At 52.1% G+C, this 122569-nt stretch overlaps 1 protein-coding gene, 1 long non-coding RNA gene and 1 pseudogene across 6 annotated transcripts; all 3 read right to left on the bottom strand.

The window, feature by feature from the left end:
* Positions 1 to 8435: 8435 nt before the first annotated feature.
* LOC109548107 (calmodulin-binding transcription activator 1 pseudogene) lies at positions 8436 to 9077 on the bottom strand (annotated as a pseudogene).
* A 16104-nt stretch (positions 9078 to 25181) lies between these two features.
* On the bottom strand, positions 25182 to 120897 carry ACTN1 (actinin alpha 1). 5 transcript variants are annotated; one of them, XM_033851012.2, is made up of 22 exons: positions 120463 to 120892; positions 68371 to 68485; positions 64057 to 64176; positions 56024 to 56110; positions 54142 to 54229; positions 53530 to 53608; positions 49828 to 49909; positions 48500 to 48585; positions 41974 to 42066; positions 40401 to 40631; positions 38615 to 38762; positions 35556 to 35706; positions 34991 to 35099; positions 34367 to 34507; positions 33348 to 33530; positions 32922 to 33056; positions 31679 to 31858; positions 30789 to 30935; positions 29747 to 29827; positions 29210 to 29275; positions 27829 to 27987; positions 25182 to 25891 (listed from the first exon to the last, which is right to left on the bottom strand). In XM_033851012.2, the coding sequence occupies exons 1-22, from the start codon at positions 120565 to 120567 to the stop codon at positions 25733 to 25735; spliced, it is 2745 nt and encodes a 914-aa protein (XP_033706903.1). In that variant the 5' UTR covers positions 120568 to 120892; the 3' UTR covers positions 25182 to 25732. The 5 variants fall into 5 exon arrangements, with proteins under 5 accessions (XP_033706903.1, XP_073656427.1, XP_073656426.1 ...); XM_073800326.1 differs by lacking the exon at positions 120463 to 120892 and adding an exon at positions 91779 to 91800; XM_073800325.1 differs by lacking the exon at positions 64057 to 64176 and having other exon boundaries at positions 120463 to 120897.
* Positions 101502 to 120456, bottom strand: LOC141277954 (uncharacterized). The gene is made up of 2 exons (XR_012329927.1): positions 106487 to 120456; positions 101502 to 105689 (listed from the first exon to the last, which is right to left on the bottom strand). It is a non-coding gene; the product is annotated as an uncharacterized lncRNA (long non-coding RNA).
* Positions 120898 to 122569: the final 1672 nt, after the last annotated feature.

Genomic DNA, 122569 nt, shown 5'->3' with positions numbered 1-122569 from the left:
ACTGTTTAAAGAAGCCCCACAGAGCCTGGGGATGGCAGGGAAGGCAGTTATCTTTGTCTCTCAGGCCAGCGCGGTCCGGTGGAAATATAACACGAGCCACATATGTGGCTTTAAAATTTTCCAGGAATAGCTTAAACAAGTAAAAAGAAACAGGTGAAACTAATTTTATCAAATAATTTTATCAAATTTTATCAACATATTTTATCAAACCCTGTATATCTAAAATAGTATCATTCCAGCATGTATTCAATATAAAAATTACTAAGATATTTTAATAACTTTATTCATATACTTTACATTCTTTTTTTTTCATATTAAGTCTTTGAAATCCAGCATGTATATTACATGGACAGCACAACTCAACCTGGACTCATGACATCATTTCAAGCACTCACTGGACACGCAGGCTGGTGGCTACAAGACTGGACAGCTCAGGCCTCAGGCCTGGTCCCCTGTAGTCACCATCCCTGATGTGAACAGGCCCACAGTACCATCCCGCGTAGCCTGACCTCTCTCCACCCGCGCTCTCCTCACGGTGCTTTGTACCCGGGAGCCCCTTACAGCCTTTGTAACAAGGGAAAAGAAGCCACTAGGATTGGCCTGGGATCTAATCAGGCGCTTATGAGACAGTAATGCTATCAAATCACTCCCTAACTCTAGTTCCTCTTGGGGAACATGGGGAGCCCAATGGTTTCCCTGCTTCCTTCATGGGCCTGGGGTGGAGAGGATCCAGTCCCAACGCTTGCCAACCTCATGGCGAGGGCAGGGGTGGGCTCATTGGCCCTCATCCACAGCTCATTACACTTTTACCTCCCATCTTCTGAGAACCCTGCGTGCTCAGCTCTGCCCCAGGAACTGCAGAGGGGACCCGAGAGATAGAAAACAGCTTCCCTGGCCTCAGGAGGGCTGCTCAGCCTCCTGAATGTCAAGATGGACATTCAAGGCAGCCAGAAACCACATGCATGCCCCAGACCCCCAAGAACAAGCCCTGGAAGGGCAGCACACGTGCACAGTTTGGAACGGAGAGTGTAGAGGGTCAGAAATGACCTCTCCAGTGGGGGTACTCAGGCGGGGAGAGGTTATAGCACCCTTCGAATACTCCAGAGGCAGAGAAACCTCAGATGAGAATCAAAAAAGAACGACTACATTTCATCAATGCTAAGATGTACTTTTTTTTCATATTTTATTACCTCTGAAATCTGAGTGTATCTCACAATTGCTGGCAGGTCAATTTATCTGGCAGGTTTTTTCTTTCTCTCTTTCCTTCTCTCTTTTCTCTTTCTTTCCTTCATTTCTTTCTTTGATGCCTCTTAAAAATTTTTTATTGAGGTATAATTGACAAATAAAGTTGTAAGATATTTAAAGTGTACAATAAGCACACATACATTATGAAAGGATTCCCCTCGAAAGATGCTTCTTAAAATTGATGGCATGTTAGACTCAGTGAAATACGTTATTTACTGAGCCCTGAATACGTTGCAGGCACCATGTTGGTCAATTAGCATTCATTATCATACAACTTATTACAGATGAGGAAAGCGACTCAGAGAAGTTAAGTAACTTTCCCGAGGTCACACAGCTAGTAAGCAGCGAAGCAGGATTCACACTCAGGTTTGCTGGTCCCCAATGCCCCTGTGGTTCCCACCACATGGTCCCAGCCTCCCTCCTTCTAGATGAAACGAGGGGGTAAGGTCAAATCCAGGTTGTTATTTTTGTCTTGGATCTGTATGTCCTGGATGATTCTCCTGGGTAGGTTACTCCGTCAGCTCTACTTGGATCCTTACTATTCAGCTCCAAGCTCAGAAGCTTAGGAAGCCCTAGCTCATGGCTCACAACTCACCTGGCTCTGGGGCAGCAGCACAGACATCCCTGGCCTGTCTCCACCTCCCGTCCTCCCCAGCTCTAATTTTGGGTTTCCTGTTGCCTTCCTAGGCTCACTGGGTGCTTTCCTGGCCAAGCCTACCCCCTGCTCCTCCGCCCACCCCAGATTCTGGGGAAAGAGGCTAAAGGAACTCCACACGGTGGAAGTTTGGGGAAAGACACTGTTGCTGGTTGTCTCAACAGACTGAAACTGACAGGATGACCAGGCCAGGGCTCCCACTTTCAAAACAGCCCATGACAGAAGAGGCCACTGGGAAGGCCTGCCTGGGTTCCAGCCCTGGGGGAGCCAGTAGGATTGGAGGTCAAACCAGGGTGAAGCGAGGGGACAAGTCCCAAAGAGTCTGAGGGACCCCTCTCCTTTCTCCTCCTCTATGCTGCAGCCACCCACGCCCCCAAGGACCTGACATCACCCCCCAGGCCCACGCCCCACACCTCGGGCTCCGGCTTTGCCTGTGTGTTCAATTTCCCCCTGCCAGGCCCTGAAGTTTATGTGGACCCGAAGTCAATGCTTTGGGTCTCAAATCTTTGCTGGAAGACTGCTGCCTCTAGGCAGCCTTCAGCCCTCCCAGGCCCACCGGTCCCCTTCCCCTCGGCCAGAACACACCTCCCTGACTAGTTCTCACCTGTACCACCATGTGGCCTTGTTACTCTCCTTGGCTTGTGGACAAAAAAAGCTGCCTGCCATTTCAGTAAACAGGCTGCCCGCCACCAAGCCACCAGCCACTGCAGCTGCCCCCAACAGGTGCACGCTGAGGGGAATTCGGGGGTCGGAGAGAAAAAGGATACCGGCCCCAGATAGCTGAGGTGCATATCAAAGGAATGATTTCAGTAAGCCCAGACTCTTGCATCTTCCCCTACAGAGAAAATCTCTAAAATAATTAACTTGAGGTGTCTGCTTTTGCGATTAGCAGTAATCTTTTGATGTCTGACTGCATGTTTGTTTGTTTGTTTTTCAGCAAAAACTGTATATCCCATCTCCTCCCTTACCTGTTTGGAACAGTTCCTCAGACCGAGCTATCTGAGAGGCTGCATTCCGGGCTATAGACCTCAGTAGGGTCCCCGAATGAAACATAACTCTCAACTTTTAGTTTGTGCATTTTTTTTTTAGTCAACAGGCTCAACAGATATTTGTACCTACAATAGGTGGACACTCTCCTAAGTGCTGAGGTGACCACAGAGGGGACGCGGAGCAGAAGCAGACATGGTGGAGGGCTGCACGCGGCAGCAGCGCTGCCAGGGAGCGGGCTCACACCGCCCGAGAGCAGCAGTGGGACCTCCACTCTACCCTACGGTCTCAGTTGGAACTCAGCCCTGCTGGGAGGATTTACTCCATGGAAATCAGCAAACCAGGACTTTTTTTCCCCCCTAAACAGCAAGTTGTTAAAGATGGACTTAGCAGGCCACTGTGGGAGGAGAATGATGAGGGCCATGGGCCTAGGGTGAGCCACTGGTTTGGGTTCCCCCTAAAAACACACCCTGAGACAAGGATTTAGGAAGAAGTGGTTTATTCCAAAAGTGATCTCAGGGGACAACAGCAGTGAGGCAGGGAAGGGAAGGAACTTATTTAAGGGGGTATTACAAGGCATTTTGCCGACATGGGCAACCAGAGCTCAATCCTGGGGACCACACAGTGAGGAGAGAACTCAGTCCCCCACCCGCCATGATGAAGCTGGGGCGTTTATTCACCCCGGTGAGTGTTTGGTCGGCACTGACTCCCTGGCTCCTTGGACCCAGCCTACTCCTGCCTCCCGGAGACTATAATCCCCCAGGGCAGAGCCTCCGCTATTCCGTCTACGGAGAGAGACTCCTTCAGGGAATCCATGAAATCAAAACTATTTCTATAACAACACTAAGACGTTAGCATTGTGCCTTCTCATTCTCTCACGGGTCTGCGGTAGAATTTTCTAGAGGCTACATGACATGTAATATTGCAGTAGATTGAAAGCAGAAGCAAATGTGAGTGTCCAGCTGTTCTTCTAAGCCAGACATTAAAGAGATTTGTAAAATTGTAGAAAAAAATACTGATCTTCTCACTACTAACGTTTTTTGTTTGGGAAGATAAAATTATTTTTCTTAAAAAGTATTTCATAAATATGACAAGATTTACATTCTTTGTTATTTTTAATCAATAAATTCTATTTAAAATTTTTCTTAGTTTTCAGTTATAATATGGTAAACACTGTTAAAAACAACAGAACAAGCCCAAAATGGAGTCACTTATGCTAAGCCACATTTCACCAAATTAAGACTTAAATACTTGGGACTTCCCTGGTGGCACAGTGGTTAAGAATCCGCCTGCCAATGCAGGGGACATGGGTTCGAGCCCTGGCCCGGGAAGATCTCACATGCCGCAGAGCGACTAAACCCGTGCGCCACAGCTACTGAGCCTGTGCTCTAGAGCCTGAGAGCCACAACTTCTGAGCCCACATGCTGCAACTACTGAAACCTGTGCACCTAGAGCCCGTGCTCCGCAACAAGCAAAGCCACCGCAATGAGAAGCCCACGCACCGCAACGAACAGTAGCCCCCACTCGCCGCAACTAGAGAAAGCCTGCGTGCAGCAACGAAGACCCAAAGCAACCAAAAATAAATAAACAAATTTATAAAAATTTTTTTAAAAGACTTAAATACTTAATTACTCTCCCAGAAATGGAATCTTAAACCAGTCAATAAGGAATCACCTCCTCACCACTAGGGAGGTGATGTGCCTGGTAGACCCCTGCCATCCCCTAGAGGAAAGTAACCTTGCTACAACCAATCCACTTTTTGCTAGTATAACTCCTTTGTCCTGCTCCCTTCTGCCTATAAAATGTTTCATCTTGTACAGCTCCTGATACATGGTCTGTTGCCCAATTCATGAATCATAAGATCTTTAAAATGTACTCAGTTGAATTTTGCTTAAACAGCATTGGTAGATATAACCCATACAAACAAAAGCATTTGTGGGTTCACAATTCTTTAAGAGTGTAAACGAGCCCTGAGACCAAAAAGCTTGAGAACTGAGGAATTACTGTCTAATGGATAAAGTTCCAGTTGGGGGAAGATGAAAAAGTTCTTGGAGGTGGATGATGGTGATGGTTGTGCAATAATGCAAATGTACTTCATGCTACAGCACTTTACACTTACGCTTTAAGGCTTCCCTGGTGGTGCAGTGGTTAAGAATCCTCCTGCCAATGCAGGGGACACGGGTTCAAGCCCTGGTCAGGGAAGATCCCACATGCCGCGGAGCAACTAAGCCTGTGCGCCACAACGACTGAGCCTGTGCTCTACAGCCCGTGCTCCACAATGAGAGAAGCCACCGCAATGAGAAGCCCGTGCACCGCAACGAAGAGTTGCCCCCGCTCGCCACAACTAGAGAAAGCCTGTGCTCAGCAATAAAGATCCAACACAGCCAAAAATAAATAAAAATAAATTTATAAACTTACACTTTAACATAATTTAAATGGTAAATTTTGTTATGTGTATTGAACCACAATTAAGAGAAAAAAGGGGGAAAAAAGTCTGAGACTCGCTATAGGCTCAGCTCAAGGAACAAACTGCAAGTGTGTTGTGGTGACCATGCAGAGAAGGTTCTTTGGGGAGAATGAGGCCTGAAACTTCAAAAACTAGGAACATGCCAGATGATTGCTTCACGCATCATTATCTCCTCTTTCATCAACCCCATTTTATAGATGAGGAAACTGAGGCTCAGAGAGGTGGAAAGATTTGCCCAGGGTTAGTACCCTCGGGATTTGAGCCCAGGCAGGATGGTCTGACCCTACTGGATCCTCAGTCCCCCAGGTCACAGTCCACCTAGACCAGGAGCTCAGCTCCAACTGAGCAAGTCTTTGTCATGACAATATGTAACTTAACCCAAGGCAAACAGTCTCTATTTAAAAGGAAATACCCTGGGCTTCCCTGGTGGCGCAGTGGTTGAGAGTCCGCCTGTCGATGCAGGGGACACGGGTTCGGGCCCTGGTCCGGGAAGATCCCACATGCCGCGGAGCGGCTGGGCCCGTGAGCCATGGCCGCTGAGCCTGTGCGTCCGGAGCCTGTGCTCCGCAACGGGAGAGGCCACAACAGTGAGAGGCCCATGTACGCAAAAAAAAAAAAAAAAAAAAAAAAAAGGAAATACCCCATTCCCACTACAAAGCTGTTTGCAAGATGCTTTGTCATTTTCCCAGATCTTTGAGCCTTATCTCAAGTGCTTAACAAAGTCTCAGCAGGGGACCAGATTGGTTGCAATACAAAAACCCCATCACCAAGTTCTGGGGACGGAAGCCAAGCACACAGGTCAACAGAAACACTATGGGTGCAGCTTCTGTTACTGAGTCCAAGCTCACCCTGCTCGTCTCACAACAGACCAATAAATCAGGAGACGAGGTGCTGAGGCAAGGAATAGCGACTTTATTCAGAAAGCCGGCAGACCGAGAAGATGGCGGACTAGTGTCCCCAGAAAAACATCTTCTTGGGGTCTGGATGCCAATGTCATAAGATAGAGAGGCAGAGGAGGTGAGGAAGTAAAGTAAAAATGCCATTAGTTTCTCCTGGCTTGACCAGCATAGGGAGGGGATATGTTAATTTTTCCTTTTCTGCAGCCATTCACAGGCGGGCAGGGTCAGATTGTCTCCCTGTGAGCTGAACAAAGGCACTTTAGTTTAACATTCAGGCACAGGGGCAGGGTTCCCTGAGGCAGGCCATTATGTATGATTATAATAACATAAGCAACAAAAAGCAAAGTTTAAAGCCAAAGAAACAGATCCAACATGGAGTCAGATTTGCTCTTCCCTGTTACACGTGTACCTGCAGCTGTCAGCCCAGGGGAGCCAGCCAGGCTGCTGGGACTGTTAGCTGTTGATTCTACTTCAGAGGCAGCAAAAACTAAGAAATGTACACTCTCTACTGCAGCCGTGGTGTCTGTTCCATCTCCACTAGAGGAATGTGACCAGGGCCATGGGCCCAGGGAGACCACAGGGCTATGTGGCCAGGCTGAACTTGGTCCTCATCACTGTGCTTATAGATACTTTGATGAGATTTGAAAGGAAAGTTCATCACACAGTTAAAATCTGAGGCCCGTTATGAGACCATAGAACCTATGATAATTGAATTAAAATGCTAATTAATCCTGCAGTGATTTTGTGATGCCTTCATTTGTTAAATGTAAACTCTTAAAATGTGGGCAATTTTGTAACCCCAGTTTCTTTCAGTCTCCCTCTCTCCATCCCTCTCTCCACATATGTGTGGGGATGTGTTTATAAATACACACATAAGTATACACGTATATACACACACATATATGTATATATGTTACACATTTATATATACGTCATAGCCTTCAGAATCTAGCTGACCCAAGGGGGTGGTCAGGGGAAGGGACAGTCCCAGGTGGCCCACCATCCCAGTGCCTTCTCCAGGCGGAATCCCAGCTTGCCAGCCTGGAACCCACAGACAGCAGGCCACACAATATACAAGAGCCTGCTAGAGGCCAGTGTTTCTGGTTTCCACCTAGGATTAGTCCTCTGGGGCTGCAAAGTGGGGTGTAAGCCCCCACTGTGAAGATGGGACCACCTCCCAGCCCAGCACACAGAAACTACCAGGGCCTCTGATCCCCTGCCTCTGGTCTAATGGAGAAAATTGCAAATAAATAGTGAAAACAGTGCCACATACAAGATTGTTTCACGTAGGTTATCTCACTTCATCCCCCCAGGAACCCCACTGAGGTATCGTTGAAACTGTGCAACCCAGATTGGGACTTGAACCCATGGTCTTTTAACTGAGATCACACACCAGGTCTCAGGACTTAATGAAGCTCAGGTTCTTGATGTCTCGTCACAGAAAGAATTCAGTGAGGGACAAAGTGATAGGTAAGAAGTGGATTGATTTAGAGAGAAACACACTCGACAGACAGAGTGTAGACCATCTCAGAAGGCCAGAGTGGCACCAGGGTATGGGGTTGTCAGTTTTTATAGGGTGGGTAATTTCATAGGCTAATGAGTGGGAGGAATATCCCAGCTATTTTGGGGAAGAGGCGGCGATTTCCAGAAATTGGGCCACCGCCCACTTTTTCACCTTTATATACTTGGCCTTGGAACTGTCATGGCGCCTGTGGGTGTGTCATTTAGCTTGCTGATGTGTTACAATGAAGGTATACCGAGCCTCAAGGTCTAGTGGAAGTTGACACATCCTCCATCTTGGACCTATTTGGTTCTAATGGATTTATGTCATTCTTTTCAAGGTTGTGCCCCACCCCCTTCCCTCCTGTTTCACTGTTACACCACTATAGAGAAGAGATCAGGAAATGGGAAATTGAGAGAAAGTGTCAGAGCTGGGATTTGAGTCCAGACCGGGCTCTAAAACCCTCACCCTTACCTCTGAACCCAGCTGCTGCTCCACGTGAAGAACTGTACAAGTGACCCCTATTTAGGTGGCCTGCAATATTTTCTATTTCTTTCTGTGGGAAAGGCAATTGATTTTTTTTGGTTATTTTATTTTATTTTATTTTAATTTTTAAAACTGAAATGAATTTTAATACAGAAAATGAAGACAGCGTTTTGCAAATTTATCACTCACAGGGGTATCTCTATTTGAGGAAATCAGCATGTTACACTTTGAGAGATGAAATGTTACAGCTTGTACACCAAAATCAAAAAATGAAATTAAATTTAAAAATGAAATGGTTACCAAGGTAATGCAGGTCAGGGGATCAAAGGTGAAGGGTCACACATCATTAAAAAGAAATCTAGGGCTTCCCTGGTGGCGCAGTGGTTGAGAGTCTGCCTGCCGATGCGGGGGACACGGGTTCGTGCCCCGGTCCGGGAAGATCGCACATGCCGCGGAGCGGCTGGGCCTGTGAGCCATGGCTGCTGAGCCTGCGCGTCTGGAGCCTGTGCTCCGCAACGGGAGAGGCCACAACAGTGAGAGGCCTGCGTATTGCAAAAAAAAAAAAAAAAAAAGAAATCCAAAAGGACGGCTGCATCATGAGCCCTCACTAGTGTTCCAACGGTGTCTCTCTTTGGGAAAACTTGAACATTTCGGCAGACATTCAAGCAGTTTTTTCGGTAAAAAGATTTTTACATGACTACTACTGCTGTTCCCATGGCCATTTTCTATAGGTGGCACGGTGTTGAGGACACAGTAGGTGCTGGTTCCGCACAATACACTTTGGGAAACGCTCTTCCGGCTTGTTTTCGGCAGCCGTTTCCCCTCCGCCCGCCACATCCTCCTCCTCCTCACGACCGCGACCCCGAGCGCCCGGGTACTGCTGCTGCCGCCAGCCCGCCGACCCTGCTGCTGCCGCACGCCCGCTCAGTTATTATTTTAAAAGGAGCCTTTTCTAATGGAGAAGTTGGAAAAGTATAAATAGTTATAGTCAACATGATACCAAAACAAAGCAGGACCCTAGGGGGCCCTCCCAGATACAAAAGCCTTTCTGGGCCCCCCTTTCTCATTTGCAGAAAAAGGCTTTGGTTTCCTAGACCTTACCTGAGTTCCAAAGAGCAGAATCAACCAGTACTAATTAGGGAAGTGAGGGAATGGAGAAACCAAGGAAAAACAGGCAAGAAACAACAGTGCAGAGATAAAACAGAGTCCTAGTTCCTCCTCAAGGGATGTACATAACAATCTGATACATATCTTTGGGTTGTTCTGCAGGAACTAAGGCCCCCACCCAGGAGAAGGACGGTAACTACATGCTGAGACCCGAGACTGACTGGAACCAGAAGGCTGATGATTGAGATTCCTGGAACACTGCCCTGTTACCTCACCATCAACCAATCAGAAGAAAGTCACACACCTGCAGCCCTCACCCCAAATGTTGCTTTTAAAAACCCTTCCCTGGGGGAGTGGGGGGATGAATTGGGAGATTGGGATTGACATATATACACTATTGATACTATGCATAAAATAGATAACTAATGAGAACCTACTGTGTAGCACAGGGAACTCTACTCAGTGCTCTGTGGTGACCTAAATGAGAAGCAAATCCAAAAAAAGAGGGGATGTATGTATACGTATAGCTGATTCACTTTGCTGTACAGTATAAAGTAACACAATATTATAAAGCAACTATACTCCAATAAAAATTAAAAAAAAAAACTCTTCCCTGAAAACCCTTAGGGAGTTTAGGTCTTTTGAACACAAGCCTCCCATTCTCCTTGCTTGGCCCTTGCAATAAACATTTCTCTGCTCCAAACTCTGAGTTTTGGTTGTTTGGCCCCAGTGTGTGTGTTGGGCACACAAACTTGAGTTCAACAACAATACCACCACTCAGAAATAAACACTGAACATTTGGGGTATGTTTCCTGTATATAGTCATTCACTGATGTATAAGCTCAATGTTGGGATAGAATGTATTTGCTCTTGTTAAAAAATGGACTGAGCTATTACAAATTTTATGAGTTTATTTGAGGAAAAATTGATTCAAACTGGGCAGCATCTCATCTAGCAGAGAGAAAGGAGCTCTGAGGAGCTGTACAAAGTGAGAATTCTATAGGCAGAAGGGAGCAGGGACAAGGAAGTTAAACCAGACAAATAAAGCAGATTGGCTATTGCAAGGCCTCTTTCCTTAAGGGGATGGCAGGGGTCTACCATGCAGATCACCTCCCTACTGCTGATCACGTGAGTCCTGATTGACTGGTTTAAAAGTCCATCTCTGGGAGAGGCCAAAACTATAATTAAGTCTCAGTTTGGTGACATGGGGCTTTGAAACAGGAGAGAAGGGGGCAGGGCACAACATTTAAAAGAATGACATAACCATAGGACATGACAAAAACTGGTTAGAACTAACTAGATCCAAGATGGCGGAAGATTTGACTTCCAGTGAACCTTGAGCCTCACTGTACACTCACTGTAATACATTAGCTAAATGACACACCTGCCAGCGCCGTGACAGTTCTGAGGCCGACCGCCAAAGATCAAAAAGGCCGACCGCCAAAGATCAAAAAGTGGGCAGTGGCCCAATTCCTGGATATCTCTGCCCCCTTCCCCCAAATACTTGGAATAATCCTCCCCCTCATTAGCCTACAAAATTACCCAGCCCCTAAAACCTAACCACGCCATATTTCAGGGCCTCTCACCTTCTGAGATGGCCCACTCTCTGTCTGTGGAGTGTGTTTCTCTCTAAATAAATGCACTTCTTACCTATCACTTTGTCTCTCACTGAATTCTTTCTGCGATGAGACATCAAGAACCTGAGCTTCATTAAGTCCTGAGACCAGGTGTGTGAGCTCAGTTAAAAGACCGTGAGTTCAAGTCCCAATCTGAGTTGCACCATTTCAGCTTTGCATAAGTGACTCCACTTTGGGCCTGTTGTCTTGCTTTTAACAAACCCCATGAGGAAACGGAGGTTAAGAGAATTAATTAAGTTGCCCAAAGTCACACAGACAGGAAGGGACAGAGCCTGGGAGTTGAACATAAGCAGCTAGGCTCTGGAGCCTGTGCTTTCAAGTGACAGGGTTCAGGACATGCTACCCTTAAATACGGCATCTGGCATATTGAACATGCCAAGCTGAAGGATTTGAGAAATTGTACGTGCAGGAAGGACTTTCTGACCTTCCCCGGAAGCACGTGAAAAAAAAAAAAAACGTGTGAGAGGTGCCCTCCCTATGCCCAGAGGAAAAGAGCACCCTTATCTTTGAAGATGAAGGGACAGAGAGAGGAATCTGAAGGAACAGGCCTTGCTAAGTTTCCCCTAGTTTACTACACTTCCCTCATACTTTCTGTCCTTTCATATTTCTCCACAATTTTCCATTCATCAAACCTACTATAAAAGTGTTCAGGTTTAACCATTTCTTTAGGTCGTCATTTTGCTTACGAAGGCTCTCAGGTCACGTAAAATGTATATTAAATAAATGCATATACTTTTCTCTGGTTCATCTGTCTTTTGTTACATGGCCCCCAGCTCAGAGTCCAGAGTTTAGAGGGGTAGAAGGAAAGATATTTTTCCTCCCCTACATGACTCTACGATTTCCTTTATATCCTATTTTGTGCATTCCTCCATGCCATCATGCATTCTTCTCCGACATTTGTGTAATACTTTGTATTTCTTAGTGAGCAAGGTTTAACCACACCACCCAAAAAACAAACCAAAAAACAAAAAAAACCTCTCAGCATCAGCCTGACACCTGACTTCAGCCTTTCTCAAATCAGCGTCCTTAGACCTTCCCAAGTTCAGGAATCAAAACTCCTATGAGTGGGGCTTCCCTGGTGGCACAGTGGTTGAGATGCAGGACACATGGGTTCGTGCCCCGGTCCGGGAAGATCCCACATGCCACAGAGTGGCTGGGCCCGTGAGCCATGGTCACTGAGCCTGCGCGTCCAGAGCCTGTGCTCCACAACGGGAGAGACCACAACAGTGAGAGGCCCACGTACCGCAAAAAAAAAAAAAAAAATCCTATGAGTATTTTTAAGTTTTGTGTTCGTTGTAATAAATAATCTTAAGATTTTTTTTACAAGTTCTAAAGGTGAGGTTTTTATATCGATATTCCACAACTGAAAGACACTTAAAGTTGAATTAGCCCTTACATTTTCAAGTCAGAATTTCTCAAACTGGGTTCTGGGAGGTTTTCTTAAAAATCTGTGAGAACATGTTCCTTTTAAATGAAATTATTGCTCCCGGTGAACTAGCCTGTTTTCCTGAGGATTGCCCAATATGTGCTTTCCCCCAGATGAAAAGTATTTTAACATACGTCATTGTAAAAATAATACTCGCTTCATATAAAAAAAAAAATCAGATAATACAAATGGTATAAAGAGGAAGTTGTAAGGGGGGCACACCCTAAAGAAAGGAGAGCCATGGCGGGCGAGGGGGAGTGAGGGGAGCCCGAGGGGTCCTGGGGGTGGGGAGGAAGTCCTCCTGGTTATGAAAGCGAAGGCGGGCGTGGGGATCCTCTTGCAGGCACGGCTCCTACTTAGGGACCCAGTGCCTGGGCAGGAACAGCCGGTTTGGCCACCACCCCCAGCCTCTGGTACACCAGGGCCAGGCGGCCCCAGAATTCACCCTCGGCTCCCAGTGTTACCAAACCAAAATCGGGCCCCACGTAAATCACATACACATTCTGGCAACTGCCAGAGGCCGGGCATCGGGTGAAGCAGAAGCCGAGAACCTACTGCTCTTGCCGCCAGCTCTGTCCTTCCGCAGGCCTCCCCTCCCGGCACGCACAGCTCACAGAAACTCCCGGGCCCTCTCTGGCTGGAGGGCCTGGACCCCTGGGGCGCAGACGAGGGGTGGGCACACATTGCCCCCTCGGGCCCTCAGGGCCCAGCCACGGAGGCAGCCCCTTCCCCACGCAGCCCTGTTCACAGAACCGGGTCGGAGGACTCACAGGCTCTGTCTTCTGCCCAAATAACTGAAGGTCTAGGCAGGGACCCCAAGACCCTTGAGGCCTTGAGCCTGGATGAACATCAGGCCTGTGGCCACAGCCCCAGAGGGCTTTCCCAACTCCCCGGGGCCCAAATTGAAAAGCTGGCCTCCCTGCTCCCAGCCTGCCTCGGAGTTTTCCTGCTGCTCCTGGGCTCCTGGGTTTACCTGGTGGGAGCTCTTCACTGCAGAGGGTGTGTCCTGGTTTGACGGCACTTGTGGGCTCCCCTGAAAAGCAGCCCCACAGCGACCAGGACTTGGCTCCCAAAACGCTTGTTACAGCACCTCGTCTTCCCCTGTGAGGCCTTTCCCAGGGACTAGCTGCTCCAGATCCCAGGATTGATGCCACCCTAGTGACACCTGGGGCGGCCGCTCTGCAGGCCCACCAAACCCTCACTCAAGCCTGCTCGCGGCAGGTGGGGTGAGTCAGCTCAACAACATTGAAAACCCAGTCCCCCAAAGCCGAGTTCCTCTGCTGAGTTTATGATTAACCTCTCTATGCAAAACTTTATTCCCTTTCTTGTCCCACCCCTGTACCCTCAGGATTGAGGAGTATCAAAGAAAACGGGGATTGAAACTGAGCAGGACCCTGTGAAGCCCTCCCAGGTACAAAAGCCCCCCTTTCTCATTTGCAGAAAAAGGCTTTTAGTCTCCTAGACCTTCCCTGAGTTCCAAAGAGCAGGTTCAGCCACTTACTAATTAGGGAAGTGAGGGGATGCAGAAACCAAGGGAAAGCAGGCGAGAAACAATAGTGCAGAGACAAAAGAGTCCTAGCTTCTCCTCAAGGGATGTACATAACAATCTGATATATATCTATGAGTTGTTCTTCGGGAACTAAGGCCCCTACCCATGTGGAGGATGGTAACTACATGCTGAGACCTCACCTGCAGCCCTCACCCCAAATGTCGCCTTTAAAAGTGCTTCCCTGAAAACCCTCAGAGAGTTTGGGGTCTTTTGAGCATAAGCTGCCCATTCACCTTGCTTGGTCCTTGCGATAAACCTTTTTCTGCTCCAAACTCCGACACTTCAGTTTGTTTGGCCTCACTGTGTATCGGGCACACAAACTTGGGTTCAACAAGGATGCCGTCCTGTGCTTTCTCCGTGCCTCCTGCCAGACAACACAAAGGTCCCCAACAATGCCAAGGTGCTTGATTTCCATGGGGGTGCAGGGGAGGGGAAAAAATCTTTTTTTCCTCTATCCTTCTTAGGTTCATTGTACAGGGGCCCTGTATATTATACTAACAAAGGACAGATTAACAAGAGAAAAATAAACAGAAGTTTAACATGTGCACCCCACTTGCACATGGAAGCTCACAGAGTTGAGTAACTCAAAAGAGTGGTTAGAACTTGGGCTTGTGTAGCATCTTAACAAAAGAACAATAAATTTTTAGAGAACTGACATGCAGCTTGATATCAATAAAACAAACAATGCAATCCAAAATGGACAGAAGACCTAAACAGACATTTCTCCAAAGATATACAGATTGCCAACAAACACACGAAAGGGTGCTCAACATCACTAATCATTAGAGAAATGCAAATCAAAACGACAATGAGGTATCACCTCACACCAGTCAGAATGGCCATCATCAAAAAATCTACAAACAGTAAATGCTGGAGAGGGTGTGGAGAAGAGGAAACAGTCTTGCACTGCTGGTGGGAATGTAAATTGATACAGCCACTATGGAGAACAGTATGGAGGTTCCTTAAAAAATTAAAAATAGACCTACCATATGACCCAGCAATCCCACTACTGGGAATATACCCTGAGAAAACCATAATTCAAAAACAATCATGTACCACAATGTTCATCGTAGCACTATTTACAATAGCCAGGACATGGAAGCAACCTAAGTGCCCATCAACAGATGAATGGATAAAGAAGATGTGGCACATATGTACAATGGAATATCACTCAGCCGTAAAAAGAAACAAAACTGAGTTATTTGTAGTGAGGTGGATGGACCTAGAGTCTGTCATACAGAGTGAAGTAAGTCAGAAAGAGAAAAACAAATATCATATGCTAACACATATATATGGAATCTAAAAAAAAAAAAAAAGGTTCTGATGAACCTAGGGGCAGGACAGGAATAAAGATGCAGACATAGAGAATGGACTTGGGGACACGGGGAGGGGTAAGGGTAAGCTGGACGAAGTGAGAGAGTTGCACTGACATATATACACTACCAAATGTAAAATAGATAGCTAGTGGGAAGCAGCCGCATAGCACAGGGAGATCAGCTCCGTGCTTTGTGACCACCTAGAGGGGTGGGTTAGGGAGGGTGGGAGGGAGACGCAAGAGGGAGGGGATATGGGGATATACATATATACATATATCTGATTCACTTTGTTATACAGCAGAAACTACACAACATTTTAAAGCAATTATACTCCAATAAAGATGTTAGGGGGGCTTCCCTGGTGGTGCAGTGGTTAAGAATCCGCCTGCCAATGCAGGGGACACGGGTTTGAGCCCTGGGCTGGGACGATCCCTCCTGCCGCAGAGCAACTAATCCCGTGCGCCACAACTACTGAGCCTGCGCTCTAGAGCCCATGAGCCACAGCTACTGAAGCCCGCGTGCCTAGAGCCCGTGCTCCGCAACAAGAGAAGCCACCGCAATGAGAAGCCCACGCACCGCAACGAAGTGTAGCCCCCGCTCACCGCAACTAGAGAAAGCCTGAACGCAGCAACAAAGACCCAGCACAGCCAAAAATAAATAAATAAATAAATTTATTTAAAAAAAAAAAGATGTTAAAAAAATTTTTTTAGAGAAGTGATACGACACAGGAAAAGGACTGAGTTTCTAGGGTGGAAAATTGTGGGAAGGCAAATATATGGGGAAGCCAATGGTAGCTAAGAGCTAGTTTTAGCAAGGTTTGTGTGTAGATTCCTCTGATGCTGTCTCTGGGCTGCTGAGGGTCTAGGGTTGCAGCCAGTGATTAACTCCTGGACTTCCTGGTAGAGAGTAAAATTTACAAATGATACATACATTTACAAATTTATGTCCTGCTTTTAGGCACATAGGAGAAGGGAAGAGAGCTTTTCTTGTATCTTCTCAATTGCCTTCAGTTCAAAATAATCCTTATGTCGAAGTGGCATATTTTGGAGTGGCATCAGGGACTACCCACCATGATGAGTGCCAATGAAAGGAGCCTCAAAATAGAAGAAAGGAGGGGAGGGATTTCTTCTCTCTTGGAAGTTCACACCTTGGCATCTTCATCTGCAAATTGGGGCCACCAACCTCCAAGAGTCACCAAGGACGGGAAATGAGATTGCGTCTGTGAGCACCTACCAAAATGCTTGGCATGTAGACATTAGTCTGAATTAGAATATATGACTATTATAAAGTTCTTTCTTATGTTCTGACAAATTATCCCTCCTATTAACGATGAGATCTTAATCTAATGCTTCCCAAAGTGTGGTCCGTGACCCTGCTTGGACTACTTACTAGATTCTACCCATAATGTCCCGGGGACAGATTCCCAGTTGTCTTTGCTCCTCTTAGACCCACTCAATCACAATCTTAGGGGACAGAGCCCTGGATTCTGCATCTTTGACAAACTCCCTGAACAATTCTTGGGCATAGCAAAGTTTGAGTACCACTGGTAAAGTGAATGAAACATTGCTTCTGGAGACTAGAGAGACCTGGGTTCAAATCTCAGCTTGGCCGCTAACTTAAGGTTTCTATGCCTTGGTTTCCTGGTTTTTAAAATGGGGTAATAATAGTATGTGTGACGATTAAATGCGGAGAAATCGCTTAAGACTTGGGCCAGCACAAAGTAAGTGTCAACAAGTGTTAGTCATTGTTTTTCTTCCTGCTAAATGTTGCTTCTGCTGTCCCTCTGTGGCACAGACCATGGCCCCCAACATCCCAGGAACAGCCCAGCTGGGACCCGCTGGGAGCAGTGCAAAAGAAAGCAAGGAGGATGTGAGGGCGCCTGCTCGGGTCTTGCTCCCTGCTCCTCTCAAACTGGGAAACGCTGTAAGGACACATCTGGCCACTGGAGGGCAGCATCCACCTAGCTAATTTTAAGAACAGCTTTCTCAAAAAGCAGCTTTCTGGTAGCGGTGTGGGGAAGGTGGAAGGAAGCCTTAACGGGGGCTTACTGGACACTGGATTAGTTGCTTCATTCTAGAATTTCATTTACATCCACCCTACTCTAGGCAACCCTTAGTGAATAGATGAGTTCTAAAAGACAACCTATAAAGAGAAGTTTTATGTAAAGAACCCTATTTTCCCATTGCCTTGAACTATAAAATGAGAATTTTGATCCTAACTCTGGGCTTTCCCACAGGTGCCCAGTGACAGTCTTCTGAGTGCCCACATGCCTGACCACCAGGACTCCTCACACCTCCCCAAGGCATGCAGGAATCTCCCTATTTTCCAATCCTGCCAGCTGCTGGCTGCACATGAAGAAACACGTAGGCAGCCCAGAGAGAGGCGGCAGCCCCCTTCCCACACCCTTGGTGTTCCCTTCTCAACGCGGCAGCAAGGACAGTTTCTGCAGCCGGCAGGTCCAAGTGCTCTAGTACTGTGTGAGCACAAGGCATGGGGCCCCTGGGCGCCCATCTCAGAGTCTCAGGTGAAGTCACTCTCCCAAGCATGTCCCCAAGAATGGTCTGTGTCTTAGTTTGGGTTACTTACCCCCAAGGAAAGCTCTAGACGATGGTGTGCTGTGAACTCACTGGACTGAAGCAGGACAGCATGTTTGAGAATGAAGTCCATCCAGAGAAACTAGGTCCTGCTGGCAGCATGTAAACCCCTGCCTCAGGCATTACTTCCGGACACTTCAGTTATCCAGGCCAGTAAATCACCCTCGGCCTTACCAGCTTGGGTTGGGTTTTGTGGCTCTTGGTCTAGAAGGGTCCTAACCAAATACACAACCTAATATCATCCTCAAATGACGCTGGGTTGAGTACATGCGTGAGATATTACATCTAATCAACTCAGGCTGATTGTGTATGAGACCAAAATATCCTTTTCTCTCTCTCCATCCCCCCTTTCTCCTCCCACCCACCTTGGCTCCAAGCTTGGCTGTTCTGGACAGAGCAGGAAAAGGAAAATGTGTCACGAGGTACCAGGATCCAGCTCATCTCACTCACAGGCTTGAGCTGACATGGGGCTAGGTCTCTCCCCCACTGCAGCATTGCTTCATTGTGTCTGTTAAAGACCAGCTTTCCATGCTTCTGCTGCAATTGGCAGATAATGTGGGCACAAGCATCTTCTGAGTTTCCAAGCTATTGGTCCAGCCCAAGATCAAATTAGCTCTTTGGAGCTGCTTCTCCGTACTGTTCACTCGTATTAAGTTGGGGATATTCTTGGTCTCCTTTCCAGGGTATCTCCCACATCCTGTTTATTTTTAGACCCACTTCCAGGGTTTTATATGCATTCCCATGAAATGTAACCTTATAAGATTACTCCCATCATTACTGCCTGTTGAGATCTTTTGAGATCCTAATTCTCTCATTTACCTTATAGGCTTCATAGCACCTGTGGGGTTGATGAGTCCAAGTCAGTAGGACTTAAACAAAACAGAACCAACAATCGGTCCTTACAGCCTGTAGCAACCTCCCAGAAGTCATCAGATTCATAAGGCAGCACACTCTGGGCACGCTTTTTTTTACACAGCCACTTAGCACTGCAGTGGGACTCTCTATCGTCCCCGCCAGGAATAGAGGAGACGCTGCTCATCTGAATTTCAGAAAGGACTGAGACATCTTTTTTTTTTTTGCGGTACGCGGGCCTCTCACTGCTGTGGCCTCTCCCGTTGTGGAGCACAGGCTCCGGACGCGCAGGCTCAGCGGCCATGGCTCACGGGCCCAGCCGCTCCACGGCATGTGGGATCTTCCCGGACCAGGGCACGAACCCGTGTGCCCTGCATCGGCAGGCGGACTCTCAACCACTGCACCACCAGGGAAGCCCAGGACTGAGACATCTTTATATTGCTCTTTCTGAAGAGCCCAGTACCAACCCCAAAAGAAGACAATGTTAGTCAAGCAGCGCCTGCTCTTCACAGAATCGGGCTGCACCCAGGGATGGCTGCATCCTTTTACAAGTGTTCACAAACCCTCTTTCAAATAGCTTGCTTTCAGAAGCCATCTTCCCAGGTATTAAGAGTTTGCAAAATCTCTCTTGCACTTTCTGTTGGAAAAGTAGGATTCAAGGAGATGTCTAAGAAAAACAGGATAATGAGAAATGGAAGACGCTAGAGAGGGGCGATTAGAGACCATCTGTTAATCTGTGATAAGAATGGAGGTTTTCCATTGGCTGAGGACCTCTTAGCTTGCCAAATTACATAGAGTAGGTTTAGGATGAATCTTTCTTTTGTGCTCTCATCAAAAATAGAATCCAGAAGGTTGGGGAGTTGACAGGTAATCTGTTCCGTGGGCCATATTTCATTGAATCTAAAATACGGCCAGATTTAGAAGACGCTCCATTATTTTATAAACCATCAAGAAAGAAAATGTGTAACCAACGAAACTGTCATACGATGCTTTCTTATCATTCTTTTATTTTGTACTTATGTGCATTATGTACTTATTGAAAGAGCTCTTTTAGACTTTAAACGTTTTTATCATCTGTCACTCTTGTGCAGAGATAAAAAAGAAAGTATGAGCAAAACAAATTTGCTAAAACTTCTCAAACGCAGAGTCCAACTCTTCTGAATTCCTTGTCACAGACTTTAAGTGCATTTTCCACATGTCATTTCGATCCATAGCATTAATAATGCAGCTTTTCATAAGAGAGAGCTCCACTATGACCTCCAGATCGTCTTTCTGTAATACCCATTCTGCAGGCTTTGATCCTGGTGCCTGATCTTACTAGAAGGTGTTAACGGAAGTTTGAGACAAAACCAGGACTCACTTTCCTACTTCAAAAGGGCAGGCAGTGACTCTAGGTCATGACTGCCACCTTACCAACAGCAATGGTAGGATACCATTAATTCTAACATGAGATTGGTCATAAGCTACATCCCAATCTCAGAGATGTGAAAATTGATAATAAACTGAGGTAGCTCTTATAAGGCCGCCTTTTGAGTTATCTGTCCCACCCATCTCCTGACAGATGGCCTCAGCCTCATCCACGGGTAGGCATCACTGTGTCAGACCAGGCCAGGCTGGGCCAAGTGGGTCCTGCAATCTTGGAATTGGGACTAGCTTCTTGCGTAGAGGAAAACACTGGGGTACATGGGGTCAGCCTCTCCCGCCACAGGGGTCACGACCAGAGAGAGCTGTGCCTGAGAGAGGAGCGAAGCTCCCACACAGAGAGGGGCCGAGATGAGAAGGAGAGATGGCAGGCTCTTGGCTTCCCATCAGTCCCTGCCTGAAGCTGGGCTGCTGCCTAGGCCCTGGGCTCTGGAGACACCCTGAAGCCCATTTCCCCTTTGTCTCTAAGCCGGCGAGGTGGTCCAGTCACTAGCAAAGTGTCCCACTGCAGCACCTTAGCTGTGCCTGCTGAGACAGGGGCTGCCGCACCACTCTCGGGGCTCTGAAAGCCTCCACGGTCACAGAGTGGCTTCTAGAGCTATAGTTTAGCTGAAGGACCCTATCCCACCATGTCTGAGTGTCCTGTTATCTCTGGGCCCTCTCTGCCTCAACGTAGGCTTCCAGCTCTGATGTCCAGGTTTGCCCGGTGCTGGGTGTGAGAGGGGTGTCTGTCCAGTGCCATCCTCCAGGGCACTGCATGCAGACAAGGTTCTTCAATGGTTTTAGTGGCAGCACTGGTGCTTAGTTACCTCTCTTCTGTCCCCCTAGGGGGTGAAGGAGCAGCCTATGACCTCGGGGCAGACTTGTCCGTGTGAGGTCATCTACCCCATCGGGGGTTAAGCCCACAGCCTTCATCCCCTCAGCCAGTGCCACTAACCAGGTGAGCTAATCAGCCTACCCACCTCCTGCTGGGCCTAATCACTCTGGCCCTTTTGGAGTTTCAGAGCTTTGAAGCTTCCATCTCCCTCCTCTGCAGACTGGCGATGTTAGGGTGAGGAGTCCTGGTCCAGTAGCTGTGACAGCCTCCCAGGGATGACGTTGCAAGTTCAGGCCTCTGAAGCTGGGGTGGTTTCTCCAAAGCCTCAAGCCTGTAACGTGGGTCACTGGCGCCAGGGAGGCAGCCAGGCTTCCCAGAGGCCTGGATAATGGAGCAAGTATTAGTGTCCTATTGTTGCTGTAACAAATTACCACAAATGTAGTGGCTTAAAATATGAATTTATTATCTTACAGTTCAGAAACCCAAAATGGGCCAGCAGGGTTGCATTCCCTCTGGAGGCTCTAGGGGAGAGTTCATCTCCTTGCCTGTTCCAGCTTCTAGAGGACAGTGCCTTCCTTGGCTTGTGGCCTCATGTCATTCCAACCTCCACCTCCATCATCACATCTTCTGACATTGCTGGCCTGGCTCCCTCTTAGTAAGAGCCCAACCAGATAATCCAGAATAACCTCCCCATTAAGTACCTTAACTCAATTACCCTCTGCGAAGTCCCATTTGCCATGTAAAGTAACACGGTCACAGGTCCCAGGGATTAGGACATGGACATCTTGTGGGGACCGTTATTCAGTCGACCACAGAGTTCAAAGACTAGAAGAGGACTCCTCTTTTGTTTAATTTTTTTTCCTTTTTTTTTAAGATGTTGGGGGTAGGAGTTTATTAATTAATTTATTTATTTTTGCTGTGTTGGGTCTTCATTTCTGTGCGTGGGCTTTCTCTAGTTGTGGCAAGCGGGGGCCACTCTTCATCGCGGTGTACAGGCCTCTCTTGTTGCGGAGCACAGGCTCCAGACACGCAGGCTCAGTAGTTGTGGCTCACGGGCCTAGTTGCTCCGCAGCATGTGGGATCCTCCCAGACCAGGGCTCGAACCCGTGTCCCCTACATTAGCAGGCGGATTCTCAACCACTGCGCCACCAGGGAAGCCCCTAGAAGAGGACTCCTCTTAATGGTATTTTCCTAGATGTACATGTTATCACCTGAACCTTTGACCCCAAAAGCCAGCAATGAGTAGTAAAGGGACTTGAAATTGCCTATTCAGACATTTACAACAGATGAAGTAAATCAAACTCTTAGTACTAATACTTTGGAGGTGTTCAGCAGTTTGTAAGCATCATGACAACCAGTGGGTTAATTTAAGGTGACTGAACACGGCAGAGAACCTGGCATATATTAGCTTTGTGGTTTTTCATCTGAAATGTATAACTGAAATGAGACGTGTGATTTTAATTCTGGAGGTGTAAGAGAATTGTTAGTAAACAGCTTTGAACTGCTCCAGAGAACGTGACTTACTACATTTATAATATTTCAACTGCTTTGTGCTGAGTGAAACTTTGCCGCTTGGATTTGAATCTTCCTGGGTTGGGAGTCTGATGTCCTGGAAAGAATTACTAAAACTTATAAATACATTTAAAATATTTAAAGGAATTTAATGAAATTTGCAAGTGGGGTTGTTTGGGGGGATTAAATCTGTTAAATGTATGAATGATTAGGACAAGAGCGTTTTTATTTTTACAGAAAAATTACATTATCAATAAAACAAGATGTCCATGATGACCTTAAAAGCTTAAGAAATCAATTTTTAAGATTTTACTTCTTTAACAGATTGAAAATTAATTTAATTATAGTCATTTGCACACATACAAGCACCCTTGAACACTGAGAAACTCAAACTCTTGAAGGCTGTGGAATAACTCTGTAAACACACTTCATTCAAATGACTCACACATTCTTTTAAAAACGGATCGTATCTCTGGAAATTGAAGCTTTTTTAAAAAAAAATATTTTGGCCACGCCACATGGCATGTGGGATTGAACCCACATCCCCTGCAGTGGGAGCATGGAGTCTTAACCAGGAAGTCCCTGGAATTGAAGCTTATTAAAGAACTTACACCCCGAGTTTAGGAAACTTTCTGGTTGGAACAGTTTCCCTCTCCTCAACTCCTATACCACCTTGCCCTTGGGTAGACTTGCATGTAAATACCTAGAACAACGTATCTTGCTTATCGGCCTCTCTCCAAAGACTTTGAGGGCAGGCTCTGGCCTTTTTCCACAGTTTTCCCCACAGAGCTGCAGTCAGAGCAGACCCACCTTGAGCATTTACTGGCTTACCAGCCAGTGGTAAAACCTATAGGAATGTTTACCAAAGCAAAAGCCAACCTCTCTCCCCATGTCTTTTCTCCTGAGCAGCCTTCCCTCTTTCCCAGGGCAGGGGTGTTCCAGAAACTCATAGAACTAATTCCTAAACAAGAGGGCCTCACACTGAAGAACTTATCTTTGGCTCCAGTTCAGTAAGTTCTGATTTAGGCTTAGTCCTCTTATATGAGGGGACATACCACGTTGAGGGTTCTCTTTTTAAGAGATCCTTCAAGCGAATCCCTTGAAACTTAAAATAAGATTGACAGCTAACATTTATATGCACTAATATTTTAGGAGCTCTGTGTATTATAGCATCAACTTTCCAACAGCACTATTATTCCCTGTTAACAGATAAGGGAACTGTAGTGCACAGTTAACCATTTTGTAAATGGCAGTCATGAATTTAAACACTGGCAGTCAGACTCCACAGACCCAACTCCCTGTAACCACTACACCAAACTTTTGCTCCTAGACACAGCCAGAACTGGAACACAGACCTTTAGCTTCCATTGCTAAGTTACATTTCTGTAAATCACTGCACTGTTACTATTACTGGTACCATTATCGGCAGTCTTCATTGCCTGATAACCTCGAGGAGGAAACACAGGTAAGGGGAAAAAACAGGAGAAGCTACAGAAGTGCAAACAGATGTCCCGGGGACCTTGTTATAAGGCAGATTCTGATTCAGGAAGGTCTGGGGTGGGGCCTGAGAGCCTGCATTTCCAACAAGCTCCAGGTGATGCTGGACAGCGGCCGTCTGCGGAACAGTCTGAATAGCAAGGGACGAGATGCCTCTGAGAATGTGTCCCCTGTGACAAAAATAAAAGGAAGGGGGGCATATAGATGTTACAGAGCTGTTTGATGCTGTGGGAGACAAATGAAGGTGGAGTCTACTTTTAACTCATAGGAGCCTCGTGAGGAAACGACCTTCTCCTTTTAAAAACGAAACTGAAGTGTAAGAAGATGGAATGCGCCAAGGTCAAGAGCATATTAGGGGTGGTCCAGGTGCCCCCACACCATCGACCCCACACACACTTCTGTAAAACAGTAAGCAAGGAGCAAGCAAAGAGCTGACATGGGAATGCTGTTGCTTTAATATGGTGTGTGCCAAGCAGCATCAAAGTGGTCCACGCTTGCCAATTTTCTCCTGACCGTTTTTTTTTTAGTGTTGCTTTTTAAAAATAATTAATTTATTTATTTTATTTTTGGCCGCGAGGGTCTTGGGTCTTCGTTGCTGCGTGCGGGCTTTCTCTAGTTGCGGCGAGCGGGGGCTACTCTTTGCTGCGGTGCGCGGGCTTCTCATTGCAGTGGCTTCTCTTATTGCGGAGCAGGGGTTCTAGGTGTGCGGGCATCAGTAGTTGTGGCTCGGGGGCTCTAGAGCGCAGGCTCAGTAGTTGTGGCGCACGGGCTTAGCTGCTCTGCGGCCTGTGGGATCTTCCCCAACCAGGGATCGAACCGTGTCCCCTGTATTGGCAGGCGGATTCTTAATCACTGCCCCATCAGGGAAGCCCCTGTCCTGACCTTTTTTTTTTTTTTTTTTGCGGTACGCGGGCCTCTCACTGTTGTGGCCTCTCCCGTCGTGGAGCACAGGCTCCGGACGCGCAGGCTCCGCGGCCATGGCTCACGGGCCCAGCCGCTCCACGGCATGTGGGATCCTCCCGGACCAGGGCACGAACCCGTGTCCCCTGCATCGGCAGGCGGACTCTCAACCACTGCGCCACCAGGGAAGCCCCTGACCATTTTTAATGAGCAATATTAAAAAAAAAGTGTGTGCTTATAAATAGGCTAATTACACCTCTGGACTTAAAAATGAGAAGACAAGCCACATAAATTCTCTTCCTTAAAAAAACAGCCATTTCAAAAGATTTTCTTTAATATCATAAAATATTTTCATGGACAGGTGAGCTAGCAAACACACATGCACCAATGTGCCTTTGACAAGATTATCCCCTACCCTCACCCCCCCACTCCACATCAAGGTGGACATGAGATTGGAGATATGAATACAGCAGATGGTACAGATAGAAAAAAAAAATCGATAAAAAGGATGGATATAACATTGTGCTTGGTTATTTTCCTATGTCACAACAAAACAAAACATTTCGGTGCAAATAGTTAATTTTTCCTCTTTTCCATTTAAGTCTGGTGGAGAAAAAAATATTTTTCTATAATAAAATATGTGGTTTTTTACTTTTTCTAACGTAACTTTTTTTCTTTTTTGCAGAAAATAATTTTGTAAACTGTCACTTCGCGGTCTGGGAGGCTCGATGCCACTTGGGTCCAGCTCGCCCCTTTGGAGGCGGAGCGCGAACCAAACCTGGGCGGGAGAGGGGGGACAGCTGAGGCGCAGGGCTGGGCGCGCATGGCGGACGGGGGCAAGGGCGTGGGCCGGCAGGAGGGGGTTAGAGGTCACTCTCGCCGTACAGCGCCGTGGAGAAGGACATGTAGTCCAGAGCACCTGGCACGGCGTCGGGGCCGGTGTAGGGGGCCATTCGCGCGATGCAGTACTCAGCCTGGTCAGGCGGCAGCTCACGGCGCAGCTCGTCCACAGTGATGTAGTTCTGCGGAGAGAGCGCGGTCAGGACGGCGGGTCAGGGCGGCCATAAAGCAAAGCGGCCGCAAAGGCCAGAGGCCGTAAACCTCACTCGTGACATTAGGTACCCTGTTCCATCCCCGTTCTGGCCCTGTCCTCATACTTCTGGATATAGAAATACGTGTGTGTGTGTTGTGTATAAACACACACGCACACGTGTATTACACATTCATATGTATGTATATATGTGTATGTATATAAATATATACGATATACCCACATATACACAAATATAACCATATACATGTGTAATAAATATATACGATATATATGCATATACACATATATAACCATATACATGTGTGTATATAAATACGTATGCTATATATACATATACACATATATAACCGTATACATGTGTGTATATAAATGATATATATACATATACACACATATAACCATATACATGTGTGCATATAAATATATGATATATATACATATATAACCATATACATATGTGTGTATATAAATATGTACGATATATACATATAACATATGTGTGTACACACATGTATATTGCACATATATATGTATGTGTATGTATATAAATACATATGATATATATACATATACACATATATAACCATATACGTGTGTGTGTGTGCGTGTGTGTGTATTTAAGTCCCCTTATAAGTTTTCCACTTCTATAACTACTTGAGGCGGTTTCCAAGCTAACTGGAAGTGCTAACTGCACCTGTAATCTTTCCACGTATCGCTCTAGCCCGCCCCGGCCACAGGCAGGATCAGCAGCACCGTATCTGGTGGGACAGAGTAGGGCCCCCCACACCCACTCAGCTGGGCTCCGAGGACATCACCCAACTCCTGCAAATTACATGAGCATCAATCATCATCAGATAGCATCATCGCCACAGACAGCTATCCGAACCGTGTTTGCGAAATTTGGACCTGACCCCACCTGGCCTGGCTCCCAGTCTGGGTCTCTGCTTTCTCCCCGCCTTGGGCTCGCCCACGAAAGGCTACTTGGAAGCTACTTCTTTTGGGAGCTTGAGGCTCCAGAGGAACTCAGGGGCTCTGACCCACAAGGCGGGACCCCGTCCTATGCCCTACTTCTGCCAGAGCCCCCAGGAGCCAGTCTGAAGGAGGGAGGGGCTGGCCCTCAGGTCACTTCAAAAGTCAGAAGACCAGGTCCCTTTCTGGGCCCCGGAGACCTCCTCTACAAAATGAGTCCCTTCAAGGAGGCGGCTTCTCAGGGTCCTTCCAGCTCCAAAGTGCTGACTCTAACATGCTGTCCTCGAACTTAAGTCAGACCTTTAGGAACCACTTTGTGGGTTGAGTCTTTATTTCCATATAGATTAAAACATTGCAGAAACTATACTCCCTATTGGCTAAGGAAGGATGGCATAAGGATTATCCTGTGAATTTTTCAGAAAGGGAATCTGGCCTCTAGATGTCTCTGCCCCCAAATTCCCCTGGATGCTCCCACGTTTCCACTGTCAAGCAGTGCACTGCAGGGAACTTGGGAGATTTGGAAAATTGAAGCTGACTGCTGCTCAGGGTAGAAAAATGAGACACACGCTTCCTTCCTGCTCCCTACCTATATGCCATACCTTGTGCCCAGAATGATAGGGGCGAAGTCCAAGTTCCCAGATGGACCTTCCATCACCCACTCACACACTCCACCTGACTGGACTGCCCTCCATCACCCATCATTTCGTCACCAGTATCTCATCACAAGTATGACATGCAGTGTCCCTGGCAGGGGACCCCCTTAAGCTAACGCTGTGTCCTAATGCCTTAGCTGATCCCAAGACATTACAGAAATGGGTAGAGGTGACAGCAAGGAGGCCCGGGGGGGGGGGGGGAAGGAGGAGCAGTGGAGGTGCTCACGACCACCCCTCCAGGTCAGTCCGCCCCAGCATGGTGCCCACACCACAGCAGACCCACCTTATCCCCGGCCAGGATCTTGAAGGAAGCCATGACTTGGTCTGCTGTATCTGTGTCAGCCGTCTCACGGGACATAAAGTCGATGAAGGCCTGGAACGTCACTACCCCTAGGCGGTTGGGGTCCACAATGCTCATGATGCGGGCAAATTCTGCCTCTCCCTGGAGGGAAGAGCCAATCCCAGGCCTGTCATCCTCTCAGCCACGGTCTCCTCTCTCTATGGACCTCAAGCCCCTGCGGGCTCGGAGTAGCCTGAGGCTATTAGAGAGGGCAAAGCAGACCCCTGACCTAACCTGGGTTGTCTTGAGAGCATGATAGGAACATAATACCCAATAGTGAAGACCCAGTTCAGGCTTCCCACCCTCTACGGATGCCCTGATTCCTCTTGGAGCAAAAATGATAACGCTGATAATAATTAATGACAGCAACGGCTAACACTCCCATAGCATATACTATATACCAGGCACTATTCTAAGTGCTGTGTATAATTCATTTAACCCTCCTCACAACCATATGAGGTAGGTATTTATTTTATTATTTCCATCAGGTTCCCAGATGAGAAACCTAAGGCCCAGATAGGCTTAGTGACTTGCCCAAGGTCACACAGCCAGTAGGTAGAAGAGCTGAGACTTGAACTTGGGTGGTCTGCCTCCACCACACTGTACTTTCTATGTGTCAGACATGGGCACAGCACTCACGTGAGTTCCTTCACTTAACCATTACAACAGTAGGGCAGGGCTCCCCTCACCTTATCTGGGCCCCCAAGCTGGTGATGGCAGAGCTGGGGTTTATTCCTGGATTCCCTGTTTCTAAAGCCCGTGCCCCTGCCCCTCTGCTGGGCAGCCCATGGGCTCTGCACTCTGCACCACAGCCCAGGCGTCGCCGGGCTGCCTGGCTGAGGCCCCTGTCCCACTCAGAAGGCCGGCACGAGGGCTGGCAGCTGAGAAGGTTGGGGAGGGGCTTGAGGAAACGGCAAAGGGGCAGCAGGCCTGGCTGGAGCCATCACACGGGCAGAGATGGAAACCTCCACGCCTCATGTGAGATGAAGCAGGACCAAGCCCCACCCAGAGTGCCCACCACCAGTCCTTCCTGGCAGCCTTGGGGTCAGCCCCACCATCCACAGTGGGAGAGAAAAGGCCCACGTCCACTGTAAATATCAAAAGATAAACCAGCAGAGAGAGGCGAGAAGGCCAGGTCTCTGGGACACACACAGGCCCTGCGGCTGGGCTCAGCCGTCAGGGCACCATCTTCCCCATGGACCAGAATCTTGAGGCCCCTCTGGGGAGGGCGCCCTGAGCCTGAGGGCCTCCAGCCCGCCACGGCCAGGACTCGGCCTCTCAAGTCAGCTGGCTGCCCCTGGCCAGAGAGTGGGGTTTACATTACCATGTTGTAACCCATGGAGATAAGGCAGGCGCGGAAATCATCCGTGTCCATCATGCCTGTCTTCTTCTGTGGGGCCAGTGGCACCGAGACACAAGGAGGAAGGGCCGGCCGAGGGCCAGGAAGACATGGCCCAGGTGGCCAGAGGGGAGGTCGAGGTGTACGGTTTGGGGGTCAGGAAGGGGACAGGAACGTAGGAGGAGCAGATGCAAATACACATCCGGGGGAAAAGTCCACAGGAAGGAGGAAGACAGAGCAGGGAGATGCAAATATCCGTCCACAGGATGGAGAGCGGCGAGGAGAGAGGAAGGTGGGCACCGAGCAGGTTCCCACGAAAGACAACCGAGGGCAGAGGTCGGAGTAGTGGGGGGAGGAGCCCGACACGGGCCGGGGGGGGACAGCAGGAGAAGACGAGCCCCGCGGCCCACAGGGAAGGGGAGACGGGGAGATCCAGACAGAGAGAGAAAAGAAAAAGGAGAAACGCGTTATTTCTCGCCCCGGACGCCACCCCTGAGCGTGCTCCATGCAGGAGGCGAGTACCTGGGGGTCGTTGCCAATATCATAACCCAAGCTGATGAGGCAGGCTTTGAACTCCTCGGGACCCAGCGTGCCGGAGTGATCCTGGGGCCGCCGTGCGCCAGCCAGCGAGCCATGCGGTGCCAGGGAGGTGGAGGCCGTGAGGGGAGGGGTGGGCCATGCCCCGGTGGAGGGTAGCGAGTGTGGGGAGACACAGGGACAAAGGCATGCGGATGGGGAGGGCGGAGGGTGGAGGGTCGGGGGAGGAGGGGAAATAAAAGTGCACACGGTTAGACACACAGACGAGGCCCAGGGGCCCTCTCCCTGGCACACTCAGCCCTGCTCCGGAAGGCAGGCCACAGGGGAGCATGGTGAGCCACAGGGGTAAGCAGCTGCCTCACAAGTGCCCAGCCCACCTCCGGCCCTGCTGCCCAGACCGGGGTTTCCAGGAGGGTTCCACCCACCCAGGTGCCTGGAGGGCAGTGAAGCAGGCAGGGGGGGTGGGCAGCACCTAAGACCATGCTCCCACCCCCTGTGGCCACCGCAAAGCCCCAGGGCACTGGGAGGGGCAGCCCACGCAGAACTGTCCTGTCCCAGAGCGAGGAGGAGAACCCAGGACTGACAGCTCTGACAGCCCCGCAGAGTGTCCCAAAGGCTACACCGGGGCGGGGGGGCGGGGAGGAGGGAGCCCCTGCTCTGTCCTGAGGCAGAAGCAAGGGATGGTCCCCACAGCCAGGGGACAGCAGGCCTTCCTTTGAGGCGATGGCAGCCTGGCTCCCGGGAGTTGACTCCTGGTCGCAGGAGACCAAGGGTCAGGGGTCAAAGGCTCTCTCCTTAGCTCACAGTGCGAGCACTCTCTCCAGGAAAGCGGGGAAGCTCATGGGACACCAGGACAGCTTCGAAGACTCGCGGCGCAGAGTCAGGGCAGGCTGACAGCAGTTCCTCCCGGCCACCCACCTCCCCTACTTGCCCAGGAAGCAGGCCCACGTGCTGGGCAGTGCCCTCCAGGGCCCTGGGGCAGGAGGGGCTGGGGCTGCCCTAAGCGAGTGCAGGGGGCGGGGCTCACCCGGTCAAAGTGGTTGAAGGAAGCCCGGAACTCGTTCATCTGCTCCTGGCTGATGCCCTTGGCATCCCTGGTCAGGATCTGGTTCTCCACCTCGTTGATGGTCCTGGCGATGGTGGTGAGCAGCTGCTCCCAGCCCACGCGGATGTGCTGGGGGTGGGCAGGGCCTGTCAGCAAAGGGGTCCCAGGCCTGGGCCACCCCTGCCTGCTCCTTCCCCTGACCATCAAAATGGCCAAAGCAATCGAACCAGGCCTTCTGTCCAGATTTACAGTGTCACCAGAGGGCAGGGGAGCCAGGACAAGGACAACCACCAGCACAGAGGACCCTGATGATGAAGGGGGAAGCACAGGAGGGCGGTGGCCCCTGCCCGGGATGGCAGAGACCAGAAGGACCAGTGTGGTCAGGTCAGGAAGGAGGGCGAAGTTGGCAGCAGGAAAAACTAAAGGACAAAAAAGTGGGTAATTCCCTGCATATCCAACTCCATAACCTCACACACATGCCTTCACGGTCAAAACAAGTAGGTCATTTAGAAAGCAGATGGCAAGCCAGTGTTTGGAGACCACCAGTCTCAGAATCACCAGGCTGTCTGTTAAAAATTTAGATTCCTGAGCCCCATTCCAGGCCTAGTGAATCAAATTCTGGAGACGGGGCCTGGAAATCTGCATTCTCAACAAGCTCCTCGGGAAATTCAGAAGGCACTGAGGACGGAAGACCCGGAGCTCCAGGAGTGAGGAGAAGCGAGTAGCCCCTCACTTAAAAGCCAGAGTTTATCCTACTATGGCCAGTTTGCTTGGATGATGGGTAACCCCCCACCACTACCCCAGCCCAGGATGGTGAAACAGAAGGGGATCTGGGGGTCCCTCTCTGGAGAAGCAAGGCTGGTGCCACCCACCTCCATGGTGTAGTTGGTGTGCTTGTTGTCGAAGATGAGTGCTTCCTGGATGAGCTGGTGGTCGCCCTCCAGCTGGTCGATCTTGGGCTTGTAGTTGACGATGCTCTTCTCGTATTGCCGCAGGTGGCTGAGCTGGTCCTCCAGGGTCCCATGCATCTCAATGGAGATCCTCCCAATCTCCTGCTCACCCGGGAAGGAGGCCCTTGTCAGACCGCCCCACTCTGGGCCCCTGGGGTGGAGATTGGGGCCCCCAGGTCATTGACCAACCCCTCAGATGATTCTTGGCATGGAAACAGCATCATACAGGATAATGTTATCACCGGCTGAATATCTCCTGTCTCTCGGGCACTTCTGAGCCTCAGGAAGGGGATGCGAGGTCAGTTGCTAACGTAAATGTTCACTCCTCTGCTCCAACTCCCTTTTCAAGCCTAATCCCGGCTACCGTCCATCTCAGGCGCTCTCCCACTGAGCTGGGTCCCTCACAGACTCAGCGCACCTCACCTACCTTCTCAATGGCCGTGCTCCTGCTGTTCTGTTCCTAGGATGCCTGCCTTGCCCACCTCAATCCCACCTGTCCCCGTGGTCCAGGACTAGTCCCCGTTTCTGGCAGTCTTTCATCCAGGTAAGCACATCTTGCTTGTAAAAGCACCTTCTGTGCGCTCAGTTCAACTCAGCACATATATCCCGAGCACCCACTACGCACACTGCGCTAATAAAGCAGGCGGGGGGGGGGATGCAGGGAAGACACGAACATGAACTCGACGTGGTCTCCGCCCTCGAGGAGCTCAGAGGGACACCATGCTCTAACCCACACAGTGTCCCTTCCTTATCTACATCACCCCCATACCTGGCCCCACAACTCAGCAAAACATTCCACGCTTGCCCAAAGCTTGGTTCTCTCTCTGGGGAGATCACCCTGTCTGACCAAGCTCACGACTCAGGAGGAAGGGAGACCTGGTCAGCCACATAAGCCAGAGGGCAAGCGGAGTCAGTCGCCTAGGCACCGCTCCTTCTGTGGGAAGGACTTAGTGGTGTCCCTGTGTGGGTCTTTGCTCTCAAACCAGACACCGGAATCACCCCACAGGCCTTCTTCGCATAGACTCCACCCCCACCCGCAGGGCAGCAGCCCAGACTCCACAGTCCCCACAGGTCCCATCCCAGAGAAGACAGGGCAAGCCTGAATGGCTGGGATGGTGCTGGGAAGGGTGGAAACCCTCTCCCTGCTTCCCACGATGGGCCCCACCTCCATCTTGGTCTGGATCCAGGGCCCGATGACGTTGGCCTGGGCCGCAAACTGCTTGCGTAGCCTCTCGTTATGCTGCTGGCGGGCGTGCTCCTCCATCAGAGCCTGGTCCCTCCGAGGCACCAGCTGCCGTACCTGGGGCAGGAACAATCATGGGACACTGGGATGGGCCGGCCATCTGCCCCCACTTCAGAAGAGGAAATGGAAGAGCCGTGAAGGGAAGGGGCCAGTCGGTAATAGAGTGAACACATTGACCTGTTCTAGAAATTCAGCCGTTCATTCACTTGACAGATACTGAGCACTTACTATGTGACAATGAAATCAATGAAAAGTCAGTGAAAATCAACAACACACACAGACAAAAATCCCCGCCCCTCTGAAACTTACAGTGGCTCCGCCAACACCCCACCCGGCCCTTGGACTCACGTGGTCCCATTTGCCGTTGATCTCCTGAGGCGTGATGGTTGTGTAGGGGTTGGTGCCCGCCATGTTGACGTGGTAGGTCTGGACAATCTTGGACACCTCGTTGTGGATGCCTAGGATGGCCAGGCGCTCCTTGTCAGCATCGGGGAGGGTGGCCTTGAACTGCTCATGGGCTGTGGTCAGTCCCTGGACATAGACGGGCATGCAGGAGAAGCAGTGACTGGGAGGGAAGTCCTTCCCACTCACTGGTGCCTCCCGTGGGCAAGAGGAGACCAGGGAGACCTGCAGGCCCCAGGGTAGAGGTGGGTGGAGGGGCCACCGGAGGCCGGCCGCACACCAGCTGGGAGGCCCAGCGGTATCAAGCCGGGGCTCTCGCGGCGGAGCCCCAGGACGGCCGGGCTGGCCACGGGAAGGTGCCGACAGCTTCACGCTCAGGACTGGTGAAGTCAGCAGCAACCCCCCGGGGGGCGCTCACCACCCCACAGTCAGGTCAGGGACAAGGGGTGCTCCAGGTCTGCTCCTCGGGTGACCTCCCCCAACACACGTTCCTCAGCACTTTGCAAAACCTTTTTCGTCTGACACTCTGCAGCTGTACAAAAGAACAGCTTATTGCTATGAAATGGGCTCCTAGATAATAGTTAGGTTAAAAATATAAGGCTCAGGATACAGTATAGAATACACTTTTTGCATAAAAAAAGGGGCGTGGAGAAGAACATGTTGATAAATAAATGTGCTTGCCTATGCAGAGACCATGTGGTCACACTGCTCACCTCTGGGGAGGGGCACTCGGGGCTGGGGGACAAGGAAGGGAACTCATTGCTTAGCCTTTTTAGCTTTTAGATTTTATACCATGTGCATATATGACTGAGTCAAAATAAATAAAATGCAAAGCTTTCGAATCTATAACATCCTGGGGGTGCTAGCCTCAGTCCTCTCCTTACAGGGGCAGTCCTGCAGGAGTGTGGGCCGTGGGCAGCTGGGGAGCCGGCCTCTGGGGGCGGGGGGGTGGGGCGGCAGCACACCTGGATCTCCTCGATAGTGTGCACGATAAAGGTGTCCTGCAGGTCCTCCATGGCCCCCTCCATCCAGTTGTTGAAGGGTGCGGCCCGCTTGGCATATTCCAAGTACAGCTGGTCAATGGTCTCCAGCAGTTTTTCTGTCCGCTGGGAGTGCCAATGGCATGGAGGCGGGGAGGTGTTTAGCAAAGTCATGTCCAGAATCACCGCGTCCCCCCACCCCTATTCCCAACAGCCTTCGAGATCCTCCCGGCCAGCCCAAAGGGGTTCAGGTCTGGAAGCACAAGACTAACTCAGACAGAAAGAACAGGCTCTCTCTGAGGTGCTGGTTCTCAATGTGGGGTGTACGGACCACCCTCCAACTGAGTCACCCAGCCTGGGCCCCAGAGAGTATGGTTTGGAGAACAAGAAAGTTCTCAAACAGCCGGGGTGGGGCTGAGTACACTAAACCGGGAGGATGGGATAAGATTAGGACATCTCCATCAGGGCAAAGGTCAAGTCCAGGGTCAATGTGAGCCTTCCACAGGCAGGCCAGGCCTGCGGAAGGTCTGGGGAACCCAGTGGAGCCTCTCAGCCCAGAGCAAAGAGAGTTGCTGAAGGCAGGCCTCCGCCTCCCTCCGGGGCCCTCACCTCCAGAGCTTCCCTCCGCTTCTGGGTTAGGGCCCCCAGATTGTCCCACTGGTCACAGATCCTTTGGCACCGGGCGTTGACACTGGGTGAGTCGTAATAGTCCAGCTCACTGGGAGGGAGGAGACAGGAGGAGTCAGATGACCCAGGTGACTTCCGTGGCCTGCTCTCCTCTCCCTGGGGCTGGGGCGCTGGTGGCACTGGAAGGCCAGGTGTGCTCGCTTCGTGAAGGCCTTCCAGGACTCCCCTCCCACTCTCAACTCCTTGGCTTTCAGGAGACCACTGGCAGGAGACCAGCGAAGGCCAGTTCTCCTCTGCAAGGGCCCCCACCCCAACCCTGCAAAAATGCCCAACGACAGGAAGCCACTAAGGCCAGCCGAGAGCTCAGAGCCAAGACCTGGTCGTCCTCTGGTCCCACACCAGTTACAGGTGAGGACCGAAGGCCTGGGACAGGACGCTCACAGGCTATTCCCCACCTGGGGGGAACGTCCTTAGCCTTTTGTACTGATGACTTTTCAGGCCACGCTCCCACCTCCCACAGCGTCCCTGTGGGGCGGGCCGGGCCTACTTGAGCTCCTGCGCAATGGCGGCGATCTGCTCCACGCGGTCCTGGTGGGCGGCCAGGTCGCTCTCGAAGGCCTCGTGCTTCTTGAGCAGGGCCTTGATCTCCGAGAGGGTGGCCGTCTCGTAATCCTTCTGTCGCAGCATGGCCTCTTTGCCTGGGGTCACAGACAGGGCACGAGGCTGGGCGAGAGCCGGGCGGTCCCACCTTCTTGACCCCAACTACCCACCCCTCAGGGCCCGGGAGCTCCACTTCCGGTACCTCCCGAGGAGGCGTGCCCTATGCGATGATCAATTATCTGCAGTCCGAGAAAGCAGACGTGCAACCGGAACACCCATCCACGATGGGGCAGGGGCGGGAAAGTCACTACTTTCCATGGAGTATGTCAGGGCCATCGGGCGTGGTGATGTACAAAGGCTATGCCGGACCAGGAGGGGAAGTTAGGGCATAACATGAACTTTATAAACAGCAGGAAACGATGATCTATGCCTGTGGTATAACCAGGGAAAAACAAGCCAAGCCCCTCAGGGATACTCCATCTTTAGTTTCTCCAGTTTCTCCAGTTATAGTTGCTGGTCCCCAGCAGCCCGGCAGGGACCCCTCCCCTCAATTACGCTCAGTGTGGGTAGCATGTCCAGTGCACATAAGCCATCAGTGGCCAGAACCTTCTCCCATCATCAGGTGCACTGCCCCCCCTTTACAGGGGCAAGGCACACTTGGATTGCTTGGATTTTTGTTTCCCAGGAGAAAAAGGGGATGAGAAATGACCCCCCAGACTGTTGTTAGACAATGGTTATCAGCTACCCTGGGAAGCAGCTGCTGCAGGGCAGGGGCTGACCTGGCCTTGCCTGCACTCCCACCTCCTGTGTTTGCACCCATCAGGGATGCTCAGCCCCTCTCAGTAAACAAAGGCTGGGCTGTGAGGTGAGAGCTTCTTTCCTTCTCTTTACTCTTTTTTCTTTGTCAGAATAATAATATGACAAGTTTAGGGAAAAAATATCACAGATGAGCCTACTTATCTACTCCTTTTCAGTCCTGCCTTATATGGATACACCATCAGGTGTATATAAATAAGGTTTCCTGCTTTTAAAATACTCAGCAGCACGTCATCAGTTTCTCCTCTGGCTCCAGCGGCTTTTACATGAGCCACTCTGACGGCTGCATAACATTCTGTCGCGTGGCCGAACCGTCACTGGCGTAACCACTCTTGCCCTACCATGGGGCGTTCAGGGCCCTCAGCTTGCACTACTGTAGATGGTCTCATCGCAAACATCCCAGACACGTGACTTCGGCCATGCTTAGGGTTAATTTTTTAGACAGTCTCAAGAAATGGAATTCCCGGGTAAGCGGGCAATAACACTGTCAAGCGTGAGTACGTGTAGCCAGACTGCTGTGCCGGCATCTACAGGCATGCCAGCACCTCTCATGACCTTGCTGGTGGCTGGCGAGCTGGCGGGGCCAATCCTTGCTCTGTACCTTTTGGCAAGCTGTTCCTGGGCTCCGGAGAGGACACGATAGGAGCATGTGGGTGAACAGGTGCAATTTCCACCATCCCCCTTCTACTCCGCACATGCACGCTTGGATAAACAGCTCCGTACGTGCACAGTGGAATGTGGGGCAGCAACCTCGTATCACTGTATACACAGCTCAGCAAACCCCCTCTGCTGAGCCAGGCACGCTCCTATCCCCAACCAAGCCGCGCTACCCCCAAGTGGCCGTCCCTACTCGTCTCCAGCCTAATGTCTGACGATCACAACAGAGCTGGGTGGGGGTGTCTTAGGGCACTGAGCTCCACTGGCCCGTTGGTCTGCCCCAGGGTCTCCAGCTAAAAAGGCTGCATGGCCCTAGGAGATCGGCGGCATGGCCCCCTCTCCAGCCCCAGCCCAGGTTCTGAGGAAAAGACCATTCCAGGTATGATCTTCTCTCTTTGGAGTTAACCTTAGCTGCCAACAAGCAGACATCAGACATGGCCCCAAGAACCTCCAGGTCAGAGTGATGGAGACACACAGGTGCTAAGGCCAGGGCTCCAGGGTACTACAGTGGGAGGCCAGAAACAGGAAAAGGGCAGGCATTGGAGGGAAGATATCAAGGGCTACCATTTACTGAGCATGTTACACGGGCCAGGCACCCGACTAAGCATAAAATGCACTTATGATGCGTAAGCATACAACAACCCCATGAGGAGGTATGCTGAGTTGAATAGTGTCCCCCCAAAACGCATGTCCAACCCAGAACCTCAGAATCTGACCTTATTTGGAAATAGGGTCTTTGCAGATGTAATTAGTTAAGATGAGGTCATACTGGATTAGGGCGGGCCCTAAATGCAATGACTGGTGTCTTTAGTAGGAAACTGAAAGGCAGACTGAGTCACAGAGACCCAGAGAGAAGCAGCCACGTGGTGATGGAGGCAGAGATTGGAGTGATGCTGCCACCAGGCAAGGAACACCGAGGCCTGCCAGCAACCACCAGACGTGGGGAGGAAGCATTGGACAACCTCCCCCTCAGAGCCTCCAGAAGGAGCCAACCCTGATGACAATTCACTTTAGGACTTCTCGTCTCCTGAATTGTGAGAGAATGCATTTCTGTCCTGTTCAACCACCCAGTTTATGGTAAATTGCAGCCCTAGGAAACTAATCCGGGAGGGTACGTCATCACCTGCATGTCATAGACAAGGAAACAAGACCACTGGTCCAAGTTACACTGCTTCAAGGTGGCAATGTCGGGGTTTGAACCCCAACCTAATTCAGGGAAGAAGAAATCATTATAGTGACAGGAATAATTAACACATATATAGCATTGTACTATGCCAGGAACTCTTTTCCGTGCATCTAATGTATTAAGACATTTAACCCTCATAAACCTATGAGGTTGGTACTATTATTGTCCCCACTTTACAAATGAGAAAACTGAGGCAACCAAAAGGCTGATGAACTTGCCTAATGTCAAGGGACTAGCAAGAGACAAAACAAAACAAATAAAAAACAAGAAAAAAAGGAGTTGTGGCTGGTGGTTCAGCATGAAAGCCAGACCCTTGGAGTCGGGGGCAGGGGCTAGGCTGGCCTTACCATCCGTCCAGGCCTCGTGGATGGAGGCCTTCTGCCGGAACTTCTCTGCCAGGTGGTCGAGCCGCTCCAGCCTCCGGATCTCATTCAGCAGCCACTCCTCATAGCCCTTCTCTGCCTGCTCCAGGCAACCCCATGCGTTGTTGATGTCCTGTTAAGGATGGGAGGCACAGGGTCAGCCCGCCTGGCCCCCCGAGACCCCAGAGCTGCTCCGTGCCTTCCAGGAGGAGCCTCCTCCCCATCTCAGCCATCCCCATCCAGCCTGCACGGTGTTTCCCAGGGCTCCCGGGCACCAGGCCTCCTGGACAGAGAGTGGGGCTGCCCAGCTATGGGGTGTTGGGTGTGCAGCTCAGTGGGCAGAAAGCCCAAGGCCCTCTGTGCTCCAGGACTGGCTTCTGACAGGATTCTGAGCAATCACAGAGCTCACAGGGCCAGCCAGGGAGACAGAGCAACAGACTGAACGAGGCAGACAGGTGTGGGAGCCTCCCAGCCTTCCCACATTTCTGGGTCCACTCATGGGTCCCAGCCTCCGGGCCCTGGGCAATAATAGCCTGGAGCCTGTAGGGACCCTGGCCTCGGTGAGCCAGCCAGGAGCTGCCCAGAGATAGTGACAGGTACTGAGCATAAACCCACAGGCCTTCAGACAGGGAGCCACTGCCAGGGCCATCCCCTACAGTTAGCACAAGGGCACCCCTGGGCAGTGATGGCTGACCCAGCTCAAGTGCCACCCAGGTCCCTGCCATGTGGCAGGGGCCACACTGCATCCACCCAGAGGAGGGGCTTTAAAGCACAGAGCACCCTCCAGATAGCAGCAGCTCTGGCCATCTAAAAACTGCTGATTCATCCTGTAAAAGGATGCAGTTTTCCAAACTGCATGTACAACGTCACAGCCTTTTCCCTGTCCCCCAGAGTCCCCCCAGGATCCTGCTTCCTTTTCCAATGCTGTCTGCATGCTTCTCCCCGTCCCTTCCATTCCTGCCTTATGTGCTCATGTCTCCTCATCAACTCTCCATTGCAAAGGGCAAAAGCTCTACCCTGTTGAATTTTAAATTTTCTTTTACACGTTTCCCTGGCTCATAAAATTTCTCACATTCTGCGGAGACGGTAAAGAGGAAAGAATAACAAAAAGTGACATAAATGAAGAAAATTTTATGACATGGAAACCTGGTCACAATATATTGTTGTTGCTTTTAAAGCAGCTCATTAATTAAAACATGCTTTAGGATTCCCTTAAAAATTATATTTACGGAGACTAAAAGAATCTCTTTCCCCCCCAACATCTTTTAAGTTGATCCTGGGTAGTAAGATTATGAATAATTTCTATTTTCTGAATTTTGCTTATTTATACCTTTGAAATATCCTACCAAAAAAATTACTTAAGGTAATAAAAACAATTTTTAAGTAAGATTCCATTAAAGTGAAAATTAACCTTATTGCTATTATACCCTGTTTGGTTCAACATATCAAGAGGGATTTTGTTTGCAAAGATGATTTTTCTGAGGGGTAGGGAGGAAGGTGCTGGGGGCAGATCCAAGTGAATGTTCAGGGGTCTGGAAGGGCAAGTCTGACCCGGAATGGTGAGGAGAGAAGGGGCTCTGTTCCTGGGGAGGGAGGGAACCCCACATGGCTGAGTGTGGGCTGGAGACTGGGTGGTCACCTGGAAGGGAGAACTGGTCTCTGGAGCAGGGTGGGCAGGTAGAGAGCACGCGCCCCCGCCCTGCCCCACTCACGATGCGGCATTTGATGGTGAGCCAGCACAGCTCAGGGTGGGGGCAGCCCGGGCGCTCACCGAGACCATCCTGCCCTCGGAGGGCATGAAGGCGGGCCGGTTGCTGAGCCGCAGCTTGGTCTGCAGCGTGTTGAAGTTGATCTCCAGCTGGCACTTCTCCTGCACCTTGGGCGGCTTGTGCAGGCGCCGGTAGTCTCGGAAGTCCTCCAGCTTCTGCTGCATGGCGTGCATGGTGTTCTCGGGTACCCGGTTCTCCAGCCACGGGATGGTGCGGCGGATCCACTCCAGCAGCTGGAGGTAGCAGGGGAGGATGCTGGGATGGGGGCAAGGACTGGCCTCCCTCTCCTCCTGATGCTGGGGGGGCATCTCTCCTGACGGCACGCTCTTTCCCAACTACCCCCCCAGGCCACTCGGCCGGGTTCCAGGGCATTCCCTCTGAGAATCAAAGGCCTCATGAAGCCTGGCCGCTAGGGTATGTTAACTCACAGCCAGCATCACTCAACCTCCCTGCTCTGCCAAGGGGAGACCTGGGGGCAAGATGGCTCAGCTAAGAGCAGGAGACCCGAGTTCTATTTCTAGGTCTACTACCTGGCTGGGCCTCAGTTTCCTCATCTTATCATGAAGGTGTGAACACTCATTCCCTGAGGCCCCTGCCACCTGACCTTCTAGGATTCTAGAATGTGGGTCCCTGACTCAAAAAGGAAGAGGCTGGCCTCTGGGGCACAGGCAGGGAATGTTTTCCTCGATGAGGTGACGGAAGAGGAGTGGAAGTGATGAGAGGAAAGGCGTGATCCCCTGCAGGGTACCAGGCACGTGGCCTGAACTAACTCATCTGAATGATGGCGAGAACTACGTTGTCATGGGGTTAAGTACTGTGATCCTGCCTCAGGTGGCGGAGATGGTAACCAAGGCACTGTGAGGTTCTGTGACTTGCCAAGGTGACCAAGGTGGAATGGTAGCACAGGGATTAAACCCAGGCACCTGGGCACCAGAACTTGGGTTGTCACTATGCTGGACGGCAGATCTGATCTACCGAGAGGCTGGGCTGAGCTGTTCAGAGGGCTGAATTCTTCTAAGGAAGAAGCAAGTGGAGCTCTAACCCAAATGCAGCCAATGGCAGGACAGCAGATCCAGTCCTGTCCCCTCCTGTCCCCTGGGTGGGCCCAGCTGCTAAGCTAGCCTGAGCCAGCACTGATTTCTCCCCCGTTCATATCCTCTGAGAACCGCATACTCCTTTTCTAGTCCAAGCGAAACCCCCAGCACAACAGTACACTCACTGGTCTCGAAAGGCCTCCGAGGTCCCTTAGCACAGCTCTCACTTGTTAAGTGAAAAAAAAAACAAGACCCAGAGAGGTGAAGGGATTTCCCAGGCTTACTCTCGGTGACAGAAAAAGCCTGGAACTCGGCTCTCCAAAGCCCAGATTGGCCCCGGACCCACCCTCTGCTTTCTGGGAGAGCAGAAGCAGAGCCGAAGCCACCCTAGGAGGACTGCTGGGGATGAGGGATGACACCCAGCCTGGGACTGTGCCTGGGCACAGATGTGGAGGTACGGGTTCTGGGGCCCCCTCGTCTCTCAGGGCAGGGTGGCGGGGCCTTGCTGGGGCCAGGCCGGGAGAACCCAGAGGGAACCCACATCGCTGGCCAGCTTTTCGTAGTCTTCCATGAGGCGCTCATTCTCCTGGTTGACGGCCAGCACCTTGCAGATGCGATTGGCGGCTGTCTCGGCCTGGCAACAAGACAGAGAGGGACACGGTCAGCCTCACGACAGCGGGAGCGCCTGGCACACGCCTGCGGTGACAACGTCTCCCCCCGCCCCTGCAGATCACGCGGTTGGAAGGCACCTCCCAAGACTCTGAATTCACAGGCTCCTCGCCATCCTCTCTGCCAGCCCGGGCCGAGTCCCACAGATCACGTGAGCCCAGACGGAGACCTTAGCGGCTGAACTGGGGGCCCCTGAAGAAGAGCCTAAGTTTGAGATCCAACATGTATGTTGGAAAGAAACTAATCCAATGACTGGTAGAATCGAAATACTCAGCTCAGGTGGAGGGGTGAGAAAATCCATGCCCATCCTGGAATTCCAAACTGGAGACCCTGGGACTCCCAAGGCTCAAGGCTTTCAGACTGGCTTTGCCAGCATCTTGGAGATGCAGGAATTCTAATCTGGGAGTCCTAGAATAAGGTGCTGATAAGGAGCGGGGCCTCTCAGGACCCCTGCAGAATCTCTCTAGGCTCCTGGCCCAAAGCCCAAAGAACTTTAAGAGAAGCTGCAGGAATTAAGGATCAACCCAGCACAGGTAGGATGTCCAGAAAGCAGGCACGGGCACCTCTGGGAAAGCTATGCACACACTCCACACCGAGTGCTGGGCCAGCAGACACCCGATGTGGGCCTTGGTGGCAAGAGGAACTAAACAGGACTGAACAGCAATCAGATACAAAAGGCCCAGCAACCCCAGGGGACACTGCTTCTCCCGCTTAGAGGGCACTGTGCACCCGACACCGGCAGGGGCCAGGCGCTCCTAAACCCACTTTGCTCAGGTGACCTTTGAATGCAGTTCTTGTACACATCCTAACCCAGCTGCAAGGGGAGGGGCACTCGAAGCCATTGTGGGGGTCCTGTGATAGGAAGATGGCCTAAGGGTGGCAGCAGATAACGCCAATGAGCAAACAGACAAGCATCCTGGGGCCCTGGAGAAGGGTGACCCTGCAGATGGCAAAGGTTTAAGGGGGAGAAAGATGGGACCTTGTGCCCGGTTGATGAACAAGACAAAACGGGTTTCAACTGCAGCAAGATAAACTGAGGCCAGGCATCAAGAAGGTCCTGAGAATGACGGTGCTTTGACTTGGGAAGGAACAACTGAGAAGATGTAAATGCTTTTTCATTGCAGAACTCTGCAAATAGAACACACGCCCACCCAATCATGTGATGCGTGGGTGACTGCCAGGTGTGTGTGCGAGGGGGCAGGATGAGATCACCATAAAGGTTCTTCCAAGCTCCAAGCGAAGACACTGCACCCTCCAGGGAGAGGTTTCAGGGCGGGTGGGCCTCCAGTGGGAGAGCTGTGGGCGTGGCCAGAGGGCGAGCTGAGAGTCCCAGGTCTCAAGAAACTGAGACAAGCAGTCAATCCTTAGATCCTCACCACTGCGCCCCAACCTAACTCTGTCCTGGAGATGCCAAGGCCACTTCTCACAGGACCATCAGGAACTCCTGACAGATCGTCCTTCCTCTAAGGAACCAACAAGCAACCGTGGGGGATCCCAAGAGGCCACAAGGAGAGAAATTCCTTCCTGGAGCACGTCCCAGAAGATGTGGGGCCCCGGAACGAACAGGGTCATGGGAACTGGGCTGATGTCCCCATGAAGCTGCCCCAGGAATCTGCCTGGAGTCACCGGGGCCACGTCCCTTGAAGGCTGGGGAGGGGACCCGGGGGAGGCCAGGGCTCTCCCGTGTGCTGACATGTATGTAAGACTGTGGGGTGGCTGCAAAGCCCCCAGCCCAACGTGCTGACCAAGCAAGTAAGGATCACAGGTAGCCCCTAATCGTCGGCGAAACGCAGCTGCCACTGTGATGGCGAATGGATCAAGCCCACCTTCATCGTGTTCTCCTCCTGAGCCATCTCAAGATCCTGGGCTCAGAGGCCGTAAGCTTTGATCTGTGTGTCAATCTGTGAACTTGGTGGACTGAGGCCTGTGCTCATGGGATTCTGGAAGGCACGTCCCGCGGGCCTTAAGGGCCTTGGCCGTCCCTCAGAGGCCCCAGGGTCAAAGGGCGCTCCTTTTGGATGAAGTCTAGGGGAGTTCCCGGGTGGGCCTCCCGGGGACTTTTTATAAATATCATCAAATGGGCTGAGAAAATATTTTATAGAAACAGGCCAAAGGACGACTTCCAAGTGCCAAAGGAAAAGATTACAAGAAATTTGTGTTGACCCTTCCATGGTTTGTTTTTTTGTTTTTTACGACCCACTTTAAGGTGTATTGTTATACACTGTAATACAAAACAATGTGCTTAGTTTTATATGAGTTATTTGTTTCTAAGTTACGGATTATTAGCCCCGGAGCGCTTAGCTATCCTCAAATGAAACCCTCAGCTATTCCAGGCCAAACTGCCACGCTACTAATCAGCATCAAATTAGCTGGTACAGGTACAGTCTGGAGAGGAAGCAGCCTCCATGCCGGTGACATCCAACAGCCACATGAGGCCAAATGACGCGCCGTGGCGCTGCCACCCACCACCTACAGTCATGCGAGTGCCACGAAGATCTCATCTGTGACATTTGTCGTCAAAAATTTCCCAAATCTAGCTAGAATTGCCTTCCTCCCACAGCTTCCCACTGCCTAGTCTTTCTCCATGTCCCAAGTCAGCTCCCTGCCCTGGTGTCCCTGCCAGCGAGGCCCCCAGACACAAGGGAGCCAACCCCGCGGCGCTCAGCCCTGACCCCAGCGACCGACTCTGGCTTTGCCCCCAGTCCTCACTCCAGGCAGCGGGACGGACGTGCTCTCCTCTGGAGGCTGCACCGTCACACCATGGAGCGTCGCACAAGCTGTGACCACCTTCCTCCACCTTCCCTGAGCCTTTCAGTTGCAGATCCCCACCACTCAACCCTTAAGAGCCTCAAGCTCCAGTGTCTCCCGCTCGAGAAGCCTCCACGCCCCGCAGCCCTGCAGCGCCCCTCCCCTGCTCAGCTCTGCCGCAGAGCAGGGATTAGGCCACAGCATCACAAGCTTGTTTATTAAGAGCTTTCCCGGGTGGACCATGAATCCCTCGAGGGCAGGAACGGGGTTTCTTTCCCTTAGAAGATTCACAACCAGCTGGCGACAAATGGAAGGCTGCGAACAGCATCATCTACTCCTAAAAGCATCCAGAACCCCCTACAGCAAGTCCGGTTCGTGCCCCAAAAGGCTGTTTCTCAGAAACAGTTCCCAATAGGCCATGAATGTTAAAGCAACAAACTACACAAACAAACGCTGGTTGCCACAAGCCATTCTAAACCCCTCCAGGGGAAGAGGAGGGGAGAGGAAAGCTGAGAAAGGATGAGAACCAAAACCAACGCGTCAGACAGGAGTTGGTCCTCATCTGACTAGGTGCGTCCATCACACACACTGGCATCCGTACAAGTGCAGTACCCACACAGGCACACAAACACGTGTACACCTGCACGCACGCATGTATTAGACTCGGCCGTCTTTCTAGTTCCACCGCCCAAGGCTTGATAAGAGAAAGACAGTGAAGAGGATGCAGGGCACTGGGCGTGGGTTTCAAGGACACTTTCCCCCACTGGCTCCAGACACGGAGACAGTCAAGACAAGAAGAGTCTATGAGTCTGAAAGACTCCTCCTTCTTCCACGGGAGAGGGGCAAGATTCCCCTCCCACCAGCCTGCTGAGCTGTAAGCAGTTGCCTGACTCCTTCGAAGTGGGATGGGAGGGGCAACTCTGGGTAAGGCTCCTGACCCAGGACGTGAGAGGAACACACCCCCATCCCCACCCCCCCACCCCATCCCCCCAGCTGGTGACCTTGTCCTCATGTATGGACAAAAGGAGCATGAAATGATTGCAACAAGGATGAGTGAGAGGGAATAGGGCATGGGGGGAGGTGGTATGAGATTTGGGAGGGAGAAAAGCAGGCTGCTTCACACACTCACACACACGCACGCACGCGCACATGCACACACACGCGCGCGCACACACACACTCCCTTCCGAGCATCACCAGCCAGGACACAGGGAAGGCTTCAGAGACAGGGAAGGCCAGTGTCAACGGGCATGAAGCCCAGGAGAGAACCCTGCAGGAGCAGGGGAGGAGGAAGGAGAGCTGGAAAGAGGGGAAAGACCACGGCCGAGAGCTCAGCCTAGCCCTGGGTGCAGGCAAGACTCTGTGCGGTTCTCAGGGCTAGAGGCCCAGTGAGGCAAGTAGATAGATGGTGCGCACATCCTGCCTAAAAGGTGGGGTATAAGAGGGGCCAGAAGAAGCTGACAAGAAAGAGCAGCAGCAGAGGTGGGACAAAGAGAAAGAAGCAGCAAGAGGCAGGCCAGAGAAGAGGCTGAAAGGGCTGGGCCTCCTGGGGAGGCTGGGACACCCAGGATGGGGAGCCTCCAGGCGGGGCTGTTTCCTGTCGGGCAGTACCCATGAGGCCTGGAAGGAAAGTGAGGAAGGTCTTGGGTGCCCATCCAGGCAGGGCATGGGGCGCCTCTATTGCAAAACTGTCATACTTATTCTGTTAGAAGACATTTTTACTGCCATTTGCAAGATTATTTTTGTAAAAAATATTCAAATCTTCATGGTCGATGGTGCACACAGGGCACCCCTGGGTAGTATGCAACCTGCACCACTGTCCCTGGCAGGCCTGGTTGGGAAGGATCAGGCAGGACTCTGAGCCTCTGGACTGGACACCGGGGGGAAGGCAGAAGACTTCGCCCTGCCCTGGCTGCTGGGTAATGTGAGAGAGTAGCCTTGCTTAAGTAGATGGAGGGAGAGAGAGAGACGTGAGGAGGTGCTGGATATTTAAGAGAATAGGCAGGAAGCAGAGCCAAGAACTGTGCCGCCTGGGATAAGGGCTCTCAGCTCAGTCCAGGGGAGGAGCCGAGACCGCAAGCTTCTCTCCCGTTTGTGGCACCTATTATGCCAGAGTGTAGGGACAGAGATGCAGGCCATCCAGAGGCTGGCGTTCTCAGGCATCTTTAAGTGTCCTGGCCAAAGCTCAGAGAGCATCTTGCCCTCCTACAAGGGGCTGGGGTTGCGGTAAGGGGAGGGGGGCTTTTCTAATCCCGCCTTTCATTCCACGGGCTGCAGTTCCAAGGGGCTGCGGCTGGAGTATCCAGGGCGGATGGAAGAGATGGGCAAAAGGGCGCTGGGAGAGAGGGCGAGGCAGAGGGAGAGCTCACCTTCTGCGCACCGAGAAGGCGTGGCAGTGACATGAAACATTAGGTCACATGGCCTTCCCATCCGGCCTTAGCGTGCCTACACATCTGCACAGAGAAGGAGAAGAGGTTGAGAGAAGAAAGTAGGCAGCAGCGGCGCAGAACAAACCCAAACAGCCATGGTGGACAGAGCACACAAGACAGACGGACAACGAGGGAGTGGGCAGAAAGAGAAAATGAGATGATGGGAGGAGAAAGGGGCTGGGGTGGGAGAGAGATAGGGAAGAGGTGGGGAAAAAGGGGTGGGGAGAGGGGGGCTGGGGAAGGCTGAGCAGAGGGTTGGGGAGGCGGGAGCATCGCCCCATCATGCATTTCAAAACAGGCCACTCAGACTCCATGCAGAGGGTGGGAAATTTGCCTGAGTATGTGGCAGCTCCAAGGCCCAGAGCTGAGAGGGCCAAGCCTGGGGTCTGTCGTCATAGCGACCTGGATGTTGTGCTTCTAGGGTCCTGCCTGTGAGGGGACCTGGGGGAGGGGCGCCTGCCACCCGAGCTAAGGCTGCTAATGAAAATATTCAAATCTTCAGTGTCTGCAGTGTGAATGATGCCTTTGTGGAGTGCAGAACCTGCACAACTGGACTTTAACCTCAGGCCTCCCTGGGCAAACCTGGGTCAGGACACGTGAAGTGTTCACCGCAGCCCACCCTTTCCCATCGTCTCCCCAAGGGGTTGTGCAGAATGACCCCGCACGGGGGCCCCAAGCAAGATATAGAAGGCACCAAGGCCCAACAGGGCTGTGGACAGATTTGCTAAACCACGCCTGTGAGCGGGAGAAAGGCGGGGGCTTCGTGACGCCTCTGCAGAACAGGTCGGTGAAGACAGGCGGCGCCTCCCCAGATCTGCCTCTGTAAGGGACGCCTGCTGCTCTGTTAAAGCTATAGCCTCAACAGCGGTGGGCACAGAGGGGCTGCTGCCCACAGCGCTTCCAGACCTCCAGAACCACCCCTGGCTGATCTCACCCATGCCGCCCTTCCTGCTGAAGCCCGCCATCCGGGTCCCAGAAGGTGAGCGCTTTCCCAGTGTTCTCCGAGGCAGTAGAGGAAGATGAGAGAAAGCAGAGGGGCGGGTGGGAGAGGAGTTGAGCAAGAATAACATGCCACGTTGGCACCGGGGGCTGCCGCTACCGAAGAGACAGACCATCGGACCCTGTCGACAAGGAGAGGTGGGGAGAGGAGGGGCGGGAGGGCATGGCTTGGGGTCTGGCATGAGGTGTGCTGGGCAAGGAAGGAGCAGGGGGCCCTGGGTACCTTCTGGGCTCCAGAGAAGGCGTGGTAGAAGCTGGACACGTAAGTCATGATGGCTTTCTCATCCGGGCGGGCTGTTCCGACGATGTCTGTCAAGAAAAATCTGGAGTTAAAGCCAGCTGGTGAACACATGATACGCTTCCTGATGTGATGGGGAAAGCAGCTCTCAGAACCACCAAGTCTTCTTGCCAAGACGCTGAGCCTGCATCTAACCAGCCATCTGGCATCAGCTTCCACTTACGGGAATGCGAGAGGTAGAGGAAGGAGTGAAATGGTACCCGAGGAAGGAAACAGACAAACCAGAGTAAGGGGTACTCGGCACAGCTGGTCTGGGTTCCACAACAAGTTCAATGCCAGGAATGAAAGGGGTCGGAGGGAAGAGAAAAGTGCGACAGATTAGAAAAGACACAAGAAATAGAACAACGAAATGCCACGTGCAGACTCTGCATCTGGATCAAAACAAAGCAACTAAAAAGAAATAATGGGGAAATTCGATTCTGAACCAGGCAGATGTATCAAGAATTACTGTCAATTTGCTTGATGTGAAAATTATTTTATGATTGCATGTGAAAATTATTTTATGATTTCATAAGAAAATATTGCGATTTTTAAGGTATGTAATCTGAAGTATGTAGTAGTGAGATGCTGTGATGTCTGAGACTTGCTTTAAAATTTCAACAAAGAAAACAAAAGCGAAAAAAAAAGGAAGTGTGACAAAACCTCAGTAACTGTTCTATCTGGATGGTGGGTACAGGAAAGCTAATTATATTATTCTCCCTGCTTTTGCATGTTTGAAATTGGCCTTACAACTTGACAGACATTGTCACAGACTATCATATCTTCCATCTGTTCTCCTAAGGGCCCATCCATCTTTCCAAAAAGTCATTTGTATTTCCACAAGTGCCCTCTCTCCCACTCCCTTTCCCCTGTGAAGTCAGGTATGTATATAGACCCCAAACTCAAGTCACCCCTTTGAGTTACTCATCACTGCAAGCTCCCATGTGTGTCCATGATGCACATGATAATAAACTTTTTTTCCCTCCCCTACAACCACAAAGGACCACTGCACTCCACCCCGGCACCCCCTACCCCGACTCCAAGGCCAAGCTGAGGACCATGCTCGGGCCGCCCTTTTCGACACCAGCTACCACTTCTCCCTCCAAACCTCAGGGAATCTGTCTGTGGAATCCCTGAGAAACAACTGACCCCCTGGCTCCCCAGATGAAGACCAAGCCTTCTCCCTTCTGGCCTCAGGTGCGGGGCCCGCCCTTCCTGGCCGCTGGCCGCAGCCGGGAGAAGAGCCGAAGGCCCAGAAGGAAAGCGCCTTTCACCTTCTGCATCCAACATCTTGGGGATGTCCAGGTACTTCTCCGCCACATCGAAGGCCGTGTTCAGGTTTGTAAGTGGGTCGTCCTAGGGGGAGAAGAAGAAGAAGGCGGGTGAGAGGCACAAGAAGTCTCTGGCTACCCCCATCTCGATGATCACCAAGACTGGGGGCGGGGGGACTGCCACATGCCGCGGAGCAACGGAGAGCGCCACAACTACTGAACCTGTGCTCTACAGCCCGCGAGCCACAACTGCTGAGCCTGAGTGCTGCAACTACTGAAGCCCGCACGCCTAGAGCCCGTGCTCCAGAGCAAGAGAAGCCACCACAGTGAGATGCCCAAGCACTGCAACAAAGAGTAGCCCCTGCTTGCCTCAACTAGAGAAGAGAAAGGAAAGGAAAGGAAAAAGGAAAAAGGAAAAAGGAAAGGAAAGGAAAAAGGAAAGGAAAAAGGAAAGGAAAGGAAAGGAAAGGAAAGGAAAAAGGAAAGGAAAGGAAAGGAAAGGAAGAAGGAAGAAGGAAGGAAGGAAGGAAGGAAGGAAGGAAAGAAAGAAAGAAAGAAGGAAAGAAAGAAAGAGAAAGAAATGCAAGCTAAGACCAGGCACTGGCCTGGGAGCCATCAGTCTTGGCTTCTGGTTTCAGCTCCACCACCAGCCAGCTAGCTGGACTGGTGAGTAACCTAACCTCAGTGTCCCCACCGGTTACTCAAGAGTTGGCCTAGGAGCTCTCAAGCCCCTTTGGCGCTCATATGAAATGTGGGGCTCCTTCAAACAGCTACAGTCTTCTGACTACATTCTGGCTCTGCTATCTTCTCAAGAAAACTTATTGGGGATCGGTGAGGAGGTGGAGTAATCGGAACCCTTGTGCACTGTTGGTGGGATTGTAAAATGGTGCAGCTGCTGTGGAAAACAGTATGGAGGTTCCTCAAAAAGTTAAACAAAGAACTACTATATGACTCAGCAATTCCACTCCTGGGTCTACACCCCAAAGGATTGAAAGCAGGGACTCAAATAATTTGTACATCCACATTCACAGCAGCATTATACACAATAGCCAAAAGGTGGAAATAACTCAAACGTCCACTGACAGATAAATAGATATGGAATATTATTCTGCCGTAAAAAGAAAAGAGATCCTGAGACGGGCATACTACAACATAGACAACCTGGAAAACATTATGCTAAGTGAACTAAGTCAGACTCAAAGGGACAAATATTATATGATGCCACTTACATAGGCACCTACAAGAGTGGTCAAATTCAGATACAGAAAGTAGAGTGCCAGGGACTGGCGGAAGGGGGAGTGGAGAATGATGGCTTAAAGGGTTCAGAATTTTAGTTTTGCAAGATGAAGAGCTCTGGAGTTGGGTGGTGGTGATGGGTACACACCAGTGTGAATGTACTTAATACCACCGAACTGTGCACTTAAAAATGGTTAAAGTGGTACTTTAAAAATTATGTATATTTTACCAAAAAAAAAAAAATTAATGTGGAAAAAGACCCCATAACTTAGTCGGGGGAGTTCCTCGCTGGACCTCCCACTCGATTCTTGGTTCCCAGACTAACCCAAAGCAAATGGCTTTGTCAGCCTACCACTCAGCTTCCGCGTTTGCCAAGGTGAGAGTCACAGGGTACAAAAGGATAAATCCATTCATCTGGGACGCATTCAGGAAGAAACTGCTCAAAATAGAGAAGGTGGAGTCCTTCTGGGAAAGTCTCTGACAGCTTCCAGAATAATAAAAAACCACTGTCAAGCAGCAACAGTCATTTCCGTCCAGGCCCTCGGCCATCCTCAGGCCCCGGGTGCACACCCACCTGCCCCCCTCGATTCCCAGGGACCGCCAGGCCCCCCACGCCCACCTAGAGCGGGTGCCGGAAGGAAGTGCTTCCCGGTCACAGCCCTCGGCTCTCCCCTGTTCCCAAGCACCAGAGGCTCTGGCAACCTCTGTGCTTTCTGGAAAGAATCCACGGTTCAGTGGGAACAGGTCTGTGCTGTTTCTGGATTGTACTGTTGCTACTGAATTAAAGAGAAGGGGAGACAGACAAAGAGAGACAGGGAGAAATGAAAAGACACAGAGAGGGACAGAGGGTGGGGAGAGGCTGGCCGGGAATGAGACAAAGGCCCCTGGACTCTCACCTCCCAAAAGGCTGAGGCTCCTGGAGTCGGGGGGTGGGGCGGGGGCCGAGACTGAAAAGCCACAGTCAGCACGGACCCCACTTTATGTGGGGGTGAGGAACAGCTGTGCACTGGCTGGCTGCTGCCCACCCCGGCCCCCCAAGCAGGGACACAGGCACGTGCACACCTGTCACCACAGGGCATCGGCTGACCGCTAGGGTGGTACGTGATGATGATACCTTTAAAGAAAGTCTCCGCCTCTAGGATTCCCCCACCTTGGCCCCTGTCTGGTTTGGCCACACAGCTTTCAGGTGGGTCGGGGGGTTCTCAAATCGATTTTTTTTCTCTTTGCAAAGTGGCTGAGTTAGAGGGCTGGGACCCCCCCCATCCCCCAAGAGGTCAGCTGGACCCTCGTCCACATACACCTGGATACCGCCACGCACAGGGCCAGGCAGCAGGGCTCTCTCCTTCGGCAGGTGGGCAGAGGTCCAGCCTCAAGTTTCAGGCCCAGCTTGGGGTTTCTGGAGGGGATAGAAGACTACTCCTTTCCTCCCTCACAAATCCTTTTTGGCGGTTCACCCCACCACACACCCCCCAAAAGGAGGTTCCGATGCCACAGAGCTGCTGCTGCACCAGCAACATGAAGCCTTGCTTGGCCACTGGGGGCAGAGGCAAGGTGGGGGACTTCACTGAACACTGAGCTCTCCAAGTGTCAAGGTCAAGGAGACAAATACCAGAACGGTCATTCCTAGAAGCCCTTTGCCAAGAGATTCAAGGACCAACAGGTGACATTCCAACCCGAGCTCCAGACCATATACCGGGGGCACAAGGAGGGCTCCACGGGTGGCCTCTCCCAGGATGTCTGCACCACAGGGCCTCCTGGTGCTGGGATGGGCTGAGACGGAGGATGCCGAGTACAGTCACGGTGTCCCAGACAGACCTCTCCCAGGTCAGGCCAGCAGCTTTAACCAGCCCGGACACTAAGAACCATCACGAGGCTAGACACACAGCTCCCACCTCCCGGTCTGTTCCTCAACATCTTGTTGCTCAAGAAAAGCCCCAGCAACTTCACACCAAAAGCACAGATGAATCAAGCAGCACTGAAATCCCCAGCCAAACTTCAGCGATGGGGGAAAGCAAGTCATGGCGGGAAGCTGCCCAGGACTGCAGAGCAAGCCTTGGACAAGGCTGGGACAGATGTCTCTAAAAATACGCAATATCTTAAATTATGGAAGTAATATATGCACCTTGCACAACCCAGAAAAACAGAAGGGAAAAGGCCACTTGGTATCCCTTCATCCTAACAATTGCTTTGGTGGTTCTGATATTTCTCCTGGCAGATTGGGCACGTCAGCAAGTACCTACGTGCTATGCACATACATACTCAAGCAGCCCTGATAGAGGAGGTGTTTTACTCTTACTTCTAGAAGGGTTGTCTCCTCAGCTCATCTAAGGAGACTGACACCCCTTCACACTGGGCCATGGGCTCTCAGAACAGGGGGCCCAGTCCTGCCCATCCCCCAGCCAACCAAGGGGGACCAGTCGGTAGGAGCTGCTGGGGGAGGGGGCAGGAGGGTCAGGTGAGCACACGAACCTTCCGCAGCTTCCCGTAGTCAATCAGCTCAGGCCGGTGTCGGTGAATCAAGGCACAGAAGCCGAGGCCGTCCTTCCAGCTACCCGGGGGAGAGAAGGGGGGGCAAGCTGGTGAGTCGGGCCAAGCAGTAGGGGCAAAGCACTAAGCAGGGGTCTTCTTTTTTCCAGAGATGAGTACATAACCCTTCAGAGCAGGAGCTGGGAGAAGATACCGTGGGAAGGAACTGTCTTCCTGCCACGATCCCAGGCACTGGGGTACAACACTGTGGGGCTTGGTAAGTTGAGACACACCTGCCACATCCAACCCTACCCGCCCCCAAGGTCCAGGGCCCTCGTCTGCTCTGTTCCAGAGCCCCAGGCTAGAACTTCCCAGACACGCTCCTTGGGGGTCTCCAAGGGCATCAACCAAAGGTGTATCAGGCAGTAGCTAGGAGGGACAGGGCTCCTCTCCAGGAGGAAGGGGGCATCAAACGGCGACACTCCCTTCCCAGAAAAGCGACTTCTTCCCCAAGTGTCTTTGTTCTGTTCTAGAGCTAAGACTGACCCAGCCAACGGGGTCCTTGGGGGAAGCAGCCCAGGTTCTGCAAGGGTCCCTCAGACCCCAGCCACTCACCTTATGTGGAAGTTCTGGATGTTGACGTTTTTGTAAGGGGCTGTCTTTCTCTGACACCACAAGAGCAGCCCTTCCTTCGCTGAAGTCTCTGTGGGGAAGGGAATGACGGGCAGAGAGGTCAATGGCTGGCTTGGTGGAGGGAGGGGCGTGGGCTCATGGAGGTCCCACCGTGACCACAGGGTCCATGCTCTTTCACACAGGGGGTCCACACAAAGACCCCTAGATTTCAACCCTGCTGCTACCAGGCCAAAAATCTACTTCCTTGACAAAGTTTGAGAACTTATTTGAGAAACATAGAAGTAAGCTAGGAAGCGTTTCATAACTGGCCGCCTTACACATTTAAATACTGAGAAAATGGCTTTTCAAACTTTCAGAATATCTCCCCGTCACTCCCTTTTATGCAAAGAAATGGCAACAATACAAAATAAGCTGGCAACTTATGTCAGGTGGCCACTTTGGGGAGGAAGGTTTGATTGGTCTGTGAAATCTGAAATTCATGAATCTTCAGATAGGGGCCCCATGTACCCTGTGCAGGGCACACAGCCATGTGGGAAGAAAGCATTAGGACTTCCGGTTGCATTTAGTGTTCATCTAAAAAAAAAAATGGTTTCATTATATTTAATGCATGGATCAACACTGTTGCTGTGTGTAAAGCAGACATGTATCAGTAAGATAGGGCAGGTATCTGAGAGGACCCCAGAAGCTCCCAGCCCAGGAGGGCTGCAAACTGCACCGCCCCCATGTGTTCATGGCTGTGAATTGCAGGTTATAGTACTCAGTAAAGTGGGTTTGTGGATGATCTCATTTACTTTCGATTCACAAAATGGACTTTAAAATGATGTTAAACAATTCCTGCAAAGATAATATAATAATTCAAGCACAAGAAAACGATTAAAAAATCAGCAAAGCTAACGCTTCTGCTTTTAGTTCAAGCTCTTTGTCAGTCACATTACAAGATGAAAAAACGATTTAATCAGAACTGACAAGATGTCTACCCAAAAGAATAAACTCATCAAGAAAGCTATTTGAAAACCAGATTTATAGCTATTATCACTAACAAGCACCATGCCCTAAGTGACTCCTGAGGGCATCTTTTTAACCACTTCAGCCCTAAATACCAGGTATCTATAAACCAAACTTAGAATTTCACATTGCTGTATCACCAAGTGTCAAACCAAGATTTCCATAACAAAGCAATTTAATCCACATTGTTCTCATTAAAAATTATTTTGAACAAAAATCTTTTCAAGATTTGATTTCTAGGCCATTAAAATGAATTAAAAATATTTTTAAAATATCTCCACCTCATCTTTAAAAAATTTGGTTTGGTGTGTTTTATAATATGCATAGAAATACATGCATATAATTTAGTGCAAAATAAATACACACGTATCAGACATAAAGCTCAAAAACTGCTGGAGTGTGAAATCAAAAGTTTAGAGAGATCACTGCCCCAGACCATGGTGGTCCCTTGCAGATCTACAAGGTGGCCACCAGAGGGTGCTACGGGAGCAAAGTGGAGGACCTGGTGTCCGCTCACCCTCCTGTCACTCCCTCCTGACTGCTATTCCCCTACCCTTTCAGATTTAACAACCCAAGAGCCAAGTGGGGTGTCTCCAATACACTTCCCCACAGCAACCTTGGGCTTTCTAAGTGAGGGGTTTCTCTGGGGCCAACACATCTATGGGGACCAGCACTCCAAACAGTTCTTACTTCCCTGTAGACTAGGAGAGCGCACAGATGCCAGCGATGGGTAAGCGGCCCAGGATGTGGCCCATGATCAAGGCCCTGTTGCCCCGGGGATCAGGGAGGAAGACGTGATGGTGAAGGCACGGGAGAGGTGGAAGCCTGGGCATGGCATGGAACAGAGCAGAAGACCTACCTTCCACGGAGATGTCCTGGATGGCAAAGCGGAGGATGATGGTCCAGATCATGCCCAGGGTCATTTTCACATTCCCATCCACGATTTCTACAGACACAGCAGTAGGACACATTAAGAAGGGTCTCAGCAGGAACAGAGCCCACACTCCCTGAGTGCCCATGTCACTCCGTGAGCCACTTAGGAAGTCAATGACCACAAACTCCACTTCTAGAGGGAAGTCTAAAAATTAGTGCAATTACATGTCACAGGTGTCAGGAAGGAAGTCTACTTGGGGGCGTCTTGGGGGCACCAGGAGAGTGGTCAATTCGACTGGGTACAACAGGAAAGGCAACAGAGAAGGGGGTGTCTTAAACCCTGAGTGGTGCCCACCAGCCTAACAGAGAAGAGGGACAGAATTTCTATACCATCACAAATGTCCTGGCACCTCTGTGAGCTGAGGACCTCTGGGCAAGCACAGCTCTCAGAACAGGCATGCACAGCTGGAAAGCCAGTGCAGGCAACAGAAATTAACCAACCCGACAAAGGTTTATAAACTGCCACTGGAAGGATCCACTAACTCACAAATCAAGTTCACGATGCCACTAGCTGGGTATTTTTTAATAAAAAACAAACAACAGCTTCAAGATCACAATTAAGAGGTACCCCACTATGGGTTTCCCTGGTGGCACAGTGGTTAAGAATCCACCTGCCAATGCAAGGGACACAGGTTTGAGCCCTGGTCCGGGAAGATCCCACATGCCACGGAGCAACTAAGCCCGTGCGCCACAACTACTGAGCCTGTGCTCTAGAGCCCGCGAGCCACAATTACTAAAGCCCGCGTGCCTAGAGCCCGTGCTCCGCAACGAGAGAAGCCACCGCAATGAGAAGCCCACGCACCGCAACGAAGAGTAGCCCCCGCTCACTGCAGCTACAGAAAGCCCGCTCACAGCAATGAAGACCCAACGCAGCTAAAAATAAATAAAATTTTTTTAAAAAATGAATAAAATCTATCTTTTAAAAAAAAAGAGATACCCCACTAAATTCAGTCTAAGCAGCACTTTCTAGACTTTTTAAAAAATGTTATAAATTCTATGAAGTAATTTTTTTTTTTTTCTGTACCAGACTCAAAGGCAGGGAATACAAAGATATATAAGCCCTGTCTTCAAGGAGCCTAAGACATGGAGTCATTTATAGTCTTGGGGGTTGAGAAGGGTAACAATCAAATGCAGACTCCTTACCCTCACCTGCTTCCAGGCCAGAAGATGGTAACCTGGCCCCATGGCGAGGTACTCTCAGTTAAGACTCAGGCATACAAAGAATATCTCGTTTTTTCCTACCTGCAACACTAGTGTTAGGGGAGACCCAACAAAACCATAAGAAGGGGCAACTTCCAGGGACTCCTAATCCCCTGAGCCCACATCCACCTGGGTTTGCTTCCCACAAAACAAACCCCTTACACAAGAGTGGATTCCACTAAGGAAATTAAGATCTCATCCCCTTCCTCAAAAGGGAGGGCAAAATTGCATGCAAGGCGAAGGCACTGAGCAGTGATGCCTGGCCACAGCAGCTTCTGGTGGGGACAGTGGGTAAGTCTGCTGAGCCTGCATCAGGGTGCCGAGTAAAGGAAGCACAGTGTCCACTTTGGACTTGGGACAGGATGTGACTCTTCCTGTAAAGAAGGGGGTTTGAATGCCCCTCCCAGAATCCTAGGCATCCGCAGGACAATGATCCAAGTTGGAGAACCTGAGTTAGAGAGACAGAGAGATGTAGCAGCATACGACCATCCTCCTTAATAACTACAACAGCCGGCTGCACTTTGCAGAGCAGGCTTGCGGGGAGCGGGAGTAGTCAGTTAATCAGTCAAGAATCAGTTCCTTGTAAAGCAACTATACTTCAAGGAAAACTGAAAAAAAAAAAAAAAAAGAACCAGTTCCTAAACGTTTGATATTTTTAAAATGCCCTTTCATTTGTGACTCCCAATGGCTTTGCATCTGTAATGTTCAAAGTGTTTATATAAATTGATAAAAGTCTAAACTCATAATACATAAGTAGGCAAAAGACATGAATACACTTCAGAAAACACGAAATACAAATAACCAATTTGTAAGAATGTCAATCTCGCTTGGAATTAACGTTATAAGATACCATTTCCCAGCTATTAAATTAGCAAAGTTGAAAAACAGTGAACACACACCAGGGTGGTAATAAGGCTACCATACTGTGGCTAGAAGTTTTTAAAAAAACAAAAAACACCTTTCTGGGAAATAACGTGGCAATAGGGAGCAAGCATCTTGAAGTTGCTCAACTTTTTGAGAAAAAAATTCTCTCTCCTGGGCTTCCCTGGTGGTGCAGTGGTTGAGAGTCCGCCTGCCGATGCAGGGGACGCGGGTTCGTGCCCCGGTCCGGGAGGATCCCACATGCCGCGGAGCGGCTGGGCCCGTGAGCCATGGCCGCTGAACCTGCACGTCCGGAGCCTGTGCTCCACAACAGGAGAGGCCACAACAGTGAGAGGCCCGCGTACCGCAAAAAAAAAAAAAAAAAAAAACTCTCTCTAGCCCAAGCCAGTGGAGTGAAATACAGAGTAAGGTTGCTGTGAAGGCCCTTGCTGCCAGGGTATTTATCATGACCACACATTGGAAACCTGTGAAGGTGCAAAGTACGAGGCATGACTGAGCAAATCCCCAGACTTGTCACCTCTCTGCTCAAAACCTCCACTCGGAGCCAAAGGCAGTGGCTGGTGGGGCCTCTGGGACCCCTCCTCCCTCTACCCCTCCAGTCACACGGCCTCCCTGCAGCTCTCCCTGGTCCTGGGATACCCCTCACCTCCCTCCTGTTTCCACTCACCCTTCATCTTCTCACTGAGACCTTCCTGGACCTCCCATTTTACTTTTCTACAACCGACATATATATTTTCTTCTCCCTCTTCTAGAACGTAAGCTCCCTGAGGGTAAAGATGTTTTGTTTTGCATCACTGCTTAAGAGCCCAGCATTGTCCCTGACACAGAAAAGGCCCTCCATCAACATTTGTTGAATGAATGAACAAATGAATGAATGAATGAATAGGACACTGGAGGACACTAACCACAGGTGGGCGAGCGGGCAGAGAACATAAGAGCACTTGGGCTCCTCCAGGACCGCACCCAGGTCTGGAACAGAGCACAGCTGTGCTCACCAAATAGACAATTAGAACATAATTAAAAATGATGTTCACAAGTTTTTAATGACTTGGGGCCAGCGTCCCCACCCCCAGCTGCCCCATTTGTGAAGATCAAAATATCCCAGCCGGGCTTCCCTGGTGGCGCAGTGGTTGAGAGTTTGCCTGCCGATGCAGGGGACACGGGTTCGTGCCCCGGTCCGGGAGGATCCCACATGCCGCGGAGAGGCTGGGCCCGTGAGCCATGGCCACTGAGCCTGCGTGTCCGGAGCCTGTGCTCCGCAACGGGAGAGGCCACAACAGTGAGAGGCCCACGTACTGCAAAAAAAAAAAAAATCCCAGCCTCCTGCTGGCCTTGAGCTCAGTGTCCTCCCAGCACCAAGGAAGACAAGGCAGCTTCTTCTCTGGGTCTCGCCTACTTACGTCTCTCCTCCTTCCACAGAAACACCCAAGCCCTGGGGGTGTTGCTTACTGAATTCTAACTCCTACCAAAGAAGCAGTTTCACTCCAGAAAAAAGGGGGGCCAAGGACAGGCAAAGAGAGTGGTGTGTGTACAGTTAACAGCCCATGTACCACCCATCCCCAGGGCCCACCTGATTCCCCACACACCCTCAGAGTGTAACCCTCCCCAGAGGGCTCTCCTGCCCTGGTCCCGAGAACGGCAGATCCTTTCCCCAGGCATCTCTGTTTGGAGTAAGGCTGCCCATCTCATAGGCATCTATATGGCCTGAAATGCTGGGTCCAAAAGAAGGGTTCCAAGGCCACAACTGGGCCCCTGGGGGAAAAACCACGACGCTAGATTAACAATGTCTGGGACTTCCCTGGCGGTCCAGTGGTTAAGACTTTGCCTTCCAATGCAGAGGGTGTGGGTTCGATCCCTGGTTGGGGAGCTAAGATCCCACATGGCTTGTGGCCAAAAAACCAAAACATAAAACAGAAGCAATATTGTAACAAATTCAATAAGGACTTTAAAAATGGCCCACATCAAAACAATCTTTAAAAAACCAAGCCAAACCAAAAAAGCAGTGTCGCTGTGGGTGTGGGAAGAAGCCATTCCTAGACCACAGCTACCTGTGAAGCTGTTCACATCCTGATTTTACTCAGAACCTGCCTGTCCCCTGGCCCCAGTCCGGGGACGCAGTCACTGAGCAGTATTCAGACGGTGGAATGAATGATGCCGAAGGAACTCCACGTGATAGAAACTAGAACCCTGGGGGTCACCACCTCCCAAGACCATTGGGTTTAGCTACTGCACCCGCCGCCCCCTCCATCCTAAGGACAGATGCTAAATCTTCGAGCCCACCCCCAAGCTCTAGCGCCCAAAGCCATCAAGCTTTCCCTGCCTCAAGATCTTCAAAGGAAAAATCCTTCTCAGGTGCCCTCATCTGGTTAAATCCCACCACTCACCCACGTCAAGTCCCAACCCCGTGAAGTCTAGTAGACATTCTAGAATCAAGTATCACACAAGAAACCCCAAGGATCTATTCTAACCCCTGCCGCGGTGTGGATGCTTCTTGCCCCTGGCCTCCATCTTTGGGGGCAGGGAGCCCGTACCTTTCCCAGAGCACCCACTGCATCCCCTGAGGTTCTGTATGTTATCCACAGTCAGCCTGCCCACAGGGTCTCCCTTCCGGGCCTGGTTCTGCACGTCAGAGTCAGTCAGAGTCGAGACCTTGCCCCACGTGATAACCCTTCAAAGGTCTGGGGCCTTTCACCTGGGCTGGGCCTGGTCCCCAGGGCACCCCAGCCAGAACAACCGGCAACATCTCCCCCACCCCAACCCCAAGAGGGCTCCTTCCAGGTGATCCATTCCACTGCCTTCTATAGTCTACAGCAGTAAGCTTCACTTCATTAAAATAAACAAAGCCCATTCAGGGCCTCATCCAGTTTCCTGGCTCAGCAGAGCGGCCGTCCTGGCATGATCTTGGTGCTCAGCTTTTTTTTGTTTTCTTTTTTTAAATTTATTGGAGTGTAGTTGACTTACAATGTTGCGTTAGTTTCAGGTGTACCCCAAAGTGATTCAGTTATACATGTACATATATTCATTCTCTTTCAGATTCTTTTCCTATATAGGTTATCATTTCAGCTTGAAACGGGAGGGAGGATCTCAGAGGGAAGGCTTGGCCTGAAGGCAGCGAGAAGGTAGGGAATGGCTCATTTTAAGGAGGCTTTAGAAATCTTTTGAGAAGCGAGGCTGGTGCCGAAGGAGCTAGAAAACTCTGGCCAGCTAGGTTAGGTGACTCCCCAGAGATCAGAGGGGGGTCGTGAGCGTTCACACCCATGTCAGTCTTTGCTCCTTACCCCTCTGTCGAGACAACACAGCCAGCTTGACCTGCCACTTCAGAGCTGAGGAAAATCAGACATGAAATTTCTGTCCTGGGCCCCTGCAGAGGAGGCAGCAAAGCCTTGGGGTGATGGGAGAGCTTCAGACCTCAGCTCCAGAGCCCAAACCCCCGGGGTTTACTGGCTCTGCCATATGGAAGCAGTCTGGCCCAGAGCCTGTACTACACACTTCCATTCCATCAACTTCTTCGAGCCTCAGTTTCCTTGACTGTAGAATGTGGCTGGTGACATGACAAGCCTGTTAAAGTATCCTGTCTAGTCAGCCACAGATCTGGAACTCAGCAAGTGCTATTCTCGCCCATCTTCTCCTTTCTTCCTCCCCTTTGGTATTCAGAGTCTTTACAAATATATTTTTTTAGGTAGTTGTTAAATGTTCCTTTCTAAAAATCTGGATTTCTGGCTTCTTTTGAAAAATTGGAAGATCTAGCAATGCTTGAAGAGTATTCCCACACAGCAACAACTGACCAGATCTACATGGCAGCTGCCCTGCTTAGAAGGGCATGTTCTCCCCTCTTCTCCCCACTCATCCCTACCGCTCACCCCAGCCCACATCATACGTCCTCTACTTCCCTGTTCCACTGAGCATCTGAGCTTGCACCAGACGACCTGAGTGGCAATTTCTTTGGCTTCCCATACCTGCTTGGTTGAAACTTTTTCTGCCAAGTCTTTTATTTATTTATTTTTTATTTTATTTTTTTGCGGTACGCGGGCCTCTCACTGTTGTGGCCTCTCCCGTTGCGGAGCACGGGCTCCGGACGCACAGGCTCAGCGGCCACGGCTCACGGGCCCAGCTGCTCCGCGGCATGTGGGATCTTCCCGGACCGGGGCACGAACCCGCGTCCCCAGCATCGGCAGGCAGACTCTCAACCACTGTGCCACCAGGGAAGCCCATTCTGCCAAGCCTTGATTCCTCCCTAAGAGAACAAACTATTCTTTTCTTCTTAACAGGCAGCGATTATTTTCCCACTCACAGAGCGAAGTATCCTGCTACGCACAAGCCCTTCGAACGTTTACTGAGCACTGACTGTGTGCATCACGCTGCTAGGAGCTGGGGCCACAAGGATGTAGAAGACGTGATCCCTGCCTCACAGCTGAGGGGTGGGATGCATAAGGCACCACCTGTGGTGGCCTCAAGTACTAGTCTGAGTCCCTGGTAAGGCAGGGGTCAGCAAGCTTTTCCTGTAAAGGGCCTGATAGGAAATATTTTCGGCTTTGCAGGCCATATGGTCTCTGTCGCAACTATTCAATTCCGCCTGTAGCAGGAAAGCAGCCAATGATATGTAAACAAATGGGTATGGCCGTGTTCCCCTAGTTACAAAAACCCAGGTCACCAGGTTGGACCCCGTGGACTGCAGTCTGCCAACCGCTGTGCTCCAATTTCTCAGTTTGATGTTGATATATCAAATCCCTCAATTGCTAGAAAAAAAGAGGACTTTAAAGTCATCAACCGGAGAAGAGATCAGCTCCTGTGGATTTACTGAAGCAAGACCCTCCAACCTCTGCAAGGAAAGGCCACCCTCTGGGGTATTTCTCTGGAGTCACTCAGACCTGAATTTGAGTTCTGGCTTTACCACTTGCTGATGATGGGACTTGGGACAAGTTAATCTTGTCAGGCATGTATTTTCCTTTTGTAAAATGGAGATAATAATTAGAGCCACCTCGTAGGGCTGGTGAGGGTGAAAGGAGATCACTGGTGCAAAGGGCTTCAGCACAGTACCTGCTGCAGAGCAAGTGATCAGTACTCACAGCCAGGCTTGTATCTACAGTGAAGAAGTGAATGAATGGAGATGGTGTCTCACTCACCTTCTGATCTCTGGCACCATACAGCAGATGCCCAATGCATTGCAGAATCCCTAGGACACAGTTCTGACGGGGCCTAGTTATGGTATTTTATTCTCATCACCTCACGACCCTCCCTAAATCCTTCAGAACCATCACAGTGCACACAAGAAATTGTGCAACCTCCTTTTAACCATTAAGAACATGCTAATAATGGTTTAGACTGAGCTTTAAACAATTTTTTTAAATTGAAGTAAAGTTGATTTACAATCTTGTGTTAGCTTCAGGTGTATAAACAATTTTTTTGTAAGTAAAGGGCAAAGAGTCAAGAAGCTGCTCTGCTGGGAAATGATATTAGAAATGTTCCTAAAGGCGTGTGGACAGCCATCCTGCAGGGGGCTGCCTCCACCCAGCCAGTGTCTGCACACTCTCCCCAGACCACAGAACTCTCTGCTTGGGACAGCGCGATGCAGCCAGGCCTGTGGAAGAGGGAGGTGGCATTCCACACAGGTATATCCCACAGCGCTAGGATTCCGCGGAGGGGTTGCCAAGGTGCTGAGATTGGATGGAAAGTGCTGTTTTTACATGAAGGATCCACGGGGTCGACCAGATGGAGGTGCTGGGAGCCCTACTTCCAAATGCCCCCAGGGATGTCTAGAAGTGGGTGGGACATAAGAGTGGGTCTAGGAGTCAGGCTGGAAAAGGCCAAAAGAGCCAGGAAGTTGTGGGGTGGGGAGAATCCCACTCCGGGGGGCAGCCAGGGGCAGGCCTTACTCACCTTCAGCTCCTATGGACACCAGCTTGACCCCCTTGCTGGCTATGAAGTCCAGGGCCTTGTTGACATTGGAGATCTTGTGCACCCTCATTTTGCCTCTCTCCGGCTTGGCCAAGCGTTCACCTGAACACAGACCGAGAGGGAGGGACAGGAAGTGAGATGCTATTCTCCGACTCCTCAGGTCTAAACTGCTTGCAGCCACTCAACAAGTCTGTATCAAGCCCCTAACATATGCCAAAGACTTGGCTGTGAGCTGGGAATGCGGGGGTGCACAGAACAGTTTGCTGCCTTCATACACTTATGGTCCAGGAGGAGAGACAGATCTTCATCAGAGAAACACATAAATGAACAAGCAGCCAGAGGGTAAATTCTTAAAATAAATGCTTTAAAAGAGACACAGCAGAGGAGGGCAGGCAGGAGGGCGAAAGAGTTGTGAGGTGGTCAGGGGAGGCCTCTGAGTGGGAGGCAGCCAGGCCCAGACTGCAGGGACTGGTGACCAAGGCAGAAGGAACAGCACATGCAAAGGCCCCGAACTCCTAGCCTAGATTGTTCTGGCCTGGGGGAGTGCTTGGGTCACTCTAGAGTATTCTGGAAGAGTCCCCTGTGCTCTGCCAGTCCTCTCTCATTTGAGCACCGCTGCTCTTGTCCGGTTACTGCCTCCCAGGGGTACCCTCGGCTCAGCTCTGAGTCAATCCCCCACCGTCACTCCACAGCCACTCCCCCACCCCACCCCACCCCTCCAGCTTCCACAGGGGAGCCCCTGCTGCTCAGGCTTTTCGGTCAGAAGCTCCCGGGAAACGGGTGTTGAGGAGCAGGTTCTCCAAACATCCTGTTAAGAGCATAGACCAGAGGTGTCCAGGGACCTCCTGAAACCAGCTGAAAAATGCGTATGTACAACATGTGTGCCCACATCTGGGGAAGGGGCGCACAGCGTTCAGAGTCTCTAAGAGGTCAGGGACCCTAAAAGGCTGAGAACCACCATCCTAGGACCTGAAATTCAGGACCCTTGCACCTGCCACGGTCTCCAGCCCAGCCCAGCAGTGCCCTCCCCGCTCCCTTCCGAGCACATCGACAGTCTGGCTGAGAGATCTCGAGGGGCAGGGTGGCCCTGATGCTGGGCCATGCCCACCCTGTCAGAGCGGCATTTCTCTGGGGGGCCTCCCAACTCCCCAGGGGGCCCCCCAGCTTCTAGAGAACAGAATTCCTGCCACAGATGTCATTTGGCCGAGCAGCTCCCAGGGAAGCACAGCTGGGTTTTTATTATTAAATCAAGACTTTCCGCTCACGGCTTTCCCAAGGCTGTGGCCATTGCCCCCCTCTCTGGCAAGGAACCCTACCGCCCTCCTGAGCAGATGAGATGCCGCAGGGCTCCCCCAGATAGGATGGATGGAGGCAGCACCTCGTGCCCCCTAGAGCCCCAGCCCTTAGGTCCTGCTAAGCCTGAGTTCGCCAGCCAGCCCACCAGCCACGTACACTGGCTGGAACGGGGCTTCTCCAAGACAGTGGAGGCAGCAAGGATAGTGGTTCTGGGACTTCAATCAGCACAGAACCACCAGGAGGACCTGCTAACTGCAGACGTCCAGTCCCCTTCCCCTGCTTCCTGAGTTTCTGATTTAGGAGGTCTGGGGTGTAGGCTGGGAACCTGCATGTGGCCAAGCAGTCCTGCTGATTCTGCTGGGTGGTCCAGGGACCACACTCAGAGGACCTCTGCAGGGAGCACCCTCTTCCTTTCTCCTGTTATCCTACCCATCTCCAGAAATGCTCAGGAGGAAAAGGCAACATCTCGGTGACTCAATCTCTCCCCGCCCCACAGATGTGCACAGGCTGGCCCGTTCAGTGAGAGCATCTGGTGGGTACGCGGAAAAGCCCAGCGGCAGTCAGTCACTCTAATATTTGTTGAGCATCACCTACGTGCCAAGTACAGGTCTAAGCACTTGGGATACAGATGAGACTGTCACCACCCTAAGGGGCTCAGTGCGCAGTGAGGAGAAAACACATGAGCCAAAAATGATCCTGCTGCATGGCAAATGACACACTAGAGGAATCAACAGCCTGTTCTAGGAGCCCAGAGGAGGGCAGCCACTCAAAGCACGAGTGAGGGTGGGGGGTGGGGGGCGGTGGTAGTCAGGGAAGCCTTCCTGGAGGAAACGGCTAAGCTGAGTTTTGAAGAACGAAAAAGAACAATGCCAGGTTTGTTTAAACTAAGAAATGTTGGAAGAGAGGTCGGGAAAGACACTCTAAAAAGCAGAAGAAAACATATGGCAGTTCCTAAAAAAATTAAATATAGAATTACTCTAGGACCCAGCAATTCCACTTCTGGGTACATACGCAAGAGAACTGAAAGCACAGACTTGAACAGATATCTGTACACCATGTTCTTAGCAGCATTATTCACAATAGCCAAAAGGTGGAAACGACTCAAGTGTGAATTGACAGATGACTGAATAAACGAAATGTGGGATATATATACACGATGGAATATTATTTGGCCTTAAAAAGGAAGGAGGGCTTCCCTGGTGGCGCAGTGGTTGAGAGTCCACCTGCCGATGCAGGGGACACGGGTTCGTGCCCCGGTCCGGGAAGATCCCACATGCCGCGGAGCGGCTGGGCCCGTGAGCCATGGCTGCTGAGCCTGCGCGTCCGGAGCCTGTGCTCCACAACGGGAGAGGCCACAACAGTGAGAGGCCCGCGTACCGCAAAAAAAAAAAAAAAGGAAGGAAATTCTCATACATGCTACTTCATGGAGGAACTATGAGGACATTATGCTAAATGAAATAAGCCAGTCACAAAAGGACAAATACTATGATTCCACTAATACGAGGAACCTAGAACAGAATCTGTGAATCAAGTTCACAGAGACAGAAAGCAGAATGGTGGTGGGCAGGGCTGCGGCAGGGAGAAGGGAACGGGGAGCTGGCATTGAATGGCATGGGGCCACAGTGTGGAATACTGAAAAAGTCTGGAGATGGGTGGTGGTGATGGTTGCACGACAATGTGAATGTACTTAATGCCTCTGTGTACATTTTAAAACGATCAAAATGGTAAATTTTATGTCACGTATATCTTACCACACACGCATGCCCCACCCCACCCCACAGATTTCACCTGCAGTGAAAATATTTTCAAGTATTGGGGAGTGGGAGAAGGCAGTCGGAGCTTGTGCAAAAGCACAGAAAACAGAGAGCGTGCCGTCTGGGGAGGACTGCGTGTGCCCCCAGTGTGGCAGAGGGTCTGAAGTCTGACACATTGTGGGGAATAGTTAGTTGAAAACACAGCAGGTGCCAGCTCATGAAGGATCCTGCTAGCTATGCTAAGGAATGCGGGCTGCAGGCGCAAAGCCCCAGAGAGGCAATGAAAAGTTTCAAGCGGGGAACAGCGTGACCATATTTGGGCCGTTGGACGGACCCTCTGGCTGCGTGTGGGTAACGGAGGGCGGTGGGAAGGGAGAAGCTGGGAGGAGGGGTCAAAGGCCTCTGGACATTATCTAGGTGACAGCTGACGCAGGCGCACTGACACCGTGAGGTAGCAGAGGTAAAAGAAGGATAATAGAAGGAAACAGAATGAATGAAACTTGAATGCCAAAGAGCAAAGGCATTGAACCCTGGGGCACATGTGGGGGAAGATGCCCAGTGCGACGCAGTATTTAAAAGGAGGCTCCAGGGAGAAGGCTGGCCTGAGACTAGCCTAGGACCGGCGGCAAGGTGGAAGGTAAAGTGGAGAAAGCAGCCAAGACCCTCCAGTGCATAAGCTAGAATCTCGGGCCCTCCAACCTTTAAGGGATGGTGGAGGACAGGCATTCATAAGAAAGAGGAGATATGCATTGGCGAGGAGCTGTCCCTCCGGATATCTGGACACCCAAATTCCAAGCTGGGGGCTGGATAAGGGACTGGAATCACCTGGATACAGGTAGCAGTGGAGCCAGTGTTTGGAGATGGTCAGCCATGGTTGCTTTCTTGACCACAGAGTCCCAGCATTTGGAGAAGAGACCTCAGAGACCATCCTTCAAACCCCTCTTTATGCAAATGAGGATGCTGAGGCAGAAAGGCGGTGACTTGTCCGAGGGCACACAGGTAGTTGGCAGCAGGGCCAGGACCAAACTCAGTCTCCTTGTCTGAATTCACACGTCACCCCCAACTTTTTTCAAGACACCCAAAGCTACCATAGCCAAGGACAGAGCAGACGCAGAGGTGTCAGGGCAGCATTCCCAAAGTGGCAGAACCCAGGGGGCGGTGCCTGATCCTGGGCCACGGAGGCCCCACGCCTCTGGCATCACCGCACCCCTGCTCTGGCTCTCCCAAGGCCAGTGGTCCAGCTCACCTGAGATGACCTCCAGCAGTAGCATTAGCTTCAGGCCATCCCGGAAGTCCTCCTCGATGTTCTCGATCTGCGTCCCTGCCTTCCGGAGGTGGGAGTTGCACCATGCTGTAAACGTCTGCGCAAAGGAAAGAAGAGCAAGTGGTCAGTCTCTCCCACAAGCCACATGGTCTCTGAGGCCCTTAGGACCCGTCTGTCTCACGCCCTTTTTCCAGTTGTTCTGTATAAGGTGTTGGGCAGGCTGGTGTTGTCATCCTTGTTGGTCAAGACATCTAACCATAAAGGGTGAGAAACCCACACAGCAGAGCCCATAAAACCTCTCAGCGTGGTTGTTCCGCAGTCTCCTTCACCTCATCGCAGGGCAACAGCTGAGGGGCCGCCCTGCAGGGCCAGTGGCATGGGTGGGCACCTTCCTTTAACAGCTCCCCTCCCAACCTTCTTCCCGAAACATCATCCCCACCCACACTGAGACGTGGCACAATTCCATTCTTAGCAGTTCACCTCTTAGATTATAAGGCGTAGTTTCGATCTTCACAGTTACAAGGTCGAGGACCCCAGGGGTAAAGTATTAAGCCTCATTAACACCTTAGGGTAAATAAGTTTATTAAATCCTTGTCCATCTGGCAGCTAGCTAAAGGAAAATTAATCAGTTTTGTTGGGGACAGAGTTCAGAGGGGCAGTGTCAGAATAAAGAGAGAGAAGTAAGTACCCCCATGGTGTATGTGTGTGTATTTAGGGTGGGAGGTGGAGGCATCTTAAGATGCAAAAGTAAGAGCAAGAATTTCAAAAAGGGACCGTCAGAAGACTAAATGAAAGACCAGCAGCGCTGTAATTTTCTGATCTGTGGGGAGACAGCAGCCACCTTGAAGCTTCTGTATTAAGCCATCAGGCAGGCCAAGCTATCCTGCGCCAACAGCACCCTCTGGTGGCTCACACAAGGAACAGCGTGACTCAACAAACGTGAGAAATAAACAGCATGCACTTCCATTTCGCTCGCCCATCCGAACAGAACTTGGGCAAGTGTCTCTCCCCAGCTGTCACAAATAGAGAGAAGAGCTCTCTTACTTTAGATCCAATCTATTCCTTGGCAACTCAAGACTCCTCTGCACCAAATGGTACTCTCAACTACATGGGGGCTCAAAAGCCAACCTTCAGTCCCCCACAGCAGGGCCAGCCAGCTCTCTCCCCACCTGTCCTGCAAAGTGGCAATGGTGACAGTGTTATTTCTCAAAACAGCAAGCAACCACCCTGGAAATACTCCCCCTCTTCGGAAAGGTCACCAGACTCGTGACCCGACCACCACGTCCTCTTGCCCTGGGGAACTCCAAAGTGAAGTGGCAATACATGGGCAGGAGAAGTGCGCAGTGCCACGGCAGTGAGTACTGGGGAGAAGAGATGGCCGCGTAGGCTTATAAACCAACAGTTGACGAGCCTGTGGGCAAGAAGGCGAGCCAGCAGCCCACACGAGGTGGGGACAGGGGGCTGCACTATGACACCCCTCCAACACTGGGCCTCATTCTTAAATCATACCTCACTAGAAACTCAGCAACACAGGGTACTTCTCTCTCCCTGCAAACACAGCTCCACTCTAGGCCAGCCCACACCCATGATAGACAAGAGGGATGTGCGTGTGCTGTCCCAAAGCTTTCGTAAGCCTGGCACACAGCTTGGGGGTGGGCAGGGCACATACACTGATCCCTCAGCCTGGAGTGTCCTTTATGTCATGCTTGGCTAACTCACACTCTTCTTCTAAGACTGGGCTAAGATATCACCTCCTCCAGAAAGCTTTCCCGATAGCCACCCGCCACACTGGGCTGATGTGTGAGCCCACGGCACCCTGCAACCCCTCTTTATCATTGCCCGTATCCCACTGCATGGTGGCCACCAGTCAGCTTCACACCTGGACTCACCCTAAAGTCTCGGGGCACACAGTCATAGATGCAGCAGTGAACAAAATAACACAATTCCTTGCCCTGTGCAACGGACATTCTAGTGGATGTAAAAGTGAGAACGGATGCAAAGTGGGAGGGTCCTGGACGATCCAACCACACCTGGATGGTATCAGTGCAGGAGGGTGATGGGCCAAACAGCGCTCTCAGAGACCCTCTGGAAGAGGAAGACAGCTCAGAGGAAAGAGGATGAAGCAGGGCAAGAGAGAGTATCTACCAGGTCCCCCTCCTCTCGTGTTGGCATTGCAAACCTAGCAGGGGATGAGAGCCTACTTAGTTTTTATTTTCACTGTGCTGTCAATTTTTTGATGTAAAAGATATTGAAGAATTTTTAAATCTTTAAAATAAATATGAATTTGTTTGTAGCTCCTTATTCTCTCCCAGCTGTCACGTGCCTGTATATGCACTTCTACCCGGGTGTCAACACACTGTACGTCGATGGAGGGGGGGGGTCATTTACCACCATCTTGCATTTCCACAGCATGTTACTCTCATCTCCCTCCCAGGCCCACACTCAGCTTCTGCCTGGGGTTTTCTGCTGACTTGGCAGGAAGTGGGTCACCCCAGCAGCTCAAAGGGATAGTTTTCAGGTCCAGTGGGGCCAGGGTCCTGGTGGGGATCCCCAGACCCCCGCAGCTGGAGGGGCTGTGAAATCTGTTTACCACCCAGTCGTGGAGAGGGGATGGGGTGAGAGAAAAGAGGAAGAGGCCACGTGGGTAAAAAGGTACCACTTTTGCAAGAGGAAAAGTGCTGTTGAAAACAGCCAGCCCCATTTCCTGGAGAAGCCAGTCCCAGAGCCCTGGAGGCTGACACGCACCTGTGTTCCCTCAGACACCCACACAAAGCCCTGCCTCTGAGGCCTCAGGGGCTGCACTTGGTTAAAACCCCAAGCCCCCTTCCCGGCCCCTACAGGTGGCTGCTATGAAGGGGCCTCTGCCACCTCCCCAGCAAGCAGCTCGAAGCTCAGGTCATGGAGGAAAGGGTAACTCAGTGATTAAGAACATGCACTTGGGGGGGCACCAGATCCGGTTCAGCGCTCAGACCCACTCTTTACCAGTCTGCAGATGAGACCTGCCGACTCACCTCCCTAAACCTCGGGTCCCTTAGCAGCAAAACAGGGATAGTAACAGCACGCTATAAAAGTCAGGCAGATTAACTAGAAAATATTTATAAAGTGCCTACCACGTAACACGAGCTCCATAAATGGTAGGAGGGAGGAGAAAAGCTAGCTCCCCTGGAAGCTCCGGGGGAAGGGGCTCAGAGGACTCGGCCCCCCATGCTCCCAGCCCACACCCTTCCCCCGGCCTCCAGCCACTAAACTCCGTCCTGGGTTCCACCCTGGCAAGTGCTGCGCTGTGTCCCCAAGATCACAGCTTGTGTCTGGGGACTCTTTTTCTTTGAACAGGTGCTGATGTGTTATGCGGAGGGGGCTCAAGTTGCGGTATGGGGGCAGAAAGCTTGTGACTTTGACCGTGGCCTTGTGGATCCCCAGCAGAGGAGGCTGACGGGGCCTGAGAGGGGAGACAGCAGGGTCAGGAGCGAGGTCCTCCACGTACACCGCACAGCCACGCTCTCTCCTCCGGCACAGGCAGGCCCTAGACTTGAAGCCTGAGCTCCCACATTATGACAGAGGGGGACACCTGCCCCTTAGCAGGAGGAAAAGCAAACAGCCACAAGGGATGCCCGTGGCTAGAGACCCTGGCCCCATGGCCTCCAGCCCAGATGCCCCAGCATGGTGGGCAGTGCTACCCCAGCAGGGTTACGGTCCAGCCTCATTCAAATGAAGGGCAGGTGGCATCTTGTTGCCTCACTCCCAACCAGGCCGTGCCCTATCCGACCTTCCGCTTGCCCCAAGAGCCCCGTCAGGGGATCCTAAGGAGATAGGAGGAACTGATGGGCCTTCCGTGGGCCCACTCTCATTGCAGAATGAGCTCGGGTGTGCAGACAGGTCTCAGGAAAAAGGGCCTGGGCACCATGCTGGAAGTGCTCCCAGCGCTACAGTGAGGGCTAGCTCAGCTCTCTTCTCAGCAGCCTCTCTCCGCACTTCACGTACCTCCAGCCCCACTGCACAGCCTAGGAAGGCCCTGGACAGAGAGGGAGGGGCTGGCAGAGAACCCAGACTCCTGTTCAACTTCTCACTGACCTTGAAGCATCTACCCATGTTTAATCTGGCATAAAGGTGATTTTAAGGAGACACAGTTTAACTATCCAGTACTGTAGCCCAAGGTTACAAATGGGCCAGGCCAGGCTCCAACCCAACAGGGGGTGAGGGAGTACAGGACACTTGAGCTGGGCCAAGGCCCATGGAGTTGATGGAGAGAGAAGCATCTCTGTCTACCTTCTCTGTGGGTCTCACAGTCCTGCTTTCACACAGAATCCTCTAAGGCTTTCCATTACCATTATATCTTTAACAAGTATCCTACCCATATGTTTCCTTTTTTTTTTGGCTGCCGCAAGTGGCTTACAGGATCTTAGTTCCCCAACCAGAGATCAAACCCAGGCCCCAGGCAGTGGAAGCGCTGAATCCTAACCACTGGACCACCAGGGAATTCCCTATATTTCCTTTAAAATGTGTTAAGAAGGCAAGTGGCTTTTGAGAACATGTTCTCCCTGCTCCCCAGCTCATATGCACTAGAGCGCGACTTCAGCCACACAGGCCTCTTTGAGCCTCAGTTTTCACACTGTAAACTAGAGACAACAGCACCTGCCAGGTAGGACTGCAGTGAAGATTAAATAATAATATATTTTACCACAACCGAAAACACTAGGAAAAATGATAATGTTAACATATTATTATTGTTAATTTATATTAATAACGATAGTATAATATTAATGTGTTTGAAATACATTGTGTAAGAAGTATTCACTACCGTCATCATTATTATCTAAATTTTAGATTCTAAAAGGTGTCTGAATAATCGCACTCAGCTGGGATCTGGGGTACAGAGGATTACCCCATAAGCATGACGCAGGTGCTGAGCTTTTGAAGTCAAGTGGCATTCAGAGCCTTGACCTTGGTGGGAGGAGGGAGTGGTTAAAACACAAGATGCTGAGCACAGGAAGATCACAGGACTTGCTTAAGATCAGTCCACAGAGGGAATTCCCCGGCAGTCCAGTGGTTAGGACTCCGTGCTTTCACTGCTAAGGGCACGAGTTCAATCCCTGGTTGGGGAACTAAGATCCCACAAGCCTCAAGGTGGCCAAAATCGTTTTTTTTTATTTTTTTAATTTAAAAATAAAAATCACTCCACAGAGCAAGAATCCAAAAGCCTGGAAGGATTCAATCACTCTGAAGAAGACAAGGCAAACCCCAGTCCATCAGCTTCTAGCCAGGTGGTAACCTTGGGCAAGTGAGTCAACATGGCTCCGCCTCAAGGCACAGTCTGTAAAATGGGGTAATGACAGCATGGGGTTGGTGGAGAATTCAATAAGATAACCCACTTAAAACACGGAAAAGAAGGTCTGGAACACAGTGATTGCTCCATAATTGCCTATCATTACTGGTCCCACAATAATTAGAGATATTACAAGTTCATGCTGTCCAACACATGTCATCAAAGAATGTTAGAGCTGGAAGAGATGCTTGGCACACCTGAGCCAAAACCCTCAGTGAGCCAAAACCCTCACTTTACAACTGAGGACACATGGACCAGAGAGGGTGAGTGACTTTTCCCAGGCCACACAGCTGGGTATGTTCACAACCTGGCCTCCTTACTCCCAGTCCCATATACTTTTCTGCTCCACCAGGATGACGTGGATTTCAGGTGCAGGTGTGCGTGGGGTGCTGGAAGGGAACAGCAGAACCAAGGGCAGACAGGTGGGCTGAATCTTGTGGCATGTCGCTGAAAAACAGGTCACTGTGAAGTGAAAACACCACCCAGAGGGAACCTCGGTGACTCCGGTCAGCACTGGCACAGAGAGCCTTGAGTTGATGGACCATCAACTGGCATGGGATGGGCATGGGATGGGCAGCTTCTCTGGGGGCAGCGTGATGGAGAGAGGCAAAGGGAGCATAGCCCCGAGGCAGGTAGCTGGTTGTCCAGAGGTGGGAGATCGTTCTGGATGGTAAGCAGATCAGAAACATGTCTTTGAGGAGAATTCTGGGAACTGGGGCTCTTTGACCAGGAAGAGAGAAGAGTGGACTCAGGGACTCATCCTAAATATTTGAAAGATCCTCCCATGGACGAGCGAATAAACTTGTTGAGTGAAGCCCCAGGCAGAACAAGGCAGGTAGTAATGGTGAGGAACGTGGATTCTAGAGCAAGACTCACCTGGATCTAATCCCATCTCTGGCCCTGCGTAAACTTGGGCAAGTGATGTCACTTCTCCAACCCTCAATCTCCACATCTGTAAAATGGGTATAATAATAGAACCTGCCTCGAAGGGTGGTGTGGATCAGTGCAGCAACACATGGCAAGTGCTAAGTACAATCACCCACACATAAGGCTCAATAAATGGTAGCTACTATTATTAGGATCAAGGATAGGAAGCTGCAGGGAAGACTAGAGTTCAATGTAATAAAGAACAGACCAAACACTGGGTATACAGTGCATTACCCACCAAAGGCATGTGTTTGGTGAGGGTGCTGGGAGAGGATTCAAGCTCCCCCTGGGGGCTGAGCTAAGTTATAATGCTGATTCTTCGAGAGCCCAAGGTAGCCCTTGAAAAGCTGGGTTAGAGATGTGTTTGAAGAGTTCAGTTAGACCAAGAGTCACACACTCAAATGTCCGAGCAGGGTTTCTCAACCTCAATACCATTGATACTTTGGGTTAGTTACTTCTTTGTTAAGGGTTTGGGGCCTGTCTTATGCATCACAGATAGGATGGTTAGCAGCATTCCTGGACCCTACCCACTAAATGCAGGTAACATCCTCCACCTCAAGTTGTGACAACCAAAAATCACCCCTGGTTGAGAATCTAGTCTGGAGAAGACAAGCACACATGCCATTAATAATAATCATAATAATAACAGCAGTTGCTCTTGCTAGACCCTCTTCTGAGTGCTTTACCCCCCGTAACTCCATCTTCAAAACAACATTACAAGGCAGGTGCTATTATTTTCCCCATTTTACAGATGAGAAAACTAAGCCACAAGAGGTTTAATAAAAGGCCAAAGGGGAAAGTGTACGGAAAGTGGGACTGGCGAGCGCCCTTGCCTCCATGTGCGCTCATGGATTTCTCTTGAAACAGTGGCCCTCTCGGGCATATCCTTTGGGTTTCCACTCAGGAGAGCAACATGGGCACAGAGAACTGGTCCCGAGCATACACGGTGATAATGGCAGTTAGGACACAATCTCGGTATCAGGGCAGGTGTGGTGAGGGGACAGAAGGCGTCTCTCCTTGGCTCATATGGGAACGTGCGTCCTCAGGTGCCAGACCTCCAATGAAGGGGAGCCAGAAATCTGGACTTTCATGTGAGTCTTCTCATTTGTAAATGCTGGTCCAACTTAAAAATAAGACATCCCACAGCCCCTCAAAAGATAGGGGCAGGATAAATCTGAATTAAGACTGACAGGGTCTCTGGTTCCACAGTGGGAACACGTGAAAACTTTCTAAGTCTCCTATCAAAAGAGTCACCACACAGGAACGAATAGTGTGTTAACGTGAGCAGACAGCTGTGCCCAGCACGGTTCACACTCCTCGCAGAACACCACCGGCGTCTGCCATCGGGGAATCTGCTAGCAAAAACTGAGAGAATGTTCCGTGAGGGGCCACAGGAGCTCTCCTTGTTTGGGCTGATCAAGGACCCACACCTGTCACCAGGGACGGCAACCAGATGTGCGTCCCCCCCCATACACACACACACGTGCACACACACCACCATGTTTTGTGAGTTCAAACGAAGGTACCAATTTTCATTTATTACGTCTGCAAAAATAAGTTTCTGCTAATTCCCATCAAAGGGTGGGTACAGTGGCCAAGCCGCAACACGTCACAGCAGGCTGGCTGGTTCGGTACAACTCCAGTGGAAGGCAACTCGCCGAGGGGAGCTAAAACGGGCATAACCTTTAGCCCAATGCTGGGACACTATCCTGGGTAAATATCGCTCAAGAAAGAGAAGGGTCATGGGCACAAAGACATCCTCGCCAGCATTACTGGAGAGGAAACAATTAGAAATAGCCCCAAATTCTATTAATAAAGAATTAGTTAAATAAATTATGGTTCATCCACTTAATGGAACACTAGACGGCCAAAATGATGGGTTCTGAAACTATATATTATTATGGGAAAAGGCTGATATGTAATTACCAAGAACGCAGGATACAAAACTGTATGTACCACAGGCTTAAAACCATGTGAGCGATCACAGGAACGAGAGAAAACGATGGAAACAAAACCCATCCTGACGCAAGCAGTGCCTGTGCTCCTGTAACTGAATTGCAATGACTTTCTTTCCTTGCCCAGCCGGCTGCAAATGTGATTGGCAATCCCCATCTCCTCCCTGCCCTTCTCCCTGCTAGCACTCCTCGGTGACGCGTACTCCCCTCAGCGCACAATCCAGGCCATCCGCACCTGGCTGACCTCTCCATTGGTCCTGAGTAAACAAGACAACCCACCTGCAGCCAAAATGAGGCCGGCTCAGCGGGTGGAGGGAACAGCACTGCCACCTCGCTGGCCACCAGGCCCCAGGCTCGCGGGCCGACCACACCTCTCCCAGGCACATCCTCCTGCTCCCCTGGGATCCTGACACTCGACACCAGCCCCGGTTCACTCCAGGGGAGTTACTGTTCAGAGCACAGGGGTCAGGAAACCTGGGCTCTGCCCTGGCTCAGCCAGGCATGCGTGTGACCTCGTATGTATCAGCTCAACCCCTCCCAGCTGTGTAACCCCAAATGAGGCCCGGACCCTGCAGGTCAGAGCCCAGCAACTCGTCCCATCGTAACGTGCAAAAGTAAAAGACACGGCCAAGTGGAGCACCCAGGGTCAATCCTCAGCTCCCATGTAGGGCTGATTGCGATGGATGGGCTCTGCTCCTTGTCAGAGGCCAATAAATCCCACAGGGGCAGTTTCACCTCAACGGCTCAACGCATGATCAGGGTTTCGGTCTCAAGACCGCCTGCCCCTCACCAAAAGACACCTGTTATTAGTTTGCTGGACAGTCCATAAAAGCTTTATGCCAGCATATCCCTGGAAGGACACACAGGACTTGGCACGGTGGCTGCCTCCAGGGAGGGGAGCTAGGAGGCTCCTGACAGGGGAGGGTGGGGCGTTTTCTTGTCACAGAATACCCTTCTGTTTCCTTGGAATTTTATACCATGTGCAGTCATTATCTGTTAAAACAAACAAACAAAAAGCCATGCAAATCTAAGAAAAGTCTGTGTATATGTTTATCTGCTGAGTCAGACCTCTGGATGAGATAGAGGGAACTTCCCATTTCTCTGGGATTACTTGGGATTGGGGGGTCAGGGCCCATGAATTCTCGGGGAGAAAAAACAAATGTTTTCAAATTTTAAAAGAATAGGAAGAGATGAAAAAGGAAAAATTCTTCCATCTATTTAAAAGAATTAGTAATAGAAGAATATATCATATAGAGAAAGGGTTGTGAAAAACTTTGAAGTGCCTTATCAGTGTAAACTATTATAAGCAAAGTCATAATTAGGGACCAGGACATGAAGATAAAGCAGCAATTACACCCACATGTCCACCCCAACAGACAGCAAACTGCTAACTGCGGGGGGAGATGAAGGGCAGTACCCCCTGGCCCAGTGGCCCAGAAAAACCCAAGCAAGTTTCTAAGCCTCTTGAAGGTGGTACAGGGCTTCCTGTACAAGCTGGCTTCTCATCGGATGACTTCCCCTCCCTGGAGTACAGCAACCAGGACCCTGGTCCTGGTCTAGGCTCATCAACTGAGAAATCAGTTCAGCGGCCCTGCGATCTCCACACCCTTCTGGGCAGGCGCCCTGCCATGGCTGTCAGTCACAGCCCACCCTCCTCTGCCACTCTTGGCCACCATGCGCAAGTGTCAGGCCAGGGCCCCTTGAGAGCTCAGGGCCAAGGTCTCTGCAGCATTTGCTGGCCCGGGGGAGGTCACTGTGGACCAGCCAGGGAGCACTCTCTCTCCCTCAGGCCACCGTGGAGTCCCTCTGACCCCCGCACGTGGCCAGCCTGGCCAGGGCGTGGGCACTGGGTGGTTTGTCTAAGCAAAGGCCTGCCAGCAGTGATCTCAGATGCCCAGTGTTCCGGTAACGTAAATAGAAGTATCTGGTTAACTTATCAAGGGCTGGCTGCCAGCCTTTCAAAGCAAGCAGTCAGCTGGTTCACTCACAGATGAAAAGCAGAGTCCTCAAGAACATCTCCACCCAGATCTGTTTACTTTCCACCCCTGGGAGTGGTGCTGAACCACCAGGCGGTTTCCTCTGCTCTGAAAGGGCACCTCTCTAACCGCTGGCCCCCAAAACCATGCGAATGTTGGGGCCCTGGAAACTCAGAGGCAGGTGGCTGGAGGCTCCCAAAAGAGCTGGACTTTGTAACTGTTAAGAGCTGGGCCCCCGGCCTACACCTCTCGTTAGCTCTGTCTCTTTGTACAGGATTCTCAATCTCAGCCTCAGGATGCCCATCTGTAAAATGGGGATAACAAGACCTATGACGGCACAGCATTGAAGAGGACCAAATCAGATCTCATGTACTTAGAGACGGGCTGGTGCTCTGTTCACAACAGATGCTTAAAAAACGTTAATCCAGCCGGCCTTTGTCACTCAGTGGCTGTGTGGCTTTCATGAACCTGTCTAGGCCTCAATTACTTCATCTGACAAATGGGGATACATAATATCACAAGTTTGTGGGGTTGTTGTCAGAATGAGGGCGATGGAAGCAAAATAGCCAGCCGTCAGAAAAGGGCAGGAGCCTCATAACTGTTCTCTGTCCTACTGCTCTCACTTCCTATTCCCTTTCTATTCAAAGTTAATCATTCACAGAGCTCTACAGGTGGGAAGAAAGAGGTCTGTTATTTCTCTCCTACTGACTGATGAGGAAACCCTGAGACCAGCCCCTGGCCAGGGTGAGAACAGGAGTGGGAGGAACAGGGGCCTGTGTTTCCGGTTCATGTCCACCTGCAGCCCATTTCAGGAGACACAGCACCAGATGCCCGGAGGGTCACCAAGGCCACAAGGCCAAAGCACAGGTGGCCAAACGGCTCATTCTAGGAGGTGATTTGACCTAATGACCACACCCTAGTGGGAGAGAGGAGAGCTGCCAGCCCCTCCGCGAGGCCCAGGCACCCCTTCTCACCAAGGCCCTTGGGAAGCACCCCAGTGCCTTCCCGCAGGTGCAGGCAGAACCTGGAGCTCCTGAGAGAATTCAGGGCTGTTTTAAAAGTCAGGTGGCGCCAGACTCCAGTGAAGAAACAAGGACTGTCCTCTCAGCTCCTGGCCAAGGAGCATCAGCTGCCCCCGCCAGTCTGCCACCATCCACAGCCTGGCCTCTCCTGGGGACCGAAGAGCCACAGCCATGGTCCAGCCCGCGGCCGGCTCTGTCGCTATGGCCTTTGGGATGCTGGACTCGCTGAGCCTCAGTCTCCACATCAGTAACACAAAGACAGAAAAGAGTGTCTACCCCGTGCGGCTATCCTGAGGGAGGGTTGTGTGAGCTAAAACAGAAGGCTTAGCCCAGTGCCACATGCAGACTAAGTGCTCACTGGATGTTAAAAACCAAAAATGTATCTACAGAGGCAGAAATAGAGTAGTGGTAGCTTAGGGCTGGCGGGGGCGTGATAGCTAAGGGGGATGGGGTTTCTTTTAGAAGTGATGAAAATGATCTAAAATTGACTGCGGTAATGGCCGCTCACGTCTGTGACTATGCTAAAAACTTTACATTGTACACTTTAAATGGGTGAATTGTACAGTACGTGAATTATATCTCAATAAAGCTATTATTAAAAAAAAAAACTAAAATATTCCAGAACCCCACTAAGTCTTTTATCAAGGGGTTTTTGTTTTGTTTTGTTTACCCATTTGGCCCACTGGCAAGAAACCAGGCTCAAAGGCAGGCCCCAGACCCTCGCTCTCTCCAGGTACTGAGGTAACTAAGATTCCAAGGTGGGAGGTCTGGTCTCATCTTCGGGCATATGTAGCACTCGAGCCAGGCCTGAACTGTGTGGGCTTTAGGTGCCACTGGCCTTGTCGATGCCTCCCCAGGGAGTGGTTACTCTGAAGAGCAGGTCCCGCCCCAGGACATCTGCTTAACCATCAAAGGCCTGTTGGCTCCTCCTAGGCACACTTGACACTACTTACAGAGGCCAGTTGGGCCTGCCTATGACACCTCCCCCACGTCTGGAGTCGGATCCTGGCCCTTGTGGGTCTGACAGCACAGAGGTCTTGTGGGCTGCAGCTCACAGGAATGGCCCACACATTCCTTCCCCAAAGAAGGAAAAGTCATTCACATGTGAGGTCATCTGGTTTCTCTGGCACAATGCTGAGAGCCATGGGCCACTCAACCCCACAGAGAACTTCCCCGCATGACAAGAATCTGGCCCAGCCTGGTATTCACAGCATATGGGGAGCTGTGGTCTGGCTGCCTTGAGCATCTAACCTGACTCCTCTGTATGGTTGAGCTGTGACCCTCAACTTCACAGCCTGAAGCCTCGATGGTCTCATCTGCGAAATGGGAATAATCAATCTGCCCCCTCCCGGGGTTATGGTAAGAATCAAATAGCACAATACCTGACTTATAGTGGGGGCTCAAAAAGTAAAATCGAGTACAGCTAGCACCCCTCCTCTCGCCAGGGTCATTTCTACTGAGCGTGATTTGCTGACTGGGAACAAGGCTCCAAGCCCCCCATGTGGCCTCTCCAGAGGCCAAACCATTATTGCAAATTTGCAAGAAGGAAAGAGACACTGCTTGGATAAAGAATATTTCCAGGTCTCTTCTCTGTGTCCCTGAATAACCTGCTGGACTGGAGCTTCTGTTCTGGCCTGTCCCACAGTCCACTGCTGGGACCCCTGCCCTCTCGAGGCATCTCCTCTGGCACAGTGCTGGGAACTCTGACCCCCGTGGTGGCCACTGTCGCCAGGCTTGCAGCTGGAGGCAGCGGAGATATCAGCTCTATCAAATGCTTTCAGGGACTTGGGAGGGGTTCCTGGAGGCCCCAGACCCAGTAGGGACAGACACTGTACCTCTCAGAGTAGGCATGAAACCCATGAAGAGAAGCCAAGGCCCAAAGTCTGTGCTTACACTGACTGGCCCAATGACACAAGCGCAGGGCAGAAAAAATAAAGGAGAAAAAGGAGAGCAGAATAGCTCCATGTGGTGGTTCTCAGACTTGAAGGTGCATCAAAATCACCTGGAGGGCTCGTTAAAACTGATTTATGAATCCCCCTGGATTTCTGATTCCATAGTTCTGGACAGGCAGAGAAATTGCATTTCCCACAAGAATCCAGGTGGTACAGATGCTGCTGGTCCAGAGATCCCACTGAGGACCACGGGCTTGACGGTTACGAGGATGGGATTAGGCGCAGATGACTTGGATGTGATCTGGGTCTGCCACTTAGTAACACTGGGACCTGAGCAAGTTCTTGACCTTTCTGGACCTCAGTCTTCTCATCTGTAAAAGGGGTTAATACCTTTCTCACTGGGGTATTAAGGGGTTTCAATGAGCTAACATCTGCAAAAAGCCAAGCACATGGTAAGTTGTTAATAATATCTAGAGTTCATTACTAAAATACAAGAAAGAAACGAAAAAGGATGCTCACAGAAAGGAGTGAGAGAGAACTACTCGGGGCCCATGGAATTGCCCATGTGTACTAAGTGGTCACCTGGCACCATCCTGGGGTTATAGAGGTCGCCTTCATCCCCAGTGTGTGCTTGAGTCTGGGCCAGCATGCACCAGCCGGCACTGTGCTCCAGCGTTCCCTGGCCCTAGGCTCCTTGACCCAATCAAGGACATAAGCTCAGTAAGACGACCTCAGCCCAGACCCCATGCCAGTGCTATGATGTCATCCGCCTCCCTCCCGAGGGACCACCACATGACCTCACACCGGAATGCAGGCAGACTCGCAGCCTCCCAAGGGAAAGGTCAAAGCTCCAGGGAACCCAGAGCCTTCGGGATGCCAGAGCGGAAGCAGAAAGCAGGCGGCAGGGGGCACAACCTCAGAACCCAGCAGCTGTGTAAGCATCACCAGGCGCAAGGAATCCCACGAGTGATGTGCACTCCGGGTGGGGGTGGGGAGGTTGGGGCATCAACAGACTCCCTAGAAACCGCCACTCCCTGGGGAGTGGGGGGCTTTCTGCAGAGAACCTCCATGACTCTCAGCCATGACAGCAAGCACCCCATGCCTAAGAGGAAGTTTCTGGTTCCAGGAACTCTGAATGGAGGAAGGGAACAGAGAGGCTTGGCACTTTAAGAGTTCCTCCTTAGTTGCATATAAAACAATAATTTGGGGCTTCCCTGGTGGCGCAGTGGTTGAGAGTCCACCTGCCGATGCAGGGGACACGGGTTCATGCCCCGGTCCGGGAAGATCCCACATGCCGCGGAGCGGCTAGGCCTGTGAGCCATGGCTGCTGAGCCTGCGCGTCCCGAGCCTGTGCTCCGCAACGGAAGAGGACACAACAGTGGGAGGCCCACGTACCGCAAAAAACAGAAACAAAAAAAAACAATAATTTGTCCTTTACGCCTAAGAGACTGGTAAACAATTAGAGAGGTGATTACCCCAAATGTCGCTGTGGCTGAGGAATCCAGCAGCCCTCATGCCCGGCTGGAAGTGTGGGCTGTGCAGCCACGCTGGAGAGCAAGCCAGCACTACATCAGGAAATTCATCACGTACCTGCCCAACAAGCCACCCGGGAAATCTCCTCTCAAAGAAATCCTCACATGGTGAACCCGGGGGTCCATGGGAGAATGTTCATCGTTCCGTTAGCTGTGTTGGCAGGGAAGGGGTTGGGGACCCCCTACGTGCCCATCGTAGCGAGACTGTGGGGTGAAACGTGATGGACGCACAGTGGCCTCACGTGGGTGGACCCACAAGTGGGCCATGAGCTGAGGGGCCTCATTAAGCCAATTCTCTTCACCTGAGGTCCAGGAAAATAAAGTTTCTTCTCCCAAAATACAGACACAGATCAGCACATTATAAAGCGGCACAGAAACCCCAAAACCCTTTTCTGAAGAAATCACAGGCAACCTGTGGGCCATGAAAATCCCCACCCAGGCCCAGGCGGACGTGGCCCAACACCGTCCCTGCACTCCCAGCCTCCACTGAGACCCATCAGCGACCTGGGGCATCGGCAGCCCAGCGCAGCGGGCCTGCTGGCCAGGTGGCTGACCAACACCTCAGCACGGCCAGCCCGGCTCAAGGGACAGGGCACCAGGGGAATCAGGAGCAGGGAGCAGAGGCTAAGGAATAGAAACATGTCTGTGGAAACTTCCTCATTTCCAGAAGGATGGGAAGAAGTGCAGCTGTAGGCAGATCTGGCCAACTAACTGCTGGGATGGGGTGGGACACGGGGCTCCTGTCTGTGGGTGTGTTCACAGCCTCCTGGGAGCTTGGAGATCCACACCCGTTCTGTCTCCCAGCACCGGGCTTAAGCTCCGAAAGTGTGCAGTGAGTGGGAGAGGGGGCCGCAGAGAACACGGGCTGCCCAAGGGCACCGCAGCCTCCCCCTAACGTTGTTCCAGAGGAAGGTACCGTGTTAAGCCCTCAACTCCAAGATGGGGACACGGAAGGCAAAGTGGACCTCTGGGAGCCCCAAGGGGAGGGGAAGAGAGAAGGAATAAGATCTTGGAGTTGCTCAAAAACGTGGGCTGTTAGTACCACTGGGTGAGGCATGCACCATCTCAGCAAATCCACTCAACAATCCTGCGTTAGGGGAGGAAAGCGAGGGTTAGAGGAAGCAACCTTCCTAGCCACACAGCTAGTGAGAGGCAGAGCTGAGATCTGAACTGGGGTCCACAGGATGCCAATGTGTGGGCCCTTTCCACTACGCTGGGGGCTGCGGCTCTTCCAGGTAAGCCTTCCACCTTTGCTCAGGCTGGAGAATAATGAGGAATCGGCCAGCACCAGTCCCAGGTCTGCCGAGAACCACACGGAGATGTGTGCGGCTAGCTGTCCCCAAGCAGTCCCTGGGCCTGGACCGGGGAGGGCAGCCCAGGACACTGGGTGAGAATCACGCCAGCACTCACATCCAGCCATGCGAGAAGGTCCTGGACCTTGTGGCTCCCTAGAGATTCAGAATGGGCCAGGCAACTCTTTCTCCTAAGTCTCAGTTTTGGGGAGGTGGAAAGAGGGTTTGAACTCCTGTCTCTTTTGGCTTTCCAAACACAAAGCCTGTTGAGAGAGGTCATGAATAATTATAGGGGCAGCCAAGTCAGGGGGTGTGTATGCCAGGGCGTGGGCAACCGGCTTGTTTGGGCTTGGATTGGCTCGACGGCAGCAGCTTCCCTCAAGGCAGGCCACTGCCCATGCTCCTGACCCACGCAGGCTCCAGGCTCCCCCTGCCAGTAAGCAGGAGAAGGTAAATTCATTCATTCGTTCGTTCACTCACTCATTCAGTAAATTCTTACTGAGCACTGACTGTGTCAGGAACTGGGGTCACATTTTGGGCAAGTAAAGACACAGTCCCTTATTTATTAATTTTTTTAAATTTTATTTTATTTATTCTTTTTTTTGGCTGTGTTGGGTCTTTGCTGCTGCGCGCAGGCCTTCTCTAGTTGAGGCGAGCGGGGGCTACTCTTCATTGTGGTGCTCAGGCTTCTCACTGCGGTGGCTTCTCTTGCTGTGGGGCACGGGTTCCAGGCACACAGGCTTCAGTAGTTGTAGCACATGGGCTCAGTAGTTGTGGCTCATGGGCTCTAGAGCACAGGCTCAGCAGTTGTGGCGCACGGGCTTAGTTGCTCCGCGGCATGTGGGATCTTCCCGGACCAGGGCTCGAACCCATGTCCCCTGCATTGGCAGGTGGATTCTTAACCACTGCGCCACCAGGGAAGCCCAAGACATAGTCCCTTAAATCAAGGACCCTGTGGTCTAACAAGGATGACAAATGTTAATCAAAACCTCGTATCAGTAAGTATATATTTGCAAGCCGAGCTTCAGTGCATACAGGAAAACTTCTGAAGGCATGAGGCTAAAACGGGTCCCTAACCTGGTCCAGGGTGTATGTCCGACCACTACTTTGAGGAAGTCAGTGAATTTTTAAAGCTGAGGAATTTTAATTAGATGAAGAGATTGTAAATGTGAAAGGGGGACCACAAAGTTTATCATCCAAACTGGGGCACTCGTAAATAAAGGTAGGCGCTGTTAATAAATACATCAGAACAACAGGTGCAAACCGAGATGGACGGTACCCAACGCACGTGTGTGGGGTCCGGGATGGTCGGGAGGGTGGTGCCGCCCAAGCAGAGGGGTCAGGGACGAAGGCCTGCTCAAGCCACTGGAAAATGGCCACTGGGGCTGGTGCAGGAGGAGAAGAGAGGGGTGCCAGAGGTCAGCATTACCGCAGGGGCATGGGGTCCCATAGGATGTTAGGACGGTGTCTCCTGAGAACAATGGGAGAGGTTTTATTTGATTTCAGCTGAGGGTTGAGGGGTGGGGGTAGGGTGGATGCAAGAATCAGGTACTAGTTTACACATAATTACACCTGCATCTTGGAAAGAGACTCCTAATTGCACCGTGACGAGCAGATCCGAGATGGGCCAAAATGGCAGCGGAGACCAGCCAGAGGGCCGCGCAAAGGTCCAGGCAAGAGACGAAGGTGGCTCAGACCAGGGAGGTGGTGGCGGGGACAGGGAAGTGGGTGGACCCAAGAGATACTCAGGGAGGGAGGGAGGGAGGGATCAGAGGCCACACCCAGGTTTTGAACCCGAGCCAAGCGAGGAAGGCGGTATGGGTGAGGGTGTCATGCCCTGAAACGCGGCTCCCTGCCCGCCAGACACCTCCAGCACTCACCAGTTACAGAAGGCCCCCGGTCCTCAGCCTGACAATCTGATTAGAAGGTCAGCGGCCAGGGATGCCCTCCCCAGCTCACTGTCCCAAGTGCTCTGTCAGTATTAACACAATTAATCCCCCCCAGCCACCTTATGAGGTAGGTGCTATCATTAATCCCATTCTACAGAGGAGAAAACTGAGACAGAGAGACGCTCACAAGGTCACCTCAAACAGTAGCGAGAGGAGCCAGAGAACCGGGCGCAGAGCCCAGGCTCCTAACCCCGGGCTCGGTCAGCCTGGCTCTCCTCCCTCGGGCCCCTCCCAAGGGCCCAGCAGCAAGTCACATCACATGCACCGGCCCGGGGCGGGGCTCTTCCTCTCACACTGCGCACCAGCCCGCCTCACCCCAGCCCAGTCGGATCACCCTCCGGGGGTGCACCCAGGCAGAAGCAGCTCCCGAAGCCCCCAGGTAGAAAAGTGACGCTGCTGTGCGGTCAGGGCAGCCCACCTCAGCCTGGAACACCCTAACGGAGCAATTCCAGTGCCTCCCACCCACCCTCCCCAAGCCTCTCCACCAGTACTGGGAGAAAATCAGCCTGAAAGCATCATTAAGAGCCACTTAAGGGGAAACTGGAAAGGGGGGTGGTATACAGAGGACCTAAACTAGTTTTCCGTTAATGGACCGGGCCAACCTTGGGAATAAGGAAGCAGGGAGACAGTGGGCCCCTGTACCTGGCACGGCCAGCTGGCCTTGGCCACGCCCGTTCCTCTCTCCCCGCACACGCCGCCTTCCACCATCTGAGCAGGGGAGCCAGCCCTGCCTGTGCTTCTAGAAGGCTTCCCAGACCTAATCATAAAAGGAGGGGAAAGGAGGGAGAAGGAGACCTACCTGCACAAAGGACTTCCAGGACTCCGTCAACAGCCCCGGGAAGGTGCTCGGGCACCTGGCCCAGGCCACCCCCTAACCTCCTTATACCTGCTGACTCCCAGTGGCTCTGGGACAAAGCCCATGCTCACCTGGGCCCTGATTTTCAGAAGGCACACCTGGGGAAGTATCTCAGTGGGGGAAGGGCTCCAGCCCAACTCCCTACACCCCTGTCCCTGTGGCTGGTCTCTGCAGGCCTGCCACAACGGGCAGCAGAAGGGCACCACTGATGCCCCTCTGCCACCACTGCAGTCTTGTTACTCACCTCTTTCCGGTCACCCCATTTCTCTCCATCCCCCACCCTTTCCATGCTTTGCTAGAATGTCTGCAGGCACAGTGGACACACAGCACTGGGAGATCTGAGTTCTAATTCTGTTCCCACCATGAGGGAACCAGTGGCTCAGACCACCACCACCTCGGGTCTGTCCCTTAAACTTCACCATCTCACCTAGGAATCTCCCATTTTGCGTGCAGCCACACCTGCCTCAGACCTGCCTCAGTGGCCTCTTGTGAAGATCAGATGATACAGCCACCAGAGGGAGGCGAGTTTTCCCAAGTTGGCCTACTGATAAAACAGGATGAAAATACAGACCCCAACCCGACAAGCGCCATTCTGGTTCAGAAGTTCTGGGGTGGCGGCCGAGAATCGGTATTTAACAAGTAACAGGTACTCGGGTGAATCCTAGAATCAGGCGAGTTTGGGCAACTCTGGGCTGTGGAAATGAACAGGAAGTCGTTACCACCTTGCCTTCTGGGTAGAGAAGGGGAAGAAGAGTTTGTGAAAGGGCTCCTTGGCTTTGGGCTCGCTTCCAAAATAACAAGCCCTGCCCCCGCGTAGGGAGCCCACCAGGTGCAGGACACCATCATCTCCTTTAGTCCTGGCAGTGATCCCGCAAGACAGACTGCCTTCTTTTTTTTTTTTTTTTTTTTGCGGTACGCGGGCCTCTCACTGTTGTGGCCTCTCCCGTTGCGGAGCACAGGCTCCGGACGCGCAGGCTCAGCGGTCATGGCTCACGGGCCCAGGCGCTCCGCGGCATGTGGGATCTTCCCAGACCGAGGCACGCACCCGTGTCCCCTGCATCGGCAGGCAGACTCTCAACCACTGCGCCACCAGGGAAGCCCTGCCTTCTTTTTATAGATGAGGAAACTGAGGCTCAGAAGGAGGACATGTTCAAGGACACAGCTAGTAAGATGGCAGAGCTTCCCTCAGCCCAGAACTGGCAGCTCCGAGGCCGGGCTTTTCCCAACACCCCGAAGCCTCTGCAGGATGAACTCTCCTGCAGGGAGGGGCAGAAAGGAGCCAGCAGCTCGAAGCGGGATTCGCAATCCTGTTCCCTCCCCAGAGCCTAGACACGACCCATGCATGGGTGGTCCCAACCATCCTATCCTGCAGGAGAAAGGAAAGCTCTACTGCACGGCGGTGAGGCTGCTATTTCCTGTCCTCAAATATGAGGGAGACAGGGGTCCTGGAGCCTGCAATCTACAAAGGTAGGTAGGACCACCCCTAAGAAACAGTCACACAGCAACCACGGCAGGGGCAGTTCCGAGCCAGACCTCCTGGTGCCGGGGAGCGGGGCTCCAAGAAGGCCTGGCAGGGAAGGGTGCTGAGATCAGAAGACATGTCACATCTGGAACGAAGCCCAAGGCACCCCGGACCCCTTCTTCCCCCCAACACACAATCCCTGCTCAGCGAGCAGCAGCCAGCCCCACGAGGGCTCCGAGCAGCTGCGGACTCCCTGGAGAGGAAGCAGTTTCCTCCTGCAGAGGAGATTGCCACCACCCAGCCAGACAGCATCACACGGCCCCTTCCTCTCTCACCCAGTCTCTCCAGGGACCAGACACCCGAGAAGCAGAGGGAGAGCGCCATAGCCTAAAACCTCGCCTTCCTGCAGAGTCCTCCCCCAGGCCTGGCAGCTGGTAACATCTCTCCCACTTAGAGGGCACAACAATGACACAGCTGACATTTAGTGACACTTACCAAGCACTTTGTATGATTATCACATTTACTCTTCACAACAAGAGGTAGATTTTTTTTTTTTTTTTTTTGGCTGTGTTGGGTCTTCGTTGCTGCACGCCGGCTTTCTCTAGTTGCAGGGAGCGGGGGTTACTCTTCGTTGAGGTGCACAGGCTTCTCATTGCGGTGGCTTCTCGTTGTGGAGCACAGGCTCTAGGCGCGCAGGCTTCAGTAGTCGTGGAGCACAGGCTTAGTTGCTCCACGGCATGTGGGATCTTCCCGGAGCAGGGCTCGAACCCGTGTCCCCCGCATTGGCAGGTGGATTCTTAACCACTGCGCCATCAGGGAAGCCCTAAGAGCTAGATTTTGATCCCCCATTTTAGAGATGGAAAAACTGAGGCTCAGGAATGTTAAGTAACTCAGCTGGCAAAGAACAGGCCTCAAACCCCAAACCAGGAGTTCCCTAACCAAATTCCAAATTCTTTCCACTTTCTCTTTCTCTCACTGAGCATCCACTAAGTATAGGGCACTAGACCAGTGACTACTAGAACGAGAGAGGGCCCAGCTCTCAGGAAGCCACAGCCAAGCTGACAGATAACTACACACCCCACCAGTGAGACACAGACTGAGCACCCAGGGGAACGATACACAGATCCCTGCAGGGGGCAGGTCGGCGGCACGTGGTGGAAGTCCATTCCAGACAGCAGGCAGCAACCAGTTTGCTCTGCGGTGTGAGCGTATTTGGGGGCCTGACTTGAGATAGTGGTCGACTGTGGGTAGAGCAGGGAGCAGGAGAGGAGAGCCTGCTCTGTTAGCAAGAAATAGACCTTTTCTCCAAAGGTAGCTAGGAAGTGTTGCATTAGTCTCTGGAACTCCTCGGCCAGCAATCGTTCACAGGCTAACCCTCTGGGAGAGAAATGGCCTGGGGCAGAAACAACTGGGGGGGAAAAAACAAAAAAGCGAATGGGGAGAGTGGGGCCAGCTGGCTCTGGGGTCCCCGTTCCACCCCAGGGCACCCAGAAGACTACAGCCCCCTTCCCCAGATCTGCAGCAGGAGAAGGGATAGGAACCTGGCCCAAAAAGGCCCTTCTTCACCGGGAGATGCCGGAGCTTCACACTAGCTCAGCAGCTCCAAACCTCCCTAGAGCTGTGCTGCAGCCAGCCCCGGACACGGTACACAAAGGAGACCCAGCTGGCCAGCCCGCCCACCTGCCCACCTCTGCCGACAGCTACCACAGCAGACCAGCGGGCCAGGGACCCAGCCCTGGGGGAAAAGGAAGGAGGGCGGGGGCGGGGGCGGGGGGGGGGGGGAGGGTGGGGGCGGGGGGGGGAGGGCGGGTGGCCAGCGTGCTGTGCCACCTGCCACAGGTGCTCAAAGAGCCTGAGAGTCGCAAACAGTAAATACATAAAATTTAGCAATTCCATTTCTGGGTATATACAGAAAAGACATGAAAGCAAGGACTTGAACAGGTATTTGCACACCCATGTTCACAGCAGCGTGATTCACGATAGCCAAAAGGTGGAAGCACCCCAAACGCTCATCAGCAGATGCACGGGTAAACAAGATACGGCGTGTACATGCAACGGAATATTAGTCAGCCTTAAAGAGGAAGGAAATGTTGACACACACCACAGCGGGGATGAACAGTACAGACTTTATGCTGAGTGAAGTAAGCCAGACATGAAAGGACAAATGCTCTCTGACTTCACTTTAATGAGGTCTCTAAAGCAGTCAAGTTCACAGAGAAGAAAGCAGAATGGTGGGGGGCCAGGGGCTGGGGGAGGAACAATGGGGAGCTGTTGTTTGATGGGTACAGAGTTTCCGTTTTGCAAAATGAAAAAGTTCTGGAGATGGACGGTGGTGACGGTTACACAACAACATGAATGTAACTATTGCCACTGAACTGTCCACTTAAAGGTGGTCAGAATGGTAAATGTTATGTATATTTTACCACAATTAAATAATATATAAATTAAATACCAAATCTTATGTGTGGCACAGAAGAATAACCATGTCACCTGTGGGGAATTGTTTTTTTTTTGTTTTTTGGGTTTTTTTTTTTAACATGAGCATGTCTTACTTTCATAATAAAACCAAAAAAGAGATTGAGACTTACAAGGCAAAAACATTTCAAATCACGACACATGAGGGGGTTTAACAACTCCCAGTTCTTAGAATGGGACAATGCTGTCACCGGACTCCTCCCCTTGCCGCCACCACCAGCCTGCCCTGCAGAGGACCACAAGAAAGGCCCTCCCAAAGGCAGTAAGGCAGACTTGGGGTGGGGGACAGCGGTACTGTCGCCCGGCCCTCCTCCACCCTTCATGAGACCAGCAGGAGGGGAGTGCCGCTGACCCAGGGCCAGAGGCGGTGAGAGGGTTGGGGGCCCCTCCCTGGGCTCTGACTCCAGGGTGACTCCAGCTCTGGTTTCCCCGCAAGGAAATGAGCCCGCCCGCCCTTTTCCCCCTTCTAGGACAGCACAAGGGAATGACGTGGCCCATCCCTGCATGCCCCGGCCTCTCCCCAGTCGGCTCTGGTGAAACCACCCTCCGCAGTGGGGAGCAAGCTAGAGCGAAGAGGGTGGCAGACGAAATGGCTCATCCGCCCGACTGAGGAAGATGGGGGATGGGGAGGACAGTGGACCCTCAACTCCCTCCACGAACACACCAGGCTCGGGCTCCAGTCCTGCGTTCCCACTGACCAGCCGTGTGGCCTTGCCTCAGTTTCCTTACCTGTAACTTGCAGGGGATGGACCTTTTGCTATCGAAGGCTCCTTTCGGCTCTGAAACTCTAGACTTCCCTGAAAGCTGGGTGATGTGCCGGAACTGAGCCAGGGCTGGAGAAGACAAGACCCAGCCTTGGAACGGGACAGCTTCCGAACAGATGCTCAGAAGGAAGCACAATGCTTCTAACTGGAACACCAGCACCTCCACCCTCAGGCCAAGCCACCCACTCATCCATTCATTGAATTTTTTCTGAGCTCTTCTTCCCCTGAGCCAGGGACCATGCCGGGGCTGGAAAACGGCGGTGAGTCAGCCAGCCTTCGAGGCACTCACAGCCTTGTGAATGTTGCCACCAAATTTCAAGACTGGCCATCACGAGCTCTGTCCCCAAAGCCGGCCCTTTGAGGAAGCAGAGCCTGGAAGAGTAACAGCAGGCAGAAGGGGAAGCCATACGGGGCCCTGAAAAGAGCACTGAACCAAACTGGGAGTCAGGACAGTCTGGTTCGAATCCCGAGTCTACTGCGGACTCTGACCTTGGACAAGCTTCTTCAGCCCTCTGGGCCTCCAGTTCCTTATCTGTCAAGAAGGGACTGGATCTGGTCTTTGCAGGACCTTCCAGCTCTGACAACCTGGGCCTCCTGGACGCAAGCCCTCAATCCCGGAATCACGGCCGGGAGGCCTGCGGGAGCCAGCAGCACTGCTGACCCATCCGGGACCCTCAGACGCCAGACAAGCCAGGCTGACAGCCGGCCAGCTCTGCGACTCTGCAGCTCCGCCTGCAAAGCCCAGCTGCTGGAAGCAAATGCCTGCTTTAACCTCAGGGGTAAAATGGATGTGGAAGTTTTCTCAAAGTTGGAACCATTTATCTTGGGATGGGGTCGGAGGACCCGAAGGAAGCTCTGTGCATTCCCTGTGCCCCACTGCCTAGTACGGGAAAGTGGAGCCCCTCTCGCCCCATCTCTGCCGGATTTGAACCATAAACACAGCCCTTTTCTGAAGGGAAGGACTTAACACAAACCAGATGCAGTAGGGACTTTCCCCCACCCCCTCCTGGCCCTAAAATTAAACATTCAGTGTCCCTTCTGCCAAAATTCACTTGAAGGCCAAGCCTTAAGGAGCCAGCACCTCCGGTTCTCACCCTCACACGCTCTCAATCACACCCCCTCTTAAACAAAATGTCAAGGTCTCCAAATGGAAAATGGGGATGGGCGGCCTCCCAGCAGTGCCCAGCACCCCTGCAGGCCAGGGAAAGATCTAAAAGGAGAGATCACTGGGGAAGGAACACTGATCCCCCACTGCCAACCCAAAAGGGACCAAAGGCCAGCCTCCCAGGAGTGGATCCTGAGCAGGGGATTTGCCCCTGGGGAGGGCACGCGTGGGGCTTGCAGACGGGGCACAGCCAACACGCCGGGAGCGGGCCTGTGCAACAGCCCTGTCCCAGGGGACTCCGGAGATTACTGGAAGAGTTCGCTTCCTGGACTTCAGTTCCCAGTCTCTAGAAATGGGGTGAATCACAGGCATTTATTTAAATAACTCTGATCTCAGTCAAAGCGGCGAGGACCTGGATAGAACCCATCTCAGGAGAACTGGACTCTTCTTGCTGGGTTTTGCAGGCTTCCCAGCTGCCAGGCTGGTTGCCCCCTGGTCCTACAGATCCTTCCAACTCCCGGCTGAAGGCCCAGACCATCCACCCACCTGCCCCCTCCGCTCCCCACAGTCCCTGGCCGTGCTAGGGCCAAGCCTCAGCACCCAGCACTAATCAGCTTGCCCAGCACATCGTGTCTCCCCAGGGAGAAGAAACCTCCCCCTGAGCTCTCAGGCTCAGGGGACCATGTCTTACCCCCTCTGTGTGCTCCACGGGGCTCAGCAGTGCACAGCACACACCAAAGCGCTCAGAACGGACAGTCAGATCTCACTGAGCTGCCATTCCTCAAGAAAAAGGACAGGTGATAGCAGAAAGACATCTGAAGCAGGATGTTGCCTCAGATAGCAATTCTCTGACTTGCTATAAAATTTGAGTACTATTTTTTTTAAGTATTTAATCCTACAACTTCAACACAGCCATTTTCACTTTTGTACGTAATCTTCCTGTTTACGTGGGTTTTACAGTTGCAACCGATTATAATGCTCCATAAAGTTCTCCTACTTTCAACCGTCTGTGGAACATTTCATTCCTGTGTAATCTTCCTAAATGTCATTTAAAGGCTGAAAATATGCTCCACCACTATCACGTGTCAGGACGGTTTGTAAAATTCCTCCCCTGACGTTAGTGAGACACAGAAGCCTTCCTTCTGCTCCTATGGAGAGCAGAGAATATTCTGAAGCATTACTTTGTTTTAGTTGGACAGTTTCCTCAGGACACTATCCTGGGGGTAGAATTATCCAGCCCAAGGGTAAGAACATTTCCATAGTTTTTGCTACATCAACGAACCAGATGCTAACCCAGGCTGCACCAATCCTCAAGGCCTTCAGAAAAGAGCGCAAGCATTTATTCGACTAGAAACTTGCCCTGATCGGATTTTATTTTTACCTTTTTAAAGTTACGTTGTACTGACTGGAAGAGTTCATCTTCTCTGGGCCTCCAGGTTCAGCGCTCTGGAGATCCTTTTTCTAAAATCTCACCCCCTCTATACCCATCCTTCTTGTAACCCTAGTCCACTCTGACAACAGCAGACCTGTTGTGGCTCCCTTGACGGCTTCCCTACCAGACTCAATGCCCTCCCATTTCTGAGGCCCCTGATCCACTTCTACGCCATGACCTCCACAGCGCCACGTCTCCCCTGCAGAACTCCCACTAGGCAGAGAGGCTGCCAGAGGGTTTCTGGACCTAGAACCCCCGAGAGGACCCCTAGTGGTGTGGAGTCATTGGGGAATTGCCTGTTGAGCTCAGTCCTACAGGCCTTCTAGCTTCCTGCTGCTGGGACCCCTGTCTCAAGGGGGCAGTTTGAGCCCGTGCTAGCAGAACACACTGCTGCTGGCAGACCCTCAGGCTGCAACAATCCAGGGCCATAACTGAGGAGGCGCTCACACAGTCTCGGGCCAACCCAAACTCCTCTTGTCACGCTGTCTGGATGAAAGCTAGAACCCAGACAACAGCCCACAGTCAGGATTTGGCTCAACTGAGCGTACAGGACCAGAGGTCACTAAGGTGGGACAGGGAGAGGAGCCAGGCGAGGCAGGATACACAACACTGGAAAGCCCTCCCTCCACAGGAAACCAAACAACAGAGCGGGCAGGTCACTGCAGGACACAGATGTTTGTGCTCAGTGGCGAGGCGGGCCCTCAGCAGGCCCGGAGGGACTGGAGGGCAGCATGGGCCGCCTGTCTGATACAGACACCCCTCCGCATGCCCGGGATGAGAAAAGTGGCTTCCACCATTATCACTGCAATACTGCTTCAACACAGCCTTGCAGACAGTCGACGGGCCCACCTGCTCCAAAGCCAAAAACAATCACAGTCAGAGAAGCAAGAGGAGATTTGCTTTCCTTTCTTTCCTTTCCTCTATCCATATTCCCCCTCTGTGTCTGGGGTCCAAAAGAGATGCTTGGCTCACATCTTGGAGAGCTAGTGAATTTGCTGTCTAAGCCTAACAAAGGAGACGAAGCATCAGCAGGACGTCCCAGAGGAGGAGTGAACGGGAATGAAGGAGCTGAGTTTGTTTAGCTGAACTCCTGCCGTTCAGACTGAAGCAACAATATTCCCAGGTAATCCTTTGCAGAGGTCTCTGGTGTTACCTAAAAATTAAGGCGGGAGCTTGCAAGAAATGCAGATTCCTGGGCTCTGAGCCCAGTGTACTTGGTTCAGCCGGTCTAGGCAAGGCCCAGGAAGCTACAATTTTTACATGAACTCTAGGTGGTCCGTGGACCACCCTTTAAGGATTACAGCCTTGGAGTGAAATTCTCCACTTGGGTGGCAGAGGGTGGATGTGCCCTCGGGAACCAGGATGCCTACAGGGAAGCCGTGGTCACCTGGAGTCGGTGGTCATTTAATAAGGTGTAAGGAGGACGCCCTTAATTGCTACTGGCCTCGACTCCTCACAGCAAAGAAACCTCTCCTTCACAGAGCAAAAGCACAAGTCACTGCCTCCTCAGGAGTCCCTCTCTCCCTCCAATTACCATGAATTGTAATTGGACCCGCCTTGACAGTTCATGTGGTTTCCTGGGTGGGGAGAGGCAAAGAGGGTAGAGTGTCTAACAAACCAGACAGAATTAATCAATCCCAGCCTCTCCACATGGCCGCAAGCTGGAGCGCCTTACAAGGCTCCAACAGGGAGCTCTTTACCCAAACAACCGGAACAGTAGCTGAGACATTCTGATGGCTTCCCCCTCAGGGCCCCCAAGGAAATGTCCCAACACGCAGATTCTCTGTGGTGAATCCCATGGTTCCAAAGTTCTGATCATCCACAGCCCCCGGACCTTGGAAAACTGTCCCCAGCTGTGTCAGATGGGCTGGCCATAGGACAGACAGCACTAGGGACATCAAGCCTCCTCTAGGTGCACCTCCTAGAGCCCTGAGAGTCCCACACGTGGGTAACTCGAAGATGCCATCATTTAAGCATCACTTCTTCCTCCCCCAAGAGACATCTATGAGCCTCCAGCTACGGTCCCTGCCCAAATCCCACCCAACTCAAGGGGACGGCCAGAGCTGTAGGGAAAAGGAAGCTCCTGTGCACCACCTCCATACTGAAGATAACACAACCATCCAGGTGTGTCCTACTGTATGCATGGCACCAGGCACCCCCCGTATAATCACCCCTTTTGGCATCTGAAGCCACCTAAGAAATCATTAGTCAGCTCTTAGAGCTCTTAGGGACTGAGGCCTCCGTCCCTACTTGAAGTCAAGTCATATCATGAACAGACCTTCTTCGTCCTCTCACTCCAGCATCTGGGAAATTCAGAGCAGATGCGTAACTGCTCGGGTGACAGAAGTATCACTGTGGGTTGGAGGTGTCAGCCCAGCACCAGCACCCTAACCAAGAGTTCAGCAAGGGCCCATCCAGACCAGGAAGTGGTCTCCCCTGCCTGGAGGCTTCCTCTTGAAGACAAGCGGTAGAGGAGAGGGTCACCTGGACCACGGGATGCTCGGTTCAGAGAAGTGAGAACCAGCACAGAGATGACAGGTGTAGGTTCTCACTTACGACTCGTCCTACTTCCCTTCAGTTTCACCGAACACCCTGGCTCTTCTGACAAGCCTCACAGACAGACAGGAACTTGGGGAATGCGGTCAGGAGCCAGGGCTGGGCAGAATTTTCTCAGACACAGGTTCTTCTTTTTTTTTTTTGCCTGCGCTGGGTCTTCATTGCTGCACGCGGGCTTTCTCTAGTTGTGGTGATCGGGGGCTACTCTTGCTGTGGAGCACGGGCTTTAGGTGTACTGGCTTCAGTAGTTGTGGCTCGCAGACTCTAGAGCCCAGGCTCAGTAGTTGTGGCACAGGGGCTTAGCTGCTCCACGGCATGTGGGGTCTTCCCGGCCCAGGGCCAGAAGCCATGTCCCTTGCACTGGCAGGCAGATTCTTAACCACTACGCCACCAGGGAAGCCCTCAGATTCTACTTCTTGACCGCCTGTCCCACCAGCACTCATCAGCTGCACCCCCGGCCCTTAGATCTCACCTGGTATGTGGTAGCTACTGAGGACTCTGCTAAGTTGCCACTAGGTGATAATATTTCACACTTTCCATCCAAATATCTAAACCCTGAGTTTCCAAGCCAACTTCTTATGTATCTAGCACTAGATGAAAATGTTATGAAGGTCTTTAGAACCTTAGAAATGTAAGTCCACAAGCCAGACAGGCCAATGGCTGAAAAGATATTTTGGGTCAGAGGAAAATCAGGCACCCCCCTGCCAGGTAGGGGCACCTAGGGACAGCCATTAAAGGAGGGACTGTCCCGGCTCAAACTCCTGCCTGACGAGAGGCAACAGGTTCACCACAGCAGACCATCAAGAGACACACCTCCATGCTCTCAGGTGGTAGAACTTCAGGCAATCCTTATTTTCGTCTTTGTATTTTGCTGTATTTTCCAAATCTGTCACAATAAAAATTACTTTCCTTTTTAATTAGTTTTAAAAAAATAGGTTGAGTGTGCAATCTATAAAAATTTTAAATCGCTATGTTGTACACCTGAAACTAATATAATATTGTAAATCAACTGTACTTCAATGAAAAATAGGTTGTGCGTTGCTGGTGACACACTATGCTAGTCTGCCTTTTATTTTTTTTTAATTTTTATTAGTCTGCCTTGTAAAGGCAACTGATTAATATGTAAAAGGACATATAGAAACGATCACCTCCTTTGACTGATGAACTCAGCTCATAGATATTATCCTAAAATGCAGGAAAATGTCCACATGAAAGGAATATTTATAGAGGAATTATCTATGAGAGCTCAGAACTGGAAACCATGGGGCTTCCCTGGTGGTGCAGTGATTAAGAATCCTCCTGCCAATGCAGGGGACATGGGTTTGAGCCCTGGACCGGGAAGATCCCACATGCCATGGCACGACTAAGCCCGTGCGCCACAACTACTGAGCCTGCGCTCTGGAGCCCGCAAGCCACAACTACTGAAGCCCGCGCGCCTAGAGCCCGTGCTCTGCAACAAGAGAAGCCACTGCAGTGAGAAGCCCGTGCACAGCAATGAAGACCCAACACAGCCAAAAATAAATAATTAATTATTTTTTTTTAAAAAAACCGGAAACCATGAAAATGTCCAACAATGGGAGAATTAAGAGGAGAAGTATGGCTGAGGAGTGGGGCAGCCAGTAGAGGTCCACGCCCAGGCCCAGGCCCAGCCTCGACTGGACGGCCTCGTCCCTCCTCTGTGGCAAAGAGCCTGGGGCCAGGAGCACCTTGTTGAGATGTACAGCAGACCCCCAAGTGCTTCCAGAGGACAGCTCTGGCCTTGACAGTTTTCCTGTGAAGAGGTGATATAGGCCAAACTCTCATTTTCCTAAGGAAATAGCAGCTTTGGCCCTCATGTGCCCAGCACTGAAAGCAAAAGTTCTCATCTCAGTAAAGGCCGCAGAAAACCTCTGAACACAGGAGTCCACACAGACCGCCCTCCGGCTCCTGTCAGACAACTGCATGTAAGTCTCCAGGAAACGCTGACAAGCATCTCCAAGGACTGGGGCCTCGCTCAGGCTGCACCTCCAGAAACAGTAGAATAAGATTTCATTCTTCAGCTCCCCACAGAAATGCCTTCACACCAATGTGATTTAACATCATGCCTTTGGCTCTACTGGGGTTGATTTAAGAACCAATATACAAAAAAGGTCTCTATGTTCCATGAAACTAACACTGATGGCATCATCCACCACACTGCTCTCCTAAAATGGAAGAGCCCTGGGTGTTCAGTGCTTACACAGAGAGGCAAAGCGTCTCTTTCCAATGAACTGGTACACTTCCCTTTACTAGGAAATAACAGATGTGAATTCTAATTTCTTGTTTTGTTTTGGCTGCCGGGAAGCTCAAAACTAGGGTCAGTGCTGACTTACAAAAACAAACCTTTTCTTTTTTTTAATATTCATTTATTTAGCCGCATCGGATCTTAGCTGCGGCGTGCAGGCTCTAGAGCGCGTAGGCTTGGTTGCCCCATGGCATGTGGGATCTTAGTTCCCGGACCAGGGATCAAACCTGCGTTCCCTGCATTGGAAGGCGGATTCTTAACCACTGGACCACCGGGGAAGTCCCAAGACAAACCTCTTCTAACACTATTTTCTCAATTAGCTCACCCCACCACCATCACCCTGACAAAGCTCTGGGTCATCTAACTTTAATTTAAAACTCTGTTTTACATGAGCCTTTTTTTTTTTTTTTTTTTTTTGGCAGTACGCGGGCCTCTCACTGCTGTGGCCTCACCCCTTGCAGAGCACAGGCTCCGGACGCTCAGGCTCAGCAGCCATGGCTCACGGGCCCAGCCGCTCCGCGGCATGTGGGATCTTCCCGGGCCGGGGCACGAACCCGTGTCCCCCGCACTGGCAGGCGGACTCTCAACCACTGCGCCACCAGGGAAGCCCTACATGAGCCTTTTAACGTGTCTCCTCAAACGTTTTTTGGAAAGAGACAGGAAAATACAAATAAATATTTATTCATGAAAAAATCCCTACACTTTCTCCAGGGAAGGAACATAAAGGCTATGAGGCTATATAAGAAAAAACATCTTTGATAAAATGCCAAGTGGGGAAATATAAAAGCAAACTAAATTGCAGATCCACTGTGGTGACCACTATCAAAATAATACAAGCATGAGGGTAAAAAAAAATAGGTTTTTGAAAATATAAGTAGTTGTGTTTAGGTGAAAGGGTTAAAACTTAAAACGGTCATTTCCTCAAACCTCCAAAGTTGTTTATCTTCTCAAAAGGAAACAGAGGCCCATGTTGGTGAAACAAGTAGCCAAGCCAGAAACTAGAAAAGCAGAGTGTTGCCCTGGCCTGTCCAATGCCACACCAGGAGGGAGGGAACAGGTTAGGGCCTTCATCTGGCTCCTTAGGGACTGGAACCCAGGGGATGATGGTCTATGATTTCATAGGGTCTCGAGGAAGATGCTTGGTGCCCTGAAATCACGGTTGTTTGAGGTTCTGGCCATCCCCTGGCAGTCAGTGGACACGCTCTGCGCACTCCCTCACAGGAACAACAAATCGCACACGTGGTGGGTGGGGAGGAAGGAGATGAGCCACAACCCCGGACCTCCAAATACCTAGGACTTGATTGGCAAACTAGTGACCCCTCAGCCTTCCAGTGTCAGATCAAATGCCACTCCCTCCCGGAAGTTCTCCTCATCCACCCTCAGAAACCAGCCCACACCTGACCAATGCACATTCATGAACAGTCTGAACTTCTTCAAAACCCTCAGCACCCCTGAAATCACAGCATCCATCCAGCCTACGGGACTGCAGGCCCCAGGCCCAGCACAGGTGTAGTTGTTGCCCCATCGATGTGAGCTGAGTGGCCTGCAGATAGCATAGTTCAGCCCTGCTGAGCACCATGGTTTGGCCAACTGGACTAGAGGCTTCCTCCTGCCTCTACCGGAGGCTCCCCAGGGCCACCAGAATGGCGGGTGGCTTCCTCTACTGCCCCCATCTCGTCTCTAATGACAACAGCCCACATCAGGCAGAGGAGTATCAGTGGTCCGACGAGGGGCAGAGGCAGGGTCTGCCACTCAACTTCTTGCCCAGCCCTGGATAGCACGCAGGACTTCGGAACAGGCCGACTCATCACCTTGCAGGTGGAGTGAGCTCATTCCCTTCCAGGGCATCCCTGGAACTGGAAACCCACAGCAGAGATGGTTCCCATGGCAACAGGCCAGCACCTCCTCCATGGCTGCCTTCCTTGGAGCACCATCCGCCTGTGTCCACGGGTCACTTAACCCACTCTCCCCCAGTTTGTATTCTTAGAACCCAGAATGAGGAGGGCCCTTGAAGGCCCAGCGCCCCCCCTCCCTCCACACCCCTCCCATCTCATTTCTTTGTGGGTTAGCTGAATACCTCAACTACAAGGTTTTGTACATTTTGTTTTGTCTTTTTGTTTTCTGGCTGCACCGCACAGCTTGCAGGATCTTAGCTCCCTGACCAGGGACTGAACCCAGGCCCTTGGCAATGAAAGCGCAGAGTCCTAATCACTGGACCACCGGGGAATTCCCCCACTGCCGTTTCAATCTCTCAGGTCTACCTAAACACATTTAAGACCAGGAAACTCCCAACCTAACAGTTCATTCCTTCTTTGGAAAGCCTGACTGTTAGAAATTCTGAGCTAGACTCCATTTCCACTCAACCTCCCCCAAGGCCTGCTTCTCCGAGCCCTTCGGGCCCCTGAACATAGCAAGTCCAGCACAGCCACTCTTCCAGCCTGGAGCTTCTCTCAACCGGGTTCCTTCAAATATTCCTCTGCCGCAGTTCCCACCCTTCCCCAGACTCCACAGGGGATTATGTTGGTCTCTAATCCTCTCAGTGTGCAGTTCAGACAGGCCCAGAGCCTGCTACTGCCCCACAGTCCAACTCCCCCTGTACTCACTGTCACCCACCCTCGGGCCTCTTCCTCTCCGCCCCTCCCCTCACCTCCTTCACACTCATCCCCGGCCCCTCCCTTCCCAGAACTTGACACTCACTGTCTCAAGCCTTTGGTCACACACGGCCTGGCCCGCCTGGCCCACTCTTCGCCACCACCACCTTGCCTGACTCACTCTTACATACTCTAGATTTAAATGTTAGCTCACATTATCACCTCCTCCAGGAGGTCTTACACCAGTCTCCTCCAAGGTGGCCTGGGGCCTTCCTTGGGCTCCCTTCACTATATGGGCTGTGACATCTCTGAACATGACAGGGAAATGCTAGTTCCTGGGTCTCTCCCCCACTGGCCTCTTCAGAGGCAGACATCCTGCATCATCTGGCCCTAATCTGAGAAGAGTGAGTGCTTAATATTTCTTCAATCTGGGTGGCAAGCGCCTGGGTATTGGTTTTACTATTCTGTACTTTTTAAACATTTGAATGTTTGAAAGAGATCCACAATAAATGTGAACTGAGTGGATGAACTAGCGTTGGCTGCAGTGCCTTTAGCCCCAGCGTACGTGTTTGAGCATCTCATGGATCTGCTGAATTCATCCTTCAGAAACTTTCCTCCCACCCTGGGGCTGGAGCCCAATGCCACCTGGTCCAGTTATCAAGTGCAGTCAGGTCAAACCTTCAAATAAGCACCTGCAGCGTACCTGGCACAGCGGCGTCACAAGGGCACCATTTCGTCTCCATTTGTCCCTTCCCACTTGAGAAGGTCTTAGTTCATCCTAGCGTGCTAATCTCACTGTAAAGTATCCCAGATGGCTACATACGACAGGTTCTGCTGCTAATTGTTGAAGCCGGATAATGGGTATATGGGGATTCATTACACTACTCTCTACTCCTGTGCTTGAATTTTCCATAAGAAGGGTTTTTTTAAATTCATTCATTCATGCAACTAACATTCCTTAAGTGCCTACCACATGCTAGGCATCGCGGATAAAGAGAAATAAGAAACAACCCCTGCCCCCCACTTGTATGAACTGATAACTTTATTAAATTCTAAATTACTTGTTATCTTATCCCTCCCTGGGAGTTAAACACCTAATGTCACTTATGACAGGAAGACAGGGGAGACCTCCCCAAAGGAACAAATAGCTAATGAGGGGCTTCTAGGCCCCGTGTCTCCTGGGTTTTTCTTCCCAGGCTTGCCGATTCCAGCTGCACTTGAAGTCTCCCCATACACAGCGCTCCCCCCATTCAGTACGTGGCTGCAGGAGCCCCAGGGTGGGCCTCAGGGCTGCTGCCCATCTTACACCCCCATAGGAGCCCATGCCAAGATCCCTGCAACTTGGGCTTCCCTGACGGCGCAATGGTTGAGAGTCCGCCTGCCGATGCAGCGGACGCGGGTTCGTGCCCCGGTCCGGGAAGATCCCACATGCCGTGGAGCGGCTGGGCCCGTGAGCCATGGCCGCTGAGCCTGCGCGTCCGGAGCCTGTGCTCCGCAACGGGAGAGGCCACGACAGTGAGAGGCCCGCGTACCCCAAAAAAAAAAAAAAAAAAAAAAAAAAAGATCCCTGCAACTTAAAGGCAACTTCCTCTCAAAGGGCAGGATGCAAATGCCCTACATTCTATCATTGCAACTTTTCCTAGAGCCCACTCAGTATCCGGTGCTAGGCCAGCTTTGGGGATAGAAATAAAAGCCATAGGAGGTCCCTGACCTCCAAGGAATCATGCGTGGTCTTACTGACTGGAAATCCTTGGATTCAAATCCTAGTTCTGCCACTGGCTAGCCGTAGGGCCTTGGGTGAATAACTAAACCTCTCTGGGCCTCAGTTTTCCAATCTGTAAAATGGGGATACTAATGCCCACCTCACAGGGTTGTTGTGAGGAATATATGGGTCAGTATACGGAAAGTCCTTGTCCCAGTGCTTACATGTAAAAAGTTAAGGACAGTGCCAGGCACACAGCATTAGAAGAGTCAGTGCATACAGCTCTTACAGTATTATTATTATTTATTATTATTATTCACCAGGCTCCCATAGCCCCTATTAACAGGTCCCGATGACAATGGGCACTGAAACTCTCTGAAAAGAAGGAATCACAGAACAAGGCCAGACACAAAGGACAGGCTCTGACTGGCTTCTGGCTGCCCTTGCATCATGTATTCTCTTGAATGAGCTTTTCCGAGCAATGCCCCAGCCACAGCTTAGTGAGTAAGAGGTGCCCACAAGCCTGTAAATGCTTTCCATCTGCCCTCTTCTCTCAGAGGAGGCCAGCAAGGCGCCTTCATCAGGGAGATACCCCAGCCCACCTGGACCCAGGATGCTAGAGCCAGGCTGGGAAGTGTTTTGCTGTTGTTTGGGGTGGATTCTGTTCAGCGGCCACTTTCTGCTCACACTGGGCTATAGCAGATGTGGGCACTTTGGCCCACAGACCTGGGCATTAACCTCAATCTGCCGTATACTAGCCTCAGCGCATTCTCTGAGTTGGCGGGGTTTTGATTCCCTCACCTGCAAACAGGGCTGATACCTCCTACCTTGTTGTGGGGAGGAAATATGATCGAGGATGAGAAACAGCCAGTACAGGAGCTGCAACAAAGACGGGGAAACACAAGCGCGGCTATTTCAGAGGGTGGTTGCCTGGAGCACCTCTACGGACACAGGAGCAGCCCAACCCTGACACAGCCAAGAAGATGCCCCGCTCTGGGGCAGCCAGTGAAGGCAACCAGCACCCTGCGCTCCACAGGAAGGCAAAGACAGCCGCCCCCACCCCCCCAGTGGTGAGGCCTGGCCAAGCCTCACCTCCCAAGGCCATCCTCAAGGGTGGCCAGTGTCTGGGGTGCCACTGTGGGGCAGGAGGGAAAGAGAACAGACAAGGAGAAGAAAGGAGGAGGGCAAAGGAGTATGGAGGGGACATAAAAAGCCCCCATCTGGCCCTGAGCCCCCCCAGCCACCTGCACTGCTTGACACAGTGCTGGGACCTGCAGCGTCGGGACCAGAGAGACGGCCACTTCCTGGTTCCTCAGGAATGCGCAGGAATGTGTGTGTCAGGAGAGAGGTATTTGGGGCCCAGGGAGGGTGGAGACCCAGCTCCTTCTCTGGCGAGGGGCTTCCCTTCTCCAGTCAGGGCTGACTTGCCGTCAGGCAGCTTGTCCTGGCAGAGAGGCGACAGCCAGGGCGCTGGGTAGGAGTGCAGGCTCTGGCCCAGCAGCCCTGGGTTCACAGGCCAGAGCCCGGGAGTTGGTGGCTTGGGGCAAATTATTTAATCGCGATAATGCTCAAGCGCTTCTGTAAAGTGAAGATGAAAATGTATGAGGACCTAGATTTTATGGGGTGGTCATGATGATTCATGATTCATTGATATAATACGTGTAACGGGCTTAGCACAGGGCTGGGCATGCAGTACTAAGTGTTAATATCAGGACCAGGACCACTAGTGCCACCAGCACCACCAGCACCTGTCCCTCTGACTCCTTTCTTGCTCCCCTCCTTAACGGCAAAATCAGAAGCCAGTGCCAGGAACATCTGAGTGTAAGGGCAGCCATGCACAGGGCCCCCCGTCTGTCCATCACCCCCTCCAGCCTGGCAGAGCACAGCTGCCAAGCATGTGTGAAATTCACCTGAACTTGACCACCCACACACCAGCCAGAACTCCAGCAGCTCCATCTGCCTTCAGAGCAGAGGCTCACCCCGCCTATCTGTCAGCAGGTATTCTGGAGCCCACCGGCAAGGATGACTTCAGAAGATGATTTATATGTTCCCAGAATAAATTCTTTACTAAAACCAGCCCCACAAGGAATGAACTCCTGGCAGTGTGTCCTTGGACAAGTCAGATCACCACTATGGACCTCAGTCTCTTCATCTAATGGGGGGAAGGTCAGGTAACAGTATAGGTCCCTTCTGGTCAGGCATTCCATGAATTGATTTCTTCAAACTGCTACAAAGGAAAGGATAGAGCCAGGTTCTGGGAGTAAACAAAGTGAAAAACAAGGCCGCCCATTGACACCAGTCCCTTGGGCAGATACCCTTGCTCCAGCAGGAGTTTCTCCTACCCCCTGAACCCACAGGCAGGCCGCCTCTCTCACACCAGGCAGTGGGTCAGCCAAGCCTACACAAAGGACTGATTATGAACCATCCACCTTGCAGTGGGCAGAGATGCTCTCCCCATCCCTCCAGAGCCACCCCCAGTATCCCCACCCCCAGACCACACCTGGAGCATCCAGGCTACAAGGCAAAGCTAAGGGGCCCATCACCAACCCAAACAGGGCTCCCCACTCTCCCCTCCCCAGGCACCTGGCTTTCCACTCGGCCACACCCCAAGCAGGCATTTCCAGAGTAAGAGAGTCCATGCAGGGCCCAAGACACAGAGCCTTGTGGGTCCATAAGGGAAGCTCATTCACCTGGCCCCGCCCATGCCCTCCCTAGAGGGTGGGGACAAATTACGGAAAGCTGAGAACATATAAGACTCCCAAAGATAAGAGACTGTGTATTAGCAGGTTATCTTCAGGGCCAGACTGCAAAGCCCAGGGATCAACCTCAAGGTCACCTCAAGAAGTGCTAGACTCTGCTGAGTAATCCCCCCAGAGAGGACGAGCACACAGAATAGTGGCACCGACCCAGACCCCGGAGATCATCTCCATGCGATAATCCAAGCAAGACATTTACAGCAGAGCACCACCGGCATCCTAGAACCCAGCCCCCTCATTCTGTAGGTAACGATCGGGTGTGACTTACCAGCATCGTACAGTAGCCACAGGAAGCCCTAAGAGGAGACCTCAGGTCTCCCGAGGCCTCGGTACATCACGTACAACCGTGCTCCCTGTTCCGAGGAAAGAGGGCAGGGTCCTCCCACGCAGCTCTCTGGCCTAACGGTGCAAAAAAAGGGACAGTCTCTCCATACCTATTCCTCTCCTAAATGCCACCCACCAAGGTCCCCACTGAGAGGGAGCACAAGGCAGGTGGACCAAGGTCTTGCTGGACCCCATATCCTGGTGAGCTGGAGAGCCCAGGGTTCTGTCTGCTTCCACACCCCCAGGAGGTCGAGCCCAAAGACAGCAGGCTGCTGATGTCCAATAACTGAGAGAACCCTTGGCTCTGGGCCCGGAAGGAGAAGGAAAACTGAGGCCCAGATTTTACTTCCTTTGAGGCCCACAAACCCACACAACAGGACCGGAAACTCCCTAAGAATTTCTGAAGTACAGGCCTCGGCCAGATGCGATAGGGCAGGGAGTGGAGGGATGTGTCAGCAAGGCCAGCTCCTCGGGAGGGGAATCCAAAGGGGGCCGCTGGCCAAAAGAGGAAGAAAGGCAGCTGGACCACCTGACAGGGAGCCGGAGCCCTGCGCTGGTTCCCGCCTCCCCGCAATAGGACACCCGGGGAGGGGGTGCCAAGCAGCAGTGTGGCAGTCTCAGACCCCATCCCGAGCAAAAGGCCGCTTCCCCAGCTCGGGCCTCCTCTTGACCCCAGGGCACACTTCTGAGTCCTGGGAGCCAGCCCTGCTCTGCGCCCTGCTTCAGCCCCATCACTGGAGTGACCCTTGGTGACGTGGGAGGTCATCACACCCAGCACCTCGGCATCTGCAGACGTCTCCTGCTGGACTGTGGCGACCGCACCCCCTTGAAATGTACCCACTGTCACCGTCCATCCAATATTTGGTGAGTACCTACTATGTGCCGGCAGGAGGCTCCTGAAGAGTCACCCTTTCTTGGGGTGCAGAAGCACATCTCCCTCCCCAAGCCTGGGCCTCCCAGAGAAAGACATGGTTTTTAGTTTGGGGGAAGGGAGAGGAGATGCTAGGTAGAAATTATCAGCAAAGTCACAGTCTGGTTCAAGACCTCTACAGTAGATTGCAAAAACAGCCCCAATTCTTCACCCCTGCCTACATCTACCCACTCTGCCAGTAACTTTAGAGTGTCATCTCACTTGTTAAAAATGCAAATTCTCAGGCCCCACCCCAGACCCACTGAATGACCAACACTGAGGATGGGGCCCTGGGACCTCCAGGTGATTCCGATGCACATTTGAGCACCACTGCTCTACTCCACAAACCACCCCTATCCTTCCAGGCTTCAAGGCTCTGGGATGAGGTGCCATGAGGGTCTGGATCCCAGCGGCACAGCCTTCAGGAGCCCCAAGTAATGGACCCCTTACTAGGAGGCCCCAGGAGACCCCACAAACCCACCTTCACTCACCCAAGGAGTCCCAAGTCAGTCACAGATGAATGACGTCCCCTGAGAACCCTCCAAACGTCCTCAGAGCCAAGAGTTTCACAACAGGGCCCTACGCAAGTGCGGTGAGGGCTGCCAACACGGCTGTCCTTTCCAGCTCTCTCCAGCCCATCCTCTACCTAGGCGCTAAGTGAGCAATGCAAGGGCTGAGTGGCTGAGAGCCACGGGATTAGGAAGAAAGGGCCGGAGCCAGGAAACCAAGCGGGGACAGGGAGACATAACTGGAATCCCACTGGCTGCCCCTGGGATCCAGGCAAGACGCGCTCAGCCACGGCTTCCCACCTCCCGCCTCTTCCAAAACTCTATGTGCAGAGAACAACTAACTTCCAAATGTTGCAAGAAGCCACTGTGAGACATACGACACACATTCATCTAGAAGCATTCCCAAATTCACAGTCGCTTTCTGTCATTGCATATTTGCTTCATCAAGGAACAATAAAAGCAGAAGGGCTCTCTCCTGGGAGGAGAAAAGAATGGCAATGTGGTGGGAGTCCCTAAGAACCTGACTCTTGAGTCCTAGGAAGAGGGCAGCAGACAAGGGTACAAGTGCCCCAGGGGACGAGAACCAGGTGTCAAAAGCACATGTGGGAGGAAAGAAAATAAGAAACAGACTGACTGCTCCTGCCCTCCCTCACCGAATACCAGTGAGTCTTTGAACTCCGATGGGGCCGGGAGCTGCAGGTGAACACAAAGAGCCACCCGCAGAGGCAAGAAGCCCAGCTTCCGGTCCCACCTGCCACCTGTAAGCGGCTGTGTGACCCGCGCAAATCCCCCAAGTCCTCCAGCCCCTCCAGGCGTCAGCCGTCTCATCCACGCCAGAGGGGTCGGAGCTCCTGCCATGTGGGGTGCGGGACAAATGAGAGCAGAAGGGGAGGTGTGCATGGCGACACGTTGTGTGTGACACCATCTGTCACACAGACAACTACACAGGCGAGAAGTGTACAAACAGATGTTTAGGAATGAAAACACCAAACTGGATAGCGGTCAATTCCACTGAGGGACAGGAATGGGACTGGGGAGAAAAGCACCGTGACCTCAAATCTGGAATGTTCATCGTCTTTGTGAACTGGCCTCAGAGCAGAAAATGTAGAAATCACGGCTGTAACCACCTGAGCCTTTGCAGTCCTTTCTAAATTTCCTTACCCCCAGCCAAATCATCTCACAGGTGTTGTCAGGATGAAACGAATTAATATCTGTGAAACACTCAGAAACGTGCCTGGCCCATAGCACAGCACCAGCTTGCCTCATGCTTGGGGGAGGGGTAGATGGTCCGCTGTATATAATTCCAGACATACTCCCTGGGCCACAAGGTGGGCCTAAGCTGGCTTTGTCCTGAACCAGAAGCTTCCATGGAAAGGGACGGGGGGCAGGTCCCCTAGCCAGGCACCCCTGGGCCCCAATGTGGCCTCACTGCCTGCACCAAGCAGCCCATTAAGGGGGTTCCAGACAGGCCCAGAGAAGTGAAACCCCAATGTGGAATTCCTTAATTTTTAAAAAGCTGATTATATACAATGAAACTCAATTTACCACTGCATAACTTAGCAAAAAAAAATATATATATAGGTAGCTTTCTTTGGGGCTAGAGTTTGGGGCGTCCTCAGGACTTCATGCATGCAAAGATACCTCCAAACAGCCCCGGCCAGCACAGCATCCAGGAGGAAGGGCAGGAAACCAGGGGTCTGGCCCCCACTTCCCTCACCTCCTCCATCTCCCAGCTCCCGGGGCCAAGTCTGGAAAAGCACTTTGGGTTCCTGGAAAGAAAGGCCTTTCCGAAGTATCGGGAACTCTCCTGGAAAGTGTCATTATATATTATCTGGAGGATGTGTGTGGTGTTTGAAAGGGGGCCACTCCCCTGCCAAAGCCAAGGCAGGGGCCAAAAACAACAGCGGGGCTTCTCAGAGCCAGACACACGCACGCACGAACACACACACACACACACACACACGTGTGCCTGCATTCACGCTGCCACACACATCCTCGCTCACTCACTCACAGTACTAGAGGTCAAAACAGACACGGGACCTCAAAGCCACTGGCCCTGTCCCCACCAGACCCTCCCACTGGGGGAGGAGGTAGTGATCCCATTTCCTGGTCTTGGGACTTAGAAGAATTAAAAGCCCCACTCCTCTCTCCATCCTCAAACCACAGGCTGTGACGTGCACATTTCCACATGGGACATGAGGAGAAAGAGTCTGACAGTAACAAGTCCCTTCCCACCCACGTGCAGGACCTGCCACCCCTCTTCCAAGATGGAAAGCCAAGTTCCATGAGGAGACCTGCCTGAAGGGGGCCACCCACCTCAGCGCTCCCTCCCCTCGTGTCATTTCACCTACAGATGATTTGAAAATAGAGCCCAGCACTGCTCCGTCGGTTATAATCAGCTTTGCCGATGGCTTTTAAAAAATAAAATTTCAGGGCTTCCCTGGTGGCGCAGGGGTTGAGAGTCCGCCTGCCGATGCAGGGGACGCGGGTTCGTGCCCCGGTCCGGGAAGATCCCACATGCCGCGGAGCGGCTGGGCCCGTGAGCCATGGCCGCTGAGCCTGCGCGTCCGGAGCCTGTGCTCCGCCACGGGAGAGGCCACAACAGTGAGAGGCCCACGTACCGCAAAAAAAATTAAAAAATTAAAAAATTAAATTTCAGGCCCATAAAAAACGCTCCCCTGTAAGCCCTGGCCTCCAATCACAGGCCTGCGACCACCTCCACAGCACCAACCACCAGGGAACAGTAAACACAAGGTAGAGGAGGCTCCCTTCCCTTCCCCACCCCCATCACTTTTCTGCCCTCAGCTGAACCATTCAGGGCCTTTGATTTAGACCCTTAGCTGCAAGGTTCAGAGGGAAGAGGGGGCGGGAAGGGCACTGTCCTCCCCCCAGGGCTGTCCTCTGGCCTGGCCCGCGGCGCTGAAAGCCAAAACTGCTTACCCCAGCCTAAGCCCCCAGACTTTCCCTCATCAGCTTTCTGAAGAGCCTCAAAGCTCAAACCAGAACCTCCACCTTTGTGTTTCACAAGCACAGGCTTCTCAAACCAAAATAAACACTGAGCCTCAGCTACCTGGTTCAAAGGGTGCTAGGTTCCCCTGGCGACCAAACAAAGGGGCCGGCAGGAGCAGGTGAACCTGAAGGAACCCAAGCAGCAGAGGAGGGGACGTGGTTGAATTTCATAGCGGGGGAGCCAGTCCCCAAAGCTGGGAGCAGCTCCAGGAGAGGCCACCGGGGACCTGAGTCCATTCCTGACAGCTACTCCTACTGAAAAGTGGGGAGAAATACAACTAGAATCCTCCACTACCTTTCCAACCGAGAAAGGGAATTTCGGAAAGGCCCACACCCACCCCTTTAGCCTCACAGACCCTCAAAGACCTGGATTCAGAACCAACTCTACCCCATTCAGGTTGCGAGAGGTAAAAGCATCCCCCTTTCTGAGCCTCACTTGCTCTGTCTATAAAATGGGGATAAGGCCTCACAAGTCTACTCATCATGATGAATGGAGAGAAAAACCATATGTGAAAGCGTAAATGTTAAAAATCATGAACCACATGATGAGTACTTGGTTATATTCCATCTTGACTTGTCCCTTATTTCATTTATATCAGCTCTGTATCAATTAAAACGTAACCTCCAAAATAACAAAGGGTGAGCCTGTACTTATGGTTAAGGGTAGAGTTCCAAGGTCAACCTGCCTGGGTTCATTCATAACCTGGCTTATTACCTGGTCCATCTTGGGCAAGTTACTTAACGTCTCTGAGCCTCCATCTCCTTATCTGTAGTAACAAGGGAAATAAAAGTACCTTTCTCACAGGGGTTTTTGACAGATTGAGATAATCCAAACCATGCAACCTTCAATCCATGTGAACTATCCGTCTTTTTACTTATTTGGGGAACCAAGACTTTCTTAATAAATGCTACTGGCTGGTTGCTGGATATAAAACAGACAACTCTCCTTTCCAGCCTTCCTTCTCTCATCTTCTCTTCCCTTCCCTGAAGGTGGATAGTGTTTACATTACCTCCCACATCCTGGGCATGTGAAATGCTTTAAACCAAAATGAAAGGTTTGTTTTAAGCACCGAGGGTACCAGCACCTTCATTCCCAGCCCCTCTCACTGTGAGCCTTCTGGTGTGAGCCTGTTATTTTATATCTCTAAGCTCAGGATCTTCATCTATCAAGTGTGATCATCCCACATGCCTTACAAGGCTGTTGTGAATGTTAAATGAGACCGCAGAGAACACATCCACCACAGAAGCCATGTGCAAGAGGGGTTTCTCTACATCCCCCTCCCCGACACTGTGGGTGACAAGCCTGGAGAGGACCCCACAACCTCTCAGTGAAGAGTGGATCCCAGCCCAGAAGTTGCCCGCTGTATCCAAGGACCAAGCAGGCGGTTTCCAGGGTAACCGCATCCTCTGCAACTACTCCCGATTTCTATCCTCAGCTGCCTTTTATTCTCCTCCCGCCTCTGTAGTGGGCTAAGTCACCTGTTCCCATTATTGCTAGGCAACCTCTGAGAATGGGCAGCTGCCTCCTGGGGTAGGACCCTGGCCCTGCCCTCCCCTCTTCATGCCTCAGGCCCTGGGGAAAGCTGCCCCACTTGGGACCCCCCCTGTTAACCCTGGGGATGGCACAAGGTGAGAAGCAATCCCAGGCCAACAAGGCAGGTGCCATGGGACTCGGCCTTGGAGAAATGAGGAAGGTCACCCGTCCTCCCCGCAGCCCAGCCTTCTGTTCGCCTGTTCTTATCGGTGATCTGTTCTTAAGCAGTTTCCAAGAAAAAGGCCACATGATGCTTTTTATGAAAGCCACCCTTCTTGATTATTTTCCTCTTCTCTTCTCCCACTCACTCACCATGAGCTTGTATCCCTGACCTTAGCGTGGGCTCCCAAGTGAGAGGAGGGCTAAGGATGGAGAGAGCTTACCTCTAGGAGGTGGGATGACAGGCAACTGTCATTCTCTTCTTATATTAGCATTTTCTGAGGGTTTTTAAAAATTGAGATATAATTCTTATACCATCAAAGTCACCCATTTAAAGCCTACGGTTCAGCGGGTTTTAGTATATTCACAAGGCTGTGCAACCACCACTGCTATCTAATTCCAGAACGTTTTCATCACTGGGTTTTGTTTTGTATATGTTTGGCTTTGGTTAAATTGTTCCTGGATTCGCAAGCATTTGCTTTATAAGCAGGAGAGCACAGTTTGAGCAGGCAAACCGGGAACCACACTGCCCGGCTACGGACCCCTGCTCCACCTCTCGCTCGCTGTAGGACCTTGGAAAAGTCATGCGTCTGCTCCAAGGCAGTTCCGTCATCTGTAAAACAGGGTAACAGTATCCCCCTCGCAGGATTAGATGTGTTAATGCACGTAGACTCCTTAGCACAGGGCCGGATACTTAGCACATGCTCCAAAAGGGTGAGCCACTGTGAGCATTATGAGAAAAAGAACTTCTTCAACTTAAAAAAAGAAAGAAAAGAATCCAGTCCTGTTCCTGGCTCTGCTCTCGGGCTGCCGGGACGGCCACTTTCTGCTCATTTGTCTGGGAGGGGCTGGAGCTGAACGAAGGCCTTGCACCATTTGGGGCGGCTGAACAGGGCTCGAGGCGGGGACAGGTGGGGGTCGTGAGTGCTGCCTGCGCGGCTTTGAGGCCAAAGTGTCACTACCCGGGACTCACTGCCCTGCACGGCAAGATCCTGCAGGTAATCCCCAGCCAGGACGTGATGGGGGGTGAAGGAAGAACTGGAAAGACAATCAGGAGAGTGCCTGACCAGCCCTCTCCACACCGTTACCCTCCACCCGCTGAGGTGGGAGGATTCTCGGCCCGATGCTCGGCCTGAGAACCAGCGAGCAATCTTGGCCATGTGTTAAGAGGAAGGTGGGCTCCCATCGTGGCTCTGAGGGTCTCCTGTGCCCGCCGCTCCCCAGGTGCCTGGCATCGCCACTTTGGGCAATTAGAACTTAGCAGGACCCTGCCTTGGCCGATGGAGACAGCACCCGGGGCTGAATCCCGAGTCCCAGCAGGGTGACCCCGTCTGACCAGGACTAAGGAACCAGGCTACGGGGGCTCCTCTGCCTGCCACCTCTTAGCCGAGACTCCTCTGGGGAGCTCCAGACTGGACTGGGCTTCCAGCACCCCAGGTGAGTAACTCAGCCCAGCTCCTGCGGCCCTTCCTGCAGCAATGTGGGCCCACTGACCACACTCCGAGGGGATAAAAGCAAGGCCCTGGGAAGGCTCCCTGACACCACGGCCCTGGGCCGCATGCACACCAGGTCCCAGGGAAAGGGGAGGCTTCCCAGCAAGACCTTTCCTGTCACCTCAGGCAGCAGTGGCGGCTCCTGCTCTACAGTGGCCAATGCCACGCCCCCGGCCGTGACTGGCGTGGCCTGGTGGGATTTTCTGTCTTTCTGGTTCCCTCTGCACCTAAACTGTCATTTCCACAACCCCACATGGGTGGAGCATCTGATACCTAACGGGTTCGATCAGCGCTCACTGATTGACTCCACAGGAGAAATGGTCCATGTTCTCACACTGTGATGGGGCTAGAAGGTAAGGAGCAGAGACACGGCTCTTCCCTAGGGACACACAGTAGCAGGTCTGTGGCTGGGTCCTGTCTCAGGCCGCCCTACCCTGGCAGGGCAGGAGGCACCAGGTCTCATGTGACAAGTCCTCCAGCCAGGTTTGTGGTTTGTGGCCGCTGGCCAGGCGCCCAGCCCCAGGCCTTCCTCAAGAAGCTGGAAAAAGGAGGCCCAAATCCCAACCACAAATCCCAAACGACAGGACGCCCATTTGGTTTGACCTCCTCACACGGAAGGTCCCAGAGGTGAGGGCCTCTCCCAGCCCCGTCCCACTGAGCACAGCCTTGGCAGCCTTCCTCAAGAAGTCAGACTTCAGGAAATGAGTTTCCTCCTTTTCCCTTTGAAAAGGCTGGATCCTACAAGCCCATCTCGAGTGACCAGCAGGCCCTCAACGTCTCATCATTCCTCAGAACTGGAAAGTCTGGTTTCCCCTGTGCTCCGGGCACTCTCACATCTATCTGTCCAGGGCAGGGAAGGTGGCAGCCTCCACCCTCAGCCCTGATGCTCTAGGCCTCGTCCATCTCTCCTATCTCTCTTTCGGGCTCTGTCAATCACTTCACCAACCAGTGGGGCACCTGTGCTCAGCGCACCCATGTGGGACAGGTTTCAGAGAGGAAGCAGCTGTAACCGGTCCTGGAGCAAAGCAGGGCTGGGTAAGCAGCTGGGGGTGTGGGCCGGACCCAAAGAACGGCCTCAGCTAATTATCAGAGGGGGCTGAAGACGTTCTAGAATTGTCTCTTTTAGAGGAAATCCATTCTCTGAGGTCATTTTACCTGTATTACAACCAGCTGACAAAGTTTTTAAGCACTTCAGCATTCATCTCTTCATCCTGGATACCCAGGGAAGTAGGGAGAGGGTAGGCAAGGGATTCTATACCATTCTATAGGTAAAGGTACTGAGCAACCAGAGAGGTCAGGTGACACTGAATGAGCCAGAGCTGACTTCGGGGTCAAAGGTCAAGGACAACACAACTCCCACACCCTTCTGGTCAACCTGGTCTCCTTCTGAAATGGGTTTATATACTACATCTTATCTCAGAGCATCATGGGTAAAGGCCATAGCAAATCTGGTTCCTCAAAATAGTTAACGTTTATTGAGCACTCACTATATGCTAGGTGCTATGCTAAATTCCCTACATACATTACTTGGTTTAAACCTCTATGCAGCTATTTCAAGTGGGAACAACTACTATCCCCATTTCCCCCTTGGCATCAAGAGGCACAGAGCAGGTAAGTGATTGACCCAGGATCACACCCCTAGTCAGTGGAGGGGCCAAGACTTGAACCCAGTGTGCCCAAGAGCATGTCCACCTGCAGAGGTTGGAGCCGGGGTCCAGCCCCAGGATGGGGTGTTTTATCTGGAATGTAAAGCATTTCATCCCAATCTCCACCCCCCTGGCCCGGAGTTGGGAGCCACGCATTATGCCATTTGTCCAATTTGCATCATTTCTGGACCATGTACAACAGGCCTGACTCTCTGCCAGGCAGAGCACAGGACAGGCTGGGTCCCTGCTCCCATGGACACTGGCACGGGAGTGAAGCAGGAAGGAGTGGAGAACACTGGGGCTATGAGGATGGAGACGATGGCCAATTCTCTCCTCTTATCTCCACCAGGCATCACTCTGGCTTTAGAAGTCCTAACCTCCTGCCTTCAGGGTAAGCAGATGTCCCACTCCTCCCCAGGTAAACCCACCCACTTTGCAGTCCTCCATCTTGATCGGTGGCCTTGGTAGCTCCTGGGATGATGGTCTCACAGTCCAGAAGCAAGTGTAAACAAAGTGGCCTCTCTTCCTGCCACATCCCCTGACAACCTGGCTTGACGTGGGTACAGAATCAGCATCTGGGCCTATTTACAACCACCTTCTTTCACCTGCCGGGGCCGCCTCTCTGTTTGAACTTCCATCAGCTCAACAAATATTATTTAAGGTCCTACATGTTAAAAAAAAAAAAAAAAAAACAGGGGTTGGCACCTGTGGGAATACACATTAAACCAGAGCCTCTAGGATTTACGAGGGAAGAGAGAATAAAACTGAACAGCAGGGGGTCTTCCCTGGTGACGCAGTGGTTAAGAATCCGCCTGCCAACGCAGGGGCCACGGGTTCGAGCCCTGGTCTGGGAAGATCCCACATGCCACAGAGCAACTAAGCCCGTACGCCACAACTACTGAGCCTGCACTCTAGAGCCCGCGAGCCACAACTACTGAAGCCCACGCGCCTAGAGCCTGTGCTCCGCAACAAGAGGAGCCACTGCAATGAGAAGCCCGCGCACAGCGACAGAGTAGCCCCCGCTCGCCGCAACTAGAGAAAGCCCGCGCACAGCAACAAAGACCCAACACAGCCAAAAATAAAAGTTAATTAATTAATTTAAAAAAATTGAACAGGAAGCTGCCATTTTACATATTCTCTGCTGTCAGCCCAGCAGGGGGCTATTAGCTCCTTTTTATAAATAAGAAATTAGAGGCTGAGAGAGGTTAAGTTAACTTGCCCAGGGCCACAAGCCTAAAAGTGTAAAGCCAGGATGCTACTCAAAATCTATGCCCTCTCCAGCCCACCTGACCCCGGGCACGCATGCGAGTGCGCACACAAGGACGTGGGTGAGATCCACATGAGGGAATAAAGTGGGGACTATGGTCATCCCCCCAAAATGGGCATTCAAACCTGGGGTCCCTAGAAAAGGTGACTTTGGCGCTCAGCCTCCAAGATCAGAAAGACTGTGAACGCCAGTAAACTTCCCCAATCCACTGCACTTTGTGTCTGGAGGCAGGGAGTCCAGCATGATGAACTCTGCACTGAAACATTCTTTGAAGGGACAAGCCGTGGCCAACCTGAGGCAGGTTCTTGAGTCATGCCTGCTGCCTGCACGAACTTCTACCTACATCTGCATCAGCCTTACCATTTCCCCATGAAGTCATTTAATCTGATGCCTGTTAAGAGCCCCGAGGGGTAGGCAGGGCAGGCGCACGGCCAGAGGAGGAAATAGAATGGAAGGGCCACAAGGACAGGGACCTCATCTGTCTAGTTCACTGCTCTACCCTCAGCACCTGGAACTGGGCCTGGCCCAGAGTAGGTGCTCCAAAAGTATGTGCTGAAGTTTCTAATAACAGCTCAGAGAAGTGAAAATGACTTGCCCGAAGTCTCACACATAGCACGGATTGTACCAGGGCTAAAAACAGGGCCTTCAACCTCCCACCCAGTGGCCTGTGTATCCCACGGCACTGTGTCTTCCTCCTCCCCGCCCTCACCCCCAGACTCACTCTCCGGCCTGCATCTGGAATGGTCGGCCTCTGTCCACTCGTTAACTCCGGTCCCACTCAACCCTCACCTCCCATGGTCAGCAGGGAGGGTGTCAAAAGCACCAAGTTACTTTAAGTCTGATCCTCCACTCGTTGTACCACTTTATATCCCCACCAGCCCTCTGAGAACTAGGGGAAATGTGCAGAAACTGAGAGGTAATAATTAATGGCAGGAAAAAAACAAACCCACCAAAGCAGGTGTTGGCTCCTCTCGGTCCGAGATCTTTGCAGGGTTGGATGCCAGACCCAGCTTTCCGGCCTCTCTCACCAACAAGGAACAAGTGAGGGGAAGCTGCCTGCCCAGAACACGGCGGCATCCCAGCCCCACCATGCACCCGTCAGGACGCTGGGCTGGTTACTTCCCCCTCTGCCCCTTATTTCTTCATCCTCACGTGTGCCCAGCTCACAGAGCTGTTGGCAGTAACAATTGAAACAATATATATGATTAGAAGAGTGCCTGGCACACATCAGCCAATGCCAGCTCTTGGAACTGTTGAGTCTGTCCCTAGATAACCAACTTTCCCAGGTGACCCTGTTCCCACCTGGCTGCCCAAAAGCCTGGTGCACACCCACTACCACCCAGGTCAGGGTTTTTGAGTGTGAGTGCGTGTGTGTGTGTGTGTGTGTGTGTGTGTGTGTGGAGAGAAAGAGACTTATATAATTTTTCTCCCCCACTACGTTTAATATATTCATTCATTCATTTGATAATAATGAGTACTGTGTGCAGGTCCAGGGCCCGGTGCTTGGTCCCACAGTCCTTAAAAGGACCTAATTCCTAACTCTTGGGCAGTCCTGTCACTCCTGCCCCACCAGGCACACAGTAGGTATTAGGCAAACAGGAATTTTTCCTCTTCTACTGCGCATGGAAGATCCCAAGATATCCACCACATCCTAATCCCTAATTCCACCCCTCACGTCCAATTTAAAATCTATTCTCAAGAAAGCTGCACCTTGGGGGGAAAAAAAAAGAGCCCCACCCTTTCCCGCATAGGAATCTCCAAATCACTCCCTTCTCGATTTCACCAACAGCCCAACTGACCCAGGAGATAAACCGGGTGAGGGAGGACTCACCTCTCCCCCAGCTCTCCCAGAGGGGCCGACAGGAAGAGGGGGAGGGGTGTTTAAGCAACTGCCACATGGCAAAGAAGTCAGCTCGAAGCCCGGGAACCCTCGGATGCGGCCACAGAGGGCTGAGTCCAGGAGAAGCCAAGACCCTGGAGCTCAGGTCGCCCGGCTTCGGGAAGCCCTTTGTGCGCGTGTTTTAAATTACCTCTTCTTGTCTGATGAAGTGAGTAAAAGGGCGCCGTTTCAGGGCTTAGGATTCCTGAGTGAGCTAATACAGGATGCCTCTGGCTGAAAAAAAACTTCAGTCGGCTCCCTAAACTCCCCCCCCCTTTTAAGTTTAAAAAAGGGAATGAATGTTACCATTTTTGGACATGAGCTTTCTCCCTCAAGCCCAGCCCTAACCGCACTATCCACAGGGACGCGCCATCCTGTCCCCCCCCATTCCCTGATCAGCAGAGGGGTGGAGGTGGGGGGTTGGGGGGTAAGGAGGGACCGGATGGGAGCGGGGGAGGGGGAGGGGGTGTTCAGGGTACGTGGCCGCCTGGGGCAAGAGCTCACCGCGCAGGCAGGAAACAGGGACAGGGCTGGGGCGCCCTCTCCCCCACAACAAGAGTGGGTTGTGAACTCTTCCTGCCACCGGCCACTGTGCCCGGGTCCCATCGCCAGCTCCGAGCCCAGCGCCGGTGGCGGAGCGCGCCCTCGCACGCGGCGCCTGGGACGCGCCTCGCTGGCTAAGCATGGAGCCCCAGTGACTGACCCCAAATATCCCCGGAGACAATGCCTTGCCCTACAGCCCCTCGACTCAGATCAAGTTGCCCAAATTCGCGATCTCCCGGGAATGAGCGGGGGTCGGAGAGGCAGGACGCAGACGCAAGTCCATCTCCGCTCGCAGCTACCAACCACTGAGTTAAGCAATAAAATGGTTTGCCGTCCTGACCCCGCCCCCCCCGGGGCCCGCTGGGGAGCTCGCGTTTGCCCCCGGGTTCTCTCGGCCCCAACCCCATTCTGGCAGGTCCACCTCCAGGCAGACCCAGAGGAGGCTGCCAATCCCGCCGGCGCCCGCTTCCCCCTCGGCCTGCGGGCAGGGGCTGGGAGGACCCGTGCGGCATGTCCCCTCCAGGTACCAAGGCGACCCAGGAAGCGCGCTGCCACCGCACGCCATACGGAAAGGCGGTCAAGGGGCGGGGAAGGGAAGGGAAAATCGATCCGGAGCTAACAGCCACCGAGCCGGGGACTCAGCCCCAGCCTCCCGAGCACCGCCCCTGCGCCTTGCCCTCCCGGGGCTGGTGCGATTGTATAGCCGGGTGGCCTGGATAGCCCGCCCCAACGCGACCTGCCCGCCCGCGGCCCCACCTCCCCGCGCTTGGCCGCGGCGTTCGCGGGCTCTGGGACCCGGGCGCTCCCCCTTCCGCCCCGCGCCTGTAACCCAACACCCCTCCTCGCTGCGGCCGCGCATCCCCCGCCCCCGCTCGTGCGCGCCTGGAACCGGTTCGCAGCCGGGAGCCCAGAGCCCTGCGGGCGGAGTGGCCCGGGGCTGGGGGCTGCGGTGGGCTGGGGCGGTTGCTGACCTTTCTCTGCTGCTTCTCCCAGGCTGGGTCCAGGAGCAGGTCTCGATCCCAGTCCTCCTCGGGCTGCATGTAGTCATTGGTTTGCTGGGAATCATAATGGTCCATGATGGTGAGCGCGTGCTAGGGGCTGGTTTTTTTCCTCCACCTTCTCTCCCGGCGGCGGCTGCTGCGGCTTGCTGCCCCGGCGTGGGGAGGGAGTCGGGGATGGGCTGAGCTGGGCTGGGCTGGCGGGGCCGGGCTAGCTCCCCTGCGCCCGGTTCCGCCGCGGCGCTGCTCGCGAAGGCGGCTGCTAGGGGCGGCGGCGGCGGCGGCGGCGGCGGCGGGTCGAGCTCGCTGACTGCCTGCCTCAGGCGGCCGCTCAGACCTAATCTCCACGCACACTGAGCTAGGCGGACACACTGGCGCTGCGGGAGCAGAGGCGGGCGGGGGCGAGGGGAAGGGGCAGAGCCCTCCCGAGGTTCTCCATTGGCCAGGCCGAGTTGCCCAAACTTCCCCCCATCGCCTCTCATTGGGAATTCCTGGCATCCGTCAGCCGGGCCGCGGCGCATATAGGTGGACTGGGCGGCCCCCTCCGGGCGCGCACGCCCCCGCCCACTCCCCGGGTTCCCACTCCCCCGCGGCTCATGTGACACCAGCTTAAGCTGAACGGGACCGAAGCCGGGGGACGCCTCCCGGAGCTCGGGGACCGAGCGGGCGCGCGCTCGGGAGCCCCAGGAGCCGCCGGGGGATTGGACACTCTCCCCGCCGACACGAAGGCCCCGAACTCCGGCGCGCCGGCGTCCTGTGATCCCGCGCGCGCTCCAAACCCCAGAGTGCCAGGAGCTGGAGGACAGATGCTAGGAAACCCGAAAAGCATTCCATTTTCTCTTTCCCAGGGTCCGGAGAGGTCGGCACCCAAGGAAGGGGGGCGGGAAGTGCCGGAATGGAAAGGAATTTCCTGGGAATTTCCTGATTCTGCCGCCCCGCCCCGCCCTGCGCGACCCCGCAGACCCCTGCCCTCCCGGAGCCAGGTTTCTTGCCAGCCAACTGCGCTCAGAGGCCACACAGCTTTCCCGCCTCGCCGCGGGGTCCTTTGCCGCCCGCCCTGGGGCTCAGGGGCTATGTCGCTCAGCTTTCCGGGATCCCCTGCGAGTCCCCGCGGGCTGGCAGAGCTCGAGCTACCCTCATATACACCTCGGCAGCATCCCGATAATTCCGAGTGACCTACCTACGCCACGTCCCTCCAACACACACCCCTGACTGATGGAGAAACTGAGGTTCAAAGAGCTGAGCTTAAAAAGGGTTTATCAGGTTCCCTGGACTCCACAGGCCAACCCTGTAATCTTATGCCTGACAAACAAAGCCATATTGTTATTGGAGAAGGAGGGAGGGCAAGATTGACGAAACACCTTTAACTTCTTGGTGCCTGCCTGGGCTTCCTTCCTCAGGCCTAGTAAGAGGGAGGTCTACCCAGTGGGCTCCAGCAGTGACAGACACCAAGAAGAGGCAGGCCTCACACCCTGGTGGGCTCCTCTGAGGGGTAGCAAGAAGGCCTCTGATAGCTTGTGCACAGAGTAGTGCTTCATCTATATCTGTTCCCCTGAGGGATGACTGGGTCTTCTGCAGAAACGCAAGTGTGTCAGTCCAGAGGTGAGTGGAGAAGTTAGAAAGGGCCGTGAATTAGGATACCTGAAAGGCCACAGATGGAAAAGGTGAAGAAACTGCCTGTGACTCCCAGGAGAGCCAGCTGATGCTGTTGTAAGCAGATACGGGTAGTGCAGATGTGGGTGGTGCTGTCGCTCCCTGCATCATTAGTCAATCTCGCACGTTTATGCAAGTGTCACTGGTCAGCACTGTGCCTGCCACAAGTCCCTGGCTGAGGAAGCAGTGCTTCAGAACCACGGAGACAGCAGATTTGTGGACTATTTTATATCCACTTCTAAACTGTGGCTCTAAACCTGACATAGAGGGTAATGATGGCGCCGTATCCGTTCATTCACTCAAATATTTGCTGAGTACCATCCGTGTGTCAGGGGATGTGCTGGATGTTAAGTATCTAGAGATGAAAAAGACACACTCCCTGCCCCTGTGCAGCCCTGCAGAGACAGACACAGAAACAAAAATATAC

Source organism: Tursiops truncatus, chromosome 2, assembly GCF_011762595.2.
Source record: "Tursiops truncatus isolate mTurTru1 chromosome 2, mTurTru1.mat.Y, whole genome shotgun sequence".
NCBI classification, from domain to species: Eukaryota; Metazoa; Chordata; class Mammalia; order Artiodactyla; family Delphinidae; genus Tursiops; species Tursiops truncatus.
Note: the sequence above shows the minus strand (reverse complement) of the source record. Positions and strands in the feature narration are given on the sequence as shown.

Bases quoted from the DNA above. Each gene is read 5' to 3' on its own strand.
- ACTN1 (XM_033851012.2), bottom strand. From the start codon at position 120,567: ATGGACCATTATGATTCCCAGCAAACCAATGACTACATGCAGCCCGAG. The intron at 49,910-53,529 runs GTTCGTGTGCTC...TTCTCCCCCTAG, and splicing joins ACTACGGGAAGCTGCGGAAG to GACGACCCACTTACAAACCT. The intron at 27,988-29,209 runs GTAATGTAAACC...TCTTCCCTCCAG, and splicing joins TCTCCATGGGTTACAACATG to GGAGAGGCAGAATTTGCCCG.